This window comes from Amphiura filiformis, unplaced genomic scaffold, assembly GCF_039555335.1.
Source record: "Amphiura filiformis unplaced genomic scaffold, Afil_fr2py scaffold_21, whole genome shotgun sequence".
NCBI classification, from domain to species: domain Eukaryota; kingdom Metazoa; phylum Echinodermata; class Ophiuroidea; order Amphilepidida; family Amphiuridae; genus Amphiura; species Amphiura filiformis.
Window position 1 is genome coordinate 1,273 of NW_027305485.1, and position 144,179 is coordinate 145,451.

Here is a 144,179-nt window from a genome sequence, read left to right on the forward strand (position 1 = left end):
CACCTCTAATCCTTGGGTAGAATCCTTTCAATTTATGAGTGAGAAGAACAAGATAAGTATGTACGTGTTTGCTTCTCAAGGTCAAATTACTTTCCATGGTATCTGCAGTAAAGTCCGTTTCATATTCAGATTTGTAGGGTACAATATATTGAAAATCTCATCACAAAATTATAATTATATTTTCCGAGATATAAAACTTTATATGTTGCTAAAATATATTTGAAAACAGAGAGAATGCAGAAATACAATGCTATCTACTGAAGACAGCACTTTTTGGATGCTATCTACTGAAGACAGCAAACTTTATTCTGCTGTTGATAATGTGACCAGTGAATACGCACATCAGAGGTCACAGTTGTGCAGTGGTCAATGACTTAGAATCTTAATCGTAAGGTAGCTCGAGGTCATGGGTTTGAGTCTCCCCGCCATCAAAATGTTGTGCACTTAGGTAAAGTTCTCCACCCCTATTGCATCTTCCCACCCAGTGTAGAAATGGGTGCCAGCATTATTTTAATAATGCTGGCACCCATTTAAAAAGGCTGGGAAGGTAATAGACTCACTGTGGAGGAGGTGTAGCAATCCCCCTGCAGCAATGTTTCATGGAGTCTGGCCCAATCGCCTCGAAAGAGAGATGGACACTCCGGCCTGTTAATACAGGTTTCTTCCCTTTACCATTTGTTTTAATACAGCTTCAAACATAAATGAAACAACAGTTTGCACATTAGCCCTTAGCATGCGTCATCAGCATTAACCCTTAGCATGCATAATTAGCCTTATCCCATTTACCCCTCAATGGCGGAGTCTGTGCATATAACTCGCTTCACTTCTTGCATCACATATCTCCAACACATCACTGCAAAAAAACGACTGCTCATCATTACCATAAAATCCTACATTAGGGATAGGAAATGCGTTAATCTGGGTAACCTATGCATCTCGTTAGGCGGAAACTATCTCAAGGTCAAATAATATTAGTATTAGTATGCAAAATCAATTACAATGATATTATAAGGTTTTATAGACGTCATCACTGATATTATATATGTGCTGTGAACACTCATTATGGTAATACTCTATCTCCTTTTTATTAGCTTGGTGATAGGTGGAGTGTATATTTCTCTGATTTGATTGACCTTGTAATTTTGTAGTTTTTTGTATACTCTTGAATTATGTATTGTGAATATAATACTATGTTATAACTCTAAAATCATTGCATATAAGTAGCAGGGTTTGAAATATGCATCAAATTACCCTGGATCAAGAGACTCAAATTTGGTAAACCATTTAAAATAGGCTAATTTTGCATGATTTTGCAGATTTGCCATGGGACTAGCGCCCCTCCCTGGATCCGCCACTGGATATGCAAATTTGTTAATTGAAAACTTTCCAGCAACATGCCACAAACACACTGTGATATAATTATCATGTTAGGGTGCAATATTCCACCATTTTGCAAAATAGAAATGTTCACTTCAGTTAGGGGTAAGCATGGGCATTGCCAGTGTTTTCCATAGCGCATATTGTTGCCAAAAACATATCATGATATCGGCTGTATCGTGATATTGTTTAAGCTTCCTTAAGTTTCAAAACAACTTGAGCATGTAAAATTTACCTTTGAAAATCCCTCAATTTTGAGACTATCACAATGAAATTACTTGCAGTAGGGCATAAAAGTATGCTTTACACAAATATTATTTCAGATGCTAACAAATTTACATGGATACACAGTCAAATAAGTTTTGCTCTGAAACTTTCAATCACACCGTATGTATGTATGTAAGTCGCGATGAATAATTTGTCACTTCAGGATCATGCAATGCATTACTGGGAGAAAAAGTTCAGTAGCCATGTTGAATGCTATACATTGTAGGCAGATCGCTGAAAGCTTAAAAAATGTTGCATCACAATATTGAACATTATATCCCGATAACATCGTAAGGTGCAATATCGCCCATGCTTATTTGGGAGAACCTGTGCTCCTCTGTCCCTATGATGATAAGCCATTGATTCAAGCTCTCTTAGTATTTTATTTTTAGCTTTTTTATTTGTCACAGATGAAATACTTTCCTTGTTTTAACTTTACTTTATTTTACTTCTGGCATTGTTGGGTAATCATTACCCGAGTATTAACAGTCTAACTTATAGGTATACACAATTAGATCAAACGGTTATTTTCTATTTTCCCAATAAAACTTTTAAAAGATTAATCAACTTTCAGCAAAGTTTCACCAAAAAGTTGGATAAATTTTGTTCAATAGTTTGCATGTGATAAGAGTTGACACAATGTAGTGCAAAGCTGTCCTGGAATGAAGGCAGTGTCCAGTATAGGCATGTTATATAAAAGCAACGGCTATAAAGAATGACTTTTTAGTGACATTATAAGTGGATTTTAATTTGATAGAACAAAAATCACAAGTGCTCTTAAAGTAAGTGCTCTAATGTTTCCCCGAATTAAGTGCCTCAACAACCTTTGCTTAATGCTCTGTATGCTAGCCATAGGCGTCAACATAAAAAGTCCAAGTGTTCAGGTATTTTCTCAAAATATCAAAAGCTGTCTTAAAAACCACTGAACCAATAGTAGGCTTGTTTGTACTCATTTTAATGCATTTTTTATGCTGATTCCAAATATGGTCATGAAAATTCACATTTCTGAAATTGTTGACTTTTTAAAAAAAATTTGAAACTTGTCGTTTGCAGTCGACACCCGCGTGAAGAGAGTTAATGCTTTGCTTGTAACCTTTGAGTTCACACCATGCAAAGTTAGTAAAGTCTTCACAATATCTATGATATTTCTGGAACAACTGACCAATACTGGATATATCTGTTCATATTATTAAACATTCTATGTAAAGATTTCTATAACAGATGAAACATTAGACATTTTTGAGATAAAAAAAAATGGACGAAAATGTTGACCATTAAAACTGTCGTCTGCCGATAACACCTGCTTGGAAATGGTTAAAGAAAGGTTCAGTCACCTCCAGGGCTGGGGATGGCAGGTTGCATGAGAGGATAAAGCTGAAGGACGGAGAGGAGGAAAGTATGTTGTCAATGTTACTATGTTATGTGTTACTAGAGAGATTGATTGAGGGATTCAAGGGTTGGTCACTTTTTCAGTGCCTGGGAAACATGAGTGTGGAAGTCATGTGCAGTGAAAAGTTCATTTACCTCCCGAGGAGCAGTTACATGCAAAAAAAAAGCATTATAACCAGTATTATGTTGCCAAAGTTATAGTATGTTGTCAGTGTTACAGTTGCAGGTCATAGATTGAGTGTTGGTCACTTTCTCAATGCTAGGACTGAGAAAGTGAGTTTTCAAATGTGACACGATCGGCTCCATGGGGGCTAAAGGAGGCATTTTTGAAAATTCAGTTACTATTATTACCTTATTCAAACATTAGGCTATCATATACTGAAAACACCAAAGGTCTAGCATACTTGGTTCTAAAGTTCTGAAGTTTTGTGATATGTATTTTCTTATGTATTCTATTCTTTTTTACTCAATATCTTTACCTTTGTCTCAATAATATGTAGCAGTGTATACTGTTCATTTACTTTGATAGCTGCAGTTATATGTAAAAAAAATGAGCTTTGGGACCAGTATTATGCTAAAGGTATAAGTATGTTCTTACTATGTTGCAAGTTAAAAGATTGAAAGAGGAATTGGTTGCATTCTCAATGCCAGGAGACATGAGTTCCAAACACTAGGATCCACAACATGCTCATCAATCAAGGCACAGTTCTTTAACCCCAATACATTTGCACATTCATTGAATGACCTTTGAAAATTTGGGTACAAAAACTCATACTCTGAAACTTGAGGTCAAATTTTGTACTATGAATGTTTGCTTGCTTGCTTGCTTATGTCGACTCTTGTAGTCTGACTCCCATAATGGCTCTCCAAACTGCTCTGTCAAGCATACAATTCTTGATGTCTGGGCCTGTTAATCCTGTATCATCTGCCAACATCTTGATATAATCCTTCTTGGGTGCACCTCTTGTTCGCTTTCCATGTTTGGGCTGCCACATAAGAACACTTGAAGCTGCTTCCTCTTCGCTTCTTGCACAGTGCCCTGCAAACTTTAACCTTCTAATCCCGAGCCTCTCAGAGATTGGTAACAGATTCCCATATAGTTCTTTGTTGGTGGTGTGAGTTTGCCATGAGATATCTAGTGCCTTCCGCAAGAGACTGAATGTTTAACTGAGATTATAGAACTATGCCATTGGGATGAGGCCATTGTGGTCCATAGTGAAAGTCATGTGCAGCAAGAGGTTCATTTACCCCAATAGTTGCGGTTTAATGCACAAATTAAACATTGGGACTAGTGTGTTTCTTAAGTTAAATAAGTATGTTGTCAATATTACTACGAGTATGTTGCCTGTTAGCTGATTGAATGAGGGATGCAGTGGTTGGGCACTTTCTTAATGTCAGGAAAAAGTGAGTTTGAAAATTCAGTGAAGTGTAAGGTTCATCTACCCCAAGCGCTGCAGTTTGAGCATTTGGGACCAGTATGTTGTCTGTCATAGTATGTAGTAGATTAAAAGAGCAAAGAGTTGATGAAAGCAAAGGTCATTAACTCTAGGTTTAAAACATTAAGTGCTATGAGTTCATTACCTTTATTAAGTGGCTGTACGGTCAGTACCAAGGTTTGAGACCACCAAACTGTGGTTGTACTGTAACGGTTGATGAAAAGAATCAATCTAAATAGATTGAAATGTCTTTTTGGTTTGACTCTAACTCTTTTTGTAGACTGATTTCACTACCGGGGTATCCAATATGTGTTACTCCTAATGTACTGCCAAATGCTGTGTCGTCAGCCTGCTACGCTAATTGCCTAAGTCATAATTTTGAGAACAAAGAACAAAATGTGGTTCAAGCATGCATCAGTTACATAATCACTCTAATTATTTTGGATTATTCCCTTTCATTTGTATCATTATCATTTGTTCTTGTGCAAAGATTGGTGAATAAATATGTTTAAATGCATGCTTGAGCCATATTTTGTACTTTTTTGTACTATTTTGTTCTCAAAATTACAAAAAATGACTTAGGCAATTAGCGTAGCAGGCTAATGATGTGTTGCATATGTTTGGAATGAGACTTCAAACTTTTTTAGAATGAATATTTTCAATCCTTTTTTTTTTTCAATTGGAAGGTATTTACTAATTTGGACACAAAGGACATACAGACATACTATAGGCTTCAACAGATGCATGCGAAACAAAGAACACCAACGCAGCAGCCAGGACGTCTTGAAAGTACCAACTTGCAACTTAATGCTCATTTGTAGAAGGTCACACATAAGCTCACATAATGCAACGTTATTGCAACTGTAGAGAATTCAAAACCCTTTAAACTTAGCTAATAATGAAGCTTAGGAACATTCATAAAGATACAGCTGCCATCTGATACTTGCAAAAGTAAACACCAACTTTTTGTGGCAAGTCACATCTTGATGTTAATGAACTGCAGCAAGTGTTCGCCGAGTACCGGTAGCCCAATTGCATGGTTAAATTGCAATGTTGGCATCACTGGATTAGGTGCAACAAATAGAGCAGTGAAGACTGACAGAGAAATGTCATGTCACCCATTTTATATAACTATGTTGCAGTATGCGTTGCTAACTCAAGGCCAGTGACGTGATTTAAAATTGGTATGTAACAGAATATGACTACCTTGAGGGTTGTGGCATGATGTAAAGATATGATGAAGCAGTAAGATTGGGTGAAGGGTGTCATGTTGTCATTGCTACTATATGAGTTATGTTGCAATGGGGAGATATGGAAAGGTTATAAGCTAACACCATCAGAAACAAGTTTTAACATTTTATGCAGTGACGAGTTTGTTAGGGCAAGTGCTGAACTTTTTTTTTTTTTTTTTTTTTTTTTTACCTTATATCAGAGGTGCAATTGATCAATGGTCAACGGTTTCGGACGTACATTTGTTTAGTTTCGGATGTACACATTTTGCACGTCCGAAACTTGTCCGAAAAGTGCTGAACTTGGCAAGCAACACTTAACTGTCTATACAGGTCACCCTAACCCTACCCCTAGTCTAGACTAGGAGTTTGTTAGCCCTATGAGAACTACCTGCCGATTGGCCAAAATGAATATGTGTCCAATTTTGAACTAATCAAGTAGGGTATTGATAAAATCATCTGCAAATGCAAGTTTGACCATAAATAGTTTAAAGCCTAGTCATAATTGGCAATTGAAATGAGCATAATTCATCTTTAATTCCATATCCAAGATGGCTGCTCATACCATGGCGGTGGCCATCTTGGATTTGCAGGAACGAGAGTATTCCCATTTATGGGTAGTCTGTGGTACAGGCCATGTAACTGTATTATCCATGGAGAAAGGAGCTACTGGGTACACTCTCACAGAAACCAGAGTGGTGAATAGTGCTGTACTATTACGCTGACTTTCGTATTGTTTACAAACAGAGAGGTAGACAAAAAACCGTTCCGCGTGTCCAAACACTCAAGTATCAGAAGGATGGTCCACAATAGCGTGATTCACATAAACTGAATAGGGATTAAAAAGCTGTCACATAGAACCATGTGCTTCTATTGTCCAATTTTCCATCAAGATTTCATATGGAAACAGTTCAGACCCAGTACAAGATCATGTCAGAAATTAATATTTTGTTCTGGGTCTGATTATTCGGACTAAGTGGTAAAGTTGTCATCCCTTCTTCATTGCGACTCGCCATTTCACGGCTGAATGTTGCGGCTTCACTGCTCCTCCCCCTCAATCACAAGTGTAATCTTTGACAAAGAATAGTAATTATCAGTCATATTGAGGGATATGGTGAAACACTAAGTATGAAAGGCAGAAGGAATCTGGTGAACATTTCACACCATCTAGGTTTGACTTGGACCTCTGCAATATTTGCAATGTGCATTAGCTTGAAGGGAGAGAAACTGACACATTGTCAATGCTATCCGGAGACATGGTAAGGCCAGCTACTCCCAGGGGGTAGGTTTTTGCACCTTAAAGGCACTTGCTATCATTGATCCACATGAAAACATCCAAATATTTGAAATTTGTAAGAATAGCTTCAAAATGAAGGATAAGTCTAGAAAATGAATAATTTTTTGTGAATAAGAAACAAAAAAGGAAGAAAGGCCAGTGCTAAAAAGATATGCCATGTGAATTAGCTCCACGCAAGTATGTGTAACTATTAGTGTCAGTACAATAGAGACTGCCAATATTAAAGCCATATTGTAACATTTCCATAAAAATAGATTAGTATTTCTTTTCCATGAAATGTTAGCTTTTATTGTCAGATATGTCCAGCCGAACAACTGAGGTAAAACAAAAAATGGGAATTTATTACCAATGCTGATGTCACCAATGCGTGTCGTTTCGTCGGTTGTGCTACGGTACAGTCCTTTGATTTGTCTATGACCATCCCGCACGCCATGTACGTACTGTGTTATGAACATCGTGTACACTTCAACTTATATTTTCATTGTAATAATAAACCAATAAAACCATTTTGTCCAGACGGTTTATTCAAAGTCTCGATTTTTGCAGGGTGTTAGTTTACTAAAGTACGTTACAATTGTGTAAAAAACAGAACTTTTATAAAATATTGAGGGCGTCCTCCTCAGCAAATGTTACAATTAGGTTGCATTCAGTCCTGTCAATTGCAGAGTGTGTTCCTGAGTGTGTTAGCATGTTTATCCCTCTTGGAAAAATCAAATTTCTAATGATTTGTTAAAGAAATTTTGGTTTGGATACGGCAAATCACTGATAGTGTCGGGAAATATAGATGTGATACACTTCATGAACCATGCATGGAAGAGCCATGAAATATTGTCACACACACTATTATTGTTTGTCTGCAGGTATGGAAAACAAGTATAGATGGGGGACTGTAGGGACAACCTTAATGCTTCATGTCTCATGAAGGGTCAACTTTACTTGAGACTAACAACCTTTCAGGCCTCTTGCAAAGAAAACTGTGTGTGTCCTTGTGGAGTTTCTTTTATGAGCTGTGTGACACTGGTGGCGGTGACGCACCTGCCAAGGGAAAAACGAGCGGTATATTAACGCTGCAGTTTTAATGTTTCAAAAAAAGGACGTTCTACTGAATGGTGGGGCCACCTGCTATTTCAAGGACACAAGGAGTTTCAGAACTTTGCACAAATCAAATTTGTTTACCTCCGTCAGGACTGTGAACGACACCTGAGTATAGGCTGGGCAATAATCAGTGTCAGAATTAACTTGGTTAAGACTGAGCTGAAAGCCTAGCAGACACTGACTCAAACAAGAGTATAAAGGCATCCCTATAATTTATATGATACGCTGTGAAAATGCTGACTAACGTCGGATTAGCTATGAATAGCTCAACTGGTGTTTGTGTTATTTTCAGTTGAATGTGTTTACCATGTAGTTGGCTTGATATGATAGGTTCAAATATGGTTATTCCTTCATGTAATTTTACACAAAATTAGGGTTAAGGTTAGGGTTGGGTTGGGTTAGGATTAGGGTTAGGATTAGGATTAGGGTTAGGGTTAAGATTAGCTTACACAAAATAATTACATGAAGGATTGACCCAAAATACCCTGCATATTGACAGTGTGTTCAGGCAGGAAGGGTTGGGAATGTAATTTATCCTGTACCTGCTGTATAATATTAAGAAAAAACTTCCGAAAAGTTGTTTGGTTGTTGAGTTGCATCCTTCTATGATTGCTATTTTCATGACCAATACGCGGGTTTAGGGTTTCTCTACCGGAAGTCTATTTGTGCCGAAATTCCTTCCCACAATGCAATAAGTGTTTTGCATAACAATAGATACAGTTCGGAGGTTAATCAATATTCTTTGTTATGCAAATATGCATATTGCATTGTGGGAAGGAATTTCGGCACAAATTGACTTCCGGTAGAGAAACCCTAAATCCGCGTATTGAATGTAAATTGGCATCCAGCAACAGGATAATAATAGTATAATGTGACCTGCTACCACAAAAAGAATTGTAAGTTTTAAGTTTATAGTTTTGAGACATCCTGGCTGCTAAGTTGATGTTTTTTGTTTGTTGCGTACCTGTACAAGCCAGTAGTATGTCCTTCATGAATGGCCCATTGTGCACCCATTCACAAAAGAGTATCACCAAAAGGCTATACTATTGGCTTGGACAGGTGTGTCTGAAACAAAGCAGCCAGGATGTCTTGAAACTACCAACTTGCAACTAAGTTACACCAGGGACCGTGTATAAAGGGACTAGAAACGGGATTATTGATAGCTATTGTCAAGCTATTGTTATCAGATTATTTCTAGTGCCTGGGTATTGTAGATATTGAAAAGGGTTTTTCCCTTTTTTTCCAACAGGGTACAGCACTTTTTGCTGGTCGTATCTTGAATATATCTAGATTAAGTAAATTTAAAGAAGAGGAAATATTGTTCAGATGTAGGCCATGTTGAACATTGTATGTTGGAATAGACTAGATCTCCAATAACTTGGTCAATATTGAACGGACATACTAAATTGTGTTAAGGTGCTATATAGTGCAGGAGGTGTTTCTTTGGTCTTCTTCTTTTAGCGTGTGTATTTACAGTTATTGAACATATTGTGCCATGCAGTGGCGTGGGAAGGGGGGGCAGGCTCCCCTGCTCATCATGGCTGTCGTTTCATGTAAAGCCATCTGTAGATGGAAGGTGTTGGTGACAAAAAGGCGTTGGTAAAAGGGAAAGTAAAAAAAGTTTCAAAGTTGTGAAACAAATTGAATTATACATAAAACAATTTGTTTTTAGGTTGCTAGCACCTATATTATCCTTTTTTTTTTCACTTTCTCAAACCAACAAAAAAATTGGGGCCAACAATTCACAACTTCCGTCAGCAAAAATGATTTCTGTCGGTACATTTACAAGTTGTGCTCCCTCCCCCGGTTCCGAAATCCTGGCTACCCCACTGGTGCTGTGAATCTTTTTCGAATGGTGAAATGAAAAAAAAAAATCTGCCACTTTTATATGATGCCAGATAAAATATATGATTTGCCTCAAAGTTACCAAACACACTAGTACTTAGAAAACTCACACATTCAGTTTAGTTGTCTTGTTTCATTTTTCTTTGGTGTTATAGTTATTTTCTATTGCTTACACACCCTGGAAAATGTCCCCTTTGAGACAAATGTCACTGCAATTAAGCGCATGCATGGATGTTTATACATTGCTGGTAAATGTTTTTTCTAACTACCATATATATAAATATGTTTTTCTTCCATTTTGAAAATGTTCATCTTGAGACTTGCCAAAGTCTTCCGCAAATATAGATATTTTGTGATGGAGATGTTCAAATCATGGATTTATCCGTCATATTGCAGTAGTTTTTGAAAAATCTCAAGAACTTTTTGTTTTTTAACCCTCTCCACACGGGTGTCGACTGCAGACAACAAGTTTAAAAGTTTTCTTTATCAGAATTGTACATATTCATGACCAGTTATGGAATCAGTATGAAAAATGCATTAAAATGAGTACAAACAAGCCTAGTATTGGTTCAGTGGTTCTTGAGATAGTGCTTGATATTTTGAGAAAAAATCTCAAAACTTGGAACTTTTTATGTTGAAGCCAGCATGCTAAACATTATATGGGTCAGATCAAGTAGGGGGCATGTTTAACCCAGAAACTCATTTTTCATCTGCAGAGGCATATAAGACCTATAAAACATGCCATCAAACAACCGTGTATCATTATAAAAAAAATGAAAAATCACACAATTTAAGAAACACAAATATGTCAAGAAAAACACCACCAACAACAAAAATCCAATATATCTACCAGAATAACGGTATTCATTTTTAAGCAGAGTTGAATACTGATGGCGCTATTTATCTTAAATCTTGTTTGCCTCTTTAGAAAGGGTAGACACCTGTCTAATGGCATTAAAACATCATAAAAAATGGGTAACATATAACAAGGACATAAGTTGAAACTAGCTAAAAATATATGTGTATATTAGTGTGATATCTGTTGGTAATGTAAAGTGCTACAATTGAAACTTATGTAATAGTTTGTTAGAAACATTTTAATGTTTAAAATATTAATGTATTAAAATAAATGATCAAACCAAACAACCGTGAATAATTTTTGTGATTTCATGAGCCAAAATATTTTTGTCAAAAAAATAATATAAGGGTAGGTGATCCGCATACGTTACACCAAAATAATAATTGCTTAAAACATCAGTCATCTGATGGGGTACATCGTCAAGGAGTATACCGTATTTCAGTCAAATAGTCGCCCCCCCTCAAATAAACGCCCCCACCACTTTTTTTCAACCAAGATGTTTCAAAATGCCGATATTTTCATGCTATCTTGTGTAGTAAGCTTACCAAGTTGCACACATGGTCAAAAATAGTGTCACTTTTTGGCGAAAATCTGGATTGGAAACCCGGAAGTGAACCAGAAGTCAGTGTTTCTAGTTCATAGTTCGTCATTTTAGCGTGAGTTTTAAGTTTACCTAATGATTTTAATGGGAATTATCGTTCTAAAATTGACCTTGAATAAACGCCCCCATTTGAAAATGTAACGCTTCGGGGCGTTTATTTGACTAAATACGGTATACTGCTTTAGAGAACGGGCAAAAGTCAGGAGGATACACTGGTACATGTACTCCAATACTGCATTAGCTCAGGGCTAAGTTTACCAAACTGGATAGATTTTGACCTAGCCAATTTGTCCAACACATGCAGTCGCTATATCATTACCTATATAAATTGACATACTTTGTACAAAATATTGACCATCCGGTCTATAGAATGGAGAACTCAAAGTCCAAACGCCATAACTATGGCAGCATTCAACAATTTGTTATTATAACACTCATAGAAGCTTTTACAGCACTCCAGTGTTATCAAAACATTCCAACGGTTGTAGGACCTGCCCTAATGGTCATACCGCACAAATCAATTCATATATAGGAAAATTGAAATGGCCTTCTATGTCAGAACGTATGTACGCTGCTTTAGACAAGTGATGGGTATGATCAAGTAATGGATTGGTCAGGGTAGACATGATAGTCCAGCGGGAATGCGCAGAATTTAAAATGACCGATAGACTGTCTTGGGAGTATGAAGAGGCTATGCTAGGTTATTGATATGAGATTTATATTTAAGGTTGGTCAAAGTTTCAACAATTGTGGAATACTTAGGATTTTTAATATTAGACTTGTAGCTAAAGAGAGTTTTGTGGTTCTTGAGACTTAAGCTTGGTATTTGTCACTGCCAGTAGCATAGTGTCATAGGGACATGCCCCTCCAATTGATCTGAAATTTTAGAAAATCCCATAGGAAAATTGACTAAAATGGCTTGTGCCCCTCCCCAATCAGACCAGGTGCCCCTACTGTAGTCCATGCCCCCACCCCCATATGATGACCCACGCTTCGCCACTGGTCACTGCCTTTAATGGGATATTCCAGCTGAAATCCATGCACCCTTATGGGTGGGGGGAGTTGGACATGACCCCCCCCAATCAATATAGGAACATGTAGGAAAACTGCCAATAAATGGATTGTGCCCCCCCCCCCCCATCTAGGATGTATTGATCTGGATGATCCTATTCTCATTCCAAATTGAATTACTATTTAGGACTGAAAGTATTCATCTAAGTTAGATTTGACAATTAGATGATTTTAATTTTGATTTGCATGATTTCTTAGTAGCTCTTAATCATGATACTTTCAATATCAAGCAACTGTTGGTTTAATGAAAGATGTGGTAAACTATTGAGGGGGCTAGACCATTCTGACCATTAGTAGCACAATGCATGAGATCCTTAAAATAGGGTATGCATAATCTTAACCTGGCATCCAGGGTTTGATTTACTTTGAAAAATTTGCAAGGTTTGGTTTATTTTGAAAATTTGCAGAGCAATTTTTAGCAAAAACATTATTTAGATGATGTTCTTATGATATTAGCATATGTTTACATTGTACAAAATTGCTATATACGCTGAAATTTGTGTAGCAGGTTGTCCTAAATGGGGAGCATTTTGCTCTATTACACCAGGTAAATCGTACGCTGCCCCGGAACGCTGCTGACATGCCATGCTTCCCTGGATCACAAATTATGCTTTATGCATTGCATTTGGCCGAAACATAAAGCCAAATACTATACACTGTATGTGTATCTATGGTCACATAAAAACAACGCAGATGCTACAGGTAAAAGGTTGACATTATTGAGGCTGCAAAATATATAAAAGAAATCAAAAGACATTTTTTGTTCATCTTTGTTCTGTAAAACAATAGTAAATTACCAATTTTGTATTATTTCAAGAGGATGTATAGCTTTCACTTAATGTGGTATTATCTCATATTTCATATCGATATAGGCACTCACTGCATTGATTTGACATGATTGTTCCATCTAATGAAATCTGGGTCATCCCTGGTACCAATGACTACTACTACTAATAAATTTCTAAATACTAAAATGAATTTGCGACCCATTTAGAGTGTGTATGAAACAAAAGCTGTGCAGATATATACAAGGAGGTTATTGGAGCCACTGTCATTCATGTTAAGCAATAATGCCCAATTTCCATCAAGAATAGATTCTTATGTCCACTTTTAATTTCGAGTCAATAAATGAGGTAAAACAAAGAATTTTGTTAAATTTCATTCCTGCGGCTATTATTATCGTCAATGCATTTAGTTTTCAGATCGTTATTATTTTGAGTGGAGCTTCATGCAGCTGGGATGTATAAATATGAAATATATAACGAATAGCTATATATACACACACATATTATACTTCATTGATACACATGCACGAGTGTCATCCATCACTTGATCGGTGAACACAATGATTAAAACTGGAGACTCCACATTTATTATAAAACTTAAATTTCACTCTAATTAAAGTATGTTTCATAGTCTTTCACATGGTATTTTAGTACCCCATTGGGCATGCCAATCGTGCAAAAAGTAGAAATTCAAGAAAAATTGAGGGCGTCACTGTAGAGCAAATCACATATTATGGCTTTAGTAATAAAGATATACTTTGTTTGATGCCACTTTCTTACGCATACAAACACACCTTCTATTTTGATTGTATTTGTAATGGTTAATACATTGAAAATAGATTCAACCTTTGCGTTTATGTAAGATATTTAAAGACAATATCAGCTAACATGTCATCTGACCTTTTCCATTATTAGATGGCCGGATGCCAGAGAAGCTATCGTACCCTTCCCAGAATTCATTGCAACATGTTATACCACCTCATAATATCAAATGACACGCCTATTTTTCGCACATGCTCACTGTAGAACAAGCATGTTTTATATATAGAATAATATACTGGCTAAACAGGGGTAGTCAATAAATACCATGATTCACAAAATCAGGATGTGCTCTATTCATTGACGTACATTTTTGTTACTGAAGGCCCATGTTGAACTGCATAACCTACAAGATAAGGAAACTGAAGCTGAACAAATGCATTGTGGGAAGTGTAAGATATCTTCTTTGGCCGGATGCGTTGCCTTTGGAATTTGTTCTAGAGAAAGTGTTTCATGTTGATCTAGTGAAATCTTTGATGAGCATTGTTTGGTGTAGGTTTAAAATCACAAAAAGTAACTCATCACAAAAAGTAACACATCACAAAAAGTAACTCAGCAATTTGAAAACACCAGGAAAAAAACCCAATTTAATTATGGAAATTTTGATACCTCATTTGTTACAATTGACCAAGGGCGTGTTCACATTACACAATGTGGGTTCGTACCTAGGTAGTGAAGTGGTGTCGATCCACATCGAATCCACATTGAGTTCGCGTTCACACTACCAAGCTAATCTACATCGAAAGTGGGTTATGACGTAAGTGGAACGAATCCACATACCCGGATGTTAGAACGACCCGAAAGTAAAGCGCCGTTACCATGCAGCATAGATACCAAATTTCGTAAAGCCATCACCCCAGAGAAGCGATTAGCGGTAACATTGCGGCGGTTATCGACCAACGCCGAATACAGAACCATAGGCCATTTATTTGGGATTGCCCGTAACACTGCCTGTCTAATCGTAAAACAAGTAATTTATGTAAGCTTATGTTGAGCATGCTGTGGACTGAAATATTTTTTAGCATCTAAATGTCATGAAGTCAATTTCCAGTGAATACAGTTCGTTTTGTTCCATTGATGTTCACCATTTCGGCCCGTACGACCACAGCACTTCTGGTATATGTGGAGTCGATCTAGATCGACTCCACATTATCGCTTCACATTACTTAAATTTAACCCACCTCCTAGGGTCGAAACTACCTCAACCAGGTAGTTTCGATCCACATTGTTGATGTAGGGTCGAATCCACTTACTTTGTGTTCACACTACATGGGGAAGTGGTTTCGATGTAGGGTCGACTCCATGTCCCTACATCAAAAGTGCCTGATGTGATCATGCCCCAAGTATGGTGGGCTCATTCAGTATAAGTTTGAAGGGTGACACATACCCATTTTCAGTTTTGCAGTGTTTTATTTAATCATCTTTATTAACCAAAAGAAGAAAAACATTGAGGAAATTCATCTAGAAAGTTATATGACTTCTTGGACATTCCACTTTGGCTCATGTCTTGATCGCTGTAATTTTCTTTAAAAACAATGCTGTGTTAATATTGAAAAAAAATCTAGCAAATGCGGTATCAAAATATGTGTAAATAAACCATTTTTGTTTCCATGTCAAGATTAGTGGAATACGATTAATAGTTCTAAGGGACCGTTCACAAACACTTGTAAGGGGGGGCATGATGCAAAAAAAATTTCATCGCGAAAAATGTTCGGGCCCACCCTTTACAGACCTCAAAAATTTCAGGTCCCCTCTTTTTGACATGAAATTTATGGGTCAACCCCATAGAAAAGCATATAAACTTAATTTTTCCAGGAAACTTTGTGGTCATTTTTTTCAGGGCCCCCCCCTTAGGAGGGTCAACATTTTTCAGGGCCCCCCTTTTTGCATCAGGGCCCCCCTACAAGTGTTTGTGAAAGGGCATATTTATAATGGCTGTGTTACTTTTTGTGAGGTCTCTGTATAAACAAGGTTGGAAAAAAGTTTGTTTTATATTGGTAATTGGGGTATACACTGAAAACAGTGCTGATGTAGCCAATACTTTTTCATGGGGCAAGAGGGAGCAATATCACTTTTTTTTTGGGGGGGGGGGCAAACTTCGTAGTAAAATGGTCAAAAATGGGCCAAAAAAGCACAAAAAGTGCATAAAAATGTCAAATATCAGGGCAGACAGCATCCTTCAGGGTAATGGCAAAGGGGGGGGGCAAGAATTCTTACTAGTGGCAGCTGCCCCCTTAGCTACACCACTGCTCTAGTGTAATTTGCTGTGAAGTTGTGATATTTTCTGTTGCCATTTGCACCATGTTTTTGTCAATATATATCAAATTGACAATATCCAGCATGGGCTAGAGTGGATCAGATCATGTTGCATATAATGTTATACGACATTATACCATCATTACAAGCATAGCAAACTATAGGAATAATTCAATTCCATGGGGCTCCATAGTTAGTTACATTGCACTGAATTCCCTTAATCGTATATTCAAGGATATAGCAAGCATTAAATTGACATTCATGTGAAATAACAAATCACATGTGTTCACAAATTTCCCCCGTAGACTACTAGGTAATCATGCATGTGTATTTCCTAATGTTTCTAATGCAATTAAGTCACGCTACACATAAGGCCGATAAGGAATAGAGACAGCTTGTTTAAAAGCTTCTTTCCGCATTTTAACATTCATAATGTTTCCTAAATTCCCTGAATCAATTTAACTAAAATGGAGCTGCTTCACTGCGGGAAAATGTTTAATGCAGTTTATTTGGGTCTTTTTATCTTCATGTGCAATGTCAAAATGAACAACAACCCAAAAACATTTAAGATAAGTAATGCAAGCAGTATCTATTACTTCCATGACAGAATATTATGCTTTGCTTTGCAAATTATATAGAGCCAAAATTGTATTGATATATTTTTCCAAGGCAGTTTTGTAAAATTAAACTGTAGGCCTATAGTGCTTGAAAGTCAAACAGTATTTCATCTTGAAATTGAAATTATTTGAAATTAATTTATTATGTGATCATTCTATTCTTTGTTTACAAATACAAAGTATTTGCCCGTAAGTTTTCAGTTTTTGATATTATTTCTAACATAATTAACCCATCATGTGTCGTTATAGAATGTTACTTCAAAGTAAATTATGCTGCATATCATGATCAGGATACTCATCATACAATAAACGAACATAGGATAACAAGTACAAGTGTTGGAATAACTTTCTACCTGTAATAACAAGTGGTTGCAATAACTTTGTATTTGCAGTATCATTGAAGGAATCATCTTCAGAAATATTTTTTAAAGGAAGCAAGTGCAAGATATGTTGAGAATCAATTATGAGATTGTACAGGTTCTTTGTGTTCTATTGGCTATATGACATAACTGCATATATTTCACAAACTATTTGTTTACTTATTATGCCGGTTTGGGCATTTAATAAATTATGATGGTTTGCATGTGTGTAGGACATTGTGAAAATTGATGAAGTTGAAACATAAAAATTTAATATGGCCAACATATGTCACGTAAAATGTGCAATAATTGACACATCTACTAGTAGATTATATCTCTAAACAAGATGTTTAGATATAATAAGCTTACATTGTTATCTTTGGTAGATAGCAACCAGGCTACGTAACTGTTTAGTAGATAGAAATGAGTTTACATTGCTATATTCAGTAGATAGAAGTGAATTTACATTACTATCTTCAGTAGATAGCAGTGAGTTTACATTGCTATCTTCAGAAGATAGCAGTGAGTTTACATTGCTATCTTCAGTAGATAGCAGTGAATTTACATTGCTATCTTCAGTAGATAGCAGTGAATTTACATTGCTATCTTCAGTAGATACCAGTGAGTTTACATTGCTATCTTCAGTAGATAGCAGTGAGTTTACAATGTTGTTTCTGTTCATAGTTAGAATTCATTCAGATATTACTTGGGTAAACATAGAATGGTGAAATACTATGTTGTGACTAACCAGATTTCACTTATATTCTGTGAAACACATTTTGTTTTCAAAGCAATTTTGATAAATACCACTATTTTAAAACCTAAAAGTTTTAAAATAGTGGTATTTATCAGAAAAATGTGTTATATCAAATATCAGCAATATTGCAGTCATTGTCATAATCCAGTGAGCATAAAATGCTCTGGTGAGCTCCTAGTGACATTTTATGGATGAATGGATCATTAGAAGTGTGATGGTCAGAATCTAATGGACAGATGGTGCTGAAGCGAAAAATTTAATTTTGTGGTCATCGCTTCATCTTGTGACATGACGTCCATTTTATCTACTTAAGACATTGTTATAATCTTTCAAGGTTGATTTCTAATGTGATCTTCTATAGAGCTCATACATTAGGATCCAAGACATGCTCATCTATCAGGGGCACAGTTCTTTAACCCCAATACATTTGTACATTTATTGAATGACCTTTGAAAATTTGGGTACAAAAACTCATACTCTGCAACTTGTGGTCAAATTTTGTACTATGATTGTTTAATTGAGGTTATGGAACTATGTCATTGGGATGAGGCCATTGTGGTCCATAGTGATAGCATATGTATTTTATTAATCAAGAAAGAAAGTCAAGGTTTAATCACTTCACTCGACTGCAAAATATAAATAGAGACTGGTTATTAATGAATTCAATTTCACACACACACTTGATTTTTGCAACTGACCTAGGTATCGCCAAAGGGACTTGCAAAAAGGCATCTTTTAAAACAGCTATTCACACTATCTAGCCAGGTTCATTTATAAACTACTGTTTTGTTTCGAGTGGCTTGTTGGTTCAGTTTCGACCAGTTTCTATAAAAGCGGAATGACTAACATATGGCTCACATTCACTTTTCGCTCTATTTGTCGTCTAATCCTTTCCCTCCTAATTTTTTCATTATTACCATGTCAGTTTCTAAGAGGCATTTTGATTGGTTTGCAAAGATGTGTCTACCATGTATTGAGCCAATCAGAGATGTGGTAAGAATATTCAGTGGGGCTGAAGGGGGTTAAGCTTAAAATTGATAGATTTAAAAGCTTTATTTTGATTGGTTACTGAGAAGATTATGACATGTAATTAACCAATCAGCGGCACTGTAAGAGGAGAGCCGTTCCTTTTATTAATCCCACCCCACTCTTTCATCTTTATTCCTCTCATCTTTCTTCCTCTCCTCAATAGTTTCCTTGGCCTGAGATGTACTACCTCATCGGTATCAGAAATAACCATTGATTACTAAAATCAATTAACAATATGTAAAAGATACTCGTTATGTTGATAGTAGTAGCAGCATACTAGCTGACTGACCAGTGTAAAACTGACCTAATGAAATGACCAGTGCAACTGGCCAATTACCTGATATGCCTCTCGGTACATCAGGTGTCAGGGCACCGGTCATTTCTGATTAATTAATTATAATTAAGATAGCTTGCTTTTCAGGTATCAAAGCACGTTTGACAAATAAGATTGTTTATACCAACGAAAGGTCAAATAGACAATGTTAATGATAGAGAAGTGTCAGTGCGTATTTGCGTCTGGCGTTAAGCAGATTTGTGATATTATCAAGCCCTAAAGAGGATGGTGCAATTGGCAGCCTCTCTCCAAGGTCATCCCACCAGGGCTTTCTTTAAGCATTTTGCTGAACGGGTATATTTTTTTTTGTACCATTTCAATTGTGAACTTTTCCTCTGAATGGATGTCACACATTGCCCTGCCTGTTGTTTTTTATATTTTAACATTGTGTGTCTCAATTTCACTGATCTTTTGACCTAAAAGTTTTTCGTTGGACGCTCAAGAATCTAAAATGTGGGTAGGGGTGGAATACTATTTATTACTACTGACTCGTATCTCCACTAGCTACGGCCATAATCCCATGATTCATTTTCACAATAAGAAGGGTGGGTATATTTTTGTTGTCTATTATTACTAGATGAAAATATCAGGTTTTTCTATATTAAATCATTGAATATATGAATGCATATGTTTCAAAGATTTTGTACGCGTTGGACTTTGCATTGGAGGGGGTACAGAAAGTGTGTGAACACGTAAATAGGTGTGATTTGTGCATTAAAGTAAGCCCTGATCCCCACCTTTTCCCCATCAAACTCAAAGTGTAAAACTATATTGGGGTTTTTTGTCATCAATTGGACTTTGCACAGATGTAAATTTTCTTGCAGTTGCAGAATTTTAAGGGGGTACTACACCCCTGGCCAATTTTGTGCCTATTTTTGCATTTTTCTCAAAAATTAAAACGCATTGGTTACAAGTAAGATATGTATATTATAGGGGCAAGGACTACAACTACTGCACTGAAAATTCAGCAACTCACGGCAAGTAGTTATTGATTTATTGATCAAATATTGGTTTTCCCTCATTTTTGACTGTAACTCCACAACTGTTGTCTGTTTTGAAATAAAATTTCATGTGCAGTAGTTGTAGTCCTTGCCCCTATAATATGCATATCTTACTTTTCACCAATGCGCTATAATTTTTGAGAAAAATGCAAAAATAGGCACAAAATTGGGCAGGGGTGTAGTACCCCTTAAGCATTCTGCTAATCTGGGTATGAGACCTAGGTTTTGACTGCAGATGACAAGTTTCAAATTTTGTTTAAAATTAACAAATGTCAGCATTGTACATTTTCATGATCATATTTGGAATCGGTATAAAAAATGCACTAAAATGAGTATAAACTAGACTTAGCTGTGGTCTAAGACCACGAACACAGCCGTGTTGTGACCCCTTAATGACCTTTGACCCTAAAATATATGAAAACCCCATAGACATTGGCTAATGTCAATGTATGTGTGCACGTGGCATAACTTTGCCATGTTTTTTTTTGGCAGAAGGGCATTTTGAAGGTTTTTTGTCTCAGACCGAAGTGACCCCTTAATGACCTTTTGACCCCAAATCTGTGTACACCCCATAGACACTTGGTAATAACAATGCATGTGTGCAAGTGGCATCACTGTCCTCGTAATTTGTGGGAGAAGATGCATTTTAAAGGTATTTCGTTTCATACCGAAATGACCCCTTAATGACCTTTGACCCCAAATGAAAAAATACCATATATACATTGGGTAAACACAATTCATGTGTGAACATACCATCACTTTCCTATGTTTTTCTTAGCTAATAAAAATTTTTGAAGATATTTCGATTTATACCGGAAGTGACCCCTTAATGACCTTTGACCCCAAATCTGTGTACACCCCATAGACACTGGGTAATAACAATGCATGTGTGCAAGTGGCATCACTGTTCTACGTAATTTGTGGGAGAAGATGCATTTTAAAGGTATTTCGTTTTATACCGGAAATGACCCCTTAATGACCTTTGACCCTTAATAAAAAAATACCATATATACATTGGGTAAGCACAATTCATGTATGAATATACCATCACTCTCCTATGTTTTTCTTAGCTAATAAAATGTTTTGAATATATTTCGATTTATACCGGAAGTGGCCCCTTAATGACCTTTGACCCCAAATCTGTGTACACCCCATAGACACTGAGTAATAATAATGCATGTGTGCAAGTGGCATCACTGTCCTACGTAATTTGTGGGAGAAGATGTATTTTAAAGGTATTTCGTTTTATACCGGAAATGACCCCTTAATGACCTTTGACCCCAATTAAAAAAAATACCATATATACATTGGGTAAACACAATTCATGTGTGAACATACCATTACTCTCCTATGTTTTTCTTAGCTAATAAAAATTTTTGAAGGTATTTCGCTTTTATACCGAAGTGACCCCTTAATGACCTTTGACCCCAAATCTGTGTACACCACATGGACACTGGTTAATAACAATTCATGTGTGCAAGTGGCGTCGCTGTCATACGTAAGTTGTGGGAGAAGATGCATTTTTAGTTGAAATCACGTTTTTGACCCCTATGACTTCTGCGTGACCTTTGACCCCACAAGTTTCATGTGACATGTAGGGCACGGTCAATAATCATTGTGACCAAGTTAGGTCAAAATCGATGTAAGCATGTGAGTGCTAGAGCAAATGTAATGGTTGACAGAAAGAAGAAAGAAAGAAGAACCTGTAAGAAAAAAGACACAGCCGTGACTAACGTCACGGCTGTGTAACAAACCCAGTAATGGTTCAGTGGTTCTTAAGATAGCTCTTGATATTTTGAGAAGATATCTTTGGATTTTTTTTTGTTGAAGCCTATGGCTAGCATGCAGAGCATTAAAGAAAAAAATGCATTAGGTGTCTAGGCTTTTGGAACACCAACAGGAAATTAACATGAATTGTTTTTGGAGCCTTATATTGTTATGTTTTTTTAGCAGAGATGTAGACTTGAGTCGTGTGACTTGGACTCGAGTCTGACTCAAGTCACTATTTTTGGGACTTGTGACTTGACTTGCAACTTTTGCAAAATGACTTGACTTACTTGTGACTTACACAAAATGACTTGGACTTGGACTTGAAAAAATTGACTTGTTACCAACGCAAGTCTGAGGTTACTTTCCTGTAAATTGAAATTTATGGATAGAATTTATGAATATTAATAGGCCTACAATTACATTAATGAATTATCCGCTGGCGGGCCTCGTTTCCGGCATAACCTGAACTGGAAATAAATAAATACATAAATATATAGTGCCCTCAATCAGCGACACGGGCTCGGTGTGGGAAGTAAAAGTATGTCGGGTTCCTGTCCCAGCAAACACAAAACTGGTGAATAGACTTGTGACTTGTGACAAGTTGTGACTTACTTGCGACTTGACTTGTGATTTGATGACTTGTGACTTGACTTGACTTGCAACTTTTTCAAAATGACTTGACTTACTTGGGACTTGGACAAAAGGACTTGGGACTTGGACTTGACTTGCAAAAAATGACTTGTTGACATCTCTGTTTTTTAGATCATGTCAAGATGCATTGAACGTGACCTTTCTGTTTTGTTTTAAATGTTACACCGTAATGAAGCTATTCTTACTGCCAGCTTTTGCTTCTTAAAACTTGTCACTGTGTGTTTTGTGAAAGACACATGATATGTGCAGCCAACAAGCCCTGTGTGCGTGAACGTGATTGAATCCTAAATATTTTCATCTTTCAAGGGAGCTTTATTGCCCTATAGCACACAACGGAACATAATGTACAGCAACACGTCTAATATAATCCTATATATATGACAAAGGCCATGACCTAGACAAAGAACTACCCACGTTTGTGGCAAAGTGATAACATTATTAACTCCACGCGGGTGTCGACTGCAGACGACAAAGTTTCAACAAAAATTTTAAAAATTCAAAAATTTCAGAATTGTAAATTTTCATGACCATATTTGGAATCAGCATGAAAAATGCATTAAAATGAGTACAAACAAGCCTAGTATTGGTTCAGTGGTTCTTGAGATAGCTTTGATATTTTGAGAAAATATCTCAAAACTTGGACTTCTTGCCTAGCACGCAAGAGTATTAAAGAACGTCTCCCACATATATGAGCTGCACGATACAGCTTCATAAACGTCTTATCCTCACGAACAACAACAACCCAGATTGCATGCGCTTATACAACACTTGTTTGCTTTGCAACAATGGCTTCCCTTTAAAAAGCTGACACACAACTAAATGCAATATTATATATTGCCTTTAGAGATAGGCTAATGGCTGCTAGACTATTACATGTTACAGTTACTGGATGTCCACCAGTGCCGATGTCGATTTCATTTCCTGCGATGATAATGGAGTCATGGCTTTCGAGTCGTAAGGCCCCGGCAATTAATTTTGGAAACCATGATGTGACAAAAATGGTGTTAAAGTGACCTGAGGGCAGATACATTTACAGTGGCTAGCAAAGGAATGATATAGCCCTGCTCTGGGTGCTGTCAGTTTTATTATGTTGATGTACGTAGCTTGCTGCAAGATATTTTGTAGACCTATATTGCAATATGTTCTTGTAATATTAAAGTGTGCCACAGATTGGTAACTCATTGAGCTATTCCAGTTGAAATCCATACACCCCATATGGAAGACATAACCTTAATCTCTCATACAGGGAGTGTGAATTTCAAATGGAATTGCCCATTAAGGGAAGGGGTATGAACGTTTGGACAGTATTTATTGTGGGACATTAGAGCACATCAGACATCGAATTGCATTCTGAATACGAAGAATGTCCTTCTGATATCAAATAATTTAGATTTTTTGAAATTCAAAATGTAATACACATTTTATGGCAAATGATTAAAATTGATATTTTTGATATTTAACAGTACTCAATTAAACTTTATAAATCTGATGATTTATACTTAAAGTGTATGTAGGTGGGATGAAAAGCCGACGATCAATTGAAAATTTTGACCTTTATTATTGAAGATATGGATTTTTCCCAAAAACACCAAAAAAATTAGGTCTTTTGGGGAAAAAAATCCATATCTTCAATATGAAAGGTCAAAATTTTCAATTGATTGTCGGCTTTTCCTCCCAGCTACATACACTCCAAGAATATGTCATTAGATTAATAAAATTTACTTGAGGACTGTTATATATCAAAATGTGAAAATATCAAATTTTAATAATTTGTCATAAAATTTGTATTATATCGTGAATTTCAAAAATGAAAATTATTTGATATCAGAAAGACCTTCTTCGTATTCAGAATGCAATTCGATATGTCTGATGTGCTCTCATGTCCCACAAAAAATACTGTCGAAACGCTCATTCCAGATCCCTTAAGGCAACCCCATTTGAAATCTGTACCTCCTGTGTGGAGATTAAGGTTATGATTTGTATAGGGGGTGTATGGATATCAACTGGAATGACCATAATTGATAGGCTAAGTGGTGTGCTATGAGTTGAAACTAAAATAAACAAAAATAATTGGTGAAATTTCTCACTATGTCAAATTTTGTTACTAAAGGATGTGTATAGTTTGACATATTGAGGGCATCCATTTGTTGTGACAGAAGCAATGTCTTTCACAGCGACAAAAAATGGCAGTAGTGAACATTGAGAAGGAGACTAAATCCCTAACAATGCAAACTATATGTGACCATCCAGCACAACTGAGTCCTGAAGTCAACAATCATCATTTTTGAGATATTCAACCAAAATATTTTGCTTTAAATTAGCTTTAAAATGACGTATATCATGTCTATAGTACTTGACATTTAAGTAGTGAAAAATCAATAAAACAGTCAATAAATCCTTTGTTTCCTATTGTTTATTGTTAAGTTCAATGGAGCATATCTCAATAGTGGCACTGGAGACATCTGGGCTCAGTTGTGGTGGATGGTCACATATGAGTGGAAAATGAAACCAAAGCTTGCAGTGGAAAAACAAAACAAAACAAGCAGTCCAGGACTGCAAGGTTGTGATGAACAGCCTGAACGAAATTTCCAGTCTCAGCACAAAATGGCCAGGAAAAATTATTATATTATATACTGATCTTTAGGTGGTTGAATGAGTAGCACAGGTGGATGAGTGGTTTGGTGGGTGGTTGGTGGCTTGCATGGTCTTGTCTATCATCAATACCTCCACCCTTCTGAGAGTGCTTTAGAAAAATAGTTTTTACCAACTCTGAACATTACATAATTACTTACTCAAAATATGCTTTTTATTATAATATCTAAAGTCTTATGACAATAAGACCAGTTTTTGGTTGCATTTTACACTTTGAAGCAAAAGAAGGCCGTTTTAACACACAAAAGACAATGGGTATGGATTCAATGCATTCAAAAGAAATTACAAAGAACATGTGTGTTCAGAATATGGTACTGTCGTGTATTTCAGCTAAAAGTGCTTAAAATTACAGTTGATGATGATCAAACACAAGTTCTGCATGGTTTTTTTATTCATATATTCATAAGCCTATTTGCACATTTTGGTTGACATTCCCTAATTCAATCTAACACTAGAACTCCATTATAGAAGATTAATTCAAAACTTAATTGAGTTGTGATTTCTTATAGTATGTTATTGTGTTATTATTTGCATATTTATTCACATTAATCAGCTTATTTGAATAGTTTGCCAGTAATATAATCTTCCACGATAGTTTCAAGTTCAATGAGTGTTCTTTTTGCCTCAGAAAATAAACTTTGAATGTTGGGAACTTGAAGGTGGTGGAACGTCTATGTACCACATGCCGTTGTTTAACCATGTGAAAGGTGTTTTTGACAAGAATGAAAGCAAGGGTGTGATTTACCAATAATGCATGCTGTATGACGAAAAAGACAGAGAATGGAAAGTTAAAAGTCTTGATTTATTCATGTATAGTTCAAATTACAGCTAAAATCTCGGAATGTTTGCCGGCAAAGATTGTCCTTTTCATGAAACCAGATTCTACTGTTGCCGCAGAATGCACAAAAGCTAAGTCGGGAGAATCTAAAGATTGCAATAGATTTCTTTGCCGACTCTTAATTTTCTTCGGGTGCAACCGTATACGATGTCAAATCTTACGTTGACTTGAGTCTGCTTACAAATTGATGACCCAGTAACAACTACATCAAACTCAATTTGTAACATTATAGTTGTGAACTGGTTTATTAGGCTATTCCAGTTGAAATCCATACTCCCCCTGGAAGACATGACCTTAATCTCTCACACAGGTAGTGTGAATTTCAAACGGGGTTACCTGAAAGGGTGACTCCATTTGAAAAATCTACACCACATGTGTGGGAGATTAAGGTCATGTCTTCCATAGGGGGTTATGGGTTTCAACTGGAATACCCCATTCTATGATCTGATGTTATATTCAATAGAAAAAATAGAGCCGACTTCTTCAACAAGGAGGTCAAAGTGGCCTGCTGAATATTTGAAAATGTAAAATTGAGTTGGATATAACACGATGCAAGGTTTTAGAAATTTGTGTGTTTTTTTTTTATGCTGAGAAGTTCAGAAGATTGGGCACTCAATTTTGCATAGGGTTGAATAATGTATCCACCAATCCTTAATGATTGTACTTGTAACATGATCTACAAATGGAGGCATTCACCGATATGTGATACCTCTTTTTACGCTTTCAGTTTGAAAGTTTCGCTCACATATTTTAAGTTGTGCTCTTCTATTTAAAAAAAAAGTAAGAAATTATACTTTTTGTAATGCATTTGTAAATGGTGGCTATGTCAAGACTCTTGTTATATAAAATGTGACCAAATCTGATCCACTTAGCCCAAAGTCGGAAATTTTGAATATTTACTTATTACCGTTATCCTTGCTCAATACCTATAAAGCTTACTGATGTTGACAAACCCTGGTCAAAAAGAGCTTTCATTGCTATCTTCAGTAGATAGCAGTAAACTTACATAGCTATTTTCAGTGAATAGCAATAAGCTTACACTGCTATCTTCAGTAGATAGCATTGAGCATATCAATGAGGCTACATTGCTATCTTCAGTCAGTAGATAGCAATGAGCTATACTTTGATATCTTCAATATAAAGCAATGGGCCTTTATTCCTAGCTTGCATTGATATCTTCAGTAGATAACAATGAGATTACATTGCTATCTTCAGTAGATAGTAACAAGCTTATATTGGTATTTTCAGCAGATAGTAGTGAGCTGACATTGCTATCTTCAGTAGATATCAATGAGTATATCAATGAGGCTACATTGCTATCTTCAGTAATTAGACATTGCTATCTTCTGCTTTCATAGCTGTTTTCGGTAGATAAAATCACATTGCTATTGTTAGCAGAACTAAGTTTTTTTGCCTATATCTCAATTTTGTTCTTGCTGACTTTGGTCCGATTGGATCAGATTGTCTCACAAATGTACTGAAATCTGATCAATAACTACCATTTTCAGACAAAAGTATCATCATGGATTCCAATTTGAAAAGGTTGGCAAACCTCTATAACGTATACCAGGTGCATAACTAGGCTCTATATCATACAACTTGCTTACCCTGACTTTACCTTTAAAGCTCATGCATACATTCATTCTCTATTTATTTTCAATTCCAGCCCCTAACTCCTACGACAAATTTAAGCCATAAATATTTCATATTGCGTATTATAGTGGCTGCTCCCTACTCCAATTAAGTTTGGTTTAGAGGTATTTGAGAAGATTTCCATTCTCGATAATTTCCTTTGAGGTAAGCCGCTGTGTTGAAACCGTCAAAAGAAATAAAGCGGAGTGTTTTCTTTTGGCATGTATGTTTGTTCTGTGGGTAATAGGCTTTTAAAAATCAAACGAGATCCTCCTAATTCTGTGGCTTTGAACAAACCATTGACTCAAGATGTTGATGTGTGAAGTTTAGTCTTTATGTAAGTTTGTTAACATTTTAAAGCAAATGGCATGTATAAAATATGATTCATCATATTTTCATTGGTTGATTAAGGCAAGTTTACAAATTAAAGAGCTAGTTTAAAAGTTGCTTTTTGTTTAAAGAGAGAGCTATTTTCCTCATTTGACCACTGCAGGACTTTTTATGTTACTTTAGTAGTTATTTGGATGTTCCAGGGCAGCAACACAGGGGCGGGGGGGCAAAGAAGGAGACAAAAAATATAGAAGAGAAAAAAGAGGAAAGAAATGGAATTTGGTCAAATTCAGGGGTTAAATTGATAAATTGTGACGATTTTATGGATTCTCTATACCTATTGTTTGCTAAAAAGCGACAGCCATAGCCCCTGAACCCCTGCCAGGACCAACCATACTTGAACACCCATTTATGCTTTGCCCCCCTATTATACAACCCTAATGCCACCCCTGGGATGTTCTAACATGAATGGTGGATTTTCTCCATTTATTGGGTTATTTTTCTGTCTTTGCAAAAGAGTGGAAAGAGGGACAACTCTTTTTGGAGTGGTAGAATTCACTCTGAAAGGTTACCAGCAAGATTGCTAACTCTCAAATGAGTGAAATATTACCACAAGTTCATACCCGCAGGTTGATTTTCACTCTAAAAAGAGCTCAGCTGTTCCTTATATCCAGGCCTGTCTGCGGGGTGCGACACCCCCCCCCATTTGGAAAAGCATACAAAAAGTCCCAAAAAATCAGAATTTGCGAGCGTAGCGAGGATAAAAATCATGTTTTTTACGCTTTTTTGGACAAAAAAGTCCAAATTTTGTCCACTTTTCACAAAATCGCCCCCCTTGTAAAAAAGTCCACCTTTTCAAAATCAGCACCCCCCAAATAAAATCCTGCGTACGGGCCTGCTTATATCATCCTTATTAAAATAGTGGCCTTTTCACTCTTTGGCATTAGAGTTCAACGGGGGTTGTCTATTAGTAATTAAATTAAGCATAATATCATAAAAACAATAATTTATGGTTGGAAGACCAATTGTCCCACCAGTATAATTTTCAACGTTCATCTTTAATTGCTTAGGCATATCTGTATTTTCACCCTGCTGAATCTATGAATTAAATCACAAACTAAGAAACAAGTATGAATTATAACAAGGGCTGATCAACAAATCGATTACACCACCACCTGATCCAACCCATGTTCTTTGATGTCGCTTTCAAATTATCTACCTTAATTGGATTTCAATGCATGAAAATCTGCAGCCGTTGAATAATGTTGACCATTATGCAGACACATTATGGTGTAACTCTGTGAACTTGAAATTCAGATTTGGACATTTCGACTGATTAGTGCCATAAGTGGGCAAGTGCAAAAAAGCTGCCCTGTTAACATTTGGCAATTTACACACAGTATATTGTACTCATCTAACACATGGCAGCTATTTCACTTACTCACTTCTGGTACTAAGCAGTCGATTTTTGAAACAAAGGCATACTAGCGGTGTTAAAATAAGTAATGTGTATTACATTGCAAATTTCAAAAAATCAAAATTATTTGATATCAGAAGGACATTCTTCGTATTCAGAATGCAATTCGATATGTCTGATGTGCTCTAATGTCCCACAATAAATACTGTCCAAACGTTCATACCCCTTCCCTTAGAGCAATTGAATTCAAATGTGAATATCTTTTTCTTGTTGTTGATCACAGTCAATGGAAGCTGATCTTGAAGATGATGTGCATAGAAGACAAATTTACAAGTTGATGGAAAGTTTCTGTGTGTTATCTCAATTGCCTTATATTCAGTTATGGCATTTCCTTAAATTGTCTATTGATCTGGTATACTCAATTGTTTTTGTTTAACTTAGCTAGAAACCATTATATTTGTTCATTTTCTATTTCTAATTTGCCCTTTTACCCTTAAAAGGGCATTTCGTGATCCACAGCCTCATCCCCCACTTTTCTCAAAAAAGTTGAGATTTTTATATCACTGGAAACCTCTGGCTACATAATGTTTATGTACAAAATATTTCTTGCAGATTAATTAGTTTAGCAAAGATATCGTGAAATTTGAATTTCGTTCTGGTGCACCAGAACGAAATTACAACGTATTGTCTATGCAGCAGTGTAATACACATAATCATGCATAACTCGCAAACGCAATATCGGAATCAACTGAAATTTTAGGAATATGCTTTTTTCGTGGATATCTACTGAAAAATGTCATAAAAAGAGGATGCTAGGATCACGAAATACTCCTTTAAATAAAATCCTTACATATTTTGATGCATAATCAAAATTTTTGATTACTTTTTAATTTGTCTAGCTGCATATATCTTGATCACTGATCTTTTATCTTTGTATTTGGTTAAACTGTATTTTTAGTATATTATTTTATGTTGTACAGTGTTTTGAACTGTGTTTATAAATGCTGTATAAATGTATTTTATTATTATTTAATGCTCATTCATATATTCTAAAGGAAAAAGCAGTATAATATGCTATAAGCTAACTCTTTCCCTCATAATATCAGCCTGTTATCGCTTGTATAGAATCCCAGGTGTCCATTGTTTATGTTTCTAGTAATTATATGAAAATGCTTAACTCATCATCATTTGTCTGTTTCAATTACTATCACAATATATCAGATTCATTTTACCTAGTGATCCTTGATTTCCTCCTAGAAAAGCACTAGAGATAATTATTGCTGCTTAAAGGTCAAATATATTTTCTATGTTAACGATGTCTTCATTCCTGTTTGGCTTCAAGACAGTGGCAATTGGGCTGTTCCATTTAAAATATGCACTACCCCTGTGGAAGATTTTGGAAATATCTTTCACAGGGGTCATTTGATTTTCAAATGTAACTGGCCAGGGTTAATCATTTTGAAACCCATGATACTCCCCCTGTATTCTGTAAAGTGTGCTGAGGCTTGTGGATCAATGTCTAGGCGTTGTGCCTGTGCGTAGTGCACTATAAATCACTGCGCCTTTTTTTTAATGGATTTACCTATATCTTCCACAACTAGAGTAAGTAGTTCAAATGGAAGTTACCCAATTTTATATTCTATTTGAAATTCATACCCCCTCTGTGAAAGACTTTAGTGTGGATTTTAAATGGAATAGCCCATTGTCAATGACTATAAACAAGGCCTATAGAAAAAAATTAAGATAGGCAATAGGATATCCACACTACCCCTGTGGAAGATTTAAGAAATATCATTCACATGGGGAGTATGAATTTCAGATTTACGTCACATCCTGCAGCTACATTTGAATTTCATACACCCTCTGTGAAAGATTCAACCTGAGTCTTCCACAGAGGGGTGCGTTTATAGAGTTAGCTCCCACCTGCCTTAAGCACATTTAGGGATTAAAGAAGGCTGAAGGACAACCAGAACTCAAAGATGAGGTTCATGTAGTGAAAGAAAAATCACCAGAAAACAGCCGAATGCTGACCCATTACATTTCTCATCTCCCACCCTGAGTGCACCTTGGCCTTTTATAAAATTGGGAGACTCAAATCTTGGGAATGCATAAAAACATCATCAAAAATTTCTTTCTTTTTTTTTCTTTCTTTTTTTTTTTTGGTCAAGAAATTTTTTTAAACTATTATATATTTGATGTATATGCATTTCTTTATATAATCATGTCAATTTTAACATCAAACTTTATTTTTGCCACCCCAAGTTTGGCTAACGTACAAGATATTCTTGACCTTGCCACAGCCCTGCCAAAATATGATGATGCTTAATTTGGACATAGATAAACATGGCCAAACTGAAGAAGTTCCAAGTGTAAAAATGTAGACAATTTTTGACCAAACCTAGCTGTAGATTAGAAGCATCACTTTTTTTGTAAGTTGTGGTGTTTTCACAGTTCTTGTGTCACTTTTACAAAGCTATCTACTGAAGATAGCAACTATAGAGGGCAGCAGACATGCTTTTAGGTGAGAACTGCTAGCCAGACAATAAAGAATACCTCTAGATAGAAATGCCCATGATATAGCTATACAATGTTCTGAGATGTGAAGTATTGAGTGTGATAATTGAGTGAAGGTTGCAAATTGATGATATAGACATAGATTTTGATCTTTCTCCTGTCTATAGTGCTGGAGGTATTGATTAAATTGATAGAAATGTTAAGGGAAAGTCCCTTTACACAATGCTGAGGCTTTTTAGAACAAATGTCTCGCACCTGTTTGGGATAATTTTAAAAACATTATATTGTATTCTTCAAGTGCCGCTCTCTTTAACTCTCCCACTCTCTTCCTTGTTTCATATCCTCCCTCATTATCATGTTTTTGGTATGTATATCTCTTAACATTTCCTACCTATCCTTTTATCTCTCCCCACTTTCTCACAATCTCTTGCTTTCTCATTTTATCTTTCCCTCCCTCTCCGCTAATCTACCCATTTCAATTTTCTTGCTTGATTTGTTATTCTCTCGAATATTTTCAAAGTAGATCATCTGGAAATGGGCTATTCCAGTTGAAATCCACACTACCCCTGTGGAAGATTTTGGAAATATCTTCCACAGGGGGAGTATGTTTTTCAAATGTAATTGGTCAGGGTTAATTATTTTGAAACTCATACTCCCTCTGTATTTTGGTTTATCTATATCTTCCAGAACTGGAGTAAGTATTTCAAACAGAAGCCCAATTGTCTATTTTATTCAAAACTCATACTCCCTTTGTGGAAGACTTAAATAAATATTCCACAGGGGTAGTGTGGATTTCGACTGGAATAGCCCAATGCCCCAGTATCAGGCAATCAATCATTTAACAAAGTATCCATTGTATTTGTCAGTATTTGATTTTGGTCATGAAATTTTCAGAAACCTTAAGGGCTGGGGTATGAACGTTTGGACAGTATTTATTGTGGGACATTAGAGCACATCAGACATATCGAATTGCATTCTGAATACGAAGAATGTCATTCTGATATCAAATAATTTTGATTTTTGAAATTAGCAATTTAATACACATTTTATGGCAAATCATTAAAATTGATATTTTGATATTTAACAGTACTTGAAGTAAACTTTATAAATCTGATGATTTATACTTAAAGTGTATGTAGGTGGGTTGAAAAGTGACGATCAATTAAAATTTTGACCTTTTCAGTATTGAAGATATGGATTTTTTTCCCAAAACACCAAAAAAAAAATTAGGTCTTTTTGTGAAAAACTCCATATCTTCAATATGAAAGGTCAAAATTTTCAATTGACCATCGGCTTTTCCTCCCTGCTACATACACTTTAAGAATATATCATTAGATTTATATAATTTACTTCGAGGACTGTTATATATCAAAATTTGAAAAATATCAAATTTTTATAATTTGTCATAAAATTTGTATTATATTGTGATTTTAAAAAGATGAAAATTATTTGATATCAGAAAGACATGCTTCAGATTCAGAATGCAATTCGATAGGTCTGAGGTGCTCTCATGTTCCACAAAAAATACTGTCGAAACGCAATAAACGCTCATTTTGGATCCCTTAAAGCCATTATAACATTTTCATACAAAATAGATTAGCATTTCTTTTGCCATAAAATGTTAGTTTTACTGTCAGATATATCCCTTTTATTTTTGAGCCGAACAACTACGGCAAAGCAAAGAAAATTGTAATTTACTACCAGCGCATATGTCGCCAATACCTACCACTCCTTCGGTCATGTTATGGTACGACCCTTTGTTGTGTAGATCACCGTCCCATACGCCGCACGTGTGTGTGTTATGAACATCGTGTATGCGTTAGACTAATAATTCCATCGTAATAATAAAACGCCAAATCTCAGATTTTGACAAAACTGCGGCACCTAGAGTCTTGATTTTTGCAGGGTATATTGGTTTACTAAAGTACAATATAATCGTGTAAAAAAAAGAATTTTGAAAAATCAGTGAGGGCGGCCTCATCAGCAAATGTTATAATATGGCTTTAAGTCATAAGTCACATAATTTATCAGTAAAAGTGTAACACTGCTGTAGGCCTGGAATGCATGAAGGATTTCATTTTTAAACCCTTCTAGGAGAGACACAGCTTGCTTGCTCCATTTTGTGTTGTTTCTACTTGAAGTCATTTATGTTCAGAGGCTCCGGAAGATGTTAAATATTGGGGGAGGGGGGAATGGTGCCTGGCCCAAATTATTGGGGGCCCAATGGTACTTTTCAATAACCACCAAAATTATTGGGTGGGGGGGCTGAGGCCCCTCCCAGTTATGGAGCCACTGATGTTGATGAGAGAGGTCACAATAATATTTAAAATTTAAAGATCTGTAGCAGTACTATTTTGTTTCAATATCCCTTTATACTGTGGTCAGTGTGTAGACTCTTGTTCCCATGTTGTTAGATGGAAATGATTAACTTTCTACTGTAAATTTGCCTGTAGAATTAGATTTTTTCCTTTGATGCATACATCAATTGTGATGTTATTAACATGCTCCAGGCGGGGATTATTAGGCTCATTGGATTTTACACCATCTTCTATGCCCTAAAGGTCACTTTCATGGAGATGTACGTCATTATATCGAGACAATTATGGAAATTGTCTTGTTGCGGTTCAGGGGCGAGATGCAGCCGTAGATTGGAATTGAAGCGTGAAGATATACTTTGGCAAATAATTGTTTGATTTGATTTGATGGGGATTTGAGAAAGGTGCTGGATTTTGAGCCTGGAGGAGATTCAGACTGAAATTGTTAACAAATGAAGGGGTTAATAGAAAGAAGGCTCCTTTCTGCAATAGCTGCCAGGTGTCATATTTTAAGATGTATACAGTATAGAATGCTAAAATTGTCAAATGTTTATAAGGCAGCTATTGAAGATAGGGCCTTCTTGCACTTAGAACCACTCAAAATGGAGAATCATATTATAATTATGCTCACAAATGAGGGGTGGTAAGAATAACATATCCTCACTAAAGTTTGTCCGGCTTATAATAGGCGAAAATCATTCGGTTTTTGTTACTGCGCACGTCAATAAAGCTCCAAATCATACTTGCGTAAGTCATATAAGCGTGTGCCAGTCATTAATTTTGCAATGCGTTACTAGCGTCAGTGCTGTGTCCAAATGTGTGCACGCCATTCTATATCAATACACTGATGTTATGAGTCTAATATTTTTGCTGGGATTTTTGGTACCTGTATGCAGGGCCGGATTTACCATTGGGCCAGATGGGCCCGGGCCCAGGGCCCCCAAATTTTGGGGGCCCCCAAAATTGCCCTGTACAGTGTACATCTTCCTTTTTAGCCCCCAAACACCACTGGCCAGTTATATAGCAAAATTCACCTTCATTTGAGACTAAAATAGGCTGAAATTGGAATTCTTTTTCTCGCGCTTCGCACGAAAATGTCCTAGCTAAATCTTTGTTCACCTCTCTCTTGATTATAATGCTCCCGTCGATCTATACCTAAACCAAAACTTGGCCACTTAGTGTACATACCTTCCTCACGGTGAGTTGGGGCCTCCAAATTTTGGCCTGGCCCAGGGCCCCCAGAAAGGTTAATCCGGCCATGCCTGTATGATGACCTAAGATATTATAACAAGCTCGTTTCATTCTCTATTCGAGGGGCATCATGATTTGCAAAAAGGGCTAGTTCTAGTCCTCGCTTCTTTAAGGAGAAAGGGTTATATCATAACTCGTGCTTTTCTCACAAGGAAAGTAATATAGAGAAAATCTTAGTAACTTATGATAAAAGCAAAATGTGAAAGAATCGGAAAATATAAACAAAAACACCACATAATTTTCAGAACGCATGAGCACAGGATGGCATTATGAAAATGTAATTTCTCTTGAATGCATACATTTTATTGCAAAAGTTGGTAACAAATAGTGGTGTTGCTATATCAACCTTTAAAATATATAACAAAATTTGTGAAAAGCAAGTATTCCGACTTGTTCCTGGAGGCATCCGAATAGCTTCCAGTAACATGCATGCACGCATTTGTTGCGTGGGATTTCTATCAATAAAAACAAACAGGTTTTAACCAAAAGAATAAATTTCTTAGAAACAATGGATTTGTTGTCTTCTGGGTTAATCTATGCTAATCCCTTTGGCTATGTTAGCACATTTTCCTTCAATCGTTTATGGGTATACACGTGGGTGCTTTGGTAAATGAAGATGACAAAAGTGGAAGAAATACTGTGCGCTGTTATTTTCGCATACAATAGAGGTTATCCGTGTTCTATAAGCTGCATATCCTATTGGCGACTGCTATACCTTGTTTAGGACTTTCAAAAGAAGTACCTGCATGTGCAACCATGACTATTTCAAAATAGCCTGCCAAAGTCATGCAGGTAACTCCGAGGTCGTGCATTGACTTGGTTTGAATGAGGAATACTACGGGAACCAGTGCCTTTTGTTAGAAGTCACACATGAGTAAAGTGGGTAACCTCTATATTATTTGCGATTTTCAAACTTCAGATTTAAGATCTCATTATTTGTTGAAATCGGTCAAGAAATAAAAATATATATCCAAAAACCCAAGGAAGATAGAAATTCAAAAGTTGCAGATTGCTCCATTGGATACCCTATTGATTTGTACCAAAATAGATCTCGAACAAGAGAACCAGTGATTAGAATATTTAAGTGCAACTTTTGATTTAATTCCTTCCTTGGGTTTTCAATCACCATGTTTTTATTTCTTGACCGATTTCAACAAATAAGATCTTAAATCCCAGCTAAAAGATGCAGCTATTGGGCTGTTAGTTCTAATTATAACATATCTGTCTTTGTTTAGGATATACAGGAGTGAAAATAACTGGTACCTTAATTCTTTTGCAGTGTGTACTTTGACTTGAATTGAGCTATAAGGCAGATCATCTTTCTCAGGAAGGAGGGTGATGATTTGATGGAATAGTCCAATGGAGTAACCTGAAATCTTTAAATGACTTGATGTTTATATTTTCAGTTTTCTTGTATAAAATACACAAGTAACAATGAAGCAAATTAAAATAATCTTTTGCTATAGAAGTTTTGCCCAGAGACACTTTTATGCATTTTTATCACCAGACAAATCTCTTATTTGAGGTGTTGGTACTTTGTGATATCATCACAAAACAAATAATAAAAACTGGAACAACTTAAGATCTCTAAGGTGGTGATTCTAAAGTCTTCCTCAACACAACAACAAATCAATTGATAGAGCTTGTGTGCTGGCTATAGGCAAAGTATATTTGTAGGCTTAATATGCACTATAATCGCACCTATCACTTTGTAAGCAATAAAAGCGATAACATCTCAAATTTTGTAGAGCAGCCTAAGACGAGTACTGATGACAATTTTGATACACAGATACTTAGTAACTAATGTGGCTACCGTAAAAACTCGATAGTTAGCATATGTGCTTACTATCGAGCACTTGAGAAAACATGAACCACATTGTATCACAGTCTGGCACTTTACCAACTGAGCTAATGGGGTTGAGACACACATTTGCAGGTTTACTTGTGTATCAATGATTTGCTCAAAACCCTTTACACTTTTGTGGATGGGGCTCTTCATGTTTGCATGTTTTAAAAGCGCTCGATACTAAGCACATATGCTAACTGTTGAGTTTTTACAGTATGATAAAGTATATGGAGCCAAGTGCTGAATGGATCAGGCCAAATAAAAAAAAGTGTTGTTTCTATTTCACATAATACAAAATTTGCTGTTTCCTTTAAAGGAATCAGATAGCAATGTTTTCACATATTTTTTGTGGAATATGAGAGCACCGTCAGACATATCAAATTGTATTTTGATATAAGAAATGTCCTACTGATATCAAATAATTTTGATTTTTTGAAATTCACAATATATTACAAATTTTATGACATAAATATCATAATGATTAAAAACAACTTTGTTTCATAAGGAAAGAGCCTGGTCACTTTAAAATATTGTTTGAGTTTTAACCAAAAAAGGCGTATTGTTGAAGAGCAAAAAAAGGAGGGAGTGTTTTTCTTCTGAGTACCCGCAGATACACAGATTGCGGAGGCCTAGGGGCCCCTTCTGCCACTCCCCTGGATTTATATCCATAAAACATATTGCTGAATTCACATTTGGGGACATAACGGAGATCCCAATCAATCCCAATTGATGTGTAATTGAATTGCTACTGATCCTTGGTAGGATACACCATTGCATGCTCTCACACTATGGACCACAATGGCCTCATCCCAGTGGCATAGTTCAATAACCTCAATCAAACAATCAGAGTGCAAAATTTGACCTCAAGTTGTAGAGTATGAGTTTTTGTACCCAAATGTTCAAGGGTCATTCAATGAATGTGTTTAATGTATTTGGGTTAAAGAACTGTGCCCTGATAGATGAGCATGTTGTGGATCCTAGTGATTGCATGCTCAAGTATTGTCGGAGTTGAGAACATTGAACTTGGCATCAATTCCCATAGGATGTACTCCAACCCTGGGCATGATATCTAATGGATCATATAATCCTACTGATTACCTTAATCTCATCCTGGGGGATTGTGTTTCCATTAAAGTCGCTACATTTTCCTTAAGCTGGGAGTATTTTTTTATTATTTTGATAGGATAGATGTGATGCTAGTTTGATTGACACTTATGTGAACCTCTGTGATAATTTCTATGTGACTTGTAGAATTGAGCATTGTTTGGAGTGAGGAAGCGAGAAGGGAGAGCAAATGAGAAACAACAGAGAATGGGGGTTACTCAAATTACATTTTGACAGGGGTGTGCTGCTGGAATTCTGAAACCCATACCCATATTTAGGGATTTCTTTTCTCAAATCAGGACCGGTGTACCTAAAAAAACGGCTGATTTGACAGTTTTTGACCAATTTTTCTCAAATCGAGACCCATGTTTGAGGATTTTTCGTGCAAAAAAGCGACCCATTCGAGTGGCATATCCCTGTATACCTCATATGTGTGTACCCCCGGCAGAGAATAAGGGTGAGAGACAGGGAGAGAGAGTAAAGAGAAGAGAGAAAGAGTAAAGAGAAGAGAGAAAGAGAGAGAGAAGAGACACATGAGAAAGAGAGAGAGAGAGAGAGAGTAAAAAGGGGAGTGACATAAAAGAGAGAGCAAGAAAGAGAGAGATCTTTTTTTCAGCTCAAAGAATCAAATGACACATATTCATAGTAAATTAGTAATGGAGTGAAATGAAAGTATAGATTTAGCAAGATATGAAGAACTAAATTATATTTATATTTCTGGCAATGCTATTGACATTGCTGCTTCTCAAAACGACTTCTGTGAAATCATTCCAGTGTTTTCTGTTTGCAAGTAGATATATGATCTGAAGTGATCTACAATATAGTACCTTTGAGAGTATATAAAACAACTGGAGTTGATTTGAAGCATCTTGCTCTTGTGGTAGCTCATATCGTAGGTGAAGGCAGGTTTTGCAAAGGGTAGGGGAAGGTAGATTTTGCAAACGTTTGCTTGAAACTTTTGTCATAATGAGAATGATACAAAATGTTTCACAAATATTTTTCGTTTTGATTAGAAATAAGATTGATCACTTCTGAAGTTTGACCAAAGATAAAATGGGAACAATCATGTTGTTTGTTATTCTTCTTTTGGACCTTGTTTTGGCAACATCAATTCTTCATGGCTGCCCCAACTGTGATTTTGACATTACTATGGCCCAAGTGGTATCAAGATCCGGATCCAGATTGTGCATGGCACTTGGAAAAACATCCCATGGCGAAATTTGAGGGAATTGCCCTTTTAATGCTACACATTGTATACGAGGTACATCCACACGGAGAACTTTTTGCTTAAGCAATGTGGTTCCAGAGCAAAACCTTGAGCAAATCTGCTGTGTAATCTGTCTTGAGGATTTAATCTCTAAGTTTATCCCCAAATTTATCCCCAAATATATCCCCAAGAAATTCAGTCCTTGAGTGCTACACATAGACTACACCAGGTAAATAATTCTGTTAGTACAGTCGGGAAAACTAACCAATAGGAATATGCCTAGCGAATCACATGGTTGCCAGTACGTCATCAAAATTGACTCTGATGTACAAAATTAATACCTTCGAACTTTGATGCCTACATTTCGACTCTGGGTAGAAAAGTATGAAAATATCGCTTTATTTTTGGTCTCATTAAAAACCTTTTGTTTGACGTGTACATGAACATGTGTGTTGAAAGACTACGGTAAGCTTTGAATTCCCAGCCAGCACTTTGAAACCAAACATTGGAGTCATATGAACACACATTTGGTGATTCAGGAATCACAATTCTCAAGTGTACTGATCCTCAAGAATTCTATGACCATCTGAACACTCCCATATAGTGAATTGGATCATGAGTTAGTCTTTAATTTCTCATCATTAATCATTAGTATAACAATGGGATATTTCTGTAATTTAAAACCAACAGTATCAGTGACCTATAGGCCTACTGAGAACAGTGGCGTGTCCAGGGGGGCTTTGGAGGCTGAAGTCCCCGCTCTCATTGCTAAAAATCATGTAAAATCAGCCATTTTTTGGCGATTTTAGCCATTAAGCACCCCGCATAACTTTGAAAGCCCCTCTGAGCCTCCCGCAGGAACAGATCCTGGACACGCCGGTGGAGAACTTTATATTTTAGAAGAAAATTCGATCGTACCCCTACAGTACTTGCTGGTATCAGTCAGGTTTCTTTATGTTACATGCAATAGGATGAAATCACAGTGTTGGACAGATGCCAGCACAGATATTGGAACACATGTGTTCCATTGTACCAGTGAGGATTGCATTATGCCTTTATTTCTTGTAACTTGAGATAATCATCTTATGAATTATGCCATAAAATGACGACGACTACAACGGTATCGAATCTAATGTTTCGCCGCACAATCTGTTGCATGTACATAATTCACCATACTGCGTGCGACGGTGTGGGTATCAGGATACACCAGAATATATTGGATATCGATTTATGCATCATACCATGGATGTTGAGACTTTTATGAGGTTTTGTATTATATTACCAAACTCATTGTTTTACATAGATGATATTACCATGTATGTTTCAGTGGCATTAGTAAGATGCGTGATCCTAAAATATGGTGCATATTATATACACCAAGGTCTGTAAAAGTTCCAGCTCCACATTTTTTCCCTTCCAACTGCATAGTTGCAAGAGCAGACCCATGTCAATAATGCAGTTCCAATTCAGGCAATGTAGATTTACTATTTGTGCATTGCAAATATCACAGTGTACGTCATGCGTGATGATGAACACCATTTAGGGTGTCAGACAAGAGAACCAACAATTTTACACAAAAGTTGTTGTTTATTCGTACTTGTTTTTTTAAAATTTATTTACAAGTAAAACTTGGGTGAATATAACAAATAGACTAAATCTTAATTTCCAAAAGAAAAGAACATCTCTTACTTTTTCAACACCCAAATTGAGTTCCTATATACTGTTAAAACGCTGTTTAAAAGATTAAACAACCCTCTTTAATGAGTAAACTGAACAGCAGTTGCTTAAAAAGAATCAAACTTTGAAATAGCATTTTAACAATATTATGCACATTAATCAATTAATTCATCCCCTCTCTAGATTATATTAGATAAGGGAATGCATTCTAAAAGAGAGCGTATTATGTACATCATCATTGTATAAAAAACAAGGCATCTTGATATTAATACCCATTCTTGTTGATACATAACCCTGGACTTTTGACATTGGTAGATCTATTACACATTTGTTTTTAGGCTGTTTGACAGTGTTGGTATATGCTTCTGTACAGAAAACTGTTCCCTTCATTGCAGACATCCATGCCACACAGTGTCATCGCCCCGATATCTTCATGGCAGAAATCGCCATGGTAGGTTGAATCCACAGCCACGTATGGCCATTTTGTTCCGACCTGTTTCATAGTTTTGAGACGCATAATGTCTGAGCCGAGGGACATCCGACTAAGGCTACTGACAATAGCCTGGTAATTGACCTCTCTGTGTGTAAGTGAGCATGTATACGCCATGAGGTCGTCTGCTTTTACACTGCCTCCACGAGTGAGTGCAGCTAGCCTACGCTGCGCTATAGTTTGGCACATATAAAATCAGAATTTTTGTTAGTTTTTGAGTTCAAGACGCACGGTTCTTTCTCAAGACGCAAGCTAATGACTATCATATCCGTTCAACACATATATTCAAGTGCAAGGAACAAAATCTGGCTTCTTTAGAATAAATAAATTACGGGAGATATTCATCATTTTCTACCCTGGTATCCAAAGATTTATTGTCTGAATATCAAATCGTGCATAGCACATTCACGTGTATCTATCCCGGGTATTGATTTTAGTATCTCTGCTGTACCAAGTAATTATTTGCCAGGCGATGTCGGTGTGTGACACAGGACCTTAGGGAGTGAAGAGGGGAGGGGCATGGCAACTGTCAAGAGGGAAAACTCTCCTATGCCAATAAGACAATGGGCTATTCCATTTAAAATCCACACTACCTTGTGGAAGATTTTGAAATATCTGCCACAGGGGAGTATGAATTTCAAATGGAATTAACACATTTGGAGCTCCATTTGAATTTCATACACCCTCTGAGAAAGATTCAACCTGAATCTTCCCTGAGGGAGAGTCAGTTGCAAATGGAGCTGCTAAATGTGTTCATTCCAATTGAAATTCATACTCCCCCTGTGGCAGATATTTCCAAAATCTTTCACAGGAGTAGTGCGGATTTTAAATGGAATAGCCCAATATCAGTTGGAAGTAGGTTGATACCCCAAAATTTTAACATACAAGGACCTGAGACTTTTCTTGTTTTAAACCACTGAAGTGTAAAGGCCACAAATTTACAGTGCACCCTCCTGTTTGGGACTTGAGAGGAACACCCCAGTTGAGTGGGAAAATAGATGTGCAGTGGATGAATTTGGGGGAACTTTTCATCAAAACTGTAAAATAATTGTAGAAAATATGTCAATTCTGCATGTTATTATGAATTAACATGATTTTAAAAGCACAGTTTTGGCTATTTTATTTAGCTTGGTATTTGTCAGTGATTTAAAGCCCCTTTAACAGATATGGCCTACAAGAAAATAGTCCCTTTTTTTTTCTTCAAGCTTCTTCAAGCACTGCCCAGCTCTAAAAATATGATGTGCGACAATATGGGTATACCATAATCTTGTACAAAACCTTGTTTTGTAAAGTAAGAAGACACTACCCTGCAAGATGGTTTAGTATAGGGAGATGTATACTTTCCAAAACTGTTGACATCCAAAAACTTTTAAAGTATATATCGTACATTGATTGTAACACCACTATGTGCCAAAATGGAGGGTTGGCAAAACATTTGGTATTTCTGAGGATTTCTTGTGCAATTCTTCTGAATTAGAATGTAGTACTAAATACCCGGGACCAGGGGTAGCTCAAGCACAAAAAATCAAGGGGTCCAATTTAATTTTTCTGGACCCTTTGGTACATGCAAAACCAATATTTAAGGGGTCCGATGAGAATTTAAGGAGTCCATCTGTCCGAAATTCTAAACTTCGGAACTTGTCAAATATTCCAGTGAAATTATTAGTCTTGTTGGCCTATGGTGATTCAAAAGATTTACTGATCTTTTTATTTTTTTATTTTTAATTGATGATTTATGCCTCCATGCATCATGAAATTAAGGAGTCCATACAGTTTTTATCGGACCCTTTGGCCACTTTCAACTTGAGATTTAAGGAGTCCAAAATGGGCAAAATAAAAAAATAAGGAGTCCCTGGACGCGCAAACTCCTTAAATGCGACCCCTGCCCGGGACTAAATATTTAATATTATATAGGGAAAGAAAATTTTGTACTTGAGCATGTTAAAGTGAGTGATGTAATTGATATCGGTCATCCCTTGATGCAGGAAGGAATTATATACTGGAATACACTCATGCTAAGGGCTAAGACAGGTTATATGATAGTCCTACACAAGGTACAGGTTGGAGATGGCTAATTGGGTGAGGTCAGTTTCATGGACAATGTTTGAACTGGTTGAAGGATAACCTGGCGTGGTAATCATGATGGTGGTCAAATTCAGGGCCGTAGCAAGCAGGGCGGCCGGGGATGCCATGGCCGCCCCACTTTTTGAGAAATTTGTTATGTTTTTCTTTATATCTTTATTTCAATATTGGCGTATATTTGTATTTTGACCGCCCCACATTTGTGATGGCCGCCCCACATTTTTCAACCTTGCTGCGGCCCTGGTCAAATTTAATGGTGTGAATTTGTGTGAGTCTCTTCATCACTACTTGTGTATAACTACTTTATAAAAAAATTAGACACCAACCATGCATACTGGTATGTTTTCAGGCATATATTTAAAATGCTCTTCTTTGCTATTTAACTACACATACATTCATGGGCATAGCATCAAAGTTACTAGATCATTAAAACATTCATCATGTTCATAAAAATGGTAATTTAATAATATCCCCCCCGTATATATATCTTATCAAAAACAAGTAAACAAACAAGCAGTTAAATAAAAGAAGAATAAGACACAAAATACTGGCTGCAAGAGAAATAGTCATCTTGAAAAAAGAACTTTGGAAATAATGTAGATGTTTCAGAAGCTGTCCAAATGGTGGTTGGGATGAAACCTTAGATATGTTCAAATGGTTTCAAAGTAGTGATACTATTTACTCGGTATTCGGCTAACATTTACTTTACTGAATGTAAACAGACAATAGTAAGAACTGGTTGAGCAAACACACTTTAAAAATAAATGCACTGCTGGGTCAAGTTTAGAAAATGGCCAAATTAAATGTAGGAGATGGAGAGACTTATGCTTTGGGCTATTCCAGTTGAAATCCATACACATAAGACATGACCGTAATCTTCCACATAGTGAGTTTCAAATGGGATTACCTAAATGGGTGATTCCATTTGGAATCTGCACCCTCCTGTGTGGGAGATTAAGGTCATATCTTCCATAGGGGGTGTATGTTTTTCAACTGGAATAGCCCAAATGTGAAAGTGGGTAGTATCTTACATTCAGGAATAGGGATAGTGTTTTTTTCCTGGGAAAGGATGGGGAAGTTGAGGTTCAACAAGTCCAAACATATTATGTGAAATTTGATAAATCTATAGCCTAATCAAGAAGTAGATTTTTGGTGTATAGGGTGTAATGGTTGAAAGTTTAAGAGCAAAGCTTGATACTGTGTCCTCTATTTGCTTCATCCTCTATTTCTACACAAAAAAATTTCTTGCATTTATTCTAAATGATTGACACCACAAAATACCACAAGGATAACCACTGCACATGCACGACTCCCACGTGATGCCATGACACAATCACCCGAAGTGCTATATGCCCACAGAATCACTGGCTGGGCCAGCGAACCCCCATGGCTACCAGGTGGTCATGTGCTTGGCGCGCGAGGGGTCCAAGGTTCTAATCCCAGGGGTACCAAGTGACTTCTTTGTTCATCTTCTCTCCTTTTTTGTTTCTTCTTTAACTTATGATAGCAAAAAGGGTTAGGGTAAAGCAGATAAGAGACACCTCGCTCCACTCAAAATGTCAAAGACTTCCTTCCGTCCTTCCATATACGTGCTTACCTCAACTGATTATCAATGCACAGGCTTTACGTGCACAGTTTGCCTATGCACGATCCTGGAACCTAGGATTGATTGCAGATATCAGAACCAGGGTGCATTTGTATCGGAGGTGAACATGTGAACAATTTCAGTGTTTCAGATGTTTCTGTGTTTTTACTCAATGGTTGAAAATTGAATTTAAAAGTTGCTTGTTTGCGCTTTCTCATTTTTTTACGTAATCTGTTTCCATGTCTGAAGTCTGTGCTTGAAACAGATGCATTAAAGGAGCATTTCGTGATCCTAGCATCCTCTTTTTATGACATTTTTCAGTAGATATCCACGAAAAAAGCTTATTTCCAAAATTTCAGTTGATTCCGATTTTGCGTTATGCGAGTTATGCATGATTATGTGTATTACACTGCTCCATAGACAATGTGTTGTAATTTTGTTCTGGTGCACCAGAACGAAATTCAAATTTGGCGATATTTTTGCTAAACGAATTAATCTGCAAGAAATATTTGGTACATAAACATTATGTAGCCAGAGGTATCCAGTGGTGTAAAAATCTCAACTTTTTGGAGAAAAGTGGGGGATGAGGCTGTGGATCACAAATGCCCCTTTGAGAAAATTGCTGTTTTTAGCATCCATGTGCAGTAGGGATGTGACATATCCTATTACACAAACAATTCACGGTAACCATCGCTCGGGCACTTAAGTTCTTAAGTGAAATCTGTGTGATACAGATTGCACTGACTGAGGATGTCATCATGTATTGATCCAGGTTTGAAATTGGTCTGATTTATTTATTTAACAGGTTTGGGTATTCTAGTTTCTTGAGTTGTGCACATTCTCAGTTTCAAATTGAACCTTCCATTTTGTAATGCTGTAGCTAAGGGGAGAGCGTGGCTCAGTGGTTAGAATTCTCACTTCTAATGCATGAGGTCCTGGGTTCAGTTCCTGGCTGTGGAAAACTTGCTGAATATTGATCTGGAAAAATAGCAATGGATGGTCCAGAGAGGTGAACCCCTGTGGTATATACTTGGTACAATATCTAATGTGGGCAAAATTGAAAGTTTGTAATGACTTTCCTGGCATAAATATGTGCAATTCGAATACTAAAATTTGGTTCATTTTGGTTTAAAAAGCAAGATGCATATCGCATATTTTTGGCTTATCCTGGTACTTTAAACCTGGTATTTGTCACCCAAGAATCTCATTGACTAAGTTGAAAGTTGTTTCAATTTGCAAGCTTTATAGGCCTAGTTGGTACATGCTGTATTGAAAACAATGCCGTGATATAGTTGTTCTAATAAAGGTTATTCCGGCATCAAAGCATAGTGTTTATTGACGGAAGTTCTCAAAGCCTGGCCGCAAATTTCAATAAAGTGTAGTTAATCATGTGAGATTTGAGATAGATGGATATTGACTGTATTCACTATTGCCTACATTGTGACTTGTACACCTAATTGCATCCTTGCTCATCTAAGCATACACACAGTGCTCAATTTACAGGTGTGTACACGTTTACTTGCTTTTGCTTCAACATATCAATATATGTGACGTGTCATGTCAAAAGCAGACACTTTTGGGCAGGATCGTAAATGGAGAAATAGCCAAAAATCTGCCGGGATGATTTTTTTTTTCTAATTTGGGTTTGTTCTTGAATTTGTGATGTTATTAATGTTAAAAATATTGTCTGATAGTTTCAGACTGGAATATAACTGGCATCTTGTATATTTTGAGACATTTTTCAAGGTAATACCTACTCTTAACATTGTCAATAATATTTTTAAAGGCCGATATCTCAATTTCCAATTTTATAATATCATAACTTACGAACTTAATATCTCCGCTTTCATTAGGGAAAACGGTGTTGTGGAGCAACATATCTCTATATTTAAGATATGTAAAAATCTCAAAATTGATAACCTGCCCAGAAGTGTCTCCTTTTGACATGATACGTCACATTATGTGCATTTTAAAATATATCTGGTTTTTCTTTAAATTTATGAAATATTCAGTTTGTGTTCTGTACTATTTAAGACAGCTTTTGTATCTCATGCTGTATGATGATAAAATTCTTGAAAAAACAAAGCAAAAAGAAAAGAGAAATTCACATCCAGCTGGACTCACCTAACAGCTTTGGCAGCTGGTTCACATAGTAGACCTGTAGGCAACAGTGGCATTATTGCAATATGGTATGAACAGACTATTAATAGGGACCTAAATTTGAAGGCACACTTTCGCTTGTTTATTAGTTTAAGCTTATAGTTTCAAATATCGTAGTGAAAAGTTGATTTGTTGAAAAAAGCTTTAAAGGGAAGACTGTAGTGGGAGTTTAAGCACCATGGGCATTACTGGCTTTCTTACAGTGCCCCTGATTGGATAATTACATGATATAATCATCAGAGTAACCAATCAAAATAGAGAGCTTTTAGACCTTGGAGCAATCCCCTTCATCCCTACTGACTTTTCTTACCATATCTCTGATTGGCTCAATACATGGTATAGCCCTCTTGTAAGCAATCAAAATAGTTCTTAGAGGCTGATAATTCAGCCAGTAGTGCTCATGTGGTTAAGGCTTGAACAAAATCTTCAGAGAGTAAGATTAAAGCCATAATGTGTGATTTGCTTCATAGCGACACCCTCAATTTTTCTTGAATTTCTACTTTGTAATGCCCAATGATGTACTAAAATACCATGTGAAAAACTGGTCAGGGAGTGGGGTCAGGGATGTAGGTGGTAAACACTCTATAAGTCAGTGGTGTGGCCAATAAAATGCACATTTATGAATATGTTTTTTTGCCTGCATTTAGCAGTGTTTACATAAACACCTCAAAAGAAATAAGTCCCCCTCTGAACATGTCGTCATAACATCGTAAGGTTTCATTTTGTACCAACAAAACTAACTTTGAAATAATTATATGACTGTTTACTAAGTGCTGTGTGAAAATGAGAGATTTCCATGACTTCAGGGCTGAATGAGCCTAAATTGGAGGCAAAAACTGCCCTTTTCAAAAATCACAAAGTAGGCCTATGCTTGTCACAAAAGTTGATTCATGGCTTGTTACTAATGGAAAACCCCATGTGTTTGAGTGCAGTTTAAAATCCTCACCAAGTGAACATTTACTGTAATGTGTATCGATTCTTGATCATTCAGACATGCAAATCCCCTTGGTGCAGAGTTCAGCACAGTGAGTTGTAAGATGGTCAGTTCCATTCTTTGTCCCAATACACCTTGCAGTTAACAAGCATAGGCCTACTTTGTGACTTTTGGAAAGGGCACTTTTTGTCTTCAATTTAGGCTCATTCAGCCCTGAAGTCATGGAAATCTCTCATTTTCACACAGCACTTAGTAAACAGTCATATAATTATTTCAAAGTTAGTTTTGTTGGTACAAAACGAAACCTTACGATGTTATGACGACATGTTCAGAGGGGGACTTATTTCTTTTGAGGTGTTTATATGTGGTGTGATCAAATTGTTTATTAAAAGATTTTAACTCTTGATCTCAATACACAAATATTTAAATCCACAATTTTCAGCTGGTACTACTACAGCTACTACTACATGTTAACAAGAGTTAAAATCTTTCTAAATGGATACCCAATACAGATGAACTTTGATGCTAATCCCATTGTTTGTTCTCTTTTGTATTTTCTTACAGCTTTTTTGTGCTCTTCCTGTGCCTTCTTACTAGTATTCTAGCAACAGTGCAAAAATTTTATAAGACATGCAATCATATTGTTTTTGCCCTGGTAAGTACAACTTATATCTTATTATACCGTATTTCACCTTGATGTGGCAGTGACGTCAGTGCGGATTTCATTGGACGCATCTTCAAATAGCGAGTGTTCGCTCAAAGTGCTGGCATATGCACGTAAAGAGGCTGCATAGATACGCTTGCGAAACAGTCGCCTCAACGCATTGATGTCCCTGCCACATCAAGGTGAAAAATGGTATATATAATCGTGACCATCCAGCACAACTGAGCCCTGAAGTCGCCAATCATCATTTTTGAGATATTCAACCAAAATATTCTGCTTGAAATTAGCTTTAAAATGATGTATATCATGTCTATAGTACTTGACATTTATGTAGTGAAAAATCAATAAAACAGTCAAAAAATCCTTTGTTTCCTATTGTTTATTGTTAAGTTCAATGGAGCATATCTTAATAGTGGCACTGGCGACATCCGGGCTCAGTTGTGGTGACTGGTCACATATGACAAGAGATCCACCAAAGACAGCAAAGCTATACACAAAAATGGAAAATAAATGGCAAACTTGTATAAGGTCAATAACAGCAACAAAGTTTATCTCAGAAACATTTGGTAAGGAAGCTATATGCTGTGCAGTTGGTTTTTTTTTGGGGGGGGGAGAATCTATTTTTAATTTGCTTCATTCATTAACTCTCTTCACACGGGTGTCGACTGCAGACGACATGTTTCAAAAATTTAACAATTCAAAAATTTCAGAAATGTAAATTTTCATGACCATATTTGGTATCAGCATGAAAAATGCATTAAAATGAGTACAAACAAGCCTAGTATTGGTTCAGTAGTTCTTAAGATAGCTCTTGCTATTTTAAGAAAATATTTCAAAACTTCAACTTTTTTCGTTGAAGCGCATGGCTAGCACGCAGAGCATTAACATTAGTATTCACCATTCACTGGTGAACACTTTTTTCATCAGCAAAACAAAGAAGATAACATTGACTTTTAAAAGTCAATGTTTTAAAAAACATTGATTAACAAATACTTATTATTGAAAGTATACAACACCGAATATTTTAATAATCTAAGCCAGACTTAACCCCTTTGAACCTTCATTTTTGTTTTAGCTGACTCGGATACAACACCCTTGCAGAAAAATAGCTCCTGTGTCTGATCAATCAGGTCTATTCATTTAAATCTTTAACATAACAAAGAAAAGTATTTTCCCCACCTATTTTAAGAGTCTTATAAGAATTGTAACAATTCTTATGTTTTTCTTTATTTTTTGAAAATTCCCTTAATTTTGACAGTTTTTTATTTTTTTTGCCTACTTCGGAAGGAGCTATGGTTACCAAACTTTCAGGGATGGTAAATAAACTTAATATCTAAATTCTCTCGTCAGTTTTTTTGGATAAAGTGTTTACTTTTTGAAAAAAAATATTTTTTCCATTTTTAATTTTAGGGAATGTTAGAAACACTGTAGCTTAAAATAGAAACACTTAATTGGAAAAAACTGACGAGAGAATTTAGATATTGATCTTATTTACTATCCCTGAAAGTTTGGTAACCATAGCACCCTTCCCTGTTGGCTAAAAAAATCCTAGAATTTAGGTAATTTAGTGTTTCTAGAAAAAATCAAAAAATCATAAAAAAGTACCAACATTCCTTTTAAATATATACTTAAGTAACACTAAGTTAGAAAATAAACTTGGTTTGTATTATTCTGTGATATATTGGCAGCAAAATGAAACTTAAAACTTTTATATACAACTGCTATAAAGGAGAGAAAAATCAGTTTTAATAAAATCTTTGTTTTCAAAAATGTTGCTATTTTGAGAAATTGGCAAAGTGCCAAAAGCCCTTCCCTGTAGTAATTCAATGGGATTTTGAGATGACAAAACATTGCGTAACTCAAAAACGCTTTGTTGGAAAAAATTAAAACTTGGCAAGTAAGGTTTTCTCATCAATACACACATCCTATATCATTTTCAAGGAGTTCTGAGCATGACACCGTAGCCGATACAGCCACCTTAATGTTCATTCTTATTGTTGTGCTACTAATGGACCATTCTATATGAAACCCATACACCCCCTGTGGAAGACATGACCTTAATCTACCACACAGGGGGTGTAGATTTCAAATTGAAATTCAGGTAATCTCATTTGAAATACACACTCCCTGTGTGGAAGATTAAGGTGATGTCTTCTATAGGGGTGTATGGATTTCAACCGGAATAGCCTAATAACCCAGCTCCTGCCCTATTAGCACTTGACAATATTTGATTTAGAAAATAGACAAAAGAGATGATATTAAAAGTCAAAGCCATACGTGAGCAGCTCTAAAGAATGTCATGTTGACTCTTTCACATTGTGAGTTAGCAACCAAACGCAACCAGCATCAAGAAGAAATCATAAAACGCATTTGACTTTAAATCGCCGTCACTGTACACTGTGTTTGTCTTGCCATGCTTGCGCTTCAAAGTACATAAAAGTCTGCATACAGAATGGGGGTGTTTGAAAGCACTAAACAAAATGTCAAATTTGCCGAGCTAAGCTCTGCCCAATCATTCCATATCCGATCTGGACCATGCCATTTATTAACTGAACAGAAAGCACCGTATGACTTAGACACTGCAGGCAGGCTGAGACTGGCTGAGACGTGAAGTGTGCCTGCGCATATTTAATGAAAGTTGAAATATTGGAATTTTAACTTGGCCAAGAAGGTAAAAACAAATTATGTAGCTGAAGTGTACCAATGGCTGCTGAAGGGTACTTGGCCGAGATCTAATAACAACAAACAATAGTTTGGTTATGAAGTGCAGTTCGGAAGATGTAATTAAATTTCCAAAAAGAAAAAAAATGTTTTTACATTTCAACAGCTTTTGAGATTTGTCACCTTGAAAGTTCTTATACCATGAGCGGTTGCTTGCAATAACACACTTAAGTAATCGGATAGCGACATTTGTACAGTATTTTTTGTGGGACCTTAGAGCACATCAGACACACCAAATTGCATTCTGAATACGAGGAATGTCCTGCTGATATCACATCATTTTGATTTTTTGAAATTTGCGATGTAATACAAATTTTGTGGCATATTATTAAAAATTGATATTTTTGACATATATCAGTCCTTGAAGTAAACTTTATAAATCTAATGATGTACTTAAAGTGTATGTAGCCAGGAGGAAAAGCCGACCATCATCTGAAAATTTTGATTTTACGTATTGAAGATATACATTTTCCCCCAAAATATTTTAGGTAATTATTTGATATCAGAAGGACATTCCTTGTATTCAGAATGCTATTTGGTGTGTCTGATGTGGTCTCATGTCCCACCAAAAATACTGTGCAAAGGTTGCTATCCAATCCCTTAAGGCCATTGTATACTTCATTTTTACATCATCGTCTGCAGATGCTTTTTTTCATCGCAGCATCGCACAAGAAAATTGAAATATACTCCATGCGATGTATCGCTATCACTAGTAAGGTGTTCCTTTAGGCCCTACAGCATGATAGCTCATTCATTTGGGAGGTCATCGATAACCCGGCCTTGATTTCCTGACAGTCAATAAGAAGTGTACAGCAACACAATTTTGCAAAGCTAAGCAAATAAGTTGAACAAAATCAAAGAGGGGATGCAGACCAGTAGTAAATACTATTTATTACTACTGACTCATGCCCGCACTAGCTACTGCCATAACCCATGGCTCATTCTCATAATAAGAAGGGTATATTATTTGTCGTCTATCACAACCTTATATCAAATCATTGAATATATAAATGCATACATTTTCAAGGTTACGTATGTGTTGGACTTTTCACTTTGCATTTGAGTGGCTCCAAAAATTTGTGGATGCGTTAATACATGTAATTTGTGCATTAAAGTAAACTCTGGTCATAACCACTGGTCAAGTTTTTCCAAAAAAGTGTTCATTTATCCAAATGAAATCATAAATAGAAAAAGTACAGTTGAATACCTGGAATTATGAAAGCAATAGCACACATACGCCTGTTTTGTATGTTTTTAATCTTTGAAATTAAAATGTGACCCGTGCATTGACGGAAAAGCACATATGTGACACGATCTGGTCCATGGGGGCCAAAGGAGGCATTTTTGACAATTGAGTTACTGCAATTATTGCATTATACATACAATAGTCTATCATTTAATGAAAACACCAAAGGTCTAGCATACTTGGTTCTAAAGTTATGAAGTTTCTTGATGTCTATTTTCTTATGTATTTTATTGTTTTTTACTCCATATTTTTACCTTTATCTTAGTTTCAAATTTGCCGCCTTTGGCCCCCATGGACCAGATCGTGTCACATATCAAATACCAAATGTGACATGATCAAGGGAAATGAGTCGGATGTCGCTAATATTGATTTTGAGATATTGGCAAAGAAAGTGTTAAAATTCTTTTGTTTTATATTGTTTTCAGCAATTGTGACATGATCAAGGGGAATGAGTCACATGTCGACCCTGGTCGAAAATGAGTTTTACACATGTTTCTACAAAGGACATTTAGAGCTTTCAGAAACTGAAAACCACATGTTGATACGACTTTTCTTTGTGAAGTTACGTCAATTTATCAATCGCTGAAAACAATATAAAACAAAAGAATTTTAACACTTTCTTTGCCAATATCTCAAAATCAATATTAGCGACATCCAACTCATTTCCCTTGATCGTGTCACAATTGATAAATTGACGTAACTTCACAAAGAAAAGTCGTATCAACATGGGGTTTTCAGATTCTGAAAGCTCTGAATGTCCTCTTTAGAAATGTGTGTAAAACTCATTTTCAACCAGAGCCGACATGTGACTCATTCCCCTTGATCATGCCACAAATGACCTTTTGAAGCAAGAAATTTCATCTGTATTTGTGATCTAATGATTAAGGGATCTAGAATGAGCGTTTATTATGCGTTTCGACAGTATTTTTTGTGGGACATGAGAGCACCTCAGACCTATCGAATTGCATTCTGAATCTGAAGCATGTCTTTCTGATATCAAATAATTTTCATTTTTGAAAATCACAATATAATACAAATTTTATGACAAATTATAAAAATTTGATATTTTTCAAACTTTTGATATATAACAGTCCTCGAAGTAAATTGTATAAATCTAATGATATATTCTTAAAGTGTATGTAGCTGGGAGGAAAAGCCGACGGTCAATTGAAAATTTTGACCTTTCATATTGAAGATATGGATTTTTTTCCCAAAAAGACCTAATTTTTTTGGTGTTTTGGGAAAAAAAAATCCATATTTCCAATACGAAAGGTCAAAATTTTCAATTGATCGTCGGCTTTTCATCCCACCTAAATACACTACTTTAAGTATAAATCATCAGATTTGTAAAGTTTACTTCGAGTACTGTTAAATATCCAAAATATCAATTTTAATGATTTGCCATAAAATGTGTATTACATTGCAATTTCAAAAATCAAAATTATTTGATATCAGAAGGACATTCTTCAGATTCAGAATGCAATTCGATATGTCTGATGTGCTCTAATGTCCCACAATAAATACTGTCCAAACGTTCATACCCCAGCCCTTAATAACCAGGTGAAATCTAGAAATTGCAAAGTTTGATGCATCATCATGTCTGCTATGTTGACGACAGTGTCCTGGAAATCACATTCTTAAAGAGCTATCTTGTCAATCTCATTGGATTATTCTCATATCTGAGCAGTGTTATAACGCGCAATAGATGTGCACATACTATGTATGATGACTACATGTTTAGCACTGATCACACACACCAGTGTGGTATTTTGCATGAATGAGGAGTGAGGACTCTGGCCAACTTCACGCATGGGACTGGACTTGATCACAAAAGTGGACGTAAATTTCATCCAAACATAATTATAAGGCTGATCTGTTTCAGAATAACAATAAAAGTATTGTTTTCAGACACAGCCATGTACCTATTGCCTGATTTAACATGATAGATGTCATTTTTTCACATGGCACACCAACATCACCTGGCTAATAATTACTTGGTACAGCAGAGATACTAAAATCAATATCCGGGATCGATACACGTGAATGTGCTATGCAAGATTTGATATTCAGACGAAAATCCTTGGATACCGGGGTAGAAAATGATGAATATCTCCCGTAATTTATTTAGTCTAAAGAAGCCAGATTTTGTTCCTTGCACTTGAATATATGTGTTGAACGGATATGATAGTCGTTAGCTTGCGTCTTGAGAAAGAAGCTTGCGTCTTGAACTCAAAAACTGACAAAAATTCTGATTTTATATGTGCCAAGCTATAGCGCAGTGTAGGCCAATCGTGGAGGTAATCTAAAAGCAGATGACCTATGGCGTATACCATGCTCACTCACACACAGCGAGGTCAGTCACTGGGCTATTGTCAGTAGCCTTAGTCAGATGTCCTTCGGCCCATTATGCGTCTCAAAACTATTAAACAGGTTGGAACAAAATGGCCATGTGTGGCTGTGGATTCAACCTACCATGCCGATTTCTGCCATGAAGATATCGGGCGATGACACTGTGCATGGAACAACTCAACATTCTGCCTCACTGTGCCACTTCAAATAATGATATCTAACATGTTATATCAGGCAATAGATAAATGGCTGGGTCTCAAATCAATATTTTTATTCTCTAAGTAAAACATTGCATTGTTTTGCAGAAAACAGTATCTTGCATCATCATGTTTTCTTCTAAACAATGTATATAAAACAAAGTATCCTGGTGGGAGACTCATAAAATTTTAAAATTCAAAAACTCATTATTTCACCCTTGCAAACCTTTATATCAAACTATGCATATGTTTGAATTGAACTCAAATCACCTCAGTATTGTTCTAATAGAAGCACATCAAACATCTGCATGTATGAAACATTTTACTAGAAACGTGTCCCTCAACAGAAATATTCAATAAAAAAATAAAGGATGCCTCAGGTTACATACCAATTCTATATTTTTGTGTAAATTTAGAAAATAAAATTATGCAGCAATCATACTCTTTATTCAGGACATTGTCCCCTCCATGGGCTGGCTGGTCTAATGGGCTATTCCTTTTGAAATCCACACACCCCTGCAGAAAATCTTAATTCCATTCAGTCAGGCCCCAGGTACAGGTGGAATGAGCTATTCCAGCCAAAATCCATCCATATGTAGTGTGAATATCAAATGGCATTACCTGAATATTGGTGACTCCATTTGAAATTTACACTCCCTGTGTGGAAGATTAAGGTCATGTTTTCCATAGGGGGTGTATGGATTTTGAATAGAATAGCCCAGTTCTTTGCCTCTTTCATGTTAAAATCCAGCTGAAAGTTGCAAATATTCAGTCAATTGTAGGAAATTTTGAGTAGAATTTGAATATATTCCACAAATTTTTCCATTAATTGTTTTTTGTTGTTGAAAATTCTTAATTCTTGAATCTGGAATCGCTAAAACTGTTGAATTTGAATGGAATTCCAAAATCTCCCTGAAGGGGGGTTGTGGTTTTCAAATACAATAGCCCATGCTGCAAAATAGTTGGTGATTACAGGGAATTGTTATTTCAAGTTTTCTTATTTTTTATCAGATTTTGCTTCAACCTGTATGCCACGGAAAGAAAGTTACATAAATATTGCAAAATAAAGTATGAAATTGAAACAAGTATTTGTCTTCAAAACTAACACAAGCCTTCAGATGAAACCTGATTCCAGAGCAATTATAGCTTTGTTGGTTTTGCATTTTATCTGCGATATCGCTTATAGTCACATATGCGTGAATTGTGTGCTCATAGAAGACAAAAACCTAGCATATCAAGCAAAACAGGTCTAGGTACCTATTTCTTGTTTTGTGCAGTGATTTGTTTTTGTCATAAGGATTTAAGATAGTTATTTGAAAGATGATCATAGTCCATTTTTGTGTGTTGCTTATAAGAACTTGATCCAAATTTGGATCAGGAAAGGATCACTTTGAACTACAAGAGGTAACTCCAATTATTTGTTCTTATTTTTGGATCAATTTGCCTCGTGCTGATTGGTTGAAATAGCTAGAAAACAACAAACAAGTGCATCAAAACAAATGGAAAAAGTGTCGCACTGTAATGGACCGTTTTGACGATAAATTTCATTCACTTTTTAGACAGTTTGGGGTTTTATTGCAAAAAGGCCCCATTTGATATAGCTGCCAGTTGTCATATGTGTACAATATAGAATGCAGAAATGGTCATATGTCTATAGGGCAGCTATTGTAGATATGGCCTTCTTGCATGAACCCCTCCAAGTGTGATACGGTCTTTTTCCCAAAACCTCACAATTTAATAAAGTGAATTCGTATAGTATTCTAGCAAATATTGTTTATTTTGACTGCTTATATGATAGAGCATGATGTTTTGAAATAAGAAAAGGTGATTTGTGAATGAAGTTCAAAATGTTATTGTCAGGCTGTCCATGTGTAGACTATGCCATAGTCGATTTTTGATAAATAAAAATACGTTATTAATCATGATGAACGCATTCAGTTGAACTCAATTTATACTGATATTTATTACATCAAAATACTAGTATAAAATGGTTATGAAAAAGTTTATATAATTATATTTGTGACAGTAAAAGTAAAGTATACGTAGACTTATATTATTGAATGCAACATATCATAATGGCATAACTGTAATGGCACTCCAATAGTGAACAATTCTAATTTTAGAATCTGCCAGTTTATTACGATTTAAAATCGACTATGGACTTTCACTTTTAAGCAGAACTTTACCCCGGGACTCACACACTGTCAATCATACTTGTTTATCAATAAAATCTAACCACAGGACTAAGCATGGTGGTACAATACGCGCTAGATGCATACGTTCATCCACCAGCACAAAAGCGCCACATTCCCTAGATAGTTGTGTACCATGTATAGTTATAATGGTACCAGTACGCGTCGGGAGGATTTAAACAATAACGAGATCTGGGCGACCAATCACAAGCCAGATTCATTTTTAAAGATGCATTACATCATCACCAATTTTAGTTAGGCCAGAAATTGGCCTAACTCTCAAGGCAAAGTCAGTAGTCCACTTGGGAAGCTAACATACAGAGGAGTACGGTGACTGAAAAGATGATCAGTTGTGAAAATCTATCAATTGTGCACAAATTATTTAAATCGGAGTTTTAAGCTTAAATGCAATATCCAAAGTATGCACATTCATGACAATGGGCAAGTGGACTACGGAGTAGTCTAGTCCATGTGCAGTGGTGTGCCAAATGTCTTCTGCAAGTGGCAGCTGGTCGGCAAAAAGACAAAGATCCAGGCACACATTTCTCAGATTCTAACAAAATTATAAAAAAGATGTCAGGTATATGTTCACTTTTAACATGTACTTTAATTTTAACTGATCAGGTAAAATGAAAGAAAATAACTATTTCCTTCCAGAGCCTAAATTGTGAATGTGTATATCTGGGAATCTGATTGGCTGATTTAAACCTTGGGATCCCAAGATCTATATTAACATCTTAGATTTTCTCAATGTGCAATTTGCATTCAAAATTGATATTTTTTTCTTCAAATATCGTTGGTTTTGACTATCAGATAAATCGTTTAATTTTGGGCCAAATTATGAAGTAAACAGAGGAAATCACTATTTCATTCTATAATTTGGTTCACCTCAAGTTAGGCAGTGACATCAATGTTCTTTTGCAGTTACACTGCAAGCGTGCAGACAAACCGCCCCTGTATATGTGCGTGTACACTCAGGTCGTTTATCTTTACGCACGCGATTTGATACTGCGGTGAGCGAAATACACATGTACATCACTACTGAACTTGAGATGAACCAAATTATAGCACCTATATCTTCCACCTTGTGTATCAATACATTGGTGAATAAAACTTTTATTTTTACAAGTAATTAAAGCATTTCAGGCTGAGTCTTTCACAGGGTATTTTTATATCATTTTGGTATTACAACAGTGTAAAAAGTTAAAATTCAAGAAAAATTGAGGGCGTCGCTGTGGACAAATCACACACTATGGCTTTAAGTCTTGTCTTTCACAAATAATTTCACAATTCCAATCATTGTATATATTGCAGATATTGGTATGATTTATAATTTGTTGTTTTCCTTTGTCCATTCTGTAGGAAACTTTAATTGTAGTGGTGCTTTCTGTGGAGTGTGTGCTTCGAGTATGGTCGGCAGGATGCAGGAGTCGCTACCAGGGTCACTATGGCAGGCTCCAATTTATACGCAGACCCCTTTGTATTTTAGGTAGGTACTACTCGCAATTTGATTAGGTGTACTGTTATGCTGGAGCTTTTATTGTGGCACCAGCAGTGTGTTTGTAAGGCCTTCAACAGTGGACCGTGAGAGGTTTTTACTGCCTAAATTCAGAATTCAGCAACAATTTGGGCAAAACAAAATCAGATTTTTATTCATTTGTTTCTTCTTTATTTTGTTGACCAAGAAAATGTAAAAGTCATTGACAGCCCCAAAATGCACAGTAATAATCAAAAATGTTATTAAAAATCCCCTCCAAAAAGCGCAGTGATTTATAGTGCGCTACGCACAGGCACAACGCCTAGACGTTGATCCACAAGCCTCAGCACACTTTACAGGTTGTCGCTAATCACTACGGCCCCACATCATTCCATAAACCATTAAACAACAAGGAAACAGTGCCTTTTCCTCCCTCGGGCTCAGTGCCGCCGACAAGGGGGTATAAGGGGGTGCATTCAGCATTACCCCTGGGCCTAGGGGCCAGTAAAAATAAAGAAAGCTTACCTTAATGGGTCCATAAAAGCAAAGAAAAGAGACCTCAAGGGGCGATCATTGTACCCACAGGCCCGTAATTGCTTTCGGCGGCACTGTTCAGGCGCTACAGTGTGCTGCTCCTGGACCCCTGCTCACTGGGACCTAAGACCTTAAACATAATATTCAGAATTTTTTCAGAAGACCTACTGGCATCTCTCTGGTTTGTGAATTGGTCCATTTGATTGATTTTAGACCCATACATCTACAAACATCAACAACTCATCCTTGCTATCTCTTGTTTCCTCCCAACAGATATAGTTGTAGTAATAGCATCTAGTTTAATCATTATTGTCGGCAGCGACAAAGCCATGTTTTTACATGCCGCATTCAGAGGCCTACGCTTTCTACAAATTCTTCGCATGGTGAGATTAGACAGAAGAGGTAACACATGGAAATTACTGGGCTCAGTTGTATGGGCTCATAGACAGGTACAAGTCTTTCATACTATACTGCCACTTGTAAAGAATTTTATCTGATTGAAAGTTTTGGGAGAAGTTCGCTAGTCCCTAAAAATGCTACACATATATACATACCGGCAGATAAAAGAAGAGAAAAGATGCGGCACTTCAAATTGGTGAGGTAGTCTGTGTTGAAGTAAGTAATGTCACTAATGGGAGACATGCTGTCTCTAACCAACCAATAGAAATGCACGGATTTGCTACATTTCATTGGGAGTGATTGGCAGTGTGAAATGTGAAACCAGTAAATAACTAGTAAATAAATCAAATTGCAAACTCTATAAGGGATGGTTTCAAAACCCAACCACCTGTTGACTGCCGGCACCTTGTCGGAACTGCCAGTTTAACCTTTTTCTATTGTTCCAAAGAAACCAAGCCTAATTGTTGCCTATAACTAATTCTCTATGTCTTATTTCTTCCCCATTTTTACCACAGGAGTTACTTACTACATGGTACATTGGTTTTTTAGCTCTTATTTCTGTATCATTCCTGGTGTATACATTAGAAAATGAAGGTAACCCAGAGGACTATGGCACATTACCAGATGCTATGTGGTATGGCTTGGTAAGCATTCAAACTAGATGGTACAAAGCAAATTGGTTTAAGAGAGTCCATACTCTACCATATTTGTGTGTCGCTCATGGAGCCTGAAATAGTGTAACTCTGAACTATTCCCTTTGCCCAAACTTTGATTTAAACATGGCACACCGACATCGCCCGGTTAATAATTACACTATACAGCAAGGGACATTGAAATGAATACACGGGATCGATACGTGGATGTGCTATGCACGATTGATATTCAGGCGATAAATCTTTGGATACCGGGTTTGAAAATGATGAATATCTCCCGTAAATGATTTCGTATAAAGAAACCAGATGTGGTTCCTTGCACTTGAATATATATTTTTAACAGATATTATAGTCGCTGGCTTGCGCTTTGAGATACTAGCTTGCGTCTTGAGTCAAAAACTGGCAATAATTTTTATTTATATGTGCCGAATTATATAGCGCAGTGTATAGGCCAATCTTGAAGGTAGTTTAAAACCATATGACCTATGGTGTACCATGCTTGACTAACACACAGCGAGGACAGTAACCGGGCTAATTGGGGTAGCCTTAGTCAGATGTCCTTCGGCTCTTATGCGACACAAAACAATTAAACAGGTCGATATAAACTGGCTATGCGTGGCGGTGGATTTAACCTACCATGGCGATTTCTGCCATGAAGATATCGGGGCGATGTCACTGTGCATGGGTGGATGCCTGCATTTTGGGTGTAGCAATAAAGCATGTTATGAGCACTACATGCACACACCTGTGTAATGTTCAAGCTTGAAAGATGCAAATTATTGTTTGGTTTTGGGGTCTTTGCCAATAAATGATGGTGGTACACAATTTTGGTTCCAATTCGTAACAATCCAATATAGCAGAGCATCGCAGCATATGTATATGGTTTTTTGGAGTGTAGAGTCTCCAATATAACCTCTTTGGTACAAAGCTATGAAGTAACAAAGTCAACAAATCATGTTCAGCTAAAGCCAATAGGGTGGTATCTATGCATTTTCAAAAAGAAGATTTTACAACTTTCTATAATTTCAAGGTTTATATTTTTGTATAAATGTTCAAGAACTCAACTTTCAATAATCAAATCATTTCAAGCAACCAAAGTTTCATTTTGTGTGATTACATCACATTCTCTGTTCACACAGCTAACTCAACAGAAAATTTGAGCCTTCATGCAGAAGATGCACTCTTAATCTCAGATCTCTGATTTTGGTTTCAGTGATTTTATTATTTTTTTGTTGACAAATTGATATTCTTCTAATGAAAGAAGACACTCCACATCTCCTTGGAAATTGATGATGTTTGAATAAGGTTTAGAGACTTGTCCTTTCTGACTGTATTCATTGACCGATGTGATATCAACTGCAAAGTGCGTTCCCTGTATAATTTTAGCTTTATAGTGCAATTACATTTTGTTGACAGTGATGCCAATGCCACAGCTTAGGCGCACAATTGGGCTACTTGGTGATCACTTGCCACTACTAAAAAAACCATTCTGCTACTAACTTAGATTCAGTGGCGGTGCCACGGGGGGGCATGAGGGGGCAAATGCCCTCCCAGTCAGAACTCTTGCCCCCCTGTTTCCCCCCTTGCCCCCCTGATTTTGCCACCCCTGAAATTCACTTTGCCCCCTCAATGAAAAATTCCTGGCGCCGCCACTGCTTAGATTTAATGTAACGATACAAGCTGTTAATGTCTTGATATGCAGTGACCTACGACTGCAATAAAACATATTTTCCTTTCATTTCAGTCGAATTATAACAATGGTTTTTTTGACCATGCATTGATTGATCAATAACATACCATTAAAAGTTTTTAAGTCAAGTGCTTTTCCGCCCAATTGGGTGATTTACATTCTAGATTCAGGTAAAACCACCCAAATGTTCAGTATTGGGCACTGCTTTTTAATCTTAACAATTGGGCTACTTGAGAGTCATTCGCCGCAGCCTGGCGACCCAATTTGCCATGCCTCGGCAATGAAAAATGTTGGCAACACTGCACTTTGACAGGTGTATAACTAGGACAGTCATTCCTAAAGGGCAAAAAAGTGGTCATTGAGATTTGTCCCAGTTGCTGTGAAACACATTCTTTTTTTGTGTGTGTGTTTTTTCAGTACCCGATTTCACTCAAAAATATTTTCCTGAGGTGATCTTTCTCCTGCCACCCCTTGTTATGACCCAGTATTTTTAACATCTATACAAAAGAATCTTAAAGACTTTCTAGCAAGGTAGGGAAAAAGAGGTTGGTCTCAATAATGTTTCCCTGAAAAGCCCAGCTGAAAAACTATGTGTTATTTATAGGTTAATAAATGCGTATCACTTGTTGTGGGAGAAACTGGACTCAATAATGCATAATGTGCTGAGATGTTGATGCGTCCAATGCATGAGTCTTGCAGAGGGAGTGGATTGGACTCATCAACATTCAAGAAAAAAGAATTAATCCTGCAAGACACAGCGCATAGTACGCCGTAGCAATTATACAATATTTTTGCACTCCGCATATTTTTCTAACAGCGATTGGCTGTGCGGGTTCTATGAGTGTATGAATTGATTTTAAAAGAGAAAAATTATGCACCACATAAAATTTTGTTTCCATATATTTCCCTGCTTTATATCCATCTTGAAGACCTAATCCTGGGCCTAATCCAGGCATTTAAACAAAATACCTGTACAAAAAAGACTTGTACTCCTCATCAAAGTGATGTGAATGTCTAACAATTACTGTACCAAAAAGCATGCAGAACATCAATTCAAATACTACACCTATTTGAAGAAAAGAAATTTGCCATAACTGAGCACCAATGCCCTGAGTAATTCAGTGTGAATGTACCTCCTATACAGCATATCAATAGACTTACAGCAGATTCAAATTTTCTTAAATAGGAAGTTTAAGTATATAATTGAAAGGTCTGGGGTTCAAGTCCCGCACAGGCAGGTATGTCAGGAGCTTTTTCTCTGGTTTATCTGCCTATGCATGTTCTGTTTCTGTATTAATTCCATGTTAAATTGTACTGGGGTGTGTTGCGTGGTTCTTCTTTCCCCTGTATATTCATATATTAAGAATTACGATTTAGCATCATTAATTTGATCTCATGTGTTAGTTGGTTTGTATGAAATTAACTTGATTGAAAAACTAATAATATTATTTTGTATACATTTGTCTTCAGGTAACATTAATGACTGTAGGCTATGGAGACAAAACCCCAGCAAGCTGGCAGGGCAAGCTAGCTGCTGCAGTACTCGCTTTCCTGGGTATTTCTTTCTTCGCTCTTCCAGCTGTAAGTATGATGAGGCAATTGACATTGAAATAAGATAAACAATCAAGAGTATGTCTGTGACAATGACTGGAGAAGGCACATGCCACCTTGTTTGCATGTCACTCATGGAAGTGAAGCACAATCTATACAAAGCAGAATATCATTATCATGTATGGACTCACGCAACTTATGTGCTTCTTGTGATAAACTCTCTGTGATTTTGGTTTTGTTCTTTATTGCTATTTTATTTTAATTTTATTTTATTAGATCTTATTTTGCCTGGGGAACAAACTCAGTGGTCCACACTGATTTCCAGTCTGGCCCAGGGGTCAAACAAAATACATCAAAATACAAATGAAATACATACAAAAGAATAACATACCATGGATTTAACAAATACATCATACATGTATATGAACACACCAAGGAAGCGCATCTGTGCTGGCCGGCTGCAGTGCGGCAATGTCAGCAGGCTTCTAAGACAGCCCGCAGACAGAGTCCGCACTGCAGCCGACCATCATGCAACAACCTGAATAATTAAATAATTAAATTGCACATCGCTTTGAAACGGCCTAGTGTAGGAGGTAGTGGAACTTTAACCTGGGTTGGCAATGAGTTAAAAGCTATAATAATTATACAATCATATAAACCTTCAGCTTAGCACCAAACAATAAAGCTCATTTAAGCTCATTGCTGTCAAGATGCTCAAGATTCAAACCTGTTGCTATCTAAGATAGCAGTGTACACTTATTGCTATTGACTAAGTTCACTGCTAGCTACTGAAAATAGCAAATGTAAACTCATTGCTATCTACTGAAGATCACGATGTAAGCTCACTGCTATCTACTGAAGACAGTAATATAAGCTTATTGCTATTAACTGAAAATAGCAATGTAAGTTTACTGAAGATAGCAATGTAAGCTCATTCTATCTACTGAAGATAGTGAAGTAAGCTCACTGTTATCTATTGAAAATAGCTCATTGCTATCTACTTACTGAAGATGGAAATGTAAGCTCATTGCTATCTACTTACTGAAGATGGAAATGTAAGCTCATTGCTATCTACTAAAGAAAGCACTGTAAGCTCATTGCTAAATACTGAAGATAGCAATGTAAGTTTATTGCTATCTACTGAAGATAGTAATCTAAGCAGCTCAAATAGCAAATCATCTGCTATCTTAAGTAGACAGCAAATGACTGTACATGAATATTTTCAATCAAAACAAGACAGTGATCAATCAAGCAATCAGATGTTTGAACAGATTAAATTGTGACTTTTCAACATGATTCATTTAGACATTGCAAACAATACTTTTGCTAAAAACTGCTTAAGAATTTATAAGATGAGTATTTCACTATTATCAAAAATGGAATAAATGCAACTAAAATATGCACTATTTTTTAGGGATCCAATCAACATTAATTTTGTCTGACCACCATTGAAATATTGGGCTATTCCAGTTGAATTCCATACACCCCCAATGGAAGACATGAAAAAAAATAAAAAATAAATGTAGATATTTATATAGCGCTTTATGCCGTAAACAGCCTCAAAGCGCTTTTACATTTATTCCGCCGTCATTACATTATGCCGGAATCACGTTTGCAGCCTACAAATGGCGCAGGGTTCATCAGTACAACGACTGTGACTACCCCTAACAGCTTCCCATTGCACCTGGGTGGGGTGAGGCAAGCGAGGCAAAGCGCCTTGCCCAAGGACACAACACGGTGGCGGGACGGGGACTCGAATCCACGCACGTCAAGCAAGCTCTCAGATTATGAGTCCAAGGCCGTATCCACTGAGCCACCGTGCCCTATGACCTTAATCTCCCACACAGAGAGTGTAAAATTTCAAATGGTTACCTGAATGGGCGACTCCATTTGAAACCTACACCCCCCATGTGGGAAATTAAGGTCATGTCATCCATAGGGGGGTATGGTTTCAAAAGGAATAGCTCAATGAATTTTTGGAGCACATACTACCCATTAATTATTTTTTTATTAAAAATGAAAGCGGAATTTAGTATGATAGTGAATGTGAAATCAATCCGGACCAAGTTTCACTTTTACTAGCATCTCATTTGAAAACTTTAATATAGATTATACAGCATGGATACCTCATCATCTGGTGCTGATTGAGCATCATCTTTCTAGATTAAGGATGTAATATGGTTGATAAGAAGTCTAATTGATGTGTTACTGCATACTAAGTGACTGGTTCTCTGTCTAAGCCTGCCTGCCTCCCCAGAGGATGATTTAAGGAAGCCCCATCATGCACTGCAAACGTGTTATCACTAGAGTTTCAACTGCCACTTTACTTTTCAAATCCCATTGAATTCTGTGCAAAAGATATTGTTTAAGAATTGTGTGTGTGTCATTATTACTTGGTCGATTTCAGAACAAAAGTGATGTATGCATTAAGGATAATTCACACCTTCTGTAGGTAACATAAAATGTGAAATCGACTAGCATTTTGAATGCGTTTTTTATTGTAAATATATCAGTCCAAATTCAAATTTAACCATGCCCGTCAATGCAATGTGCGAGCAGTGGTGTCATGTTCACTCACACAGCTGTGCTAACCGCAAGTCAACACAGTGGCGTGGTGGGAAGTGCTTAAATCATCCTCTGCTACCTCCCCAAGTAAAAAGGCTGTATCTGGAAATAAATAACTGTAAAAGAGGAAATTTCACAGTGCATTTATTTTCGTGCATTTCACATTCCAAATAACAATGCGCAAATATATTTATGTGTGTATATTCTAATTCGGCAACCGAGTACAACTGCACTTTGGTGTATGTTGTACATACACAAGAAGAAGAAGAAGTACTTTTGAGCATAAGATTTCATATAAAACATAACAGCAGTGTGTGTGATTTATGCATACATGATATTTCATTTGTCCCATGTTTTTGTAGTATACTGTGACCTATTGAAAACTCAGGTGATTGACACACAGGATGATTTAAGCCTATCCCATAATGCAATGCATGAGTGACCAATATGTCTCATTCTAAGAAAAAAACAAAAATACTTATTCACTTAATTTTGCATCAACTCTGAATAATGTTGGGTATGTTATACATCAAATATATTTCAACAGTGCTGGTGGTACCATACATTTTTATGGGGCGGTATATAAACTGGCCTCAAAAAGAAACTTATAATTTTTCACAAGGTCATATCTTAAAATCCTCTCCATAAAAATGAACAAAAATTGCACACAGCATTACTTCAATACTCTACTCACTCTAAACACATGTCAGTAATCAAGCAGTTGTCCAACTGACACAACAGCAAAATGCACTGACATGGAACACCTTCCTGGACCAAAATTCACAGCCCAACAGATTTCTTTTGTTGGGTTCCAATTATTCGCCTGTGAATGTGGTCCCGGAAGCTGTTCCGTGTCAGTGCATTTTACTGTTGTGTCAGTTGGACAACTGCTTAGTTACTGACACTGAGGATTTTAAGATATGACCTTGTGAAAAATTATAAGTTTCTTTTTGAGGCCAGTTTAGGTCAAAACTTGACAATTTATCTATAATTTAGCAACACTTGCCAAAAATAATGACTTTCCATAATTCTTTTAATTGTCATAAAAGTGGACCAAAGTAACATAAAACTTTTGTTTATTGGAGACAACTGGAAACAAATCCACTTTTATGATGGTTACCAAGCATCTATCTAATTTCCTGTAGAATATAAAATTCCCATATATACCTTGCACTACAGGGTAAGTGTTGCCCTCAGCACCCTCTTTTTCAAGTTCTTTTTCATTCCAGAGACCCCCATCAAGCTCTTTTTCCATTCCAGAGACTTTAAGTTAAAGTTTAATTTGCCTCCAAATACCCCAAAATTAACTTCAAATTTGAGCTCCGGGCACTTATTTATGAGAAATGTTTGATCATTTTCACCCTAAAAGGCACTGAACAAAGTCATATTTTTAGTTCCAGAGACCTCATCTTATGTCTTCAAAATCTAGTACAAAACCCGTATTTTTTAAAAATCTGGGTGACACCTACCCACCAAAAATTATTTTTCCACCCTGAAATTCCAAAGGAAATCCTTTCAGTGGTGTGCAAAGTGCATCTGTGAAGCATTATGGGGAAAAACATGTACCATCCTGTGATACTGTCACCTCAGACCAGACATAAACATCATTGAGTTTCATTGTGTTTGAATGAAAACATTAGAATAGAATAGTTTATACGTCCATGGGTTTGATTTCTATTTGTTTTGCAGGGTATTCTTGGTTCTGGCTTTGCCTTGCAAGTGCAACAACAACAAAGACAAAAGCATTTTGCAAGGAGGAGACATCCTGCAGCTATGCTTATACAGGTAAGGAATGAATAGGATCTACACCTGGAGTACTTTTTTTATTGGTTGCTCTGTTTTTGTTATATTAGTTTTGTATTTGAGCACAAAAATGAAAGAAAAATGAAAAGTACAACATCAGCATCAATCAAAACATCTCCCCCACACACTGTAGTTTTCGGCAAGGTTCTTCAGCGGTCTGCCGATTTGGAGCTGTTTATTGCATAGACACAGAAGTGGGGTTCTGATTGCCTAACTGAATCATGTCATCATCACATTGGCACCTCATTCGCCGATCAAGCTGCGTAGCAATGCGTTGCCTAGTTCTTTTACATGATAATCAGGAACAGGGACAGATTTAAGCGGTGGCCCGGGGCCAGTGGATTTTGCGTCGGGCCAGTAAACTTCCAACAATACTGGCCCGGTGGGCCACTAGATTTTTGAGCCTGATATAACACATTTGAGACAAGAGATATAATCAGTGATGGACATATTTACACAGTTTCTGCTCCATCTGTCACCTGTAATTTATTTCTTTATTTTTAAATGATTTTTCGTATATTTATATTTAAGAAATAAAGGATAATGCATGATCCTTTACACGAAAATAATGTGTCGAGGCAGTAAAAGCGTAAATAATGGGTGAGGCGCAGCCGAACCCATTATTTAAACATTTTACTGCCGAGGACACATTATTTGCATGTAAAGGATAATGCTGCACCCTTTATTTCTATTCTATTACCACAAAATAGTGTGATTTAAAGAGAAAATATCAAATTTTTTGCCCAAATATTTCAAGTTGTTTACCTCAAGGTGGAGCGCATACGCTGGCGTAGCCAAAGCGTATGCACATTCCAATAACACAACCTAACATTCCATTCTCCCCTATAAGCAGGTATGCACATACAATAACACACCCCTGACATTCCATTCTCCCCCACATAAGCAGGTGTGCTGTGTGGTGTGATGATAGAAGAACATTAAGTTTGTTGCCCTTGACACTTTATCGCTAATTAATGGTCTGTCACGTGACGCGTTTCAACAAATCACAGTGCGCGATTTTGAATAATGGGTCGTGGGGGTAATAGAATTCTTATTCTTGTGTTGCTAGCAAGTTGGAAATATGCGGCTGCTTTTTACGTCGATAGTAGGCCTACATACTACTTCCAATCTCTTGCGTGCTCTATCTTATGATGATAGCGATACCGCAAAAAACACATATTTGAACCTTTGTGAACTTTTGGAACTAAAAAAGGCAGGACTACTGACTGAATTTGTGTTAGTGACTACACTCTCTACATTGAGTAGGCCTACAATCAGTACAAAACAAATTAAAATGTTTAGGTTTGCTTGACTATAAAGGGCTCGGATAGCAAAGTTTCCACATATTTTTTGTGGGAGAGCACATCAGACATATCGAATTGCATTTTGAAAACGAGGATGTCCTTCTGATATCATAAAATTTTGATTTTTTTTTTAAATTCGCGATATACACATTTCATGACAAATGATTACAAATTCATATAGATTTGTTCCCAAAAACACACACAAAAGAAGGGTTTTTTGTTTTGTTTTTGCAGTAGAACATATTGAAAAAGCTGGGCCAGTAAATTTATTGCAGGGCCACTAGATTTGCCATTTCACTGGCCCAGAGGGCCAGTAGAAAACTGAAACCTAAGTCTGTCCCTGATCAGGAAGAGCAGTTGGATACCGCTGAAGGAATTTGCGGAATACTACAGTGGTGACCAAAGTTCCAACAAAAAAACCCTCCTATTTGTTGAGCAATGATTCTAGATTTGTGTGAGTTATACAAATGTATCAGTTATAGACATGTCCAGTTAAAGTAATTCTAGGAGAACAGATCGGGGAACAACTTTTTCAATTTTACCCCTCCTTGGAATTTTCGCTTGATATACCACTATACCCAATTGCACACAGTGGTGCGTACTTTACTTAATTGCTTTTTAAAACATCAGTAGGAATCAAATCATGGCCACAAGATGGCAGTATAGCTGGTATATGAATGATGCTAGATTTCCTGAATGTTGATGCATGGGATGTCATGAGCTGAAATTTTCCAAGCTGAGAGTACATTCAATACGGGAAACAACTGACTGTTTGGTCATAACATCACATGACCTTACCTCATCCAGTGAAGTGAGAGCCCTGCCTCATCTATAGTCTGATAGTAGGCATACTATGGCTGTTATCTACTGAAGATAGTAAGCTCATTCTATCTACTGGATATAGTGATGTAAGCTCATTGCTATCTACTGAAGATAACGATGTAAGCTCATTGCGATCTACTAAAACTAGCAATGTAAACTCATTGCTATCTACTGTCATCAGTGGCGTAGATTTCTTTTTGACATTGGGGGATGGGGTTGGAAAAAAATTCTTAAAGTATTGTTAATCCAGCACCTTTTGGCAACAGAATAAGTTTATGGTACAAATGCGCGCAAAAAAATTGCTATTTTGAAGCTAAACTAATGAAATAGGGTGCAGAAGAGGAATAAATGTGCGCAAAGTGTGCAAAAAATTGGACTTTTGGCTAAAATGGGCAAATGATCTAAACCCATCAGAAACCCATATTCAGGCGTCAACATTGGGGGATGATTGTATGTGCCATCCCCCTGGCAAAATATTGGGGGGATTTATCCACCCATACCCCCGGGATCCACGCCTATGACTGTCATATGGCTATTCCATTTGAAATCCATACACCCCCTATGGAAGACATGACCTTAATCTCCCTATGAGGACGATTAAGGTCATGTCTTCCATAAGGGGTGTACGGATTTCAATTGGAATAGCCCATAGGCTTCATCTATATATCAAACTGCAGCTCTAGTCACTCACTTTTAATATTGTTGCGTTATTATTACTTTTATTTCCCATTTTTGACCATTTTAGTGTCTGTGGCGATGTTATGCAGCTGATCCCAACTCTTGTTCTCTTGCTACGTGGAAACCTCACCTCAAACCTGTACATAGCCCAACAACAACCGGAAGGTAACATCAATAGGGATTATATAAGATTAATCATCGTTAAATCCTTAGATTAGTGTTGTATCGATTGATCTCGTTTACTTAATATGTCAATTGGAAGTTGACTAACAGGTTTGTGTTCAAAATCTGTAAGTTTGTGGTTATACTTGACCAGCTTTTATTTACTTTATGATGTTATCTTTTTAATATATTCAATATATATATATTAATAGTTATATCAGGAATTAGTGTGTGTTGAATGTTTACCATAGTATATAGGTGATAAATCACGGTGACTGCTTAGTGACAGAAATGGGTAATTGCAATAGTTGCCCTGTGAACATTTGGTAATTTACACACAGTATATTGCACTCATCTACACATGGCAGCTACACATGGCAGCTATTGCACTTACCCACTTCTGGCACTGAGCAGTCAATTTTTATTTTCAGTTAATTTTAAGATAGAAATGACATTCGTTAGACAAGCATTTATTATCTAGAATATGATTTGGTGTGTGACAAGTCTCTTACACAGCCAGTGTCCTTCTTTATGTGTGACCACCTAAAAAATGGGACTTCTCTAGTAGATTTTATAGTGCATTTAAATAATCATTGCCTATGATGTAAGTATCTCATACCAGGCCTGTATGAGATAACCACCACATCCACAAAGGTCCACTTTTGACTATTCTTCTTATAAAAAGTTCCAAAAGTGGGAAAAAATGACAAAAGGTCCACTTTTTTGGTGATAAGTTGTTTATAAAGTCCTAAAAGGGCAATTTTAAGGGTGTCATTCAAAAAAGGTCCACTATTTAGAAGTCCTGCATTCCCCCTCCCAAAAAACAGTCCTGCATACAGGTCTGTCTCCTACCAACTCTCCACTCAGAAATTGTGAAGCCACTTTGTTATTCATTTATTTTAAAACCAAAGTACCTACTGGTCACCAGATGGTTACTTACATAGTGAGATTGGAAGTCCCACTATATACATTACTTTGTGTTAGAGTCATACTTCTCCCACATGGCCACACTAAGTGTTCTTTATTTCAAAGGTATTTGGTATGTTTAAACAAAAAAACCCAACATGTGTTCTTCTGAGGTGAGTATTAGACCCCAAAATAAGACCATCATAGGCAATTTTGTCATTTATAAACTTGTATACTCTATTTCACTACCTCCAGTCAGCGGTATTAGCTTTGAAGTTTAGCATGTTCTGCGTTAGTTTAGTGTTATTTCTTGTGTGTACATATGCACCACTTTGATCGTGCACATAAAAGTATCATATGGAAACGTAGTCTCTTTTGCTCTCAAGAGTGTTCACTGACTCGTACTACAGGAAAATCCCTATGTCGATTTCAGTCGGAAGGCATCTCTTGTCATATTTTGACATCTTAAAAAAATCCAAAAAAGATACCAACCCGGGTCGTTCAGCATTCTATATGTTATAGTTTTCCCTACTTTAAGCTGTAAAAGTCATAAATGTAGGTTATTGTCGCATGGCGGACGGAAATTAAAAGCCCACCTTTCTAGTCTCAAAAATGCCCAATTTTCAGCGTCCGTACACAGAGATTTCATGTCTTTCGCCGCCTGAGTGATATTCCTGAAGGCCGTATTCCTGAACGTATTGGCCGATGATGGCGGGGTTTTCTATATTCTCTTCGTAATTTATTCCCCAAAAATATTATGTAAAAGTTTTTCTGATTGGTTAAAAAATGTCGTGGACGGTAGGCTCAACGTGAAGCCCGTCCAATCACGCTAGTCGTGACCTGAGCGTAATATGCAAATTCTAAAGTGGCTGGATGTTGTGTTGCTACGTGTGCTGTGCACTGAGTGATGCATAATGCATTGCCCATGTTTGTTGATCACTGACCTGTGAAGATAACAAGCACACACACAGAGTATGCACAGAGCAAACTGTTCAACATTTAAAGAGACTTTTGGCCCAAAACGTTTCCATACGGTACATGCACCAAGTAACACCAAAGCAAACACAGAACATGCTGAACTTCAAAGTTAGCGCCGCTGACTGGAGGTATTGAAATAAAGTATAGTAACACTGCAGGTCACCCATTTTGGAGGAGGCTGGTTGTGTAGAGTATGTTGTGCGTAAACATGGCTGTTTGTATCCTTACTCCATTTTTGGCTCATAATGTCATAAAGAATACACATATTCCCACACATAAGTCTCTATTTTGACACCAAAAGACTTTTTTTTCTGATATATTGTTACAAACTAATGGCTAAACGGAGACCTAAAGTGTCTGGATCATGATATTTTCGTCTGACCTAGTTTACTTGTTTCAAGTTCCTCACGTTTCTTTATAATGTTGCTTTTAAGAGCTATTATGGTATCAAATCAGTCTGGGTAGCCCTTGGTGTATTAATTCATAGACATCTTTTGATCAGAATTATGTATTTTCTAGAAATAAAAAGAGTAAAAACAACCAGACAGCTATGTGTCACTTCAATAACACATCATTCTACTACTAATACATTTTGTATTCATGTGTTTCCTTTCTGATGCTTTGAAATGTTTGTTTGCTTCTTATGGAGATTAAAGCAGACAACAAATATATCATATATTCTCTTATAAATGCCCCAGGGGCATTGCACTTTTGAAAATGGGGGCATTTTGGAGTCCATTTTTCAATGAAAAAATTCCCGAAAAAAATTGTTACAATTGAAAACCGAATTAAAAAGGCTAGTTTGCGTCTGACGTCTTGGCAAAGGAGAGGTGTGATTGGTTGCTGACCTGCACAGTACATTTTTGGTCTGGTTGACAGGACGTTATACACAAACTAGTCTTTTTAATACCGATCGTGTGGATCATAGAATGGAAATGTCAGTGTTTTTTTAACATTTTGGTTGGGAAAAAATGGGGGGGGGTATTTATTAGAGAATATAATTATATAGTTTTCTTGCCGCCATGTCTTAGACATTGCAAGAGGTCAAAGGTTTGGGTAAAAGCAAACAAACATTTTGAAGCATTTGATGTTGTATATCCTTGATTCAGTGGCAGCACATAAAGGGATAACAAACCAACTTGCACCTGCTTGTGTATCATCAATCAAATTCCACGCATGTCTTCAAATTGACTGAAATCGTGCATCCAAAATTTTAAAGAACATTTCATCATCACTGAAATTTCATTATCACTGACACTCAATTCAAAGTTGGTAATCTTATTATACAGAAAAAAGTGCTATTGAAACTTGCCTTGTTCGTTATAGCATGAGTTTGTATCTGTTCTATCAGGTTGTTCGCATATTTTTAATATTTTGATCAACACTCATGATACGTGCATGTGACTGACATGTGATATGCCTACATGTTTACGGCAACGGACTCATGTGATAGTCATGTGCATGCCATAAGGGGGTCATGACTAATATTCTGTGGTATATAATATATTTAAATCTCTAGCGCTTAGCTGGCAATGGTTCAATCATGTTGCATTGAGTGATATCATACTCATTATACCACAAGGTATAAATGAAGCAAAGAATACATACAGACTAATGCCATGTTTGCGCGTCGCTCAATGAGACGCAAAATAGTGTACCTCCAAATTATTGCAAACCTCTTTAATATTTTGCTATTCGTCTGGCAAACTTTATTCAAAGTGTATTGTTGTTTGCGTTCTGTACATAACAAGTTGTGCTAAAAACGCACACTAAGTGCTCATGCTCAAGCCTTTGTGGCACTCAAGCTTAAAGACCAGACAGACCAAAATGGTGGCAGCTTTACACACAGGGCAATTTTCTCTGATCTCTTTGTGACACAGATGCCACATGTCACCTCATTACTGATTGAACCTTGGTTCAGTGGAACTAGAAACCATTCAAATCTGCAGATGCAATTTGGTTGAAGTTAATGGATTTCAGTCACAAAAATAGAAAGTCAAAAATGAAAGGCACACAAACATTTTGTGCTGTGCTTATTTGCATCGCTATTATGACAACACTTGTTGGTTATTAAAAAGAGACGATGCAAGTGTTATAACTTGTAACAAACTGACTGGAACCCTTACTGGGCTGTCACAACTCAATTATAACTTTTAATTCCTGTATTAGACCCAAAAAATAAAAGTTTGGTTTTTGCTGGCTTTCAGTTAACTTTTTCCCCGACCATTATTAACATCTAATAATATTATATATATATGTTTTAATAGTTTGATAAACTCGGAATGTTTATTCCATTTTGTGTTTCCTTTTGTTTCTTAAAGGGGCAGTCACTGATTTTCAAGACCAGAACCAAATTTCAGATTTTTGTATCAAGCATAAATATGCTACGAAATCTTGCAAATAGCAAGTAAAAAAAGGAATCTAATTAAGAGAAAAACTTATGTTTTTATAGATTGGAAATATTTTGATCATTTTTTGAAGTAATTGGGAAAAATAGTTTGTGCAGAAAATCTTTGAGTGTCTCTTTAAAATGGGCTATTCCAGTTGAAATCCATACACCCCTTATGTAAGACATAACCTTAATCTTCCACACAGGGGTTGTAGATTTCAAATGGACAGAGTCACCCATTCTGGTAACCACATTTGAAATTCACACACCCTGCATGAAAGATTAAGGTCATTTTTTCCATAGAGGGTGTATGGAATTCAACCGGAATAGTCCAGTGCGACTTTAAAAGGGTATTGCAAATGGGTATTGCAAAAAAAAGCATTAAAAAGAAATGAAAGAAACCAAAAACTTGAAGTGCATATAAGTAAAGCCACCAGAAAACAAATCAACCTTTACTTTTTGGGCCTGTGTAGTTTCAGAAGTAGTAAACTGATTTCGAGACTGTCCATCAAGCGTACCGACCACGGTCCCGGATTAGAACGATGCAACAGTGACCGGTGGCACCGGGATTATCCGGGGGAAGAAGATTGCAAGACCGGGTTAGCTTGTAATCCTGCTCTATATAAGAATCAGGTGGTGTGGCAAGGTAGCTTGGGTGGATGGTTTTATAATGGAAAAAAAATCAGCATTTATTAGATCAATTTTTTAAATAAATGTAAGAATTGAAATGGTTACATTGTTACTATTAAATTATTTTAACAGTTTTAATTTGTTTGAAGATTTGTCAGTATTACTTGCACCTTTGCATTATAATACTCTCATGTGAAATGCTTTCTTTATTTAACTTACAAGCATTTTTGAAAAGCATGATTTTGAAATTACAACATAAAAATTAGTTCTGCACTTTTTAAAAATTTTTCTTCACATCTTTCTTTTTGTTATGTCAAATATTTACAGTAAAAATTTTCTATTTCCTTCACTTGAACCGATAAGTGATTGCATACTCTTGCAACTTTCCACACCGCCTATTAAATATACTTGTTGCGCTGCTAGCTAGCATATTAGTATTTTGCTTAATTTGGGTTTTTTTGAGTTAATTTTGTGCTTTGTTTCTAATATAAAAGCTAACTTGTTGCAGTTTGTAGTAAATAATTGATCTTACTCCACTCTTCACAAAATCTGAAGCAAATCTATGGTCAATGTTGGGTGTATCCTTGGTGTAAGATATTCATGAGTTAGACTAGTGTAAAGACTTCATTGAGGAATTACGCAGCTTACGGTATAAAGCTGTATAATCCTTTAATAGATGATTTCTGCGGCTAGGCTAATTCTGTGCAGTTTTACAAGGATAAACCGTAAAATTACAAATATTATGGCACTGAACTGATTTCATTAAGCAAGTTAATCAAATTTTAGTAAAATTTTGTCATTTGTGTATCGCAAAAATGACAAAATATAACATATACTGAACCAAGACAAGACATCAGCATGATTCAAATTTGTGGAATTGTTCATATAATTATTACGAATGGAAACCACCATTTAACCCTCTTCGCGCGGGTGTCGACTGCAGACGACATGTTTCAAAAAAAATTCTAAAAATTCAAAAATTTCCGAAATGTAAATTTTCATTACCATATTTGGAATCAGCATGAAAAATGCATTGAAATGAGTACAAACAAGCCTAGTATTGGTTCAGTGGTTCTTTAGATAGCTCTTGATATTTTGAGAAAATATCTCAAAATTTGGACTTTTTATGTTGAAGCCTATGGCTAGCACGCAGAACATTAATATTCACAAGTTTGCAAGTATAAACAACCTCAAAATGGCCACATAATTCACTTCCTGAAACCCATTATTTTTTAGCTTTCAGATTTGTTTCAGATTTTACACCGTACTAATTAAAACTGAGCTCCAATGCAGACTGGGAGAGCTTGCTGCTTTTCCAGGTGTCATTGTTGGTCAGTTTGGAACCTAAATTGTGATCAGTCAGTAGCATCAAATTTATAAATATGAATTACAAAATTTGTCAGGTGGTCATGGGTACCGCCATAAGAAAACCAGCAATTGACAGGTGATGGAATATAAACACACAGAACATTTTCAGAAAATGTTCACGAAAGCTACTTACTGTAGCTAAATTCTTTTGCAATAGGGCTTGTGAATTTTTCATATAATTTATAAAATATCTACCAACAGAAATGCAAATTCAATAATGAAAAGTCTTGTTTTACCTTCCCAAATTTGGAAAAAATATCGCAAAATTTGTTCTTGAACTGCTCATGCTTACTGCATCTCCATTCAAAAGTACAGGAAGATGACCCATAGTGTGAAGGTCAACTATCCATACTTCCTGTCTTCAAGCAGTAATGGCAGCCACCATTGCCAGTATCAATGAATTTTTTTATTCAAATTAACGAAGTTGATGTTACTGACTGGTGATACACTGTGAGTCATGAGCTCATCTCAAATGGCAAAGTTCAATAACCTCTCAAGCTTATTGGGATTATTGAACTGTGCACTGCTAGATGAGCATTTTTGAGATGATAGTGATAGAATCCAAAGAACCTTTTGTGAGCAACGTAACCAGACCAATCATTTTGGAACTGAGCTGTATCTCTTTCAGTCCACTGTGGGCCATTCCGTGGTGTTGGGACAAAAAGATGTATATAAGTGTGTCCTCTCTCTTGTACATGAAGCAAGTCACAGTATTTAAGTCAATACTTTAGGTATTTTCCTTGGCATGATATTGGAATTCTTATGACTGGCTTCATGTAGGAAAGAGAGAGACGACACAGTCAGGCCCGTAGCCATTTTTTTTTTCATAGGAGTGCAGATTTTCCAAATGCAGACCTTTTCAAAAGAGAGCTTCATTCTGGCCAAAAATAGACATTTATCCCCTCTTCAGTTGATTTTGGATCCTATTTTTTAACAAATGTCACCAAAAAATCATGATTTAGGGTATATTTATCAAATTTTTTGACATTTTGGTCCAATTTTGCTCATTTTTTACAAACAAAGCAGACCTTTTGCAGATTTTATGAGGGCTGGCTGCAGGCCTGGACACTGTGTTATTTACTTATTACTCACCTTAGTCCTAAAACCATGAAATGGCCCTTATGCACTGCAATAACCTGGATCTTTCTGGTCCAAGCCGGCCCCCAGAATTTGCCATTGATTCCATATGCGGTACATTTTGGAACTTTAGAGGATACCGCAAAGATCTAAGCTACTGCTTACTGAAGGCAGTGGTGTAAGGGGTTTTTGCCAATTAGCTCCAGCTTTGGTACTTGGGTTATTCCATACACCCTGTATTCACAAATGGTAAACAGTATCAGAACTATCAGTAGCATATCCAGGAGGTGTTTTAGGAGGCGCTGCCACCATATTTTTTGGCGGAATTAGCCCACTTTTGACCATTTTAAATCCTGACAGCTTCTGCTCCCCCTTCCGTATTCTCACCTTCCTGGACGTGTGGTTGAGTATAGTAAATTTGCTTCAGCTTTTCGAGAAAGAGCCAACCACAAATTAATTGACCCCTACCAAGATAAAAGGTATTTGAACATTTTTAGAGTGCAAATGCCCAAACCCACATTTTAAAGTACTAAGTCCTAATTTCATGATAGCAAGACATATGTCTGGAACATAGGACTGCAATCCGGGACTGCATTTGTTAGGCCACTGACAAACACATGATATGTTGATGGTGAATAACAGCCCATCCTGTATATTAAACCTGCAGACCTATAACATTTGTAAAAGTTATAAATCAAATTAGGACTGTGACATAGTCTACTATATCACATGTGCATGATAGAAACTTAACATCAATGGCTTGGGGAAGCAAGTAAGCACCTATCGCTAATCATAATATGTGCACAAAAGGCAGCACATTGGTGCAACACTAGCATTGACATCACTGCCTGGAAGAACCACTTCATAAGGACCTTCATATGCACTGAGAGTGGGCATATCAGCTGGCTCAGGGGTGTGTCTTCAACTTCATCATAAATCCTAAACCCATCTGACGTCCCAAACCCATCCTCTGGCATATGATTTATTATATTGAAGTTACAGTGGGTTTGACATAGGATGGGTTGAAAGGCTTATGATGCATCATGAAGTTGATGAGGGAAATCAGGGATATGAGTTTGTCTCGTATTCCTTTTGGGAAAAGTATGCACTCCATCCAGATGTAGTAGGTACACTCACTGTGGGAATAATATTTGCTTGTGGTGTTGCATGCATGGCTTTTTTTGTTATGGTACCTACTACATTGGGTGATTTTTGACAGTGTCTGCTTGCTATATGTTGAAGGTTTACTATGTCAACAGATAGGTTCGCTATTTCGAATATGATACAAGATTAGCTGGAGTAAGGGCTAGGTTTAGGGTTAGGACTAGCATTATAGATAGGGTTAGGGTTCAGGTTAGATTCAACACAGTGAACCTTATTTCATATTCGACATTGAGAACCTTATTTTCTTGGACATTGCGAACCTTTGACATATATAGTGGGCTCTAACAGCTTTGAATGTTTGTTGGCCAGGAGTAAAAATCTGATGTTTATTCATGTTTAACAATATTGCTGGGGGAGGGAGGGGTTGCTATTGGTGAATGTGAAATGCATCCTACATTCTGTCAGTTATATAGGGTCCACAACTTATAAGTTCCCTCTAATGCTTTTTGAAAGAAATTGAAAATTATTTAACGAAATCTAAAACTGTAAAAAGAGTAACCTTATTTGTTTTACAAATCTGGACCAATTTGAAATGCCACACATCATTGTGTTCAGTCACAGTGGTTCATTATGTCAAAAAAGAGGCAGTTTTAAAAGTTGCACCTGAGTCCATAGTCCAATTTCAAACAATACTACAGTATGTCAGGCCTGTTCATGTGTATTTGTAATGGAAATAAAACGTCTAAGATGTTCTGGATGTTAAATCTAAGATGTTAGGGAATGTGTCCTCCTACACTGTTAACAAGTGCATTACAACATCGGCGCATGCTGTTTATGAAAGTCCGCATCCGTTGCTAGTTTCAGCCAGATTTACTATTGACAATTTGACATCTCCTGACGAACAGACGTGGCACATCGTAAAACGGGTGCTTTTGGGTGATTTTTCACTTCCCCAGTCACCTGAAATTTTGTCTTCAATTTTCGAATCGCATTAGGCCCAACTCCCATACGACGAGCAAATTTTTCACTAGTACATTTCTATCCAGCAAACCTATTGCTCGACCGCAAAGGAAATCAAGCAAACGCAGCATTATTAAAATGTGACTTTTCACATGTGATAAACTACTGCGGCGATGTATGGTCTTTTCTCACTGCAGTATATATCCTGCCCAATTCAGCCATTTATAATTTTTTTAAAAATTAAACACCTGCTTTGCCTTTGAAAATGAAGAATACTAAAGATTAAGTTTTCTTTAACAAACACATGAATATTCCTGGCCTACTCAGTGTATTGTTTGAGAGTTGACTCCTTAGATGCAACATTTAACACTGTTAAAAACAGTCTCTTTTTTACATAATAACCTATTGTGACTGAACGCAATGACGTGTGACGCTATAATTTGGTTCACGTGTGTAAAACAAATAAAGCTACCCAAACCATTTTACACGTTTGCATTTCGTCAAATATGTTTCAATTTATTTTAAAATGTATTCAGGTGGGAACTTGTAAGTTGTGGACCCTATATAGTCTAGTAGAATGTACATTGCAGTATGGCATTTTTCAAGCACCAGTGCTAAAACCCACACAAAATGTGGCCCACTCTAGTTTGTTATCACTCACACGGAAGTTATGACATAAACTAACATACAATTTGAACTTGTTATTATTTTACTTCTCTCCAGCTTCAGGACTAATAACCTGATCTCAAGACTATCAATTAAACGCACCGCAAACAGCCCCATGCTACATCGCAACAGCGAACGCTTGAAAAGGAATGGCGAGTTTTCAGATGATCACGATGACACAAAAAAATCTGGTCTGCATTTGAGCGATGGAACAGTCCCACCGTTCTCTGACCAAGATTCTGTGAGGTCACAGTCTAGAAGCTTCAGACATCATCATTCAGGTCAGAGGTCATCTTGTGTTTTATAATTGAAAAAGTTGTGTTTCTTATCCGTTTTAGCTTCCAGTGAGTAGAGACTATCACATCTATAGAAAACACTGGGCTGCTCAAGTTGAAATCCATATGTTCCTTGTGGAAGACATTGCCTTAATCTTTCACACAGGGAGTGTGAATTTCAAATGGGTTTACCTGAATGGGGGACTCCTTTTATAATCTACACCCTCTCTGTGGGAGATCAAGGTCATGTCTTCCATAGGGGGTGTATGGGTTTCATCTTCAATAGCCCATTACAACTTGTGGTTGCACCACACATTTTTTTCTAAGGAGGAAGATTCTTCATGGCAGTTTAGCAATTTTTGCGTAAAATAGTGGAATTTGCAGTGACATTTGTTCTGACTGGGGAAACAATGGGAGGGGGAGGTCAAAGTCCAGTTGGGGGGGGGTTATTCCACTGTTCCATAAGAATGCATTACAAAGCAACTACGATGCTCACAGGTACATGTAATGAGTTGTCAAACCAGACCACTATGATGTTCACTCAACATTTACATTTAGCCATGATTTTTGCATTTTGTGAACACGCTATAATAAATGCATGCCTTTTTCGTATGAGGTGAGCAATCACTCTCACTCACCCAGACCAAAAGATTTGTAGTGATGGGTTCCACTCACAATAGAAATGAATATCGCTCATTGCGAATTGTCCAAAATTGAAGTCAATTTATATACATTTCAAGTTTCAGAACTTTTTTTTACTGATTTATCGTAATAAATGAGTATTATTCCACAAGAACAAAATAGATAGAATCTACAGGGTGTAAGTGTTATACATTTTGGTGTGAATGATGCTCGAGACCTGATGTGATTACATCCAGTCAGTGACATATGGAAATATACTGTGTGGGCTAGCCTATTGCTGGTACCGTATTGGTAAGAGGTTCTTAAAAGAAGTGTAAAGACACCCCTTTTCTGTAGCTCTTTACTTTTGAAGATTACTTTGAAAATGGATTTTGATCGTAGTCGTATGAAAATGGAAGACTCAATTAAATACTTGATACAGAATGTGAAAAGTCTGTTTCTGTCTTCAAATTTTTTTTATGACTAGAAAAGATGGCCTGAAATGGGCTATTCCAGTTGAAATCAATACTCCCCTATTGAAGACGTGACCTTAATCTCCCACACAAGGAGTGTAGATTTCAAATTGAGTCGCCCATTCAGGTTAACTCCATTTGAAATTCACACCCCCTGTGTGGGAGTTTAAGGTCATGTCTTCCATAGGGGTGTATGACTCCTTCTTCTTCTTCTTATCGACGCACATTGCTGTGTGGAAGGGTAAGATCATGTCTTCCATAGATGGTGTATGAATTTCAACTGGAATTGCCCAGTCTATATTTGACTTGAACTTGAACTTACCATTACCCTGATTTCATTCTTTCATAGGTGGTGTAACCAAGCTAACAGAAGCCCACAAAAATGCCATCCGTGCCATACGTAAAATCCGCTTCTTTGTGGCACGGAGGAAGTTTAAAGAGGCATTTCGTCCTTATGATGTGAAAGATGTCATAGAGCAGTATTCATCTGGTCATGCGGATATGCTGGCTAGAATTAAAAGTCTTCAGCAAAGGTAATGTATCATGAAGGGAGATCAGACCTGTTAACCATCATGCAGTAGGTGGGCATAAATTTTAAAGTCCCATTCAGAGAAATTTAGAGAAATTAGCTACATGTATTTGATGGGACTTCAACTTTGTCAATACTGCTGTTTTCCTTGTTTTCTTGCCAAATTTTTCATTTCAAAAACACCTAATGACAATTTTAATGACTTATCCGTCACTTTTAGGCAATTTATAAACAATTCCACCAGCCATAAAAATGGGGTCGGTCACTAGTCCTAAAAGGTTTGCTAGTCCGAAGAACAAAAGAAGAGTTACTAGTCTGAAAAGTTCACTAGCACCCTAACCCTAAACCTAGAGTTATGACTGTGGGAATCTCGTCCATGCCCCCCTCCGGACGTGGTGCCGCCCCTGATATTGATTGATTGGTATTGAGGGGGAGATGTAATTGTAAAACCCTGCAAATGAAGGCGCATAGCCGTATACCTGAAAATAGTATGATAACTGTGGGCGCCCAGTAAACAAGAACTCTACAGTTCCCTTCCCCATCAGATTATTGCAAACAACATAACAATGTACAAGATCACCACCGGCGTGTCCAGGATCTTTTCCTGCAGGGGGCTCAGAGGAGTTATGCGGGGGGCTTAATGGACAAAAGCACCAAACATGATTTTGAACAAAGTGTGGAGGGATTTGGCAACCAAAGCCCCCCTGGACACGCCACTGATCACATCTCATTTGCCGGTGTAAAGTGGTCTCTGTTGGATTGTAAAGAAGTCAAGATGGTCCACAATTTGGAGCTGAGCCTTGGTTAGATAGGAAAAACATGCAGGTCCTTGTTAATCTTAACAAGCAGTGGTGTGTGGGTGTGCATGATATAGACATACGTACAAGATTTTCTGGCTTTTCTTTACTCTAAAGCACAACTGACATTCTCTCAAATTACTTTCACTTTGAATGCACATTTATGATTTTTAAGCAAATTACTAATAATTGTAATTTTTGGTGATTTTTTTCAGACTTGATCAAATTCTTGGGAAACCAGGTGCTGATAGACGGAAGGGTCGTGGAGGCAGTGACCTAGAACTATATGACCCTAGTGTTAGCCTTTTGTCAAGAGTGGTCAAGGTAGAGAGAAGGGTCACTCTCATTGACCGCAAACTGGACATGCTCATTGAGATGTACCGAGAGGAACGCCATGCCAAAAATGCCACAGAGTGTCGTAGTGACGACAGAGACGATTCCCATGAATCCGAACTGGACACCGCCCCCAAGGGGTTTGCCAATAGAAGAAGGGGAGCGTGGAGTCCCAATACACAAAGACAAGGGTCGGGTCACAAAAGAACTGAGTCTACGGACACGTCGTCTGCGACATCACCGGCTGATCCGGTGGTGCCCAGTCAACTCAAACCTTCATCTTCTCACCCGTCATTAAATGCAGCCTGTGGTAAGGAATCAATAACGATGTCTCATTCACATCAAGAATTTGGTGTCTCAAAAGATGAGCCAGGCTCACAAGCTTTAATACCAACAGATGCAAGTGTGCAAGACAATGTATTTGTAATAGATGCAAAACAAAGCGAGGGCGAAAGAACTGAGAGAACTGCGAAAGAACCGGTGAGGTCGGCTTTGAGACGGAAGAAACCACTGCGAGGCGGGATGAAAGAGAGTCCAAAAATACAAACCCCGCAATCTGGGGACTCTGTGACACCTTCTGGTGAATCAACAGTGTCATTTGGGAGCACGGGAAGCCTGAAGAATACTGATGGGGAAACAAGAATTTAATCAATTCTTGTTTTGCTATCATTGTTGCATAAGGAGTGTAAAGTGCATTGACCTTTTTTATATCTACTGTATGAAGTATGAAATTTTCAAAACATTTTCATTTATTGTATGCTTACAATTTACTGTCAATTGAAGTAACAGAATTACATTCTGTATTTTGTATCATTCTTATTTTTCAGTGATTTCTCTGTAGTACTTTCATGTATCCGAAACTGTGCATTGCTGTGCTATTTTACAATGAACTTAATACTAATGCCTATATTCATATAGGCATAACAGAAAAAAATATAGAATAAATTATAGCTTAATGCTTCAATTTTGCTCTAAATAATAACTTTTTATTTCTAAATCTAATAACAATGTTAGCTGCTACATTCTTATAAGGGAACATCACAAAAGGTTGATGACATCTTTTAAACTAATTTTGTTAGGGAGGAAGGGGTTAAAAATGTTGATTGCATTTCTCTATGCCTTAAAAATCAGCGATGTTATTTTGACCCACTTCCAGTTTCGTTGCAGATGCACTATGGACCACAATGGTCTCATCCCAACGGCATAGTTCCATAACCTCAATTAAACAACCATAATGCAAAATTTGACCTCAAGTTACCGAGTATGAGTTTTTGTCCCCAAATTTTCAAAGGTCATTCAATGAATGTACAAATGTATTGGGGTTAAAGAACTGTGCCCTGATGGATGAGCATGTTGTGGATCATAGTGATGGGGAGGGAGGGGGTCAACCATGAAATAAAACTAGTTATGTTTATAGAACGTCATCAATCATTTGGGTTGTTCCCTCAAATATCGACACTAAAGGCGATAATTATTCATATTGGCAGGAAATGTACAAAAAGATCAACAATTTAATGAAATAATCATGTAAATAGGTACATATCTTATAAAAGTCATTATGTGTTTGTGTGGGGTGTGTTTCTTTTATGTTTGTGTGCAATGTATATGTTGTGTGAAAAGAGTGTATGTATGATTATATAAATATATGTTTTCTTTTAGGAATGGAAGTGTATTATGTGGTCAGTCAGAATTAATAGGTAAATTTTCACAGGAAAATTTTCTGGACACGTGACCCCATGGGCGTATCATTATGGAATGTGACCCCGAGCACAGCGGGTGTTCTTCCAATGTATTTGAATAGGAAGAATTCCTCCTTTGATGCAAAATAAGTTACTTGTCGCAAGTTAATAATATTATGGTAAGAGTTTCCGTAGATAAATATTTTTTCCGTAGATAGATATTTTTGAAATTACGTTTTGATGATATTGTGAAGAAATTAAGATAACATAATATTTAATAAATTTGCAATGCACAAATTTCTATCAAAATTGCAGTCAAAAATACTATTCCAATTCAAAATTACTTAGACTTGAATAGCGAGGTCACCGCCGGGGGTCAGAGATCAGGCTGGAGGTTACACTCACATTGATACGCATTGGTCACGTGTCCAGAAAATGTTCCCGTGAAAATTTACCTATTAATGTTGACTGGTGGTGAGCAGGTTTGAGGTGTTGGTGTTTGTCTGCAAATGAGTACACACACACCCCTTTTCACATTTAAACCGTGAAACTATATACCTGAAAGCGAGCATCATCTGTAGTAGGTCGCAATTGCATGCCAATGCATTTTAGAGATACGTACGCAATTCAAAATACTGCCCGTGGTTTGTAGGCAAATCTGCCAATTTGGTCCTCGGTATTCTCTTGGTCGGGCTGACGTCACAAAGGGGAAATAGCCTTGTAAAACTAGTGTGCGCATGTGCAGTTCCCCTTTCTCGAGCTGGTTGCTATGCGCGCGCTTGTGCAAAGGGGATGAAGGGGACAATGTTCCCGGATGTCCGACCGAGTGAATGTTGATTAAATATTGTTTCAGATGTCCTTGTTTTGATAGCATGCTAAAATGTCCGAAGTTTTGAGATATTTTCTCAAAATATCAATAGCTATCTCAAGAGCCTCCGAACCAATACTAGGCTTGTTTGTACTCATTTTTAATGTATTTGACATGCAGATGCCAAACATAGTCATGAAAATTTACAACTCTGAAATTTTTGAAGTTTTAAAGAAAATTTGAAAGTTGTCATCTGCAGTCGGCACCCGTGAAGAGGGATATGGTCAACGATTGCCGGCACAGGTTGGCAGGGGATTGCAGGGGCGTGTGTGCGGTGCATGTGCGTGTGTGTCCAAAAAGTGTAAAGTTGCGTGTGTCATCACAGGTGACAGTCGGAAGTGTTTCATAAGATGAGAATTAAGACAAATATGTGAAGAGAATGAGAAGCAGAGAGGGAATGGATGTATGGTATGAGTAAGAGCGCATTGATGTTTGCCAAAAAGACGAGTCGTGTGGGCGTGGTGTCATGAGATGGATGTGTCGGCATTATTTGGACCTATTTGCCATGTGGTGTGGGTGTGTGTGCAGTGGCATATCCAGGATATTTTCAGTGCAGCCAGCATCCTATCGGGGGGGGGGACTTCTCAAAAAGGAGCAGCTGCCCCTTGCCCCCCTTGGATATGCCACTGGGTGTGAGTGTGGGGGAGATGTGCTTGTAAACACACCCCAACACACACATGATAAATCTAACAACTTTGAATGCCCAGGAACCAGGGATGTCCCCATTTCCTAGATAGTCTTTCTAGATGTAAAATGCCATATGAAAGTGTTACAGTTAATGACTGCAGTTGCCGGAGAAGGACGAGTCCACACTTGGATTGTAAAAATTAAATTTCATCCACTCAAACATGTGTTCATGATTGGATATAATCTCTATCATAATGTTTTTCACATTCTCGCTTGCCAGTGGTTACATGCAGGAGTGTTGGTGTGGGGGTGTGTGAGGGTGTGTATAGGTAGATGGTGTGGGGTGTGTGTATGGGCAATTCCAGTTGAAATCCATACGCCCCCTATGGAAGGCATAACCTTAATCTCCCACACAGGGAGCGTAGATTTCAAATGGAGTTACTATCAGGTAACCTCATTTGAAATTCACACCCCCTGTGTGGGAGATTAAGGTTATGCCTTCCATAGGGGGTGTATGGATTTCAACTGGAATAGCCCTAAGTAGATGAGTTTGTGAGTGGCTTCATTGTTCAACATTTCAAGACTATTGTCAATCCATTTTATACGACCAAATTAACATTTATAACAAGGATGTGTTATGAGCATCTCTCTTTTTTTCCAAGTTCATAAAATCTTTAAAATCACTTGCTTTTTCAAAAAGTACAAAGATTTTTTTTTCTGAGAAATTTTCAAGTTGTGTAATTAGACTTGATCAGTGAATGAGTTTGTTCAAGTATAGGCACGCAGGTGACTATGAATCCAGGGTTCCCACAGTCCTTGAATTTGAAAACACCTTTTCAAGGCCTTGAAAGTCCTGGAAATTTGCACAACGTCCTTGAAAGTCCTTGGAAATTTTTACCTAAAGTATAATTTTTAAGAAAGAGTGAACAGTTTACCAACCCGAACAGTTTACCAAATTTGAGGAGTGGAGAGGAGCTGTCACTTTTGTTAATATGTGCCACATGGAGAGCCACATCATGATTTTTGTGTTGTGGTAAGTCCTTGAAAATCATGTTTTTGGACCTTGAAAAGTCCTTGAATTTTAAAGGCTTCAAGGTGTGGGAACCCTGTGAATCCTATAGATTACTCTTCTACATTGCCAGTTGTTGATAACCTAAAACCTAGTCAGCTGTTGTATACACTGTAAAAATAATTGTGTACAATTTTCAGAGTGTACAAGAATCTGCATTATTTTTATTGCTTTCTATATGTACTCTGACATTTCACTGTATTTTGTACAGATAGATAGACATTTTTTGTAACAATGTATCATACGTATATCATACAAAGAAACAAGCGTGCTTTCATACCGTTGCTTTCCTTTTTACGTTTCCCTGTATGTAATACAGTGTAGTACAGGCTGTATCAAAAAGATTGGTACACATTGGTTTTAGTGTTTATTGAACAAGCCTGCTTCATTCCAAATGCAATAAAAGATCCTCTTAAAATGGCCAGAATTTATAGTTTGTAACGTTTTATTGCATTAAAGGGGAATTTCATGATCCACAACCTCGTACTGGGACCTCATCCCTCACTTTTCTCAAGAAAAGTTAAGATTTTTATACCACTGGAAACCTCTGGCTACATAATGTTTATGTACACAAAATTTCTTGCAGATTAATTTGTTTAGCAAAAATATTGTCAAATTTTAATTACGTTCTGGTACTCCGGAACAAAATTACAACACAGTGGCATATGGAACAGTGTAATACACATATTAAATCATGCATAACTCGCAAAATCGGAATCAACTGAAATTTTAGGAATAAGCTTTTTTTGTTGATGTCTACTGAAAAATGTCATAAAAAGAGGATGCTAGGATCACAAAATACTCCTTTAATCTAACAAAAATAAGTGGATCTTGTGTTGGATTTTGATGAGGCAGTGTTGTCTGTGATCACTGGAAACAAGATGGCTACCGATTGTTGTGATACAGCCTGTAGACTTTCCCCGGGGGGTTCACTCCCATTGTGGCCTGTACACCATCCGCGATAATGAAAACGCGTAAAAAGGGTAGTTTTTCGTGGATAAGCACGATACGCTGCAGCGCGCTTAGGGTGTCAAAAACATGAAATATTGGAAAAAGGGTAGCAAAATTGCAATTGCTAATACGCTGAAATGAAATTTAGGGTATGAAATTTGATGCAAGGAATAAAATCCCTGTTTAGGGTATTGTTTTAGCCAAGGGTTAAATCCTTGTTTAGGGTGCTTTTCAAAAGTTGATTATCGCGGATGGTGTACAGGCCACAATGGGAGTGAACCCCCCGGGAGACTTTCACCCTGGGAATAAAGGATGTAGTGTTGGGCAATATCTGTTCTTGGCATTTTGATTGTGTATGATACCTGTACCAAACAACATTGATATTGTGATATTATTATGATACTGAAATGATACAAAATGTAAGGCTAAAATGCATATTGCGACTACTCAGTGTCAGAAGTGGGTAAGTGCAATACACAAGGCAGCTATTGCATTTACCCACTTCAGTGGCATGTCCAGGGGAGGGGGCCTTGGGGGCTGAAGCCCCCCTGCACTTTGTTAAAAATCATGTTAAATCAGCTGTTTTTTGGCAATTTTAGCCATTAAGCCCCCCGCATAAATCTGAAGCCCCTCTGAGCCCCCCGCAGGAACAGATCCTGGACACGCTGCGCCGGTGCACTTCTGGCATGGAGCAGTCGATTGGGAGTTTTTATCCTAGCTCTAAGTCAGTTTCAAAAAATGCCAAAATGGGTTATTCCAATTGAAATCCATACACCCCCTGTGGAAGACATGACCTTAATCTCCCACACACAGAGTGTGAAATTCAAGTGGGGTTTACCTGAATGGGTGACTCCATTTGAAATCTACAACCCCTGTGTGGGAGATTAAAGTCATGCCTTTCATAGGAGGAATGTGAATTTCGACTGGAATAACACAATGTGTCTAATGACTACTATATGTGACACGATCTGGTCCATGGGGGCCAAAGGCGGCAAATTTGAAACTGATATCATATAGGTATAAGTATGGAGTAAAAAAAAAACCCAATAAAATACATAAGAAAATAGATATTAAAAAACTTTAGAACCAAGTATGCTAGACCTGTGGTGTTTTCAGTAAATGATAGCCTAATGTATGTAACAATTACAGTAACTCAATTTTTACAAATGCCTCCTTCGGCCCCCATGGACCAGATTGTGTCGCATATTAAATCCAAGGTAGAGCTACTCACACAGTCTGCAATCTATTATACTTAACATATTTTAGTCATGAATCTTCAATAAAAGGCAAAGATTAAACTAATATTAAATAATATATACTTCATTAATATATTCTTGTTCATTGATTGGTTAAAAGTGGATCACATGACCAAAAATAGTTTTACCATCAGTACTCCTATCCGTAAATAGTACTTCTAAGCCGTAAATAGTATTTTCAGTGTCCCGGATGAGCCGTAAATAGTACCACCAAGCCGTAAATAGTACTTTTGACCATGCCTTTCGTGTGCGCGCATTCGATGTGACGGAACAGTTCATGCACGCGAAACTGCCATAGCGTGATTTCGCGCTGCTGTAATTGGTTAGCCCGATTTTAGCCTATTCGATTTCTTTGAAAGGCAAAATATAGGTTATGCTTAAATTGGTCATGCTGTTCACTCAGGATAGAAGCTGGAGAGTCCAAACGTCAAATAATTTTATTTTAACCAATCAATGAACAAAGAATATATTAATGAAGTATATAAAACAAATATATACTGCCTTTATTCAAGGTTCTGATTAAAACTATGGTCCCTCATTGAGATAAATTAATACTATTTTCCTTCGGGGCTGTGCCCATCAGGAAAATAGTACTATTGATCTCACCTCGGGCCCATAGTTTTAACCAGAACCTTGAATAAAGGCAGTATATATTTGTATACTATCAAGCTGTAGATCATGTTAGTATCATAATGTTAAATATTGTGTATTGCCCGACCATAACAATCAGCCCAAAGAATGAATATCTTGCAGAAATACCGAAACAAGTATTTAATAAATGACTCTGCTACCTACCATTACCACCAATCCGTCTTGAAATGTGAGGAAGGTGGACAATCAGTCTGAATTGTCAAAAAGTGGCTGAAATTAACAAAATATGGGTCATTTTGCCAAAACGTGGGGGGACACATACCCCAGGATTGACGCCCATGCTATCTACCATTGATGCTGTTTATAAAAACATCTTAGTATAGTGCTACATTTGTGTAAGAATTATGTTGATCCAGGGGAGTGTTATCCTAGTTTTATGCCCCCATGAGCTCCCAGTCCCCAAATTTGGAAGTTTGTGGGTCTACAACTTGTATATGTTTGCAGAATTAAAAAATCACAGTCACTTTTCTTTTTTTTATCAAAGTGGAAATGTAGCTTTTTAAACATTTTGATGCAGTTCTCAGTAATAAATTTTGGTGAAATTAGATCTTTAAAGCCTATAGACCCAATTTATTCACATATAGATGTCAATGAATGCTGTAAAACAAACCCCATGTCAAAACCAGGCACTTTTGGGCAGGTTATCAATTTTGAGGTTTTTACATATCTTAAATATAGATATATTTTGCTCCACAACGCCGTTTTCCCCAATGAAATTGGACATTCCTAAGAGAAGATATTGAGTTCATAAGTTATGGTATTATAAAATTGGAAATTGAGATATCGGCCTTTAAAAATATTATTGACAATGTCGAGAGTAGGAATTACCGTGAAAAATGTCTCAAAAAATACAAGATGCCAGTTATATTCCGATCTGAAACTATCAGACAACATTAATAACATCACAAATTCGCAACAAACCCAAATTGTGAAAAAATCACCCCCGGGCAGATTTTTGGCTATTTCTCCAAAAGTGTCTGGTTTTGACATGGGACATCACAAATATTAAACGCCGCCGAGTGATTTTTTAATATGCCTTATTCTGCAACATAAATTCCACCAAGCTTTGCTATAAAGTATCAGAACAAAAGTTGGAACAACTTTCACAAATTCATTAGGATTTTAGCATTCTTTGGGATCTTTAAAAAAATTTACATTTCGACCCAAATAAATTTTGAGCTGAAAGGGCAAAAAACAAACAGACCTATTTTATAAACATTGGATCCACCGTTCTTGACAAAACTTTGGAAACAATTACACTCACACTCTGGCAAACACAAAACTTTTTTGACATTATTCACAAAAGGCTAGAAAAGGTTGCCAAAAAACTTTAAATTTCAGGTTATATGAAGGGTATGAAATTTGTTCATAACATTCAAAATAAGTTTTTGAAAACTTACTGCAAAATATTTTGAACATAATGTTATTAGTGTTGACAAAATATTTGGCCAAAATGTTTACACAACTTACTTAACATTTTGACAACATTTTACTTTGTTAAGCAACTTGACATTTAATGTTATTAAAAACGTTTTGTGTTTGCTGGGACACAACATTGTCAAGAGTATATATAATTTCTTGCACAGAGCCATCTTGGATGGAAACTATTTTATGATTATATCAGTGTGGAAATTTGGAAAAATCATGATGAAGAAAATCAAGTGTGGGTTTCGTTTTTTACGGGTGTACAGTGTTATAGGTTTAAGAATCTGTTAAAAAACAATACTCAGTGCTCAAAAGGTACTTCAGTGAAAGTATAAGCAGCATACAATATCATTATTAAGAAGTTACTATAGCTAATATCTCACTGTCCATAATCAGTCAAAATCATGTTTATAAATTTGACTTTTAAAATTCGACAGGTAGCCAAGGGTACGGCCATAAGAAGAACATATACTTACAAAAGAATATAACGTTTTTAAAGGGTTTCCAAGCAATAACTTATGTTGTTAGTTTATCATATAATATATATGCTAGGTATTTTGGAAATTTTCATAATTATGTTAGGAATAAGTAACTTAAGAAAATCTTTAGTGACAGAGATCAGTATTTAGTCATTCCATTAGGCCTACGCTTCCATTCAAAAGTACAGGAAGACGTCCACCCACAGTGTCAAAGGTCACTTTCCAAACTTTCTTTCTGTAAGCAGTAATGGCAAGCCCCAGCACCAGTATCAACAATTTTGTAATTCAAATTTATGAATGTGATGTTACTGACTTGAGTCCAAGTTTTTACAAATATATACACTGCAAATTAACGTTGCCCAACATTGGTTCAAATATCAATATTATTGGGTGACACTTAATAAAGTTTTGGTTAAAGTTAATTGGGTAAAGTTAATCCAATTGTTGGTTTAATTTTTGCCCATTTAAGTTAGACTTGATATTTTGAAGCAACGTTGGGTAACATTTGCCCAACATTTTTACAGTGTACCGTTCAGAGTGTTCATGTGACTGTGCTATATAAAGTCATAAATACATTTGCAAAAAAATTAACAGAATTGAAACGGGTAAAAAAAAATACCATGTACAAATAAATATTCCTCTTTCTCTCTCTCTCCTTTTGTCTTTAATATTATTTGTGATTTTTTATCCAAAATACCTCTTCTTGAAACAAAACAATATTTTCGGCTCAATTGTTGATTCCAATTTTTGAAGACAAAACCAAACACAACTGCTGTGGACAGGGTTGCCAAACCCATGATTTGGTAGCCCAATTGGGCGACTTTTGAAGATTTTTCCCATGACTTTTGACAATTTCCTGTCCCATAGAAACCAATGGTTAAGAAAAAATTTGGGCGACTTTTTCAACATTGGCTCCCGCGACTTCCGATAGTTTCCTGCCCCATAGAAACCAATGGTAAAGAGAAAAATTGGGCGACTTTTCGATTATTTGACCCGCGATTTGGGCTGAAATCTTTTGGCAACCCTGGCTGTGGATGGTCCATGTCCCCCAGTAAGTTCTTTTGTGACACAATCTGGTCCATGGAGGCCAAAGACGGTAAATTTGAAAATGAGATAAAGGCAAAAATATGGAGTAAAAAACAATAAAATACATAAGAAAAGACATCACAAAAAAACTTTATAACCAAGTATGCCAGACCTTTGGTGTTTTCAGTGTATGGTAGCCTAATGTTTGTTTAAGGTAATGATTATATAGTAACTCAATTTTCAAAAATGCCTCCTTTGGCCCCCATGGAACAGATCATGTAATAGTAACTCAATTTTTAAAAATGCCTCCTTTAGCCCCCGTGGACCAGATTGTGTCACATATTATTAAGTTTGAATAATTCAAGCTAAGTGTATAAAGTTTTAATAACATACTTTTTAACTTTTTCAGAACCATAGTATTATATTATGTAAAATCAAGTATGAGATACCAGAACTTTTATGCCACCAGTTGTAAAGTTAATGTTGAATGTTGGTTTAAGAGGAAGGGATGCTAGTGGTGTTGTCTGTGTCAGAGACTATAATTAAAAACCAATTACATGTGCAAATTATTCAAATTAAGGAATTTTTATGGAAAGCCATTCAAATATGTTTGTTTTTGTTCCTTCTATTTTAAGAAATATATTGCTGTTTATTTGGAATTGTGAGTAGGCATTGCATTTTCTTATGCTTGTATGTACATCAGTGTGTGTTTGAAACAATTTTAACTGCTTCATCCAATGAAGATCAGTTAACACTTCCCACTCACAACTCATACATGAGAATATTCCTATCCCCGAACATCAAGCATGGCCACCATGACATGAGCAGCCATCTTGGAGGTGCAATAAAAGTGAATAAAAAAACTGTTTATGAGGAAGGAGGAATAATCATTTGAAATGTTTATGAAGTCATTATAATATGTTTTCCCTCACTTGCATATTCAAGATGGCCGCCATGGGCTTGTGACATTGGTGCATGTATGTAAGAGCAAGAGGATTGTGTATAGACCCAATACAATAAAATTTAAATGGCAGCTGTGTTGGTGGACAGAGGGACAGGTCTCTAGTTCTATTCCACAACCATTCATACCTATCACCTGTTTTATTGTAGTATGTGCATTGCCCCATGGAGGTGGACATTATTTCATTTAAAGGAGGATGAGTGACGTCATATTGCATATGGTCTATAGGATAGCACCTCTAAACCAGTTTCTTTCATTTGAATATCCTAAAACAATTATTACAGCAAGCTGCGGTTATTGATATTCAATACATGTGTATATCTATATTTGCTGTTGCTTGAAAATAAAAATAAATAATTTGTTTGTTTGTTTAAGGAAGCTTGTGTTGTAGTGAAAAAAGGAGAGTAAATGAAAATATTGTAAAACAAATAAAACAGTAATGCACAAAATGATCATGTTTGTTGAACTAGACAAGGTCGAGGAATGTGAAGCATGCAGTGTCTTTCTTAGCATTTTTATAATATTTTTATTTCCAATTTAATTTTAGCATGATTTTATCGTTTCCACAATATTCGCACATTTAATAATTGTAGATGTTTGTGTGTAACGTTTGTATTTATTTATTTACATTTTAGTCATGTTTTATGTAATTCAAAGCAATTCAGTTTAGCATGAAGAGTGGGAAATCAATGTTCAAAAGTACTTAACAATTTTAATATGTCTCAATCAAAATATTTTTTGGAAGAAAAGATTAGTATTTTCCTCGAAATAGAAGTCAGATCTGAATCTAAGCATATTGTGACCAGATTTGATCCAATCAGACTAAAGCCGGCAATAATGAAACTGGGATATGGGCAAAAAGTGAGGTGAAAAAAACCAATAAAAAACATAAGAAAATTGACAAACTCATCATTTTGCAAGTATACAAAATACAATATATGGAGATTGAACATCAGTAAGTATAGGTAGTGAGAAAGCTAGGAATGGTAGTAACTAATTTTCAAAATTTCTGACTTTGGCCTGAGTGGATTAGATTGGGTCATATTTACAAATCCTATGACACATTTCCATGTTTCTGTGTTGTATTTTCCAAAACCTTGTGCAGAAAGTAGCCACCAATAACCAAACAAAATCGCAATGTCAAGCAAGGAAATTAGGATCAACATAGATTTGTCTTTTCTGTGACAGAAATTGGTGGTCCCAGAATTGAACCCTGTGGTACACCACAACACATTTTGGTAGTTTCTGGGTTATGTATAATCAGAGTTTGATTTGGTAAGAAAATTAGTAAATAGTTTGTAATATAATATCTTAAATTGCAATCTGCTATTCCGGTTGAAATCCATTTCCCGGCCCATATGGAAGACAGGGCCTTAAACTCTCACACAGGGGGTGTAGATTTCAAAGGAAATCACCCATTCAAGTAACCACATTTGAAATTTACATGCCTTGTGTGGAAGATTAAGTTCATGTCTTCCATAGGGGTGTATGGATTTCAACTGAATAGCCCAATGGTGCATTATAAAATGCATTCTTTTTGCCAGTCTATAAACAGAAAGTAACGGTAGAAATAAGAGGGCCGTAGTAAAACCATGAATGAGTGCATAATTATTGAAGAAATGCTTTGCTTTTGGACATGAATTGTATTGCTTGGATTATGTTGTACAAATGTCATGCTTTATCCTGTATTGAAAAGTGTTACATAACGATTACACAATCCACCAGGCTTCAAGCTTTGGACGGTCTGCGTCAGCCACACTGCGAAACTAGATTTGCCCAACGTTGCCGGTTCGAATGTCAATAGTATAAATTATTGGGCGAAAAATAGTTGTTGGGCAAATTAAATCATGCTGAATTTGCCTAAATCTACATGTATACTTCTTCATTAACCTATTTTTGAATTGTCACTAGTTGCCCTTTTTTCAATCTGCTTTGAAAAAAAAATGACATGCCTTTTGTATAGATAAAAAGCACAGTGTGATATATCAGATATTTCTCTTCTTTTCTTAACAAAAAAAAATCTATATAATGTATTTATGAGATCTAGAGTGAGTCAAATGTATTTATTTTATTTTGCTGATTGTAGTTGTACGATATCCTATTGTATGTACCACTTTGCACATCTTTTTATGGGAATCTTGCAATAATGATTATAGTGTATAGTAGAGATATTTCAACATTCATCCAATGTGTATATACAATTTGTATATAAGCAATGGTTGTAAGCATAACTTGATTGCCAACTGTTGAGAAATTATTCAGTAGAAATGTTTTTTATACTTGCACCAAACTCTTTAAAAAGCAAAAAAATGATACGAAAAAATAATTTGAGATGTTTACATTTCTTCTGCTATTACTTGCACCTCAAATTGTAACAAAACTAATAAATCAAATGTTTTGCTAACAAACTTGATACTACTGTGTGTTGACTCTTTACTTACCGGTATGTCATTTTGTAGTGTGATCAATAAGGACCCTTGTCAGCCTGTCCAACCAAGCACCCGAGGACTTATATAATGAAGAAGCTATTGCTTTACCTGATAGCTCAGTTTGGCACGATGGACTTTCTTGAAGGACTAGTCTTGTAGGATAAACATATCTTAAGGGGGTACTACACCCCTGCTCAATTTTGTGCCTATTTTTGCATTTTTCTCAAAAATTATAGTGCTTTGGTGACAAGTAAGATATGTATATTATAGGGTAGACTACCCCGTAGTCCACTTGCCCATTGTGCATACTCTGGATATTGTATTTTTAAGCTTAAAACTCTGATTTAATTAATGTGTGCACAATTGATAGATTTTCACATCTGATCAGTCACCCTACTCCCTCTGTTTGTTAGCTTCCCAAGTGGACTACTGACATTGCCTTGCGGTTAAGATTTTTAACACGGGACTCTATGGAGAGTTAGGCCAATTTCTGGCCTAACTAAAATTGGCCATGATGTAATGCATCTTTTTTGGATCTGCCTTGTGATTGGTCGCCCATACCTCGCTATGGTTTAAATCGTCTGGGCCCGCGCCATTACCATTAACTACACCGTAAACAACTGTCTGTGGTATTTGCGGCGCTTTTGTGTTGACGCTGAAAGTTAATCTCTCATCAAACATCTAGCGCGTACTTGTGGTTAATGGACTGATAAACAAGTATGCTTGACAGTGTGTTTTAGAGAGCAAAGTCCAGGGGTAAAGTTCTGCTTACAATTCAAAGTTCATAGTCGAAATTTCGGGTTCGCTATCAATAAACTGGTAGATTCCAAAATCAGAATTGTTCAGTATTAAAGTGAGCCGTTATAATTATGCAAGATAATGTTGCATTCAATTACTTTTATTGTCACTAATCGTCTGATATTTTTAACTCTTTATGACCATTTTACTATTGAATACTTTAATTTTAATAAACATCAGTATAATTTTGAGTTCAACGAAATGGGTTCATCATGACTAATAATAACATATTTTTTAATAAAATTCGACTATGGCATAGTCTAATTATAGGGGCAAGGACTACAACTACTGCACTGAAAATTTTATTTCAGCACAGAAAACAGTTGTGGAGTTACAGTCAAAAATGAGGGAGAACCAATATTTGATCAATAAATCAATAACTACTTGCCTTGAGTTGCTGAATTTTCAGTGCAGTAGTTGACATATCTTATTTGTCACCAATGCGCTATAATTTCTGAGAAAAATGCAAAAATAGGCACAAAATTGGCCAGGGGTGTAGTACTTCCTTAAAAGATAAAATATTCATGGTGGACTGGAACAAGACAGATATAAACGTTGGGCCAAGGAGTCTATAGAGATTAAAAGAGAAGAATTGGCATCACTATGAACAGAGATGAAGGTCATTATCACCTTTTTGATGAGCTGCTGTATCCTGTGTCAAAAAAAGTCCACCAAAATATTCAACAGGAAAAACATTCAACTAGCAACACCAAGTCAATCACCAAGAAATCAATTATAGGTGATTGGATGACCAGTTTCCAGTAGTAGCAGTGGCGTAGCATCATAGGGGTACTGGGGGGGAGCACATGCCCCCCAATCGATTGCAAAATTTAGAAAATCCAATATGAAAATTGCCAAAAACGGCTTGTGCCCCCTCAATCAGACCCGGTGCCCCCAATCGTGGTCAGTGCCCCCCAATCGGATGACACACGCTACACCACTGAGTAGCAGTCTTCATTCAGTGTTGACAAAGATAACAGTGGTTATCGAAACATACAAATTTTAATTAAAAGCATTTATTAGATCATTATAAGAACCTTTTGATTGTCTTACAATATTGCTTTCATAAACTGACTTCATTCAATGGATGACATATTACCCCTTCTGACCGTGCAACACAAATGAATAAATCACAAATAGGATCCAAGAGCACCCCTACCGCTTAATGATTTATCCCAATCCAACTGGGGTTCCCAGTTTGCACTTTTATAGCAGGCCACACAAAAGTTGGCTGCGCATATTAGATCATCCCAATGTTGCTATCTACTGGGATCACACCACTAAATCAAGTTCCTATTCTTTTATGTGTTAAAAGGTACCCCAGAAATCATCATTTTCTCACGGTTATAACGTCATCGTTCATTCAAAACACCATTTTTCCAAAAGTTTATGATATATTCTACCCTAGAACCAGCATTTTTTTGGTAGTCCAGCAGTTCGATTTTTTGCAGTGGTGCATCGAACATGGTGTAAACCATACCATAAGAAAAACATCCACAGATCACAACTATCACCATAAAATTGGCATATCAGCCTTCATTTCAAACTTTTTTCTCCATTTTAATGCACCTGGTATGGTCAGCGAATCAAACACTAGTTCTTATTTCTTCAGTCAGATAAGGTTGGACCCAATTTAGTGGTGTGATATCTATTGCTATCAACCCCTGATAACACAGTATGTACTGTACAGTGTGTATTGGCATCTACACCTGATAGCACATTATGCATGGTATAGTGTGTGTTGCTATCTACCCCTGATAACACAGTATGTACTGTACAGTGTGTATTGGAATCTACACCTGATACCACATTATGTATGGTATAGTGTGTGTGTTGCTATCTACCCCTGATAACACGGTATGCACTGTACAGTGTGTATTCTACACCTGATAGCACATTATGTATGGTATAGTGTGTGTTGCTATCAGGTGTAGATTCCAATACACACTGTACAGTACATACCGTGTTATCAGGGGTAGATAGCAACACACACTATACCATACATACTGTGCTATCAGGTGTAGATACCAATACACACTGCACAGTGTATACTGTGTTATCAGGGTAGATAGCAACACACACTATACCATACATACTGTGCTATCAGATGTAGATACCAATACACACTGTACAGTGCATACCGTGTTATCAGGGGTAGATAGCAACACACACTATACCATGTACATTCCTGTTCCAATACACACTGTACAGTGTATACTGTGTTATCAGGGGTAGATAGCAACACACACTTAGAGAATAAACGATAGGAATTTTTATTTTGACTATCCTCTACCGTGTGATAGACGACAGGCAGGTCCAATATTTTGAGTAGTGGATGCCGGCGCAGCCGGTATCCACTACGATAAAAATATTTGACCTGCCTGTCGTCTATCATAGGTAGAGGATAGTCAAAATAAAAATTCCTATCGTTTATTCTCATTCTTAGTCAGTTAAATATTATTTTAATAACTGTAAACTATTTTTTAAAGCAAATTTAAGTTACCGTTATAAAAACTCCCCTTTTTCTAAAATGAACGAAGCTTGTTTACAACTTCACATCTTTTGTTACGGCGTACTGCTAGCGCGTGCAGTATTCCGCACTGCATCTCGCGCCTATAACGCGATACATACGCCAAGCACCTCTATGAGCGTGTTACGCGTTATCAACACTCATGATGACGTGGGTCCTCTACCGCCTGATAGACGACACCCAAAATCATGCGATTGTCCAATCAGATTATATGTCTACTTAAAGACCACCCCCACTGACTAAGAATATACCATACACACTGTGCTATCAGGTGTAGATTCTAATACACACTGTACAGTGCATACCATGTTATCAGGGGTAGATAGCTTATATCAGATCATCTCAATGTTGCTATCTACTGTAGATAGCTTATATCAGGTCATCCCAATGTTGCTATCTACTGTAGATTGATCATATCAAATCATCTCAATGTTGCTATCTACTGTAGATAGCCTATATCAGGTCATCCCAATGCTGCTATATCAAATCATCCCAATATTGCTATCTACTGTAGATAGCTCATATCAGATCATCCCAATATTACCATCTACTGTAGATAGCTCATATCAGATCATCCCAATGTTGCTATCTACTGTAGATAGCTCATATCAGATCATCCCAATGTTGCTATCTACTGTAGATAGCTCATATCAGATCATCCCAATATTGCCATCTACTGTAGATAGCCTATATCAGGTCATCCCAATGCTGCTATATCAAATCATCCCAATATTGCTATATACTGTAGATAGCTCATATCAGATCATCCCAATGTTGCTATCTACTGTAGATTGATCATATCAGATCATCCCAATGTTGCTATCTATTGTAATACCCCATGCACCAGTGCCGTTCCTGTATTTAGCTGAGACATATAGCTTAGGCCAGACCAGTTTAATCATCCGGTTTATAGGAATTAACTTAGGCCTATACAATTTAAAAAAAATTTCATCAGACATTGGAAGTAACATTTATTATTTTAATTATCATATTTACATTTTTTTACATTATATTTTGTATTACATTTGTATTTTAATATAAAAATAGACATATCTCCCAACTATATCCCGCAATATATGTTATAATCATGTGAAATTTTTTAGGTCGTTCTTACAGACACACAAAAACAGGGGCCTGATGCACACATCGTCGGCAGAGTGCTACACTATCGTAAGTGCAGTAGAATGCAATTGCTGCCATTTGTAACATTTCAATAAATGTACATACTTTTAACCAATAACACTAGAAAAACACCCAACTACATGTAAAGGTGATATCTTGGGTTAGCTTAGTGGCCATCAGGTAAGTAATACAGAACATCAACACTTTATAATGAGGGGATTGCGCTGCAAACAATAGGTGTTTTACAAAAGGCAGCTATTACATTCTACCGCACATACGATAGTGTAGCACTCTGCCGACGACATATTTCATGCACGTACAACCCACTTCATACATACATGGACCCCACTCCCCATAAATTATGGGCCTATAATATATATAATGACTCCAATTACGACGCGTATATAAACCGCTACATGGTCAAAACGTAACTGATATATAGAGGAGCCAAATTTTTGTTGAGCTTGCTTGCGTTCATGGTAAGGCAATTCAAAATCTATATGACAACGATGATCTAAAGCAGAGATGGCAACCTTTTTAGCTCATCGGCCAGAAATAAGCAATGAAACATCTCGCTGCATGGCAGCAGATTTAAGGTTCGTTCATACTACCACCGCATTTGCGATGCGTTGCTTTGCGATGCCGATATATCGATTACTTTTGCCGCAACTCAACGCAACTCGTCGCATTTCCAGGTTAAAATGTATTTAACTTTATTGCGATATCGCAATGCAGTAGATGCGATGCGACAACGCACCGCGCATCGCAAAGCAACGCGCGCAAATGCGGTGGTAGTATGAACGAACCTTTAGATTTAGATCTAGCAAACAGAATGTGATGCAGTTTCCAAATGCCAAACCTGTTCAATAGTCCAAAACAATGTCTAATTTGAAAAGCCCTGAAGTCTTTCAGGCGTTTTTAAACAATTAATAATGTTAGGGGGCCTATCTTGTTTATAAGTACTTCTATAATTTCAAGTAAAGTGTCTGTAGAGTTGCTCCTTCCAAGTATATTTATGTGATATCTTTAATATAATTTTGACAAGACCAATGAAACAAATGCCCGTTGAAAAAAGCCTCATCAGCATTCAAACTTCAGTAATTTTCCTCATTTCTCCAAAAGTAACAAGGGCACACAAAATTCACTGGTGGGCAACATTGCCCAGCCCTGATTTTGAAGAAACCGAAGGCACATCAAGCCGCGCGACATCATTGACACCATAGCGGTAATTGCCACTTTCGTGCATTGGCTAACTGTCATACAGTTTCCGTTGTCAGCATGGACTTCCATGCTATGCTTTTCATTAACTGAAGTCTGAAGATCCGTCAGATAAAGTTTGTAAGGTACTACTACCCGAGCTATCGGAAAGTTCCTCCTTTGCTCTAGTTCTATCACGCCCTTGATATTGCGAACTTCTAGCGCTCCAACCCCCTGGACCTGTTCGCCTCCATTCCTGCGCTTCGTGGGCCTCTAATTTTCTTTGAATATCCTCATGGAATTTTCTTTCTTTCTCCTGTTGTTCCTTTTCTTTTTGTCGCCTTTCCTTTTCAGCCTTTTCTTGCGCCCATTGTTCGTTCAGAGTATCTTCGATACGTCCCAGCAAGGCCGCATGTGGAGATCGATTCCTTTGTCGATGACGCTGCAATAAGGGATAGAGAAATAGTTTATATTATCATAAGTGACTTAATCAAATGCCTTTGATTTGTATTTATTTAACTTAAAAAAAAAAAAAAGCTATAAAACAGCATCAAAAACATTACCAATTTAATAGGCAACACACTATTCCAGAAAATAGATGCATACAGCATATCCCATAAAGGTGTTCGATTGTGAACTGCAGCAAAATAGTTCACAATTGCAAATCCTCCGTTCGAGAGCTCATTTTGGAACATTTCCGTGATTTTTCATTCATTTTATTGCATTTCTAAGCTTTACAGTAACATTGGCAACTGGAATTCCAGTCGTTTTTTAAAGCAAACTTGGAAATACATTCTTTAATGAAAAGAGTGCACTTATTTTCAGGAATACCCCAATCATACCTTTGCCATGTTTACACTGGTCAAAACCAAAGTAAACCTTGTTGTGAATTTGGAAGAAAAAAAAATCACCAAAAACGGTTCTTTCATTAATTGTCTTTTGTACTTAATTTTGTCTAGAATGTATAATTTATGGTAATAAGATGTAGCCTAAATAATAATAAAATGGAGAAATTTGTGTTTTATATACGTACTGTAAATTCTTCTCCAGGAAGAGGCCATTTTCCTTTAGGTAATATTAAGTCCGGTTCGTAAGTAACTTGGGACTCCATTGCTTGGCCCATTTGTCTGCCTTTGAATCTATGGCCTGGAGTCACTGGACGCATACCATGAACTGAAATTGAAAAGACATAGACACAATTATTGTTACAATAATAATCAACCGCATTTTGTAAAACCAAAAATTTCAAAGCCAGAATTATGATCATTATTTATATGATGTTCATTATAAGCTATAGCCTATAGTGCTCGTGAATCTATAGCTGCAGATGCTATTATTCCAGTGTTCATGTTTTTTAATGGGCTAATGTAAATCAGATAAAATTTAACATGTCAGCACACACACAGCCCCCCCAAACAAAACAAAGAACAAATAAAAAACAAATAAAACTCAAAAAACAAAACCAAAACACAACAAACCTGCATGCCTAAAAGAACAACTACCAACAATTTCATAATCAAAGGCAAACACAACACATAAACTTACTTGTATCTAAGTTGTTGCTCTTGAAATTAATGTTGTAGGGGTCATGATTGTCGGAGGTGTCGAATTCTGGTAATCCTAGTGGTCCTAATGGAGGGTACTGAAAAGAAAAACATTTAGAGGAATTGAAACATACATAAATATAAAATAAATTATATTTATCGCTGATGACAAATTAAAAAATGAATGCTCATTGGCCCCATTGTCTACATTAAAGTCCCATTCAGTAAAAATTATCAAAATTCTGATTTTGGTACCATGGTCATTGTCATAGATGTGTTAACATAGCATGCTAGTGGTCCAGCCGAAAGCTGTGTATTTAAGGGGGTACTACACCCCTGGCCAATTTTGTGCTTATTTTTGCAATTTTCGCAAAAATTATAGCACATTGGTGACAAGTAAGATATGTATATTAAAGGGGCAAGGACTACAACTATTGTACTGAAAATTCAGCAACTGAAAGCAAGTAGTTATTGATTTATTGATCAAATATTGGTTTTCCCTCATTTTTGACTGTAACTCCACAACTGTTGTCTGTGCTGAAATCAAATTTCCAGTGCAGTAGTTGTGTAGTCCTTGCCCCTATAATATAAATATCTTACTTGTCCCCAATGTGCTATAATTTTTGAGAAAATTGCAAAAATAGGCACAAAATTAGGCAGGGGTGTAGTACCCCCTTAAGACAAAATGAGCTATTTACACGAATCTGTCATTTATATACTGACCGTAAATAAATTAGCTACATGTATTTGAATAGGGTTTCACTTTCACCTTGGTCAACTCAATACTGCTATTTTCTTTTTTTTTTGGAAAATTTTTCATTCCAAAATTGCAAATGATAATTTAAATGACTTATCCTTCACTTTTAAACATTTTTTTTTTACACTTGCGCTGGGATCATTGAATATGACTTTAACCATTCGCATTTTTGGGTTAGTTGGTTTTGTCAACAATATTTTTTGCTTATTATTGCTCTTTGGGTAGTTCATGCCAAATTGTCACCCTTGAGCATGTTTATATGCATTTTTTTCCTTTTTCATAGCGCTTTGTTTCTTCATTAAAAAAAGTCTGTGTATTATTATTATTATTATATAATAATAGGGGTCAAAATGTAACTGGTCAAATGTTGCCAAAACCCAAGTATTCTTTTGGTCAAACAGATTTCGGGAAAAAGGAGAATTTTTAGGCTCTACTGGTATCAAAACAACAACAACAAAAATACTCTGGATTTTGATGAAAATGTTCTCAAACAAGTATGATTTGAAAGATATATTTACCTGTCTAAAATCATGTTGTTTAGGATTTGCATATTTTTCCTTCTGGTGCATGCCTTCACTGACAAACAAACACTTTGCCTCAAAGGAATCCAATATCTTAAATCTGTTCACCAGCTTAGTACTTTTTGGTCTCTCTGGTTGCAGAGCTTTTGGAAGAGACACCACTTTCTCTTTCTTCATTCGATTCTTATAGTGTCCCGGATATGTCCCGTATTTCCACGGTTTCATGCTTTCCTGTGAGTTTCTTTTTGGTGGTTTTGCTGCATAACTTTGCGGACAGAAATTTGGAGGAGGTCTCCGCCATATGTCATCTTCTTGGTGAGGTTTACGGATGGTGTAAGAGTCGCTTCTTGTTAATAAAAGATCTTGACCAGCTTTGAATTTACTTTTGCCAGGAAAACTGAATTCTTTTTCGGCGTAGTTGGTGTTGCAACTACTGGCAGTTCGGAGAGGCGGGAATTTGCTTCTTGCAGAGGTTGTTGTACTGTTTGGCGTCATTGAGCTTAGCTGGACCATGGCTGCGGTCATTGTAGGGCTTTTACATATTTCTGTAATAAAGGGAAGACAATTACTTTAATTGTTGAGATGGTACAACTTGGTACGTAATAATAGCAATGCCAATGATTTGCATTGTTGTAATTAAGATAATGGAGTTAAGGTGGTACTACACCCCCTGATAAATTTTGTGACTAATTTTGCATTTTTCTCAAAAAGTAACAACACACTGGTAACAAATGTTATGTATATTATAGGGGCAAGGAATCCAATTACTTCACTGATATTTCAGTGATTCAAGACAAGTGGTTCATTATATATGTTAAGAAATGAGATACATTCTAGCAGTATCTCTTTTCTTATCATTAGGCCTATAACGTACCACTTGTCTTGAGTCACTGAAATTCCAGTGTAGTATAAACTGGATTCCTTGCCCCTATATACATAACTTTTGTTACCAGTGTGTTATTATTTTTTGAGAAAAATACAAAAATAGTCACAAATTTATCAAGGGGTGTAGTACCACCTTAACGACCATAGTTTTGCTAAATTTACCAAGCTGAAACTGTGTTCTCGATTGTTTGTACATATATATTCTGTAATAAAGAAGACAGGCCTACTTAATAGAAATTTATAGCCATAAAATATGATCTTTTAAAATTAGTCTGGTCCTTTAAATCCCCCATAAAACACCAACGTTTAGCGGCTAAGACAGTAAGTGAGTTTTCTTTTATCTTAGGCCAAAAAAAAAGAAGGTTTGTCTCAAAGCTCGCGCGCGCATTTGTAAAATCGTGAGATTTGGAAAAAAAGAAATGCAGAATTTTTTTTTTATTTCAAAAAAAAAAAAATTTGTATAGTTTTCCAGAAAAACTCGGCAAAATTCAGATTTTTTCTCCAAATACCATGAAAAAAGTCGGGAATAAAAAAAAATTGTTTTCAAACCACTTGTGAGCTTTGAGACAAACAAGTATTTTTTTTTGCCCTTACCTCATTTAAGAAATTACTACACCCTGCCCAATTTTGTGCCAATTTTGCATTTTTCTCAAAAATTATAGCGCATTGGTGACAAGTAAGATATGTATATTATAGGGCAAGGACTGCAACTACTGCACTGGAAATTTTATATCAGCACAGACAACAGTTGTGGAGTTACAGGCAAAAATGAGGGAAAACCAATATTTGATCAATAAATCAATAACTACTTGCCTTGAGTTGCTGAATTTTCAATGCAGTAGTTGTAGTCTTTGCCCCTATAATATACATATCTTACCTGTCACCAATGCACTATAATTTTTGAGAAAAATGCAAAAATAGGCACAAAATTGGGCAGGGGTGTAGTACCCCCTTAATAGTTTGGTTTAAAATGAACAAAAAACTTTCCTGACAGTTAACAATAATATTTTATAATATTTGGAAATTAAAGAATAATTAAATTAATATTTCACCGAAATCATATATTATCAGGCTATAGAAATTTAAGGGGGTACTACACCCCTTGATAAATTTGTGTCTATTTTTGCATTTTTCTCAAAAACTAATAAAACAGTGGTAACAAAAGTTATGTATATTATAGGGGCAAGGAATCCAATTACTACACTGGAATTTCAGTGACCCAAGACAAGCGGTTTGTTATTTATAATAAGAAATGAGGTACCGCTAGTATGTACCTCGTTTCCTATCATATATACTAAACCGCTTGTCTTGAGTCACTGAAATTTCAGTGTAGTAATTGGATTTCCTTGCCCCAATAATATACGTAAATTTTGTTACCAGTGTGTTATTATTTTTTTAGTAAAATGCAAAAAATAGTCACAAATTTACCACAGGGGTGTAGTACCCCCTTAATGAGATGGTACAATATTGTAATTTGTTATTCAATCTGTTCCAAGCCATTTTTCGAATGTTGTTAACTAAAAAAAGTATTCGCTATCTTGTATAACATTTTTTATAGCCTACATGTTATACCAGGCCATTCATTTAAAAATTGTCCTAGAACAACTTTGACAGCTTCTAAAGACATATATTACTATTAGATATACTTGACCAAAACAGATAGCTATAGTTTGGTATATTATGTATAGAACTAAGTAAGTGTAAGTATTCCCCAAATATTGGATGGCGAATAACTTTTCTCAACAAACATTCAGGAAAATAAAAATGACTTGAAACAGATCGAAAAAAAAAACCACCACCGAACATTATAGTGATTTAGTGACCGACGGGGTATATTAGAACACGATCATGTCAGTAAATAAATATTTTGTTCTAGGACTGAATATTTGGACCAGGGATTATATACAATCACACACTTCGTTTTAAGGGGGTACTACACCCCTGGCCAATTTTGTGCCTATTTTTGCATTTTTCTCAAAAATTATAGCACATTGGTGATAAGTAAGATATGTTTATTATAGGGGCAAGGACTACAACTACTTTACTGAAATTTCAGCAACTCAAAGCAATTAGTTATTGATTTATTGATCAAATATTGGTTTTCCCTCATTTTTGACTGTAACTCCACAACTGTTGTCTGTGCTGAAATAAAATTTCCAATGCGTTATAATTTTTGAGAAAAATGCAAAAATAGGCACAAAATTGGGCAGGGGTGTACTACCCCCTTAATGAACTGACGACAATCATCAAAATGGCCCAAAGATAAATGACTACTATATACAGTACTATCATTGAAGACTGAGGTATATAAGTAAACTAAGACTATTTATGGAGAATGGTATTATTTATCTCTCTACTGTCATGTCTGTGGTAATATTGACCAAAGATTACACTAAATAAAACTAAGTTGTAGCTGCTTGTATAGTCTACTACACCAAACCTTTATATGTATCAAAAATCAAATGGAACTCACCTTCAAATGCAGCGAAATGTACAATAAGTTTTAGTTGATGATCCTGTCACTCTTTTGAAGTAAAATAAGACAACTAAATTTACTTATTTTGGTAACAAACACCCGATGAAATTTAATCTTGATAGGCGATACTCATCGGCAGGAAGGATATAAACACACACACACGGTCTATAATAAATTTGGTTACACTGTACACATTGGTAGTACAGGACCTTTGGTATCGGGATCATTGTTTGGTGTTGTCATGGTGACAACAGGTGCCGTATACCACCCTGAGGGCACGCCATTTTCTTGCTGGGATTTAAGAGGTATGCAGGGGTTAAATTATACAATTTTTGTTTGTTTGTGGCCTTATTAATCATGTGTAATGTAAATACTATACATTTCTGTAGTTTTTACAATAATTATTTATCTATATAATAGTCCATCCGTTTACATCCGTAACTTAAAAGGAATTAGTTCAATCGTTTAACATGTAGCACTCCCCACTTCAAAAATCGATCGGTCCATGTCCTAACGGGACGTTAAATGATTGAAGATCAGAGATGAAACGGGAGGCACTAAAAACACACGGGGTAGAAGTATGAAATTGATTATTATGCTGATGTTTATCATATATTGGAGTTATGCATATTTCTGTGTTCACAGCACAGATAAAAGCATGCACGCAGTAAAGAAAAACAAATATACAAGCCATGGGTGTTTTTTTTTTGTCAGAATGCATTAAATTTGCTCTTTTTTTTTGCTTGGATCAAGTTCACACTTTTAGTATTGAGAAATGAACTATTATTCTAAATAATATTATACTACCACAATTATTTTTATTAATATTACTAACAATGAAAACTGCGGTAGTATGATAATAATAATAATAATAATAATAATAATAATAATATTCATATTAAAGGAGGATTTCGTGATCCTAGCATCCTCTTTTTATGACATTTTTCAGTAGATATCCACGAAAGAAGCTTATTCCCAAAATTTCACTTGATTCCGATTTTGCGTTTGCGAGTTATGCATGATTATGTGTATTACACTACATGTACTCCATAGACAATGCGTTGTAATTTCGTTCTGGTATACCAGCACGAAATTCAAATTTCACGATATCTTTGCTAAACGAATTAATCTGCAAGAAATTTTTTGTACATAAACATTATGTAGCCAGAGGTTTCCAGTGATATAAAAATCTCAACTTTTTTGAGAAAAGTGGGGGATGATGCTGTGGATCACGAAATGCCCTTTAATAGTGATTATAATTAAAGTGGGGGGATGATGCTGTGGATCACGAAATGCCCCTTTAATAGTGATTATAATTACTGTAAATAAATAAATAAATAAATAAATAAATAAATAAATAAATAAAATTAATAAATATATACATAAATAATGACAAACAATTCACCCCTATTACGAGGCAATAATTCAAAATCTATGCATCAAATTTTAAACCTGAAATCGCAAAAAGACTGATAATTGTAGTATGATAATAATGTTATGTAATAATAATATTCAATATTTGATAATAATAATAATAATAATAATAATAATAATAATAATAATATTCATAATAATAATAATAATATTCATAATAATAATATTCATAATAGTGATAATCATAATTACTGTAAATAAATAAATAAATAAATAAATAAATAAATAAATAAATAAATAAATAAATAAATAAATAAATAAATAAATAAATAAATAAATAAAATTAATCCATCCACACTCTACTGGTGGAGTCCAAACCATTAGCAAATCAAGCCATTAAGCTTTTTTTTTATCCTCGACAACTTTAAGGGGGTACTACCCCCCTCGATAAATTTGTGTCTATTTTTGCATTTTTCTCACAAACTAATAACACAGTGGTAACAAAAGTTATGTATATTATAGGGGCAAGGAATCCAATTACTACACTGGAATTTCAGTGACCCAAGACAAGCGGTTTGTTATTTATGATCAGAAATAAGGTACCACTAGGATGTACCTCGTTTCCTATCATATATACTGAACCGCTTGTCTTGAGTCACTGAAATTTCAGTGTAGTAATTGGATTCCTTGCCCCAATAATATACATAACTTTTGTTACCAGTGTAAATATTTTTGAGAAAATGCAAAAATAGTCACAAATTTACCACATGGGTGTAGTACCCCCTTAAGTGATCCAATGTCGCCGCCTCTAATTGTAATTAACTAATAGGCTGTGTATCTCCTTCATGCGTGTCACCAGAGAAGTGGAAGAAATGCATTTTGAACCTTTGTTCTATATTAATAGGCTATATATTTAATACAACGTAAAGGTCATGAGTAAGATCTAGATAATACTTATATTTAGATACCATAAAATTTGAGTCTTTGTTTATATTTCTATGTCAAGTTCCAACCTTTTCATGTTTGTTTTCTGTCTTACATTGAGGACTATACTATTAAAACAAATATGTTTGCAATTTTGAGCCATGAAAATACCATATCGGCCTTTTTGATATGAGAATCAAAAACGCGTAGGCCTATAACAATACTGGTTTATATGGGTAGGCCTATATGGTTCAGATCTCAGTTATATTTGTTCACATTCCTCGGCCAAGTTACACAGGCTACATATTAATTATTATATAGGCCTACATATTCAGTGCTCACATACCACGATCACAATCATTTAACATTACAAATTTCAAAATTATAGTTTGTGTTAAAATTGTGTATAAGTTGCCTAAAACTGAAGGTTAAACTCAATTATCATTAGGTATTTTTAAAATAAAAAATTGACAAAAAACAACAGAATTGACAAAGTTAAACAATATTGAAGGTCCATTCAAATACATGTAGCTAATTCTCTACTTTGGGCTAAGTATAGAAATAATACAGAATCGTGTAAAATGCCTTTTGTCTTTAATACTCTGATTTGGGCTTATAACCACTAAAGTTAAAGGTAATTAAATAATAATTCTTATGCCGTGATGTTCACACAATTAAAGGTGTTATTACGGAATATACAATCATGAAATTATTACATTATGTGTCATTTGAATAATATTTGAACACACCATAATAAAATATATCAAATTTACTATTTGTTTCTCCTCGTTTTATTTACTTGTAAAATATTTCTTACTTCCGTTTCATCATTCCTCCCGTCCTTTGTTTGGAACTTCAACATGTTCAAGTCCACTACCTCTCCACTGCTAGCTAGTTTGAGCGATTTCCCAAACTTGAAATTACAAGTTACCTATGTTATCTACTGAAGACAGCACATGATGCTATGTGTGATATGATAATGTTATCTACTGAAGACAGCACATGATGTTATCTGTGATATGATAATGCTATCTACTGAAGACAGCACACAATGTTACCTGTGATATGAAAATGCTATCTACTGAAGACAGCACATGATGTTATCTGTGATATAATAATGTTATCTACTGAAGACAGCACATGATGCTATGTGTGATATGATAATGTTATCTACTGAAGACAGAACATGATGCTGTGTGTGATATGAGAATGTTATCTACTGAAGACAGCACATGATGCTATGTGTGATATAGTAATGTTATCTACTGAAGACAGCACATGATGCTATGTGTGATATGATAATGCTATCTACTGAAGACAGCACATGATGCTATATGTGATATGGTAATGCTATCTACTGGAAATAGCACATGATGCTATGTGTGATATAGTAATGTTATCTACTGAAGACAGCACATGATGCTATCTGTGATATGATAATGTTATCTACTGAAGACAGAACATGATGCTGTGTGTGATATGCATAGGGCCTGCACTTTGGCTCGTTTTTTGCAGGTTTACATGGTCCAATAATCACAAGATGACTGACATGTGGTAACAAAGGCAACAGTCACTGCTGTTTGATTACTTCGCCTGTGATTGGCCATCACTGTGATACGATGGTCAAAAAACCAATAGATGACTGACATGTGGTAACAAAGGAACCAGTCACTGCAAGTTGATTAATTCCTGTATGACTGGCCATTCAATGCATGCCTGTGATACACTATAGCCTTTTCAAAATGTAATACATGTTTGCTTGACTGCATTGACTATACCCGGGAACAATACACACAGTATATGCATTGGACCAGGGACTGTGTATGAAGGGACTCGAAACGGATTATAGATAGCTATTGTCAAGCTATTGTTATCAGGTTATCTTTTATGGCCTTCGATTACATGCGATTTGCATCGAGGGCGTGATGTTTGTTTTCTTATTATTTACTCATGTTGCCCTATTCAAATATTTCTAAAGTTATGTCAAATAGAGTTCTTGCACGAATGGTCATTAGTTCAAATCATCCTCCAGACAAGCTCCATAAGATATGCTAATGCATGGAGTACAAAGATTTACTTTGATCTATACCAGATTACAGGTGATTGGTATTGTACTCCATGCATTTGCATATGTCTTCTGGAGCGTATCTGGAGGATGATTTGAACTTATGATCTTCCGTGCAAGCACCCTATTCAGTACGACAGCAACTTAGCTCACTTCCGGTAATTTTTACAGGCGTGACCTCTGCTGTTACGTAACGCAATGTTGAAAATCAGGTGGCAAATACGGTTTTTCAGAAAACATTAAAAAAATGGAATACACGAGTCGTTTCTCACTTCATTTCCATATTGAGCCCATAGATAAGATATGAAACATGAGTAAGACAAAGAATAACGTGTAAAAGTTGAATTATTGTGGAAAAAATGAATGCTTTTGGTGCGCGAAGTAGCCTAAAAAATGAGAGAAAATGCATGTCACGATAACAAAAATGGTTATATCTACAGCTTTGAGGAAACGCCGGTCTAATGCTTTTCTGTTATGATAAACATTAATTAACCACAGCTTGTATTAAAATTTCAGCGAAAATGAGCGGTGGAATAACCTAGTCGTAGGTTGAAAAGTTGCGTTCTTTGAGTCCTCGTGTCGTAAGCGCACGTTGCAAGTGTCACGATGCTTCACGAAATGGATCCCAGCCGGCGCTGTCTATTATACATGTTATATTGATTAATATAGCAATTAAAAACGTCTATTGTTATATATTTTATAAATGCAAAATACTCTATTGTGTAACAAAATATTGTAGTCGTCAAAGAAGGTAGTATCATCTCATTTAACTGAAGTACAAGCAGTTTTGAAAAGATTGTTGTTGAGTGAGATCCTTGAACATGTTGAACGAGAAATAAGATAGCAAAAGAATACCCTTTGCCCGAACAAGTTGCGATGGCTTGTGGACAGAGCGAAGGTGTGCAGTGCGGAAGGTTGTGAGTTCGATTCCCGTGTTATTTTATCGATTATGTGGAATTTTTCAGTTCGTTTTTCTTTTCTTTTTTTCTTCCCTTTTGTCTTTAATAATATAGGCCTAATGAATGTCAGCTTGAAGGCCCACTTTTTCATGATTTATTTCAGTTCAGTTCAGTTTTATTTTCATCTCAACACACATACATATAAATAACATGATATAGAAAAAACATTTTGTAATAAATTAGTAACAATGCAAAGCCAAATAATTTACAATTGAGATACCAATATTAATATTACAAAATAATATTTTAATAATGTGGTATGAGAGATGTGGATGCCACAGAAACGCATGTTTAAGCCTAATCCTACATTCGAGTTCCCCGGTCGAGTTCATATCTTTTTTACAAAAAATGCATTTAAATTCAGTAGCTTTCAATATGAAATAATCAAATAAAGCATGTCGAACTTAAGTAATTTTTAAAAGTTCAAGAGTATATATATAGGCCTATCAAATAAAGGAACGTCAACACAGATTTTCACGATTTTTAATTGGACTAGACCCTCCCCTATCGGCAACATATTTTATGAGCTTTTATGCATACATATTAAATCATGAGAGGCACGAATTTCAAATCTAATATTTTGGCATATTTGTAATTTTTACACAATGTCCAACTTACACCTCGGATTACACCTAATTGGAATCAGCCAAGTTCGTTGTCCAGATAGAGCAACTAACTTAAAAGACTAGTCCCCCATAGAACACCACAGTTAAGCGGTCAAGATATTAAGTGTTTTCTTTTCATTTTTATCTCGCTACTTCTGCTTCAAATGTAACGTGAAAACCTTCCTGACAGTTATTTACTAATATTATAAATATTGTTATAATTTTTGGAATAACAAAACTTCAAATTTGCCCGAAATCGTATATTATGGCTTTAATAAAAATATGAAAACTAGGATTTAAAAATATGAGTTAAAATCAAATCGAAAATCAAAGAGAGGTGCTTGCGGGGTTCGAACCAAAATCGAAATTCCAAATACATGTATTTACCACTAAGCCATACCAGAGATATGATTAATTCGGTGACAATAATAGCAATGTTATTCCCACTCAGTGGCTCACTCGTGTATTCTATTTCTGGAATGAATTAACCGACTTTTAAAATTGTTTGAACGTTGGGAGTATTATTTTCAAGTTAAATAACCAACAATGGACAATTGACATTTGACAATGAAAGTTTCTTTGCAGGAAAAACATCGCCCGTACAATATATGGCGTGACAGTAGTCACGCACAAAGATAAACATTTCAACATGTTCAATATGCGACTAGAAATATAGGCCTACCCCAACCTAAAGTGATGAAATTTTCAGGCAAGCTAACTTTAGTTATTCTATAACATGACACCCATTTTTGATTCCGGCGCTTTTTCTTGCTGGATGATATGAACATTTTTGTGTTCGTGACATGCAATTTTCTCATTTTCCGAGCTACTTTGGACATGTTCAAGCTTCTTTTTTTTCCCCATTTAATTCAACTTTTACACGTTATTTGTTGCTTTACACAAATGTTTGATATCTTATCTGTGGTCAGGGTATATAAATGGAGCAATATACGACCCGTGTCTTCCATTTCTGGAGCTATTTTGATAAAAAGCGTTTGCCGGCTAAAATTTCAACATTGTGTCACGTAACCCGTGTTTACCAACCCGTATAAATTTTCTGTCGAAGAAAAGAGGTCACAAAGTTGCTGTCGTACGCGTACTGTAGAAAGGTCTGACGCATAACAAACTATACATTTTTGGAATCCTCATGACCATACGAGTATTTTGATATATTACTTGGCATAGTTGGAGCACTCTGAAAATTTGACCCCATGTGACCTTGATTGACCCCTCCCGGAATGCCCGGAAGTTTCAGGAGGTCAAGTAGAACCATGTGCTTCTTTTGTCCAATTTGCCATCAAGATTTTAAACGGAAACAGTTCAGACCCAGAGCACGATCATCTCAGAAATTTATATTTTGTTCTGGGCATTGACGTAGCGTCATAGGGGCATGGGGGGGGCACGTGCCCGCACCCCCAATCGATTGCAAAATTTTTAAAATCCCATAGGAAAATTGCAAAAAATGGCTTGTGCCCCCAATCAGACCAGGTGCGCCCCCCCAATCATGGTCGGTGCCCCAATCAGATGACCCACGCTACGCCACTGGTTCTGGGACTGATTAGTCGGACTACGATCAACGTATTATTCATGCTTGCTCAACTGAGGATAATTTGTAAACCAACAACCCGCATGGGACAATGGGTGGAAGCCGTTTTCAGTCCCTTCAACACAGTCCCTGGCATACGTATAGGCCTATAGTAAATTTGTCTGCTTTATCTGTTTTGTGCTGTTTAAGCAAATAGTTAAACATAATTTCCATAAAATGTAAGCTTTTAATGTCAGATATGTCCCCCTTTAATTTTTGAGCCGAACAAGTGAGGTAAAGCAAAGAAAATTGGAATTTACTACTAGCGCCAATGAATGTTATACGATTGTAAAACGGTACGATCCCCTGGGTGTGTGTGTGTGGGGGGGTGTGCGTATGTGTGTCCTGCACGCGTATTTTTTCTGAACTATAACGGGACGCAATACGATACCGGTATGTTATAAGAATCAAACTTACAAGAAAGATGGCTCTTGTCAAATCCTACAATTCTGTCAGAGAAAATATGCATATTTGCATTAAATTTTTAATTAATTGACATAATTGATTAATTAATAAATATTTTATTTAATGATTTACCATAATTCCAAACATGTCAAACAATATGTCAAATTAAAGCTAATGAAATGCTTTATATATTGGTCAGAGCACATTTTGCAGAATGCATTTAGTATTTTAGTTAAAGGATTCCAAACATTCTATTCCAATTTTTTGCTATACACCCATAAAAGCTGTACTTTTAAAATCCGCACCTAATCAATAATTTCACTCCATTGTCAAAGTACTGTGCTCTCTGTAGCATTATGGAGTGACCAGGTCCTAGAGTGTGATGGTTTTGTAGCAGATGACAGTGCTCATTCAAGCCTGTCAAGGTCAGTTAGTAGCCACTTGCTGAATGGATGGCCATTATCAGCTGCCAATCACAGTAGAGGTTTGATAACATTTTGTTAAAAACCCAAATGTGATATAAGGACAAAGCTGTGCATGTTGGTACTTAATTGTTTGGATTCTTATGTTGAAATTCCCTTGTATTAGTATTTTTATGTGTAGTGTATATTGTTCATAAATTATATAGCTTTTAAATTTTGGGCATTTTTGCTCTGTTGCACTGTACCATTATGGAATTATTTTTATTTCGTATCTCAGGAGCATCTAGCTCACTTGGAAAGGCATCAGAATTTGGTACACGAGCGCTTCGAACTTTAAATCGGAAAGTGGTGAGTTCGAGCCTCATCACGGTCACATTAATTTTATAAACCAAATATTGTTCGAACTTTTCATATTTGTTTTTCTTTTATTGTTTCTTTTCTTTGACTTTTTTCTTGTTTTATTTAATTTTTTTCTTTATTTTTCTTTTATTCATATTGCCAGGGTAAGGAGAGGAGGGTACTAATGGCCCATTCAGTGGTTTTTTCATCCGGACGATCGTAAAAATCATCAAAATTCAGATTTTGTACTAGACTGCGGAACTCAGTCTTCAATGATATAGTCAGTAATAATCTTTTGGTCATTATATGACTATCATCATTTGACGACTGAGTTCTTATGATACATCATCCGAAGAGCAGTTTCAGACAATTGCTTGGGATTGTTGGGGCAGAGGTTATCTTTTGAATTCTTTCATGACCACTGAAGCAGAGTCAAACCTGTCAAGGACACTCGGCGTGAATTGAACTGACCATGTCACTCGCAGCAAAAAGAATTTCAAAGGTCATAAAACATCAATTTGGTATCTTCTCCTAGTGGTTCAGCCGAAAGCCGAGTAGGCCTATTTAAGACAAAAATAATGCATTTACGTGAATCTGTAATTTATATACTGACAGATAAATTAGCTACATGTATTTGAATGGGGCATCAACTTCGTCGATACTGCCGTTTTCTTGGGTTTTTTGCCAATTTTTTTCATTAAATTTATGAAAGTAACAATTTGATTTTTTTCCCACTTTCGCTGGGATCACTGAATGGGGCTTTGCAACGCGATATATTCAAAACTTGTATTCACCTACTGTTATAGCATTAATCCGATTATTACACAACTTCGCCAGCGTATTCAAGACATCCAATGCAAATAATCACCTAGAGTATGACGTATCATACTGTAAATATGGCGGAGTACTCAAATTCATTCAACAAAACCATGATTACAAGCTATTGCAATCTACCGCGACAGCTCGTCTCACACACATAACAAATGCACTATGTGATTAAATAGGTTGACGACAACGTTTGATTGAATGCACTGCATTGCGCCATGATTACGGTGAAGGACACCGGTTCAAATCCTTTGTATGGAGCCAATCAATAATTTCACGCACATCCTCTATTATTGCCCAATTATTGCCCGGGATGATTGCACACTGTAAAAGAGCTATTGTTATAATGTTTGATGAAATCGTGTTTAACTATTTGCTTAAGAACGGCACAATGCAGACAAAGCAGACAGATTTACTACATGTGGTACATGTATATACATATAGGGAATGTGTGCGAGTATTACCTAATTATAATAGGGGCGTATCCAAAAATGAATTCACACCCCTTTCAAATGTCGAGCCAAAGTGCAGGCCCTATGGATAATGTTATCTACTGAAGACAGCACATGATGCTATGTGTGACATAGTAATGTTATCTACTGAAGACAGCACATGATGCTATGTGTGATATGATAATGATATCTACTGAAGACAGCACATGATGCTATGTGTGATATGATAATGTTATCTACTGAAGACAGCACATGATGCTATGTGTGACATAATAATGTTATCTACTGAAGACAGCACATGATGCTATGTGTGATATAGTAATGTTATCTACTGAAGACAGTACATGATGCTATGTGTGATATGATAATGTTATCTACTGAAGACAGAACATGATGCTATGTGTGATATGATAATGTTATCTACTGAAGACAGCACATGATGCTATGTGTGATATAGTAATGTTATCTACTAAAGACAGCACATAATGCTATGTGTGATAGGATACTGTTATCTACTGAAGACAGCACATGATGCTATGTGTGATATGGTAATGCTATCTAATGAAGACAGCACATGATGCTATCTGTGATATGGTAATGCTATCTCTGGAGACAGCACATGATGCTATGTGTGATATGATAATGTTATCTACTGAAGACAGCACATGATGCTATGTGTGATATGATAATGCTATATACTGAAGACAGCACATTATGTTATCTGTGATATGATAATGCTATCTACTGAAGACAGCACATGATGGTATCTGTTATATGATGTTATCTACTGAAGACAGCACATAGTTATCTGTGATATGATAATGCTATCTACCGAAGACAGCACATGATGGTATTTGTGATATGATGCTCTATACTGAAGACAGCACATTATGTTATCTGTGATATGATAATGCTATCTACTGAAGACAGCACATGATGCTACCGGTGATATGATAATGCTATCTACTGAAGACAGCACATGATGCTATGTGTGATATGATAATGCTATATACTGAAGACAGCATATGATCATGCTATCTGTGATATGATAATGTTATCTGCTGAAGACAGCACATTATGTTATCTGTGATATGATAATGCTATCTACTGAAGACAGCACATGATGCTATATGTGATATGGTAATGCTATCTACTGGAAATAGCACATGATGCTATGTGTGATATAGTAATGTTATCTACTGAAGGCAGCACATGATGCTATCTGTGATATGATAATGTTATCTACTGAAGACAGAACATGATGCTGTGTGTGATATGATAATGTTATCTACTGAAGACAGCACATGATGCTATGTATGATATAGTAATGTTATCTACTGAAGACAGCACATGATGCTATGTGTGATATGATAATGCTGTCTACGGAAGACAGCACATGATGCTGTGTGATATGATAATGTTATCTACTGAAGACAGCACATGATGCTATGTGTGACATAATAATGTTCTCTACTGAAGACAGCACATGATGCTATGTGTGATATAGTAATGTTATCTACTGAAGACAGCACATGATGCTATGTGTGATATGATAATGTTATTTACTGAAGACAGAACATGATGCTATGTGTGATATGGTAATGCTAGTATCTAATGAAGACAGCACATGATGCTATCTGTGATATGGTAATGCTATCTACTGGAGACAGCACATGATGCTATGTGTGATATGATAATGTTATCTACTGAAGACAGCACATGATGCTATGTGTGATATAGTAATGTTATCTACTGAAGACAGCACATGATGCTATGTGTGATATGATAATGTTATCTACTGAAGACAGAACATGATGCTATGTGTGATATGATAATGTTATCTACTGAAGACAGCACATGATGCTATGTGTGATATAGTAATGTTATCTACTAAAGACAGCACATAATGCTATGTGTGATAGGATACTGTTATCTACTGAAGACAGCACATGATGCTATGTGTGATATGGTAATGCTATCTAATGAAGACAGCACATGATGCTATCTGTGATATGGTAATGCTATCTCTGGAGACAGCACATGATGCTATGTGTGATATGATAATGTTATCTACTGAAGACAGCACATGATGCTATGTGTGATATGATAATGCTATATACTGAAGACAGCACATTATGTTATCTGTTATATGATGTTATCTACTGAAGACAGCACATAGTTATCTGTGATATGATAATGCTATCTACCGAAGACAGCACATGATGGTATTTGTGATATGATGCTCTATACTGAAGACAGCACATTATGTTATCTGTGATATGATAATGCTATCTACTGAAGACAGCACATGATGCTACCGGTGATATGATAATGCTATCTACTGAAGACAGCACATGATGCTATGTGTGATATGATAATGCTATATACTGAAGACAGCATATGATCATGCTATCTGTGATATGATAATGTTATCTGCTGAAGACAGCACATTATGTTATCTGTGATATGATAATGCTATCTACTGAAGACAGCACATGATGCTATATGTGATATGGTAATGCTATCTACTGGAAATAGCACATGATGCTATGTGTGATATAGTAATGTTATCTACTGAAGACAGCACATGATGCTATCTGTGATATGATAATGTTATCTACTGAAGACAGAACATGATGCTGTGTGTGATATGATAATGTTATCTACTGAAGACAGCACATGATGCTATGTATGATATAGTAATGTTATCTACTGAAGACAGCACATGATGCTATGTGTGATATGATAATGCTGTCTACGGAAGACAGCACATGATGCTGTGTGATATGATAATGTTATCTACTGAAGACAGCACATGATGCTATGTGTGACATAATAATGTTCTCTACTGAAGACAGCACATGATGCTATGTGTGATATAGTAATGTTATCTACTGAAGACAGCACATGATGCTATGTGTGATATGATAATGTTATTTACTGAAGACAGAACATGATGCTATGTGTGATATGGTAATGCTAGTATCTAATGAAGACAGCACATGATGCTATCTGTGATATGGTAATGCTATCTACTGGAGACAGCACATGATGCTATGTGTGATATGATAATGTTATCTACTGAAGACAGCACATGATGCTATGTGTGATATAGTAATGTTATCTACTGAAGACAGCACATGATGCTATGTGTGATATGATAATGTTATCTACTGAAGACAGCACATGATGCTATGTGTGATATAGTAATGTTATCTACTAAAGACAGCACATAATGCTATGTGTGATAGGATACTGTTATCTACTGAAGACAGCACATGATGCTATGTGTGATATGGTAATGCTATCTAATGAAGACAGCACATGATGCTATCTGTGATATGGTAATGCTATCTCTGGAGACAGCACATGATGCTATGTGTGATATGATAATGTTATCTACTGAAGACAGCACATGATGCTATGTGTGATATGATAATGCTATATACTGAAGACAGCACATTATGTTATCTGTGATATGATAATGCTATCTACTGAAGACAGCACATGATGGTATCTGTTATATGATGTTATCTACTGAAGACAGCACATAGTTATCTGTGATATGATAATGCTATCTACCGAAGACAGCACATGATGGTATTTGTGATATGATGCTCTATACTGAAGACAGCACATTATGTTATCTGTGATATGATAATGCTATCTACTGAAGACAGCACATGATGCTACCGGTGATATGATAATGCTATCTACTGAAGACAGCACATGATGCTATGTGTGATATGATAATGCTATATACTGAAGACAGCATATGATCATGCTATCTGTGATATGATAATGTTATCTGCTGAAGACAGCACATTATGTTATCTGTGATATGATAATGCTATCTACTGAAGACAGCACATGATGCTATATGTGATATGGTAATGCTATCTACTGGAAATAGCACATGATGCTATGTGTGATATAGTAATGTTATCTACTGAAGACAGCACATGATGCTATCTGTGATATGATAATGTTATCTACTGAAGACAGAACATGATGCTGTGTGTGATATGATAATGTTATCTACTGAAGACAGCACATGATGCTATGTATGATATAGTAATGTTATCTACTGAAGACAGCACATGATGCTATGTGTGATATGATAATGCTGTCTACGGAAGACAGCACATGATGCTGTGTGATATGATAATGTTATCTACTGAAGACAGCACATGATGCTATGTGTGACATAATAATGTTCTCTACTGAAGACAGCACATGATGCTATGTGTGATATAGTAATGTTATCTACTGAAGACAGCACATGATGCTATGTGTGATATGATAATGTTATTTACTGAAGACAGAACATGATGCTATGTGTGATATGGTAATGCTAGTATCTAATGAAGACAGCACATGATGCTATCTGTGATATGGTAATGCTATCTACTGGAGACAGCACATGATGCTATGTGTGATATGATAATGTTATCTACTGAAGACAGCACATGATGCTATGTGTGATATGATAATGCTATATACTGAAGACAGCACATTATGTTATCTGTGATATGATAATGCTATCTAATGAAGACAGCACATGATGCTATCTGTGATATGATAATGCTATCTACTGAAGCCAGTATGATGCTATGTGTGATATGTTAATGCTCTCTACTGAAAACAGCACATGATGTTACGTGTCATATGATAATGCTATCTATATACTGAAGAGAGCACATGATGCTATGTGTGATAGGATAATGCTATCTACTGAAGACAGTACACGATGATATGTGTGATAGGATAATGCTACAAGGGGCGGTCAATAAGTTCGTAGAACAAGGTACTTGAAAGAGTACTAGCCAAATTATTTCTATCTCACTTTTGAACATGGTCATTGCATACCTTAATGTACCCATCTGAATTTTTCTTGAAACATTCTATGTCATCTAAATGCCGAGAACACAATGTGGTTATTTTAGTTATCTGACCTATCTGTCGTGAATGGCAGCTTGACAAACTGAGAATAATGCACAGGACACAATCCGAGAACAGACCCATTCCTATCATCAACATTCTTTACTTGATGGCTTGCCAAAATTTTGCTGTCAAAATTATATGATATGTGTCTATTATTATACTTTCATTTGGCAAATGATCTGTCATCAAGACTCTCCTGAATCTCAGAAAACAGCGATGAAGACCTTGGACCTATGTGACCGAGTAGTGATCTTCTTAGGGGTGGGAGATCCAAGTGCTTCCACTGAATGGACTCATTATTCCAGTGATTCCCAGCAAACACAAAAACGTTTTAAAAACGTTTTAAATAAGTTATATTTTGGCTTTTGGTTTAGGTAAAAACGTTTTAATAACATTAAAATGTCGGGTTATATAAAGGTCGCGATAACGTATTAAAACGTTTTGTATGAAAACTAACTACAACAATATTTTTTAATGTTTTCAAATAATGTTATTGTAAACTATTTTTGCAAACATTTTTGCCAAATATTTTGTCAATACTTAAATAACATTATGTTAAAATATATGAACCCAGGAAACATAGAAATGTTCTTAAAATGTTTTTATCAAAACATTTTAATAACATTTAAATGTCGGGTTATATAAAAGTCATGAAAACGTTTTTAAAACGTTATTGCAAATATTTTGGGCAAACATTTTTCGCAAAATATTTTTAACTAAAATAACATTCTGTTTAGAATGTTTTGTATCAAGTTTTCAAGAATGTTTTTGGAATGTTATTAAAACGTTTTATACCCTTTATATAACCCGACATTCAAACGTTTTCTGTAAAACATTTTTGTTTGCTGAGCAGTAGATTATCAGAAAATGTTTTTTAAGGTTATGAAACCGTTTTATACTCTTAATATACCCTTTATATAACCCGACATTTAAACGTTTTCTGACAACCTTTTATAACCTTTTGCGAATGATGTCGAAAACGTTTTGTGTTTGCTGGGTTAATGTATGTCTTATCACCTTTAGCTAAATACATATGAAACTTGTAGGTGTATAACAGGTGTGGATCCGATATACACATCAAAGGATACAACCGACGGAGTGATACACATTGGCGACATCGGCGCTGGTAGTAAATTCCAATTTTCTTTGCTTTACCTCGGTTGTTTGGCTCAAAATTAAAAGGGGACATATCTGATAATAAAAGCTAACATTTTTGGTACTTAGGGCCTATCTATTTTGAATGAAAATGTTATAATATGGCTTTAAATAAAAACATTTTATTGGTAACACCTTGTGCAATCCAAACGTGACCAAATCCTCTAGAGAACGAAATATTTTTGACTGCCAGTGCCCAACACTCCTGGCCGCGTGACGTTCGGCTTTGTTGTTATGTACAACACTGAAATAATATTCTATTATGACTTTATTCTAGAATATATAACCAATACTTGATAACTCTCATCAGGGTTTGAATAAACAAAGGATATCTGCCCAATTCACCTCGCACACCATCACTAGAAGATATTTTTGGCACGTTGAGAAGGTATACCTGCAGAAACTTAAATGAACATTGATCCATCTGTTCCCCATAATTCGCAGCCATAAAACATAATCTATTAACAAGATACATATTTGGTGCATACGCACCAATATGAACCTCGCGCCAATGGGTCCGTATTCAACGTACCAGAGGAAAAGTTTGACATATCGCACGACACAAAGTACAAAAAAGTGACTATATCTCATTAACCAATGATCCTACATATATGCCACCCCTTACTTTTTTGTTCCTTATGACCAGATGGAAAGTTTGACATATCGCACGACTCTGTGGGATATTTGGTTAAAAAGACAGAGGATTCCGGGAGAGGATTAAGTGCACAAAGTAGAAAAAAGTGACTATATCTCATTAACCAATGATCCTAAAGACATGCGACCGCTGACTTTTTTGTTCCTTATGACCAGAGGAAAAGTTTGACATATCGCACGACTCTGTGGGATAATTGGTTAAAAAGATACAAAGTTAAGTGCACAAAGCACAATAAGTGACTATATCTCATTAACTAATGATCGTACAGATACGCGACCTCTGACTTTTTTGTTTCTTATGACAAGAGGAAAAGTTTGACATACAGCACAATTCTCTAGGATATTTGGTTAAAAAGATAGAGGGTTAAGTGCACAAATTAAAAAAAAAAGTAACTCTATCTCATTAACCAATGATCCTACAGGCACATTCTCCGATAAAGTGTTCAAAAAGCAAAATCTGTGTCGCCCATAGTTTCAAGTCATATTCAGACTTGTTTCGTCAGAAAGAAATGACGTTTATTAATATAACTAATACTTAGGAGTTGCTTTCTAAAATGTGTGGGGCTAGAGGTTGTAACATGCCTAGAAAGTATAAAACAATAAAGCTGATTATGCATATCCATTGTTTTCCTCCATGTCACCAGCCAAGGTGCGTTCCGTATAATGTGTCCCTGTTCGCTATACATGCGCGCATAATAATGGATTATAGGTACTTTTCATTAGCTGGTATCATGCCCTAATTATAAAGTATAAAACATCACAACGCAGGTTATTAAATTTTTCCAACAGGTCTTTGAGACTATGTCGCCAATATTGTTCACAGATACGTTACCATATTTCTAATGGATAGCAATCTGCCAAAATAACTAGATATATGAATGTTCTTATATGTGATGGATCAAGCAGGCTCCATATTTATATTATATATGTGGTACATAACACAATGGTTTCAAAGTAAAAAAAAAATCAGGTCTATTAATGGCAAAAGATCCTGACGTTACGTTCATGTCGTCACAGATACGTTACCTAAATTCTACTCCCCTCGGAAAAAACGCTGTGATAAATGAAGCCAAATACCATACCAGACTTTAGTACATTGGGGGATGACTGATCAAGTATGAGTATTAAGTCAGTAAGTTTTTACACTTGCACGATTAAGACAAAAGTGTGAAAGGGCTTCACAGATACGTTACCACTGATACGTTACCCCCAATGCGTACAAGTAATATTGCTGACTTTTTTGTTCCTTATAACCAGAGGAAAAGTTTGACATATGGCACGACTCTCTAGGATATTTGGTTTAAAAAAAAGAGGGTTAAGTGCACAAAGTACAAAAAAGTGACTATATCTCATTAACCAATGATCCTACAGATATGCGACCGCTGACTTTTTTGTTCCTTAAGACCAGAGGAAAAGTTTGACATATCGCACGACTCTCTATGATGATTGGTTAAAAAGAAAGAGGGTAAAGTGCACGAAAGTACAAAAAGTGCCTATATTTCTTTAACCAATGATCCTACAGAAATGCAACAACTGTCCGTTTGTTCCTGATAATCAGAGGAAAAGTTTGACATAGGCCTATCACACGACTCTCTATGATGATTGGTTAAAAAGAAAGAGGGTAAAGTGCACGAAAGTACAAAAAGTGCCTATATTTCTTTAACCAATGATCCTACAGAAATGCAACAACTGTCCGTTTGTTCCTGATAATCAGAGGAAAAGTTTGACATATCACACGACTACACGCGGCTTTCTAGGATCATTGGTTAATGTTTTAATATGCATGTCCCTTATGGTACACCGTAGTAACCTCAAACACCCCTATACCATTAATCGAAGAGTCCGAAATGTGTATAACTATTAAATCAGCAGTAAGAAAAATGTCGATATCAATTTGCCCATGACTATCACTGACGTGTCACTGGCCTCAATGGTCAGAGTACGCATGTGCAATTCAGCCTCTACACAGCAAACAAGAGTCATAGAACGTCTAAAATATACAAAAACTCTGAAAATACTAAAATTTCACGTTTATTATATTACACATTATCATCGTTTGAATATTTGTTTTGACGTAGGCCTACGTGTCATAAATATTTAAATGAAGGTAAATGTAATTTACTATATTCAGGCTTTCCCCATGTCCCCACGTTCGATTCAGAAGTAAACACTAAGGGGCTGTGCAATAATTATGAGCCCTGGGGAGGGTAAAATTGGGGGGGGGCAAGAAATTTTGGCAAGACGAAAGGGGGGGCAAGCAATTTTTGGCAAGCCGAGAGGGGGGGCAAGCGATTTTTGGCACGCATTCACGGGGCACCTTTTAATAAAATGCTTTAAAAGGCTTAGGAAAACGGTACGGAAACGCTTAAATATGCAAATTTTCCTGCTCGCTGCGCTCGCAACATACATCTAGACCATTTAAAGTTTGGAATTTGGGATCCCAAAAATTTGGCATGTTCAAAAGGGGGGGGGGGGCAAAGATTTTTGGCGGGCCGAAAGGGGGGGGCAAGCGATTTTGGCGAGCCGTTCGAAATTTTACCCCCGGGGCTGATAATTATTGCACAGCCCTAATAGAGGTTATCCACTTTACTCATGTGTGACTTCTAACAAAAGGCGCTGATTCCCGTAGTATTCCTTATTCAAACCAACATAATGCATGACCTCGAGTTACCTGCATGACTCTTGGCGGGCTATTTTGAAAAAGTCATGGTTGCTCATGCAGGTACTTCTTTTGAAAGTCCTAAACAAGGTATAGCAGTCGTTGATAGGATATGCAGCTTATAGAACACGGATAACCTCTATAGCTCGCGCCTCCCGGCGCGAGCAATAAGGGCAATTTTAGTATCAAACATTTTGCACATTAGATGAGGCGACCAAATTTACTAGCAATGCTTTTAACACCAAAGAGGGCTTTCTCATCCTGTATACTTAAATACTCTTGTGATTTGATCCATGATCCAGACGAACTGAATGTGACTCCTAAGTACTTTTAAGTACTAAAAAATAAATTAAAAAATAAATTAACAGTGTCTATTTGGTCGTCTAAATAATACCATTTTTCATATCTCATTAATACACCACCACGACGAAAAACAATGATTTTTGTTTTCTCAGTATTGAATGTAGACCCCATACTTTACAGTATGAATACAGCAAGAATATTTATTTGTCGTTGCAGTCCAAATACTGTATCACTGATCAATGCTATATCATCAGCACAGAGTAAGTGGTTGCTAACTTGGATTTCCTGGATGTCAGAAGAATTCAGCTGCTGATTCAAACTGTTGAGGAACAACAATTAAAAAGAAATGGTGATAATACAGAATCTTGCTGAACACCTAAACATAAACATGGAAAGGAATTTGTGACTCCATTTGGAGTTTTAACATGTGCACCCAGCAAACACAAAACGATTTGGACATCATTCGCAAAAGGTTAGAAAAGGTTGCCAGAAAACGTTTATATGTCGTGTTATAAAAAGGGCATATAAAGGGTATAAAATATTTTTATAACATTCAAAAACATTTGTAGATAACCTACTGCAAATATTCTAACATAATGTTATTTAAGTGTTGCTAAAATATTGACAAAAATGTTTGCAAAAATATATTTCACGATAATATTTTTAAAACATTTTAAATATATTGTTGTAGTATGTGTTCAAACAAAACATTTTAAAACGTTTTCTTAACCTTTATATAACCCGACATTTAATGTTATTAAAACCTTTTTATCTGAACCAAAACCCAAAATATAACCTGTTTAAAACGTTTTAAAAACATGTTTGTGTTTGCTGAGCATTTAACTGCATATACATGGAACGCAAGTATAGTCTCGTGGACTCTTTGGCCTCAAAACACATTTACTGCTTTTGTTATGGGCCAGTACTTTTTAAAACCTATATTTCATACCTGAGCAACCCAGAAGTTCAAATCTCAGGCTGATATGCCGATTCCAAGCCAGGGGAACGATGCGTACATATCGTGCTTGATGTTTTCTAGGAAACCAAACCTCAACTGGGGTACGGCTATCTGTATTGCCATCAAAGGTCTTGGCACGGGTAACATTGTAAATAAAACAAAAAAGCAGTGTATTTTTAAATTAATCAATCATATCATTATGAGTTTGTCATAATGCCGAATAGCGATTCATATATCCTTGTTAAATTCATGTTATGAATGGATTCTTATGAATTATAGAGGGTGAGCTGTATGCGTGTGAGTATGAGATTTTGCCCCAGCAAGTGCAAATTAATTTCTTTGAGCAAATTATTTTATTGTGATTTTATGTATACTTTATATGGTTTTTTTTTTTGTCTTTTAATGTAAACAATGCAAATGTAATATATTTCATGTAATTTGGCCTACGGGCCACGAATTTGAAATCATTTTAATCTGAATCTGAAAAGGGGGGATTTCGGGGAAAGACAAAATAAAAATACCCGTTGCTCATTTTGTCTGGTATTATCTTTTGGATATATAATTATAGCGTTTTTTAGAGAGAATGTATATAATTGGACAATCTTTGAGCTTCCAAAAAGGATTTTGTTGGAACATATGGTATTTTACACTAATTTGGCCCATCATTGGGACGAACTGTGGTGGGAAACAGGTTTCTTGACCTTTTTTCCGTTGCCTACTGGATTTTCTCTTTCATTTTTGGTGAGAGGGGCACTTTTCTCTTCCATGTTTTGTCAGGGGTTGTTTTTCCCCACCTGCCCCGCTGGCAACGCTACTGCGAACACAGTGCTTTTATTTCTTGTTATGTGGAAAGCCTCCCCGGGGGTGGAAGGAACGTGTCATCTGGCCCCACTCTTGAAATCATTCGCACGCCACTGGTCAGTCCTTAGAACCTGCGAAGTCCCATTACTGGTCGATCACGATTACGATAGGATTTCAGGTGTAATTAGATAGAAAATATTCTAGCCTTTCCTGACGGGCACTCTGAACATGTGTGAGCCCTCACTAGCTTTTGAATCAACAAGCTACTTGAGGGGGGGCGGTGTCCAACCTTCATGTAATTATTTTGTGTAAGCTAACCCTAAGCCTATTCATAACCCTAATCCTAACTCTAACCTAAACTAAACCTAACCAATCAATGACAGTGCCTGTTTCAAGCCTATAAGCCTCCTTGCATGATCGCCTTCCGAATTCAACTACCTGCTCTGACCGGAGACTAATCAACCCTAGCCCTCTTGGGTAGCCGTGTTAACGTGCTTAATGACCGAAATCCTATCGTATTCGACCAGGAATACTCCAGTCTCGGGGAAGATTTCTGAGATTTTGGGACCACGGGTATAGCGTGCACAATTAAAACTTAATAAAGATAGGCCTATGTATGCTCACCACTTCATCCTTATTGTAATCACTAGCAACCTTCCACGGAAAGTTAGTTGCTTTATACTCGATTTTAAAGCTCGTAACCCACTGATGACATGAGTCTCCTGGTCCTTGGCATTCTGCCAGAATCTCATTGGTCTTATCGCGTCCCTGTAGTATAACACCTGTTATAACGGTATCGTTCATCAAATCAACCTGAAATAATAATATTTCACTTTTATTTTCAGACCACGTGATGGAAAGTGTGATTAGAAAAGATCAAATTTACGAATTATATATTATTTGCAAAGACTCAAGACTCAAATAATGAAATCCTATACATAATTGTCGTCTTTAGCATCTTATTCCTGATCTATAGGTGTGTTTGTCTACCTGTCTGTCTGTATGCCATGTCCCCTCCACCCCCCCATCGAAATTGGCACGTATGACTTACACAAAGAAAACATCAATAACAAGGTAGACTTTCCTATCTAAAAATAGATAAAATGAGACACACTACACACCACACGCATCCACCACAGCACATACGCCACCTACAACCAACAAAACAATTAAGGGATCCAACACAGCGACATCGCCTGGGAAATAATTATATTGTACGGCAGGGACACTATTAATCAATACCCGGCTCAATGCACGATTTGATATTTAGACGATAAATCTTTGGATACTGGGGTAGAAAATAATGAATATCTCCCGTAATTTTTGCTTTATAAAGAAGCCAATTGTAAGGCTTGCACTTTAATATATGTGTTGAAAGAACATGATAGTTGTTAGCCAGCGTATTGACAAATAACCGTGCGTTTTGAAATAAAAAATTGACCAAAATTCAGATTTTATATGGCGCAGGACAAAAAAATGACAGTTGCCCTCATTCGAAAATACTCGGGTCACGGAACATAACACGGTACTATAGTGCAGTGTATACCACTGGTGGAGGCAGTCTAAATGAGATGACGTACCAGGCTCCGACATCTACAGAGGTCAGTCACCAGGCTATTGTCAATAGCCTTAGTCGGATTTCCCTCGGCCCATTATGCGTCTCGAAACTATTTTAATAGTTTAAAAACAGGTCGGAACAAAATGGCCATGCGTGGCTGTTGAAGAACAAATGGATTCGGCCTACCATCATGGCGATTTCTGCCATGAAGATATCAGGGCGATGACACTGTGTCCCATCCACGTACCCTACACACAAACACAGCACACAAACCTGAATCCACTGGAGTGTATTAAGATCAAAAGCCACCCAAGCCCCTGGTTCGTCATTAACTGGAACAGCATTGAGTCGTGCGTTTGATGGCGAAAATTGATCATACAGCTGAGATGAAGTTGTTATCTGATTGTCTAGAATTGTGCCGCTTTCCATTCCCAGTTTGTCCCTACACACTACGCGAAAGTACGAGAATGGTCACATGCAACAGGGCAGTTGATTATTATGTAAAAGAAAGAACGAATCACAACATGGAGACACGTGCATGATGATGGATGATGATGATGGTGAATCGTGATGATGATTAAATGGTGAAGATGATGATAATGATGATATGAAGACGACGAGGATGTCGATTATGACGGTGATGATGATGATGAGAAGGTGGAGGATGAATTACGAACATTTGCCAAGATCGCGATGTAAATCATTCTATATATAGACGAATCCAATTTCACGCATTTTTGCACCTCAATGGCAGCCATAGCTGGGTCCCCGTCGGCTCCATCTCACCTAAAATGTGAAATGATGCGGCCTTGGAGGGTATTTTAACTGCATTCTAGTACCCGTGTTACACGTAGACAAAAAATGATGACAGTTTACAACACAAAAGAATCTAACATCGAATTTTAAGCAGCTTTAATCCACCCAATTGGGCAGTCACAACAACCAGTTTGGTACTGCGGGGACCCAGTAATGGCCGACCAAATCCTGACCATGACTTGGCTCGTTGGATTCGTCTATAGCCCTACAATAACTTGAATGAAAGTTTATGATGTAACTTGCCGCGAGGCTGAGCTTTTCAACATTGAAATAAACTCACCTCTGCCACAAAGATTTCCCGACCAGCCTCCATATAGCACACAATGACATGTATACCCCAAGTTACTGTTGTCCAAAACACACGTTGCATTGTTTTGACACCGGTTATTGCAACATGGGTTTGTATCACAACCAGGAGTTGTAATGTCGCTTGAAGTAGATATGGGAGTCGTAATAGGCACAATGGTAGTCGGAGCGGTAGCTACAAAAACAAGGAAGTAGTAATATGGACTTAAAAGACGTTTATGAATATTCATGAACTCGCTCATGAATATTAATGAGATGAGCATCACTAATTAACATATCTGGATAGTCATAAAGTGGGCATGATTTCAAGATACAATTAACGCATTTCGCTACGCATTTTGTTATGCAACTGACGCATTTCACGGCGTAATTGACGCATTTCGTTGTGCAATCGACGCATTTTACCGCATTGCTAGACGCAATGGACGCGTTTTGCGGTTTTGCTTTTGGTATCGTCCCCACGTCCCCTCATTAATATTTATGTCTCTAGAGCCCTTATTACTACTCAAGGACGATAAAAGTTAATAAAATAGACTTCATCTACTACGTGCATTTTACCATTCTGGAGCCTGCGGGTCATTTTGGGTGTACGTGTACCCTTGGTGTAAGATATTCATGAGTTAGACTAGTGTAAAGACTCATGATTAAGGAAATTAAGCATCTAACAGAATAAAGCTGTATAATCCTTCTTTATACCATTTCTGTGTTACACGAAGCTTAAACCCAATTTTGGGCTGAAATGATGATCTTTGCCCAGGGCCGGTATCGTCGACGTTTTGTTGTGGGAAAACATTGCGGTAAAATTCGCTGTGTTTGTCAGTCACTTGAACGGAATACACACACATGACACAAGACGTCAGTTATACGATGGCTTGACGAAACTGAAAGGGTAGGTCTACAGGCAGGTACAACTTTTTTCCGATATCCATAAAAAATAATCCAAGTTTCAAACCTGATTTGTCAAACATTTACGATACGAATTCTGAAATATAAACAAAGGCTTTTACAAACTTTACTTTCACATGGGCATCCCAGGAGACACTTGAAAGAGTCATTCCTCCAAGAATTCCTTGATGTTAACATCCTAGGGTTATCTGCAAACCAGTGGCCATCAGATGCAGCATACGGCTTACAGGGTAACGGTGAGCCGATGCCACCGTTTACATTATGTGCGGCTAGTACTCGAGTACAGTTGCAACGAATTTCGTCGTTTGATGATAACGCCCATCTGAGTTGGTGGCCATGGGTGGGATCACTGCGTAGCCTCAGCAAGCAAGTATACCCGCTGGTATAATAAAGGTTAAGACCTGTGGGGTACAAATGTATCACATTCATCGTTAATATCGCAAAACATTAAATCGAAGTAATACTGCAATATGGAACTACACCTTTATCTTGACAGTTCATTGGCTCGCCCTATTCCTTTTAAAGGAATTTTTATTAAAGTCAGTTCTTGTTTTGTCTTTGCATCACCCGATACCATGTTCGCAATCAACATGTCTTCATCAGGTTACATGTAGGAGGAATCTTCGAGAAAATACTTATCGTTTTCATGAGCTTTGGCTCTCTATGATATTTTTACGCAAAGCAAGCTAAATTCTGTAACACTTTTTAAACACTGCAAGGTGTTTAATTTTTCATATACACAGTAAAGGAGCTTAAAGGTATAGGACACCTAAACACCAAAGTAAACACAAAGTAAACACAAAGAGTAAACACATGATGAGAGTATTTAGATTCTAAACATTCAACATGTTTATTTTCATATTGTTCGGAAAGTAAATGCACATGTGTTTACTTTGTAAACATTTGGTGTGTTTACTTTCTAAACAATTTTGAAAGTAAACATGTTGAATGTTTAGAATCTAAATACTCTCATATGTTTACTCTTTGTGTTTATGTGTTTACTTTGTGTTCACTTTGGTGTTTAGGTGTCCTATACCTTTACTGTGTAAGTGAAAATTTAAACAGCTTGCAGTGTTTAAAAATTGTTACAGAAACCCTAAACACTTGGATTTACAGTGTATAGACCGAACATTTTAAGTTGACTTACCATACACCCACATGAACATCTGAACCGATGTACTTATCCAAGACAACAATTTGCCATTCAAATCCATGTTGTTCATAATAGCAAAGTTAAATAAAATGGTATTTTTCTTAACATACATAAATTTGGAATAAAAACTGTCAGATTTGCATAGTCTAGATGTGCGTCAGAGTTGTTGATGAAAGATAGGCCTAGGCCTATAATATGCTATCCATGACCTAACCAGCGTCTTGATTCAAGACAAGACTCAAAATAATACTTTCAATACCGTGCAATGAGAGTTTGAGGCTTATTATCACGCAGATTACCATGATTACAGAAAAGGCGAGCTTCTAATTACTTGAGTACACCATTATACATGCCATACTGCACGGATTCACTTCAGTAATTTTCCATTAAAAAGATTGAATTTGTGTATTACTATAATTAATATACTATTAATAAAAGGTGGTCGCGCGGTGTGTTATTAATTATAGCTATATATTATGGGTGTATCCTACGTGTAAAATAATACCAAACAAATCCCAACACTAATCCTAACCCTAACCCCAACCTTTATCCTAACTCTAACCCTTACCCTAACCTTAACCCTAACCCTAATCCTGACCCTAATCCTAACTCTAATCGTATTAGTATTTCGTGCTCTCTAACCTCTAATCATTGTCTGTGGTTCACGAATCATGAAGACAACATTAATCATTTACTCATGTGTACAGGGTGTCCATGAAAGAGACAAGAGCTAAAATTGTCGGAAACTTGAATATGTAGGTATAGTTGATGTGGTTAAGGAATAAAATAGCTATCACATGAATTTTGACATTAAATTGTTGTACACAATATAGTCTTGTGTATTTCTTATAGCTATATTATTATTGTCCATGGTTCTTGAATAAATTCGATCAAGGCAGTAAACAGCATGAATCATTAATCACATTTATAAATTAATCACATTAATCAAGTCAAAGGTGTCCATCACAAAAGAGATGTAGCGTATGAACCTTTAATTTGTGGAGATATAAATAGTCAATGATGTTAAGGAATAAACAGCTATCAAATACTTTTTATTTTTTAGTTTGACCATTGACAAGTTGTCAATTATTCTACGAAAATATATCATTTTTTCAATCCGTGGAATGCCAATCAATATGCAAATCAATGCTCACGATGCGTCTCTGCTGTAGTATGCCAGCAAAGAAAACAGCACATGAAGACTTTCCTGACTTTGGACCACCACCACCACCATCGCCATTTTGTTTGAGCCTGATCCCATCAGGACCCAAGCGTGTCTCCACACGGAGCGACCGTTGAAACAAACAAACAAACAAACCACCACACACGCAACGCACATTTACTGGAGCAATCACTGCACATGTGGCTTATGTTTGTAATATTGTACTTTGCTACCAGCCAGCAAAGTAAATATTAATGTAGACTTTCCTGACTTTGGATGCTCCGCGCATAGCAACACGCCTGCTTAATTTGCACATGTGCGGCGGAATCAATATCATTTTATGACCTTGGTGGGTTTCGATGATTTTTTTTTACAAAAATTGTATTAACAAATTCTGCAGACCCTCTTTCTGGAAAATACCAGCCTTTCTAACAACATTTATGTATCTTAATCGGTTTTACATCAAAGTCTTGGAATTTTAGTGGTTATTTCGTTTTTTCCATGGTGGCTTCCAACTTGGAAATGGGGTTGGGGAAAATTTCTTGAAGTATAGTGAATGCAGCACCTTATGGCGACAGAATAAGTTTATGGTACAAAAGCGCGAAGCATGTGAAAACGTTTGGCATTTGAAGTTAAACTGGTAAAATTTGATGCAAAAGTGGAATAAATTCTCGTGAAGTGCGCAAAAATTAGCACTTTAGGCTAAAATGGCCAAATATGAGATTAATTTGGTCAGAAACCAACATACAGGCGTCACACTTTCGGGGAGGGGGGTGGTGGTTATTGTACGGACCATCCAGGTGCGTAGCCAGCTTTCTTGGTCGGGGGGGGGAATTAAAATTTCGGGGAATAGACGAAAAAAATCGTACATACATAATTATACCGGTTTTTTATTTCGCAATATTTTGGCCCATGACTGGGGTGAATTTTGGTGGAAACGCCGGCTGAAATCATAACACTATTGTGCTGGGAGGACACAGTAGGGTATATAACCATAAGTACATAATGGCCTATTGTGCTAACATAATTATTATCGGATATCTATCACCGATGGCGGTAGTTGATGCTCTCTGTCGTAGGTGGCATACTTTCATGTCACCGTATAATTACACCCGAGTTCTACGGCCCGAGGCCTAGAAATCATGCGTGTATATTGAGGGGAATTGTTTGTTTGTATGAAACATAATCGATGCATGATGATGGAGATGATTTGATTATGAATTAGTTTATTGTCGGTAAGCACAAGGTTCCCTTCTCCCCACCTATATACATTCATACATACATACAATTTATACCGCGCAATAATCTAATGAAAGGTCTAAGCGCCTTTTCAAACTAGAGCCAAAAGCTGGAATAGAAACAAACAAAAATAGATAATGAATGATAATTAAAATTACAATTACATATAAAAAGGTGTGTTTTAACAGTTTTTGAAAACAATAAGAGAAACAGCTTCTCTGATGGAGACAGGGAGCTTGTTCCACAGCCGAGGTCCAAAAACGGAAAAGGCTCTGTCACCTGTTGAACGATGAGTTTTGGGAATATGGAGCCTAGTATGATCAACCGATGAACGAAGGTAATGACGAGAAATGCTGTGAGTGTTGTATAAAGCAATATCAGAGGAGAGGTATGTTGGTAAAGAGCCATTCAAATATTGGTACATATAAACAAGCAACTTAAAATTAACACGTTGGCGGACAGGTAGCCAACGAAGCCTCGCCACGTAAGGAAATATGTGCTTACGTCTCTTAACTCAGCAAATCAGGCGCGCAGCTTTATTCTGAATACGGTGAAGTTGGTCAAATTGCGCATTGGTGATGCCTGCAAGCAATTAATATAACAAGATTATGAATGTTTTGAGTCATCCAGTAGTATAAAATAGACAAAAATATGCAGTGCCCCTCAACAGTGTGGCTACCCAGACTGGGCTTTTGAAAAAACCGCCACAACCAGAGACACCCCACAACAAAATAACACGGGAGATGTCACAGTTAGCAAAGCCAGAGTTATAATACCCTACTCCACAGGCCTTTCAGAGAGAATAAAAAGCACTTTCAGGGCGTCACACTTTCGGGGAGGGGGGTGGTGGTTATTGTACGGACCATCCAGGTGCGTAGCCAGCTTTCTTGGTCGGGGGGAATTAAAATTTCGGGGAATAGACGAAAAAAATCGTACATACATAATTATACCGGTTTTTATTTCGCAATATTTTGGCCCATGACTGGGGTGAATTTTGGTGGAAACGCCGGCTGAAATCATAACACTATTGTGCTGGGAGGACACAGTAGGGTATATAACCATAAGTACATAATGGCCTATTGTGCTAACATAATTATTATCGGATATCTATCACCGATGGCGGTAGTTGATGCTCTCTGTCGTAGGTGGCATACTTTCATGTCACCGTATAATTACACCCGAGTTCTACGGCCCGAGGCCTAGAAATCATGCGTGTATATTGAGGGGAATTGTTTGTTTGTATGAAACATAATCGATGCATGATGATGGAGATGATTTGATTATGAATTAGTTTATTGTCGGTAAGCACAAGGTTCCCTTCTCCCCACCTATATACATTCATACATACATACAATTTATACCGCGCAATAATCTAATGAAAGGTCTAAGCGCCTTTTCAAACTAGAGCCAAAAGCTGGAATAGAAACAAACAAAAATAGATAATGAATGATAATTAAAATTACAATTACATATAAAAAGGTGTGTTTTAACAGTTTTTTGAAAACAATAAGAGAAACAGCTTCTCTGATGGAGACAGGGAGCTTGTTCCACAGCCGAGGTCCAAAAACGGAAAAGGCTCTGTCACCTGTTGAACGATGAGTTTTGGGAATATGGAGCCTAGTATGATCAACCGATGAACGAAGGTAATGACGAGAAATGCTGTGAGTGTTGTATAAAGCAATATCAGAGGAGAGGTATGTTGGTAAAGAGCCATTCAAATATTGGTACATATAAACAAGCAACTTAAAATTAACACGTTGGCGGACAGGTAGCCAACGAAGCCTCGCCACGTAAGGAAATATGTGCTTACGTCTCTTAACTCAGCAAATCAGGCGCGCAGCTTTATTCTGAATACGGTGAAGTTGGTCAAATTGCGCATTGGTGATGCCTGCAAGCAATTAATATAACAAGATTATGAATGTTTTGAGTCATCCAGTAGTATAAAATAGACAAAAATATGCAGTGCCCCTCAACAGTGTGGCTACCCAGACTGGGCTTTTGAAAAAACCGCCACAACCAGAGACACCCCACAACAAAATAACACGGGAGATGTCACAGTTAGCAAAGCCAGAGTTATAATACCCTACTCCACAGGCCTTTCAGAGAGAATAAAAAGCACTTTCAGGGCATTCGGCATAGTACCATTCGGCATATAGCTACCTCCTACAAGCCCTCTAATAATTTACGGAGCAAACTGATGCACGTAAAAGACAAACAGTCTAACCTAGTTTATGGACTCACGTGCTCTGAAACTAGTTGTGTCCAGTCTTATGTAGGAGAGACAAAACAGTCTGTTAAAGCTCGCCTTAATCAACACCGGAGAGGAATTTCCAACGAAAACCAGGACTCCGCAGTCTTCACCCATTCAAAACTCTCGGGCCACCAATTCAATGCCGACGACATCATATTCTTCGACAAGGAGGAGAGGTGGTTTGAAAGGGGAGTGAAAGAAGCCATCCGGGAAAGAGCTGAGCAGCCAGAAATTAATAAGAAGGGGGGCCTCCGTTTCCTGCTATCACACGCCTGGGACCCCACCGTGAAACTACTTCCTCGCCGATTACCATCACGTGACCAAACCAGTCAAGTCTCTGCGCAGTCTGATGAAGACCCGGTGAACGGGTCGCAACGTTACTAGAAAATTTGTTGCTGAGTCCAGTATTTGATTCATATTTTTGTCAATTAATATAACCTTTTCTTCCCTAAGAGTCTCCTTCTCCCCTCCCCTACATTCGATATATCCTCTATCTCGAGCTCTCCTTCCCCTTCCCTTTCCATTTCCAATGCTCTGTCCCATCTGCTTCTCTTTCTCCCTCCCCCACACTCTGTCCCCCTCTCTTTTCTCTCTCTTTTCTCATTTCTTCGAGCAATAAATAATTCAGTTGAAGTCTACCTAGTCTATACTGGAAGTAATAATAGCTTCAATCTTCAATCGATTCCCGTGTATGCGATATGCATAAGAATAGACACTCGACTAGGATTCAAGTGTCTATTCTTTTATAATCTGGGTTGAAATATTTCGATGGTCTATATTTGATCACAGAGAAATAAGCTAAATCGAACCCACGCTTTCAAATGTAGATTGACTTGTTCGACTTCTCTGCTTGTGAATATTACACTGCGAAATTTAAACATTTCTTTTGTATACTTAGATCAAGTAACTTCAAACCAAGTGATTATCTTCTTCACACAATTATATAACAAACTGAACGAAAACCGAATATCCTTCCTTGCTACAAATTTTAAGTTTCTAACAAAGGGTAGAAACAAAGATATCGATAATCATGGTTGTCAAGAGCTATAGGCAGGATAATAGGAAACCATGTGACCAAAATCAAAACTAAAATTCAATATTTGAAATGAGGGATTGACTTACATTTCATTTAGTTATTTAGCTCTCGTTTCCAATAATGTAAGTGTCAAGTCAAGGACAAGATTGGCAGCAATGGATCGTTAGGCTGGTCAAAATGCTAATTACTAGTAATATTAATCGACAGCATTAATTGTTTGTAGCCACTACAAATTGACTCAGCGTCAATTAAAGTCATAATACTGTCAGGAAGGGTTCTGTCCATTTTAAGCAGAAATAATGAGGTAAAATGAAAGAATCACCACTGGCTATATCTTGGCCATTTAACGCGGTGCGCTATGGGTGATTTAATGTTGTAATTAAGACAATAATTCAAAATTGCTATGTTGTCCTTCAAACACATAAAATTTGACCGAATCCAATTGTTCTGTTTGGTGCCCGGGGTTTGGTGCCAATGGATAGTTACGGGTCTCTTTTCAGTGATAACAAAATAAGTACCAACACTTTAAAGCAATTCATACACAATATTTCAAATTAAAATTGTTGCCTAGATTACTGAATGCGCCAAACAATTTTCCATAAAATGAGCGCAAGGGATGGTCTTCAGATTAGCTCTAGTCATTTGCCCACTGATTTAAGCAGATCGACTCCTCAGTGCCAGAAGTGCAGTGGGTAAGTGCAATAGCTGCGCTGTGAACACAGCTGAACATAATTTACACACAGTATAATGTACTCATCTACACGTGGCATCCACACATGGCAGCTATTTTACTTACCCACTTCTGGCACTGAGCAGTCAAGATGCTCCTAGGAAATAGTCCCAACCTATTCCAGAAAAACACAGCACTAATTTTTCTGCATTATAAATATTATCCTGTTATGCTAAATGAAATTTTCATATCAATTTTTGGAAATAAGGGCCAAACATGTGCGTTTTTCATATGCTGTGACAATCATGTCCAAAGACTTGTACATACAAAGACGAATTTCAAGTTATGCATCCTAATTTTTGGAAAACACATTTTCTAATCTTTTTCATAATCAATAATTACCAAATATAGCACAAAATATTAAAATTATGAGCTTATTTTGAATGCTTAGACCTGTGCCAATTCTTAGAATTTGGTGACTACAATTGTAAGAAAACATACAAAAATTGCATGTTTTTGGCTTATTATCCTCAAATTGCGAAAATTTGACTTTTATTGCCAGTTAAACACATCAAAAGAAATAAGTCCCCCTCTGAACATGTCGTCATAACATTGTAAGGTTTCGTTTTGTATCAATAAAACTAACTTTGAAATAATTATATGACTGTTTACTAAGTGCTGTGTGAAAATGAGAGATTTCCATGACTTCAGGGCTGAATGAGCCTAAATTGAAGGCATAAACTGCCCTTTTCAAAAGTCACAAAGTAGGCCTATGCTTGTCACAAAAGTTGATTCATGGCTTGCTACTAATGGAAAACCCCATGTGTTTGAGTGCAGTTTAAGATCCTCACCAAGTGAACATTTACTGTAATGTGTATCGATTCTGGATCATTCAGCCATGCAAATCCCCTTGGTGCAGAGTTCAGCACAGTGAGTTGTAAGATGGCCAGTTCCATTCCTTGTCCCAATACGCCTTGCAGTTAACAAGCATAGACCTACTTTGTGACTTTTGGAAAGGGCAGTTTTTGTCTTCAATTTGGGTTCATTCAGCCATGAAGTCATGGACATCTTTCATTTTCACAAAACACTTTGTAAACAATCATATAATTATTTCAAAGTAAGTTTTATTGGTACAAAGTTTTACTTTATGTTATGACGAAATTTTCAGAGGGGGACTTATTTCTTTTGATGTGTTTAGATGTAACTGAAGGTTTAGGATTTCTTTCGTTTCAAAAATTTAGTGCTGTATTTTTCTAGAATAGAGAGCACTTTCAAACTGCGTAAGTTCCCTTCCATTTGTGCAAATGGGGAGGGGTACGGACCCATTAAGGGCTGGGGTATGAACGTTTGGACAGTATTTATTTTGGGACATTAGAGCACATCAGACATATCGAATTGCATTCTGAATACG

General features: G+C 36.5%; 2 protein-coding genes and 1 long non-coding RNA gene across 3 annotated transcripts; 1 reads left to right on the plus strand and 2 right to left on the minus strand.

The window, feature by feature from the left end:
* Window positions 1-6,249: 6,249 nt before the first annotated feature.
* On the plus strand, window positions 6,250-86,611 carry LOC140143376 (potassium voltage-gated channel subfamily KQT member 1-like). The gene is made up of 12 exons (XM_072165231.1): window positions 6,250-6,371; window positions 49,443-49,533; window positions 59,610-59,736; window positions 60,532-60,707; window positions 61,173-61,301; window positions 64,471-64,581; window positions 68,806-68,901; window positions 71,791-71,888; window positions 76,632-76,757; window positions 82,021-82,244; window positions 83,682-83,865; window positions 84,874-86,611. The coding sequence occupies exons 1-12, from the start codon at window positions 6,250-6,252 to the stop codon at window positions 85,637-85,639; spliced, it is 2,250 nt and encodes a 749-aa protein (XP_072021332.1). The 3' UTR covers window positions 85,640-86,611.
* Window positions 86,612-103,675: 17,064 nt separating this feature from the next.
* On the minus strand, window positions 103,676-110,405 carry LOC140143391 (putative uncharacterized protein C7orf78). Its single transcript, XM_072165247.1, has 5 exons — window positions 110,240-110,405; window positions 106,879-107,426; window positions 105,605-105,701; window positions 105,093-105,232; window positions 103,676-104,501 (listed from the first exon to the last, which is right to left on the minus strand). The coding sequence occupies exons 2-5, from the start codon at window positions 107,404-107,406 to the stop codon at window positions 104,166-104,168; spliced, it is 1,101 nt and encodes a 366-aa protein (XP_072021348.1). The 5' UTR covers window positions 107,407-107,426; window positions 110,240-110,405; the 3' UTR covers window positions 103,676-104,165.
* Window positions 110,406-134,460: 24,055 nt separating this feature from the next.
* LOC140143354 (uncharacterized) lies at window positions 134,461-136,625 on the minus strand. The gene is made up of 3 exons (XR_011857745.1): window positions 136,405-136,625; window positions 135,368-135,658; window positions 134,461-134,526 (listed from the first exon to the last, which is right to left on the minus strand). It is a non-coding gene; the product is annotated as an uncharacterized lncRNA (long non-coding RNA).
* Between the last annotated feature and the right edge of the window lie 7,554 nt (window positions 136,626-144,179).

What these genes read in the sequence shown, in the direction of transcription:
- LOC140143376 (XM_072165231.1), top strand. Translation starts at nt 6,250, where the DNA reads ATGGCTGCTCATACCATGGCGGTGGCCATCTTGGATTTGCAGGAACGA. An exon ending in TTGTATGGGCTCATAGACAG is followed by an intron (nt 60,708 to 61,172) that starts GTACAAGTCTTT and finishes TTTTTACCACAG; the next exon opens with GAGTTACTTACTACATGGTA. An exon ending in ATTAAAAGTCTTCAGCAAAG is followed by an intron (nt 83,866 to 84,873) that starts GTAATGTATCAT and finishes GATTTTTTTCAG; the next exon opens with ACTTGATCAAATTCTTGGGA.
- LOC140143391 (XM_072165247.1), bottom strand. Translation starts at nt 107,406, where the DNA reads ATGACCGCAGCCATGGTCCAGCTAAGCTCAATGACGCCAAACAGTACA. An exon ending in GAGCAACAACTTAGATACAA is followed by an intron (nt 105,233 to 105,604) that starts GTAAGTTTATGT and finishes TTTCAATTTCAG; the next exon opens with TTCATGGTATGCGTCCAGTG. An exon ending in TTCCTGGAGAAGAATTTACA is followed by an intron (nt 104,502 to 105,092) that starts GTACGTATATAA and finishes CCCTTATTGCAG; the next exon opens with CGTCATCGACAAAGGAATCG.